Source organism: Medicago sativa, chromosome 8 (assembly GCF_051527215.1).
Source record: "Medicago sativa cultivar Bolivia chromosome 8, Bolivia_mono, whole genome shotgun sequence".
Lineage (NCBI taxonomy): Eukaryota > Viridiplantae > Streptophyta > Magnoliopsida > Fabales > Fabaceae > Medicago > Medicago sativa.
In genome coordinates this window covers 59,359,751-59,469,789 of record NC_140756.1, presented here as the reverse complement: position 1 = coordinate 59,469,789, position 110,039 = coordinate 59,359,751, and the positions used below count along the sequence as shown (strand labels likewise).

General features: G+C 34.5%; 7 protein-coding genes, 7 long non-coding RNA genes and 1 other non-coding gene across 37 annotated transcripts in view; 12 read left to right on the top strand and 3 right to left on the bottom strand.

Moving 5' to 3' along the window:
* Positions 1-6,464: 6,464 nt before the first annotated feature.
* Positions 6,465-8,867, bottom strand: LOC146900039 (uncharacterized). The gene is made up of 2 exons (XR_015023920.1): positions 8,363-8,867; positions 6,465-6,746 (listed from the first exon to the last, which is right to left on the bottom strand). It is a non-coding gene; the product is annotated as an uncharacterized LOC146900039 (long non-coding RNA).
* A 7,304-nt stretch (positions 8,868-16,171) lies between these two features.
* Positions 16,172-30,662, top strand: LOC146900038 (uncharacterized). Of its 10 annotated transcripts, none has more exons than XM_085738614.1 (14): positions 16,172-16,389; positions 18,124-18,674; positions 18,764-18,796; positions 19,208-19,294; positions 20,528-20,565; positions 23,746-23,852; positions 23,937-23,969; positions 25,712-25,749; positions 27,009-27,142; positions 27,248-27,319; positions 27,516-27,604; positions 29,324-29,373; positions 29,751-29,814; positions 30,240-30,662. In XM_085738614.1, exons 2-9 carry the CDS (start codon positions 18,609-18,611, stop codon positions 27,036-27,038), a joined length of 432 nt encoding a protein of 143 aa, XP_085594740.1. In that variant the 5' UTR covers positions 16,172-16,389; positions 18,124-18,608; the 3' UTR covers positions 27,039-27,142; positions 27,248-27,319; positions 27,516-27,604; positions 29,324-29,373; positions 29,751-29,814; positions 30,240-30,662. The 10 variants fall into 10 exon arrangements, with proteins under 10 accessions (XP_085594740.1, XP_085594737.1, XP_085594738.1 ...); XM_085738611.1 differs by having other exon boundaries at positions 27,242-27,319; XM_085738612.1 differs by having other exon boundaries at positions 27,009-27,167; positions 27,242-27,319.
* Positions 30,663-31,434: 772 nt separating this feature from the next.
* TRNAE-UUC (transfer RNA glutamic acid (anticodon UUC)) lies at positions 31,435-31,506 on the top strand. The gene has a single exon. It is a non-coding gene; the product is annotated as a tRNA-Glu (tRNA).
* Positions 31,507-35,450: 3,944 nt separating this feature from the next.
* On the bottom strand, positions 35,451-36,146 carry LOC146900036 (uncharacterized). The gene has a single exon (XM_085736897.1). The coding sequence runs from the start codon at positions 36,144-36,146 to the stop codon at positions 35,451-35,453; it is 696 nt and encodes a 231-aa protein (XP_085593023.1).
* A 1,875-nt stretch (positions 36,147-38,021) lies between these two features.
* Positions 38,022-40,226, top strand: LOC146900035 (uncharacterized). The gene is made up of 2 exons (XR_015023584.1): positions 38,022-38,559; positions 39,943-40,226. It is a non-coding gene; the product is annotated as an uncharacterized LOC146900035 (long non-coding RNA).
* Positions 40,227-46,546: 6,320 nt separating this feature from the next.
* GEK1 (D-aminoacyl-tRNA deacylase) lies at positions 46,547-51,527 on the top strand. The gene is made up of 9 exons (XM_085738607.1): positions 46,547-46,801; positions 46,913-47,096; positions 47,716-47,858; positions 48,283-48,346; positions 49,363-49,415; positions 49,575-49,630; positions 50,261-50,335; positions 50,691-50,867; positions 51,100-51,527. The coding sequence occupies exons 1-9, from the start codon at positions 46,559-46,561 to the stop codon at positions 51,185-51,187; spliced, it is 1,083 nt and encodes a 360-aa protein (XP_085594733.1). The 5' UTR covers positions 46,547-46,558; the 3' UTR covers positions 51,188-51,527.
* A 1,744-nt stretch (positions 51,528-53,271) lies between these two features.
* Positions 53,272-63,593, top strand: LOC146900033 (uncharacterized). Of its 2 annotated transcripts, XR_015023911.1 has the most exons (10): positions 53,272-53,504; positions 54,768-54,919; positions 55,037-55,250; positions 56,889-57,036; positions 57,117-57,302; positions 60,381-60,478; positions 60,863-61,047; positions 61,792-61,979; positions 62,060-62,245; positions 63,241-63,593. It is a non-coding gene; the product is annotated as an uncharacterized LOC146900033 (long non-coding RNA). The 2 variants fall into 2 exon arrangements; XR_015023912.1 differs by lacking the exon at positions 53,272-53,504 and having other exon boundaries at positions 54,127-54,919; positions 57,129-57,302.
* Positions 63,594-64,735: 1,142 nt separating this feature from the next.
* On the top strand, positions 64,736-66,533 carry LOC146900032 (uncharacterized). The gene is made up of 3 exons (XR_015023915.1): positions 64,736-65,650; positions 65,737-65,814; positions 65,947-66,533. It is a non-coding gene; the product is annotated as an uncharacterized LOC146900032 (long non-coding RNA).
* A 202-nt stretch (positions 66,534-66,735) lies between these two features.
* On the top strand, positions 66,736-78,443 carry LOC146900030 (D-aminoacyl-tRNA deacylase-like). 5 transcript variants are annotated; one of them, XM_085738603.1, is made up of 6 exons: positions 73,454-75,115; positions 75,202-75,279; positions 75,410-75,900; positions 77,136-77,210; positions 77,576-77,752; positions 77,987-78,443. In XM_085738603.1, exons 4-6 carry the CDS (start codon positions 77,197-77,199, stop codon positions 78,072-78,074), a joined length of 279 nt encoding a protein of 92 aa, XP_085594729.1. In that variant the 5' UTR covers positions 73,454-75,115; positions 75,202-75,279; positions 75,410-75,900; positions 77,136-77,196; the 3' UTR covers positions 78,075-78,443. The 5 variants fall into 5 exon arrangements, with proteins under 5 accessions (XP_085594732.1, XP_085594728.1, XP_085594729.1 ...); XM_085738602.1 differs by having other exon boundaries at positions 73,406-75,115; positions 75,410-77,210; XM_085738605.1 differs by having other exon boundaries at positions 73,652-73,672; positions 75,410-77,210.
* On the top strand, positions 70,967-73,411 carry LOC146900031 (uncharacterized). The gene is made up of 3 exons (XM_085738600.1): positions 70,967-71,313; positions 71,466-71,520; positions 72,915-73,411. Exons 1-3 carry the CDS (start codon positions 71,022-71,024, stop codon positions 73,060-73,062), a joined length of 495 nt encoding a protein of 164 aa, XP_085594726.1. The 5' UTR covers positions 70,967-71,021; the 3' UTR covers positions 73,063-73,411.
* Positions 78,444-79,436: 993 nt separating the features above from the next.
* LOC146900029 (uncharacterized) lies at positions 79,437-85,982 on the top strand. Of its 2 annotated transcripts, none has more exons than XR_015023913.1 (5): positions 79,437-79,687; positions 80,666-80,763; positions 81,123-81,308; positions 82,668-82,815; positions 82,896-85,982. It is a non-coding gene; the product is annotated as an uncharacterized LOC146900029 (long non-coding RNA). The 2 variants fall into 2 exon arrangements; XR_015023914.1 differs by having other exon boundaries at positions 79,510-79,687; positions 82,679-82,815; positions 82,896-83,128.
* A 736-nt stretch (positions 85,983-86,718) lies between these two features.
* LOC146900027 (uncharacterized) lies at positions 86,719-94,301 on the top strand. Its single transcript, XR_015023916.1, has 4 exons — positions 86,719-88,592; positions 90,315-90,392; positions 91,881-92,429; positions 93,760-94,301. It is a non-coding gene; the product is annotated as an uncharacterized LOC146900027 (long non-coding RNA).
* On the top strand, positions 88,673-90,256 carry LOC146900028 (uncharacterized). The gene is made up of 2 exons (XR_015023917.1): positions 88,673-89,014; positions 89,630-90,256. It is a non-coding gene; the product is annotated as an uncharacterized LOC146900028 (long non-coding RNA).
* A 1,414-nt stretch (positions 94,302-95,715) lies between the features above and the next one.
* On the top strand, positions 95,716-99,323 carry LOC146900026 (phosphatidylinositol 4-kinase gamma 5-like). 8 transcript variants are annotated; one of them, XM_085738599.1, is made up of 3 exons: positions 95,716-95,943; positions 96,427-96,705; positions 96,861-99,323. In XM_085738599.1, the coding sequence occupies exon 3, from the start codon at positions 97,082-97,084 to the stop codon at positions 99,002-99,004; it is 1,923 nt and encodes a 640-aa protein (XP_085594725.1). In that variant the 5' UTR covers positions 95,716-95,943; positions 96,427-96,705; positions 96,861-97,081; the 3' UTR covers positions 99,005-99,323. The 8 variants fall into 8 exon arrangements, with proteins under 8 accessions (XP_085594725.1, XP_085594721.1, XP_085594723.1 ...); XM_085738595.1 differs by having other exon boundaries at positions 96,787-99,323; XM_085738597.1 differs by having other exon boundaries at positions 96,427-96,715.
* A 7,148-nt stretch (positions 99,324-106,471) lies between these two features.
* LOC146900025 (DNA glycosylase superfamily protein) overlaps positions 106,472-110,039 on the bottom strand; it is a 4,842-nt gene continuing 1,274 nt past the window's right edge. The window contains exons 2-5 of the mRNA XM_085738591.1: positions 108,211-108,268; positions 107,721-107,804; positions 107,483-107,624; positions 106,472-106,965 (exon numbers count right to left, since the gene is read on the bottom strand). Of these exons, the coding sequence (XP_085594717.1) occupies positions 106,687-106,965; positions 107,483-107,624; positions 107,721-107,804; positions 108,211-108,268 (563 nt within the window). The 3' untranslated portion in view covers positions 106,472-106,686. The remainder of the gene's footprint in view (positions 106,966-107,482; positions 107,625-107,720; positions 107,805-108,210; positions 108,269-110,039) is intronic.

The window sequence follows — 110,039 nt, the reverse complement described above, 5'->3', positions numbered from 1 at the left end:
TAATAATGAGAACTAAGCTACCAGTTACAGTTTGGGGTCATGCAATTTTACATGCTGCAGCACTCATACGTCTAAGGCCAAGTGCTGATCATAAACATACCCCTTATCAACTTGCAATTGGCAAAGAACCAAATATCTCTCATTTAAGAATTTTTGGTTATGCAGTATATGTACCAATAGCTCCACCACAAAGAACAAAAATGGGACCTCAAAGAAGGTTAGGAATATATGTGGGGTATGAATCACCATCGATTATTAGATATCTTGATCCTTTAACAACTGATGTTTTTCAGGCAAGATTTGCTGATTGTCATTTTGACGAAACAAATTTTCCAACACTAGGAGGAGAAAATAAACCATTGGAAAATGAAATAACATGGCATGTACCACATTTATTACATCTGGACCCATATAATAAATCATGGGAAGAAAATGTAAAGAAAATAGTACAATTACAAGATTTAGCAAATCAACTACCAGATTCATTTACTGATTTAAAAAGGGTGACAAAGTCACATGTACCAGCTGTAAATGTCCCATCTCGGATTGATATATCAAAACTAAATGATGTAGCAAGTACATCTAAGGCACGCTTAAAGCGTGGTCGACCTGTAGGTTCCAAAGACAAAAATCCCCGAAAAAGAAAAGGAACAGAAAAGGTGAATATGATCGAAAGTGATCTTGAAAAGACACTAGATAGTGATAAATCTGACAATGAAAAGTGTGCTCTCGAAAAAGCACAAGATGATGATAATGAGATCATTGATAATGAAGCTGAAAATAAGAATGATCTCGAGATTTCAATTAATTATGTTAATACGGGAAATTTGTGGAGCCGAAAAGACATAAATATTGATGAAATATTTTCATTTTCCATTGCATGTGAAATTACAAATGAAAATGATGATCCCGAACCCAGATCTGTCAATGAATGTCAAAATAGACATGATTGGAAAAACTGGAAAGATGCAATAGATACTGAATTAAAGTCTCTTAAAAATCGAAAAGTATTTGGACCTATTGTGGCTATACCTGAAGGTATGAAACCTGTTGGGTATAAGTGGGTTTTTGTAAGAAAACGAAATGAGAAAAATGAAATTGTAAGATACAAGGCCCGTCTTGTTGCACAAGGTTTTTCCCAACGACCAGGTATTGATTATGAGGTAACATATTCTCCTGTTATGGATACCATTACTTTTCGTTATTTAATTGGTTTATCAGTATTTAATAATCTTGATATGTATCTTATGGATGTTGTTACTGTAACACCCCGTTTTTCCCAACTTAAAAATTTCATCATAAATCAGAGTACTTTAATCACAAACGGAATGTCACATACTTCTTTTAAATCATAAAATGGATAATAATAATTATCTTTCAAATTCAACTTCAAAATCTAAAATCATGCAGCGGAAAATAGTTCAGCAATACTAAAGTCTTGGCATGCAGGCCTCATCAAAATCTCATGAGTCTTAGTTCAATATTTATTCAAAAAGGTTCATAAAAGACACATAAGGAATAGAAGTAAAAGCAAGTCCCCATCCCGTTACGTATCAGAGCACCTAGACACGAGTGAGGAGTCCACTCACGAACACTTGTAGTCTTTATTACCTGCAAGTTACCCATACGAAGGGCAACATTTTCAAGCAGAAGGGGTGAGATTTCACAGTCAATAAATTAAGCATATAATTCATTAAAATGCATTTAACAACATAAAACATTATTAACATATCAAACATTTATCACTTAGCATCATATTAAATCATAATCAATTATCATCATCAAATATCATCATTAGTTCGTAAACAAATATCATCTTTAAATCATAATCAAGTATCATCATATATTTAACAACTTCAGACATCCTAAACATCAGCATTAATAATCATTTAGTATCATATTATTATCATCATCATTCATAGACAAACATCATCATCAAAACATCATCATCAAATCATAATCAAATATCGTCATCAAACATCATAAACGTCAACAACAATAATCATTTATCATCTTATAATCATCATAATAGCTTCTTAATCAAACTCATAATCGACTTCATCATCATAATCATAAACAACTTCATAATCGACTCGACAACACAACTCAACTTGACAATGCAACTCTTATTAACTTAACAACTTAACAACTTAAACCATCGTGAAACTTCTTGATATGCAAATGCATGTCGTACCATTCAACAACATAAATGAGCGTAATTAGGCTCTTCAACGTGTGAGCATAAAGCTGCCGGGCCTAAAGCCCCCAACGTAGTTTGAGCACAAAGGCTGCCGGGCCTAAAGCCCCCAACTTTAATGAGCACAAAGGCTGCCGGGCCTAAAGCCCCCAACTTTAATGAGTATGCAATGGACTCAATCTCTCCTACAACTTAGACAACAACGTGAACATCTTATGCAACTCCATAATCATGGACGACTTCTTAAATTCTTGCAACTTAGACCGACTCATGCAACTTCAAGACTGTAACAATCAACAGCAGCAACCAACAACAATTACAGCATATAGCAGTGTTTAAAATAACATATCAACATTAAAGGAAATGAATCATAACAACTTATCATCATAAAGCATCATAAATAATTCTTATACATCATCACTACTAATCTCAGTCACTTAAAAAGACTCCTGGAACTTCTAAAAGTATCCTAAACAACCCTCTTTCTTACTTCTAAGATCAACTCATGACTACAAGTGCGAAAGGATCGCATCGGGACAATTTTGGGCAACTAACAGCCTAACTCGCAGTGGCGAGTAACTTTGGTCGCAACGGCGAGCAAAGCGTGCATTCTGGGATTCCTAAAGTCCTTGCTCGCAATGGCGAGCTATCCTACTCGCAATGGCGAGCTTACAGGTCACTCGCAGTTGCGAGTGTTCTTGCTCGCAGTTGCGAGCGATGAATGTCAGTACGGCCAGAAACCTAAAAAAATCACAACTTTTCACCTATCTTCATCATTCTTTCATCCAAATAGCATCTAATTAACACCTTATGGAATATCTAAGGTCTGTACACTAATTTTTGCATCAATCTAACATCTTTTCATGGTTCAGTTCTCAAATTGTTCATTAACCCTAATCCTCAATTCTCATCAAAACTCAACCTAATCATGCTAAATTCATTTTTCAGAATCATACCCTTAATAATATTGAGAGTTAGTCTCACCCTTACCTGGTATTGGCAGAATCGCAGCTCTCTCTCCCTTGTTCATCACATTCCGGACTCTATAGAAATCTGTTAATGATGGATACTCTAGAATAAAAGAAAGCCACGACAGTAGTATTATAAGAAGTCCCCATTGAATGGAATAATTGCTCCTAAACCACAACAACAGTGAACGCTTCTTTGACTGGAGTTACTATAGTCATGCGCAGCAACAAGGTAATATATATGAGAATTGATATGAGACGTGCAGGAAACCAATTGAATTGATATGAAACCTTTTATATTATGGCTTCAACAAGCAATTTCCCCATGTATTAATCAATCACAATGAACCGAATGAACAATTACAGGGAAAATAATAAAAGGAAAGTGCACCCTAAATTGAAATCGAAAGAAATGAATTTCGATGAACTGGAATTGCAATTTGGAATTAATATGAATAGTTGAAAATAACAAGTAAACAAGGTTTTGAAATCGTGAATTTGTACGGGAGCTAAAATAAACTGAAAGGTTAAACAACAAAAATCTCCAAGAAAGCTTGGTCCCCCAACGGCGCCACTTTTTTTTATTTTACGTCTCATATCTTATTTTATTTAATAGTAAAATAAGTCACACCAACGTAACAACTTCACAAAATCATATACTTCACATAATTTATTTATAAATCATATAAATCACTCAACTTCGTGAATCATATAGTTCATACATATAAATTATGTAAATCACTTAAATCATAAATCATATAAGCATATATTTATAAATATATTCTAAACCTCATTGAATTAATTAAATAATTAAGACGGGCGTTACAACTCTCCCCAACTTATAGAATTTTCGTCCTCGAAAATTTACCTCAAGCAAACAACTCTGGATAAGACTCCAGCATCTTACTCTCTAGCTCCCATGTCAAGCTTTCGCCAGTCGCTCCATCCCAAACGACTTCCACAAGAGGTATCTCCTTGCCTCTCAACTTCTTCATTTCACGATCTTCGATTCTTACTGGTAAGGTTTCAACCGTAAGGTTGTCTCTTACTTTCACATCATCCTTCTGGATCACATGGGAAGGATCTGGAACATACTTCCTCAGTTGCGACACATGAAACACATCGTGCAAATTCGATAAATGCGGTGGTAGACCCACTCGGTACGCCACCGTTACAACTCTTTCCGATATCTGATACGGACCAATAAACTTCGGAGTCAACTTCTTTGACTTCAATGCACGACCAACACCGGTCATTGGAGTAACTCTCAAGAACACGTGATCTCCTTCTTGAAACTCAAGGTCTTTCCTACGCTTATCATGGTAACTCTTTTGTCGACTCTGCGACGCTTTCATCTTTTCTTGAATCATTTTCACCTTCTCAGTTGTCTGCTGAACAATCTCTGGTCCTAAAACCACACTTTCACCTGTTTCAAACCAACACAACGGAGTCCTACACCTCCGACCATCTCGAAAGGTGCCATCCCAATACTGGAATGATAACTGTTATTATATGTGAACTCTATCAACGGGAGATGACTATCCCAAGTTCCACCTTGCTCAAGTACACAAACTCTCGACAAGTCTTCAAGTGACTGAATCTTTCTTTCCGACTGACCATCTGTTTGAGGATGATAAGCCGAACTCAACCTCAACTTAGAGCCTAAAGCCTCTTGCAAACTCTTCCAAAATCTAGAAGTAAATCTTGGATCTCTATCTGGCACAATGCTTGAAGGAACACCATGCAACTTCACTATATCTCGAATATAAATTTCCGCCAACTGAGCTACAGGAAAACTAATATTAATCGGAATGAAGTGTGCCGACTTCGTCAATCTATCAACAATCACCCAAATAGCGTCATTCCCTTTAGGAGTATTCGGCAAACTCGTCACAAAATCCATGGCTATACTATCCCATTTCCATTCTGGTACATCTAACGGTGTCATCAACCCAGCAGGTTTCTGATGTTATACCTTCGACTTCTGACAAATCAAACAAGAATACACAAATTGTGCTACGTCACGTTTCAATCCAGACCACCAAAACAACTTCTTTAAGTCATGATACATCTTTGTAGCTCCCAGATGAATACTTAAGCTACTCCTATGACTCTCTTCAAGAATCATCTTCTTTATTTCATCATTGTCTGGAATACAAATCCTACCTCGAAACCTCAACACACCTTGATCATCGACCTTGAAGTCACCATCTTCCGTTTGATTACTAGCAACCAACAAGTCTACAAAATTAACATCAACCTTCTGCGCATCTTTAATACTTTTCAAGAAATCATTATCAATCTTCAGCATTCCTAGCTTAACACTCCGAGACGACATTTCACAAACTAAACTCAAATCTCTAAATTGTTCAATCAATTCAAACTCTTTAACCATCATAGCAGACATATGTAAAGTCTTCCTACTTAAGGCATCTGCCACAACATTAGCTTTACCCGGATGGTAATTCAAACCAAAATCATAATCCTTCAACAATTCGAGCCATCTTTGTTGTCTCATATTCAATTCCTTCTGATCAAACAAATACTTCAAGCTCTTGTGATCACTAAACACTTCAAATCTCGAACCATACAAGTAATGTCTCCAAATCTTAAGCACAAATACAACTGCAGCTAATCCAAGATCACGAGTAGGATAGTTTCGTTCATGAATTCTCAACTGTCTTGATGCATAAGCAACCACTTTACCATCTTGCATAAGTACATCGCCTAAGCCCAACTTGGACGCATCACAATACACCACAAAAGGTTCGTCAGGTTTCGGCAAAATCAAAACTGGAGCCTTCGTCAAACGCTTCTTCAATTCATTAAAAATGTTCTCACAATGAACATCCCACACAAAGGTTTTACCTTTACACGTCAACTGCGTTAACGGAAGTGCTAACTTAGAAAATCCTTTTATAAATCTTTGGTAGTAACCTGTCAAACCCAAAAAGCTTCTAATCTCTGTAACTGACTTAGGAGTCTCCCATTGTGATACTGCTTCAACTGCTTAGTAGACAAAAACTCTGCTCCACTTTCTTCTTCAGCAGAAGAGAAATACACCGACTTACTAAAACAATTAATGTGAACACGGTTGTACTCCAACCAGTTCATACTAAGGGTTAAACAACAAACAACAAACAGGACAACTCAATGACGGTATCTTAACCGTCAACGACACTACTTGACTCATCTACTTAGCCGGACGGACCAACCTGCTCTGATACCAATTGCAACACCCCGTTTTTCCCAACTTAAAAATTTCATCATAAATCAGAGTACTTTAATCACAAACGGAATGTCACATACTTCTTTTAAATCATAAAATGGATAATAATAATTATCTTTCAAATTCAACTTCAAAATCTAAAATCATGCAGCGGAAAATAGTTCAGCAATACTAAAGTCTTGGCATGCAGGCCTCATCAAAATCTCATGAGTCTTAGTTCAATATTTATTCAAAAAGGTTCATAAAAGACACAAAAGGAATAGAAGTAAAAGCAAGTCCCCATCCCGTTACGTATCAGAGCACCTAGACACGAGTGAGGAGTCCACTCACGAACACTTGTAGTCTTTATTACCTGCAAGTTACCCATACGAAGGGCAACATTTTCAAGCAGAAGGGGTGAGATTTCACAGTCAATAAATTAAGCATATAATTCATTAAAATGCATTTAACAACATAAAACATTATTAACATATCAAACATTTATCACTTAGCATCATATTAAATCATAATCAATTATCATCATCAAATATCATCATTAGTTCGTAAACAAATATCATCTTTAAATCATAATCAAGTATCATCATATATTTAACAACTTCAGACATCCTAAACATCAGCATTAATAATCATTTAGTATCATATTATTATCATCATCATTCATAGACAAACATCATCATCAAAACATCATCATCAAATCATAATCAAATATCGTCATCAAACATCATAAACGTCAACAACAATAATCATTTATCATCTTATAATCATCATAATAGCTTCTTAATCAAACTCATAATCGACTTCATCATCATAATCATAAACAACTTCATAATCGACTCGACAACACAACTCAACTTGACAATGCAACTCTTATTAACTTAACAACTTAACAACTTAAACCATCGTGAAACTTCTTGATATGCAAATGCATGTGGTACCATTCAACAACATAAATGAGCGTAATTAGGCTCTTCAACGTGTGAGCATAAAGCTGCCGGGCCTAAAGCCCCCAACGTAGTTTGAGCACAAAGGCTGCCGGGCCTAAAGCCCCCAACTTTAATGAGCACAAAGGCTGCCGGGCCTAAAGCCCCCAACTTTAATGAGCACAAAGGCTGCCGGGCCTAAAGCCCCCAACTTTAATGAGTATGCAATGGACTCAATCTCTCCTACAACTTAGACAACAACGTGAACATCTTATGCAACTCCATAATCATGGACGACTTCTTAAATTCTTGCAACTTAGACCGACTCATGCAACTTCAAGACTGTAACAATCAACAGCAGCAACCAACAACAATTACAGCATATAGCAGTGTTTAAAATAACATATCAACATTAAAGGAAATGAATCATAACAACTTATCATCATAAAGCATCATAAATAATTCTTATACATCATCACTACTAATCTCAGTCACTTAAAAAGACTCCTGGAACTTCTAAAAGTATCCTAAACAACCCTCTTTCTTACTTCTAAGATCAACTCATGACTACAAGTGCGAAAGGATCGCATCGGGACAATTTTGGGCAACTAACAGCCTAACTCGCAGTGGCGAGTAACTTTGGTCGCAACGGCGAGCAAAGCGTGCATTCTGGGATTCCTAAAGTCCTTGCTCGCAATGGCGAGCTATCCTACTCGCAATGGCGAGCTTACAGGTCACTCGCAGTTGCGAGTGTTCTTGCTCGCAGTTGCGAGCGATGAATGTCAGTACGGCCAGAAACCTAAAAAAATCACAACTTTTCACCTATCTTCATCATTCTTTCATCCAAATAGCATCTAATTAACACCTTATGGAATATCTAAGGTCTGTACACTAATTTTTGCATCAATCTAACATCTTTTCATGGTTCAATTCTCAAATTGTTCATTAACCCTAATCCTCAATTCTCATCAAAACTCAACCTAATCATGCTAAATTCATTTTTCAGAATCATACCCTTAATAATATTGAGAGTTAGTCTCACCCTTACCTGGTATTGGCAGAATCGCAGCTCTCTCTCCCTTGTTCATCACATTCCGGACTCTATAGAAATCTGTTAATGATGGATACTCTAGAATAAAAGAAAGCCACGGCAGTAGTATTATAAGAAGTCCCCATTGAATGGAATAATTGCTCCTAAACCACAACAACAGTGAACGCTTCTTTGACTGGAGTTACTATAGTCATGCGCAGCAACAAGGTAATATATATGAGAATTGATATGAGACGTGCAGGAAACCAATTGAATTGATATGAAACCTTTTATATTATGGCTTCAACAAGCAATTTCCCCATGTATTAATCAATCACAATGAACCGAATGAACAATTACAGGGAAAATAATAAAAGGAAAGTGCACCCTAAATTGAAATCGAAAGAAATGAATTTCGATGAACTGGAATTGCAATTTGGAATTAATATGAATAGTTGAAAATAACAAGTAAACAAGGTTTTGAAATCGTGAATTTGTACGGGAGCTAAAATAAACTGAAAGGTTAAACAACAAAAATCTCCAAGAAAGCTTGGTCCCCCAACGGCGCCACTTTTTTTATTTTACGTCTCATATCTTATTTTATTTAATAGTAAAATAAGTCACACCAACGTAACAACTTCACAAAATCATATACTTCACATAATTTATTTATAAATCATATAAATCACTCAACTTCGTGAATCATATAGTTCATACATATAAATTATGTAAATCACTTAAATCATAAATCATATAAGCATATATTTATAAATATATTCTAAACCTCATTGAATTAATTAAATAATTAAGACGGGCGTTACAACTCTCCCCAACTTATAGAATTTTCGTCCTCGAAAATTTACCTCAAGCAAACAACTCTGGATAAGACTCCAGCATCTTACTCTCTAGCTCCCATGTCAAGCTTTCGCCAGTCGCTCCATCCCAAACGACTTCCACAAGAGGTATCTCCTTGCCTCTCAACTTCTTCATTTCACGATCTTCGATTCTTACTGGTAAGGTTTCAACCGTAAGGTTGTCTCTTACTTTCACATCATCCTTCTGGATCACATGGGAAGGATCTGGAACATACTTCCTCAGTTGCGACACATGAAACACATCGTGCAAATTCGATAAATGCGGTGGTAGACCCACTCGGTACGCCACCGTTACAACTCTTTCCGATATCTGATACGGACCAATAAACTTCGGAGTCAACTTCTTTGACTTCAATGCACGACCAACACCGGTCATTGGAGTAACTCTCAAGAACACGTGATCTCCTTCTTGAAACTCAAGGTCTTTCCTACGCTTATCATGGTAACTCTTTTGTCGACTCTGCGACGCTTTCATCTTTTCTTGAATCATTTTCACCTTCTCAGTTGTCTGCTGAACAATCTCTGGTCCTAAAACCACACTTTCACCTGTTTCAAACCAACACAACGGAGTCCTACACCTCCGACCATCTCGAAAGGTGCCATCCCAATACTGGAATGATAACTGTTATTATATGTGAACTCTATCAACGGGAGATGACTATCCCAAGTTCCACCTTGCTCAAGTACACAAACTCTCGACAAGTCTTCAAGTGACTGAATCTTTCTTTCCGACTGACCATCTGTTTGAGGATGATAAGCCGAACTCAACCTCAACTTAGAGCCTAAAGCCTCTTGCAAACTCTTCCAAAATCTAGAAGTAAATCTTGGATCTCTATCTGGCACAATGCTTGAAGGAACACCATGCAACTTCACTATATCTCGAATATAAATTTCCGCCAACTGAGCTACAGGAAAACTAATATTAATCGGAATGAAGTGTGCCGACTTCGTCAATCTATCAACAATCACCCAAATAGCGTCATTCCCTTTAGGAGTATTCGGCAAACTCGTCACAAAATCCATGGCTATACTATCCCATTTCCATTCTGGTACATCTAACGGTGTCATCAACCCAGCAGGTTTCTGATGTTATACCTTCGACTTCTGACAAATCAAACAAGAATACACAAATTGTGCTACGTCACGTTTCAATCCAGACCACCAAAACAACTTCTTTAAGTCATGATACATCTTTGTAGCTCCCAGATGAATACTTAAGCTACTCCTATGACTCTCTTCAAGAATCATCTTCTTTATTTCATCATTGTCTGGAATACAAATCCTACCTCGAAACCTCAACACACCTTGATCATCGACCTTGAAGTCACCATCTTCCGTTTGATTACTAGCAACCAACAAGTCTACAAAATTAACATCAACCTTCTGCGCATCTTTAATACTTTTCAAGAAATCATTATCAATCTTCAGCATTCCTAGCTTAACACTCCGAGACGACATTTCACAAACTAAACTCAAATCTCTAAATTGTTCAATCAATTCAAACTCTTTAACCATCATAGCAGACATATGTAAAGTCTTCCTACTTAAGGCATCTGCCACAACATTAGCTTTACCCGGATGGTAATTCAAACCAAAATCATAATCCTTCAACAATTCGAGCCATCTTTGTTGTCTCATATTCAATTCCTTCTGATCAAACAAATACTTCAAGCTCTTGTGATCACTAAACACTTCAAATCTCGAACCATACAAGTAATGTCTCCAAATCTTAAGCACAAATACAACTGCAGCTAATCCAAGATCACGAGTAGGATAGTTTCGTTCATGAATTCTCAACTGTCTTGATGCATAAGCAACCACTTTACCATCTTGCATAAGTACATCGCCTAAGCCCAACTTGGACGCATCACAATACACCACAAAAGGTTCGTCAGGTTTCGGCAAAATCAAAACTGGAGCCTTCGTCAAACGCTTCTTCAATTCATTAAAAATGTTCTCACAATGAACATCCCACACAAAGGTTTTACCTTTACACGTCAACTGCGTTAACGGAAGTGCTAACTTAGAAAATCCTTTTATAAATCTTTGGTAGTAACCTGTCAAACCCAAAAAGCTTCTAATCTCTGTAACTGACTTAGGAGTCTCCCATTGTGATACTGCTTCAACTGCTTAGTAGACAAAAACTCTGCTCCACTTTCTTCTTCAGCAGAAGAGAAATACACCGACTTACTAAAACAATTAATGTGAACACGGTTGTACTCCAACCAGTTCATACTAAGGGTTAAACAACAAACAACAAACAGGACAACTCAATGACGGTATCTTAACCGTCAACGACACTACTTGACTCATCTACTTAGCCGGACGGACCAACCTGCTCTGATACCAATTGTAACACCCCGTTTTTCCCAACTTAAAAATTTCATCATAAATCAGAGTACTTTAATCACAAACGGAATGTCACATACTTCTTTTAAATCATAAAATGGATAATAATAATTATCTTTCAAATTCAACTTCAAAATCTAAAATCATGCAGCGGAAAATAGTTCAGCAATACTAAAGTCTTGGCATGCAGGCCTCATCAAAATCTCATGAGTCTTAGTTCAATATTTATTCAAAAAGGTTCATAAAAGACACAAAAGGAATAGAAGTAAAAGCAAGTCCCCATCCCGTTACGTATCAGAGCACCTAGACACGAGTGAGGAGTCCACTCACGAACACTTGTAGTCTTTATTACCTGCAAGTTACCCATACGAAGGGCAACATTTTCAAGCAGAAGGGGTGAGATTTCACAGTCAATAAATTAAGCATATAATTCATTAAAATGCATTTAACAACATAAAACATTATTAACATATCAAACATTTATCACTTAGCATCATATTAAATCATAATCAATTATCATCATCAAATATCATCATTAGTTCGTAAACAAATATCATCTTTAAATCATAATCAAGTATCATCATATATTTAACAACTTCAGACATCCTAAACATCAGCATTAATAATCATTTAGTATCATATTATTATCATCATCATTCATAGACAAACATCATCATCAAAACATCATCATCAAATCATAATCAAATATCGTCATCAAACATCATAAACGTCAACAACAATAATCATTTATCATCTTATAATCATCATAATAGCTTCTTAATCAAACTCATAATCGACTTCACCATCATAATCATAAACAACTTCATAATCGACTCGACAACACAACTCAACTTGACAATGCAACTCTTATTAACTTAACAACTTAACAACTTAAACCATCGTGAAACTTCTTGATATGCAAATGCATGTGGTACCATTCAACAACATAAATGAGCGTAATTAGGCTCTTCAACGTGTGAGCATAAAGCTGCCGGGCCTAAAGCCCCCAACGTAGTTTGAGCACAAAGGCTGCCAGGCCTAAAGCCCCCAACTTTAATGAGCACAAAGGCTGCCGGGCCTAAAGCCCCCAACTTTAATGAGCACAAAGGCTGCCGGGCCTAAAGCCCCCAACTTTAATGAGTATGCAATGGACTCAATCTCTCCTACAACTTAGACAACAACGTGAACATCTTATGCAACTCCATAATCATGGACGACTTCTTAAATTCTCGCAACTTAGACCGACTCATGCAACTTCAAGACTGTAACAATCAACAGCAGCAACCAACAACAATTACAGCATATAGCAGTGTTTAAAATAACATATCAACATTAAAGGAAATGAATCATAACAACTTATCATCATAAAGCATCATAAATAATTCTTATACATCATCACTACTAATCTCAGTCACTTAAAAAGACTCCTGGAACTTCTAAAAGTATCCTAAACAACCCTCTTTCTTACTTCTAAGATCAACTCATGACTACAAGTGCGAAAGGATCGCATCGGGACAATTTTGGGCAACTAACAGCCTAACTCGCAGTGGCGAGTAACTTTGGTCGCAACGGCGAGCAAAGCGTGCATTCTGGGATTCCTAAAGTCCTTGCTCGCAATGGCGAGCTATCCTACTCGCAATGGCGAGCTTACAGGTCACTCGCAGTTGCGAGTGTTCTTGCTCGCAGTTGCGAGCGATGAATGTCAGTACGGCCAGAAACCTAAAAAAATCACAACTTTTCACCTATCTTCATCATTCTTTCATCCAAATAGCATCTAATTAACACCTTATGGAATATCTAAGGTCTGTACACTAATTTTTGCATCAATCTAACATCTTTTCATGGTTCAATTCTCAAATTGTTCATTAACCCTAATCCTCAATTCTCATCAAAACTCAACCTAATCATGCTAAATTCATTTTTCAGAATCATACCCTTAATAATATTGAGAGTTAGTCTCACCCTTACCTGGTATTGGCAGAATCGCAGCTCTCTCTCCCTTGTTCATCACATTCCGGACTCTATAGAAATCTGTTAATGATGGATACTCTAGAATAAAAGAAAGCCACGGCAGTAGTATTATAAGAAGTCCCCATTGAATGGAATAATTGCTCCTAAACCACAACAACAGTGAACGCTTCTTTGACTGGAGTTACTATAGTCATGCGCAGCAACAAGGTAATATATATGAGAATTGATATGAGACGTGCAGGAAACCAATTGAATTGATATGAAACCTTTTATATTATGGCTTCAACAAGCAATTTCCCCATGTATTAATCAATCACAATGAACCGAATGAACAATTACAGGGAAAATAATAAAAGGAAAGTGCACCCTAAATTGAAATCGAAAGAAATGAATTTCGATGAACTGGAATTGCAATTTGGAATTAATATGAATAGTTGAAAATAACAAGTAAACAAGGTTTTGAAATCGTGAATTTGTACGGGAGCTAAAATAAACTGAAAGGTTAAACAACAAAAATCTCCAAGAAAGCTTGGTCCCCCAACGGCGCCACTTTTTTTTATTTTACGTCTCATATCTTATTTTATTTAATAGTAAAATAAGTCACACCAACGTAACAACTTCACAAAATCATATACTTCACATAATTTATTTATAAATCATATAAATCACTCAACTTCGTGAATCATATAGTTCATACATATAAATTATGTAAATCACTTAAATCATAAATCATATAAGCATATATTTATAAATATATTCTAAACCTCATTGAATTAATTAAATAATTAAGACGGGCGTTACAGTTACTGCTTATTTATATGGCTCACTTGATAATGATATATACATGAAAATACCGGAAGGACTTAAGATGCATGATACATCAAAACCAAGAGAAATGTATGCAATTAAGTTGCAAAGATCATTATATGGATTAAAACAATCCGGGCGTATGTGGTACAATAGGCTAAGTGAATATTTGCTTAAAGAAGGATACGAGAATAATCCAATTTGCCTTTGTGTTTTTATAAGAAAAACAATATCCAGTTTTGTAATAATTGCTGTTTTTGTTGATGATTTAAATATCATTGGAACTACTAAAGAAATTAAAGAAGCAAGAGAGTACTTAAAGAAAGAATTTGAAATGAAAGATATGGGGAAAACTAGGTTCTGCCTTGGTTTACAAATTGAGTATACTAAAAATGGTATATTGGTACATCAATCAAATTATACAGAAAGAGTGTTAAAAAGGTTTAACATGGACAAGTCGAACCCTTTGAGTACTCCAATGATGGGAAGAACACTTAACATAGAAAAGGATCCTTTTAGACCTAAGGAAGATAATGAAAAGGATCTTGGCTCTGAAGTGCCATATCTAAGTGCCATTGGGGCACTCATGTACCTTGCTAACTGTACAAGACCTGATATAGCTTTTGCAGTAAATTTACTGGCGAGATTCAGTTCATGTCCTACAAATAGACATTGGAAAGGAATAAAACATATATTTTGATATATACGAGGTACATCTGATCTTGGTTTGTTTTATTCTAACAATACAAAACCAGTTTTGCTTGGCTATGCAGATGCAGGATATTTGTCAGATCCACATAATGCTAAATCACAAACAGGATATGTGTTCACATATGGTGGCACTGCAATATCATGGAGATCTCAAAAGCAAACGCTTGTAGCAACTTCTTCAAATCATGCTGAAGTAATAGCCCTTCATGAAGCAAGCAAAGAGTGTAGATGGTTACGTTCGGTTTTGCAACATATCCAAGGAGCGTCTGGTTTAACAGTTGATAAAAATCCAACAATCTTGTATGAAGACAATGCTGCATGTGTTACTCAAATGAAAGAAGGTTACATCAAAAGTGATAGAACCAAACATATCCCTCCTAAGTTCTTCTCATTCACACAAGAACTTGAAAGAAACAAAGAAGTGGATATTCAATATATTCGTTCGAGTGATAATGTGGCAGACCTCTTCACAAAGACGCTCCCTACATCAGTTTTCAAGAAGCACATACGAAATATTGGAATGCGTCATCTTCGAGTTCTTTAAAAGGGAACAACATGTGTTTAGTTGAGGGGGAGCATACTGTTGTACTCTTTTTCCCTTATTAAGGTTTTTATCCCAATGAGTTTTTCCTAATAAGGTTTTTAACGAGGCAACATATGTTTCAATCAAATTATCCTCAACAAGACTTCAATGGAGCACCATGATAGATATTTCAAAGGGGGAGTGTTATAATAAATTATATAGACATAATTATTATAGTTGAAATATAGACATAATTATTATAGTTGAAATATCTATCCAAATTGTCAACTTACAATAGTAAGTGATAATTACCTATTACCTAGGTAAATGTCAAATTAGAATAGTGAAACAAATAATTTCACACATGTAATAGTGGTAAATTTAGTAGTATAAATACCACACTTTGGTTCATGTAAAAATACACCATTTTTGAGAAATCAAAATATATCATCATACTTCTTTTTCTCTTGATTATAAAGTAGTAACTTATATCATCTTATTAGTTCACTAATATCATAAAATAAGTATTTAAATATCTAAATCTTTAACAAAGTGAATATTTTGACGTTATAGGAGAGGTGAATGTAATTCAGACCTCTTTGAAATGTGAGAAAAAAAAAAAAAAAACTGATGACTTTGGTTTTTTCGAGGTCGTGGTGCTTGGTGTCTCTTTATGCTCAGTGGTATCAAGATTCGGTGCCTCACTTACACAGTTACACTTACACACCACTGGGATTGAGATTGGGAAACGTTGAAGATGAAGCTGCGTAAGATTGAACTCAAGCAATTTGTAATGCATGCAAATGGTGGTTGGTTACTATTTTCATTTCTTCTTCATTTATCACCTTACCTAATTGCATTATGTTCTTTCTTCCTTCCTTCCTAAAATGCAACATTTTATATATTAATTAGCTTTTAATCATACTTGCTAACCTATTTTCAATGCGTTTTTTGTTAGTACCGGAGGGAATATTATATATTATATTAAATTAAGTTAAAACTCCGTGTGTGATTTGTGTTGTGTAATAAGTATGAGTTGAAAATGTCACATTGCTTAGAACAACATATAAGTGATTAGATCCGTAAAACCAACGTCTTACGATTTTCGGTGAAATATGCGGTTCTCATAAGATTTTGTTCCTCAAATTGCATATATCTTATTTGGTTTGTTTGAAAAAATTGGTTGAGTACACAATGAGGCAGTGATGTTGTTTTCAACTTTTATAAATCACACAATTGGTTGAAGACAGGGACTTAATATTGGCTAGGTGTTTTTAATATCTGTTTGAAAAATACCATTTTTGTATTGTGGTTTATTCTACAGATATTGATAATGCAGCCATGTTAATGCTCTTCTCTTCGGCCTATTGTTTGATTAAAAAAGGTGAATCTGAGCCTTACACACTCATTTGTCATTAGTTTAAGTATGAGGCTCCACACTCAGAGAGTTAAGGTTGTTTTGAGAGTTGTTGCCTCTCTGTGTTGTTGTGGTAGCCAATGATTCGTCTCGGTGAAATTTGTAAACAGCTCTCAACACATTTATACTATTACTCCCTCCGTTCCTCATCATAATCTTCTTTTTCTTTTTCTTCTTAATAAACAACAATGGAAATGGAATGAATAATTCTTCTTTTTCTTCTTCTTCTTCTCCTTGGATGGCAAGGCAATGATGATGTTTTCAGTAACTGAATCAGACATTTGGGTGAAGAGAAGTTTCATGGCGAGGTGGTTTTGGGTCTGTGTCAAGTTACACTTTGCACAAATGTTTGACGCAGCCTTTGGGAAACTCTTCTCTTTTCTGTCTGACAAAAGCCGAATCTGAGCCTTCATTTGTTCTGCCCCATCTCAATTTGTGTTTGGGAAGAGATATGATATTTGACAACATTTTTGGGAAATTGCTTTTCTGACTTCATTCACTTCTTTTTCTTCTTCTTATTCTTCTCAAGGCTGTGATGATATTTTTAGCAATTGAATCAGACAATGGGTGAAGACATGTTTCATGGCGAGGCGATTCTGTGTCTGTGTGAAATTACACTTGTTGTACTTTGCACAGATGTTGTTGTTGACGCAGCCATTAGGAACCTCTTCGCTCTTTTGTCTGAGAAAAGGCAAATCTGAGCCTTCTTTTGTTCAGCCCATTTCAAATTGTGTTTGGGCTGGGGTCACTCTTTTATATGAAACAATGTTGTTGAGCGCTCCATCTTATACATGAATGGACATGATAATATTGTCTGGCTGTTATTATGGTTGAATTGCAACAGGGAAGCGATCATTGAATTAACAAAGTCAAAAACCTTTCAAAACAAGTTGTGCTATATTCATATAATCCTTCTATTTGCAAAGCTTTGTATGCAATCCGTTTCAAATTCTAATGCTGCACACATGATAGCAACTGTGTTTCACTTGACTGACCCACATCTCTGCAACAGTTTTCTACACAATACATGTTTAGTTGTTTTTATTTGAAGTCTTTTGTGAATCATGATTTCATTTGAAGTGATGTTGTGTATTGTTTCATTTTTTTAAATTTGAAATTTATATAGATATGTTTGTCCATGGTGGAAAGAGAAAGACCAAGAAGGAATGTGCGCTTAACTCCTGTGGAAACTATAACAAAGCGAGCCTTGGACATCAATCAATATATTTTTATTTATATGTAAATATTTAAATAGAGAACTAGAGGGATTGGAGCTATCCTATCTCAAATGGTTTTGATATGAACACAATATTTGCATTCCAGAGAAAAAACACTTTTTATTCAAAACTAGGAAGAAAAAAAAAGGAAATAAATAACACAAAGTGTGTTATCTCTCCTTGTACTGTTTTCATCTCAATAGCGTTTCACCATACCCACTCAGCCACTCACTCACTCACTCACAATACTCAATGAAACCTAATAAACTTCTCTTCCCCCTAGACCTACCATTTCCCCACTGGAAGCAAGTGTAAGTGTACAAATCTATTTTGCTTATATTGGGATTTGGGAGGGTAACATTGAAGAGAAAGCTGCGGAATATTGAACTCGAGCATGCATCACTGTCGCATCACTTTCAACGAGGCTTTGGTGCTCTACCATCTCGAATCGCAAATGGTGGTCAGTATTTTATATCTTCACTTCACATACTTTTCATTTTGTTCTTTTGTTTTGCTAACTGCATTCTTTTCTTTGTTCACAAAATGCAGATGAATTCCACGGTTTCAATGTTAAATGCAAAGGTATTTTCATTGAGCTTCATGTATTTTATACTCCGTTCAGTATGACCTATAAAAAGTTTGGCAAACAAGAATTGATGTATTTAGTCTAAACTTTATCTTAGGGTTGTTTGAGAGGGGTTTTTGGATGGAAGGGCTTTGAAGGGCTTATTTTAATATATATATTTGATTTGATTTGATATTTTAAAAAGTTCAAAGAACATGATAAATGATCATATAATACTTCAATAACACTTAATTGATTTTTAAAAAAACATTTTATATTGTCTGTAATTTATAAAATAGAAAAGTATGCCCTCCCCTCCAAAATCCTCTATCCAAACATACCCTTATACTTAGGACCAGACAGAGTATTAGGTTAAAGCAGTGACTTACACATTTCTTCTGAGATGTTATTGATTTGTATGAAATTAGTTTCTTGATAGAAGACACAATGGGGCAGTGATGTTGCTTTCAGCTTTTAGATCAGACAATATGTTGAAGAGTCTTAGTATTGGCAAGGTATTTAAGTATGTAACCATGTTGAGATTCTTTTTGTATGCCTATTGTTTGAGAAAAGGTGATTCTGAGCCTTCCTTTGAAACCCAGAATTAAGGTTTTTTTTAACTCATTAGTAGTTAGTTTAAGTGTGAAGCTCCTCCACACTCGGAGAAATAAGGTTGTTTTAAGAGTTGTTGGTTTTCTGTGTTGTTGTGGTTGCCGATGATCCGTCTCAATGAAATTTACAAACAACTTCAACATATACATTCTATTACTTCTGCTATGCAATAGTGCTATAGCGCCACTATAGCTGCTATTTGACAATATTTTGTACTGAATAGCGTATCTCAGAATAATAGTGCTTTGTTCAAATATCTCTCCGTTATAGCGCTATAGCGCCACTATAGCTGCTATTTAACAACACAGATATTAACCTCTTCTTTTTCTTCTTCTTTTTAAATAACAAAGCAATGTTAACCCCTTCATTTTCTTCTTCTTCTTCTTTGGTAACAAGGCAGTGATGATGTTTTCAGCAATTGAATCAAACATTGGGTGAATAGTTGTTTCATGGCGAGGCGGTTCTGTTTCTGTGGAAGTCACACTTGTGGCGCTTTGCAGAGATGCTCGACGCAGCCTTTGGAAACCTCTTCTCTCTTCTGTCTGAGAAAAGGCGAATCTGAGCCCTCTTTTGTTCAACCCTATCTCAAATCGTGTTTATTTGAGGCCTTCTTTTGCCAAACACAATTTCTTCCTTGAATAAAAAATACACATAAATTATTAGTTAGTACACTTCACTAAAGCTGAAGCAAGGTCAGCAAACTATAGAATCTGTGACATAGTTCAGAAACATCAGTGCTAGGTGAACTAGACACACTATTATTTGACCTTCGGTTGAGAAAATGGCCAAGAAAATTGTTTGGATTCTCAAGGCAAGACAATACTATGAATGGACGTGATAACTTTGCCTGGATGCTATTTTGGTTGCAACAGGGAAGCGATCAAAGGAATGGAAGTTTTTATTTAGACTTCCTATACAAGGGAAAGAGACAGGATCACAAGCAACCAACTTAAAACAGAAACACAACCTAACTAAACAAATAACTAACATATTAACTAACTACTCTAACAACCCATAACTACGTTAGCTAATCTAATTTTTGGGTTCCTAACAGGTTAGTAGTTTATTTTTTCTCTTACTTTTCATTTTACAGTGTTTTGTTTGTCTAACTGCATTTTTTTTGCTTATAAATGCAGATGAGTTGGAGGTTTTTGATCTTAAAATCGTTTCAAAGGTATTATTTTTAACATGTTTCGTGTGTTTTATATATTAGGTTATCTCTATTGAATACTCTGTTATAGCATTTTTTAAACCTCATATATGACTTGCACATTCTTTGGGTGATACATTGTTATAGGAATAAGTTGCTCGGTAGAGGATATAAAGAGGCTATGATGTTGTTTTCAGCTTTTAGATCAAACAATAGGTTGTAGAGCCTAAGTAATGGCAAGGTGTTACAGTATTGGTTCGAAAATACCATTGTCATTCATTCTACATATACTGATAACGCAGCCATGGTGAGGCTCTTCTCTTCTGCCTATTGTTTGAGAAAAAGGTGAATCTGAGCCTCCTTTGGAATCCCTGCAATTAGGGTTTACAATCGTTAGTTAAGTGTGAGGCTTCATCCTCAGAGAGATAATGTTGCCTTGAGAGCTGTCACCCCTCTGAGTTGATGTGCAAGCTGATGATCCTTCTTAGTGAAATTTGCAAAAAACTCTCCATGCATACACACACACACACATACTCTGTTTCTGTTTCTGTTCCATACATAAGCTTCTTTTCCTTCTTCTTCCTCTTAGATAACAAGGGAGTGATGATGATTTCAGCAATTGAATCAGACATTTTATGAAGAGTTGTTTTCTGGCTAGGTAACTCTGTATGTGTGTGAAGTTACCCTTGCGGTCATTTGCACAGATTCTGTTGATGCAGCCTTTGCAAACCTCTTCTCTTTTTTTGTCTGAGAAAAGGCGAATCTGAGCCTTCTTTTGTTAAACCCTAACTCAATTGTTTTGGGGATTTTTTCCCTCTTTCCGTCTTTCGACTGTCTTGTTGAATTTTGTTGTTTCCCACATAAAGTCAAGTTACATGTTGGAAGCATACGACTGTGGGACACATCACTATTTTTTGTGAAACAGATATCTACATTTTTGGTTTCATATGAAGTGGTGTCCTAAAGAAATTTCTATGAATATAGTTATTGTATTCTAGGAGGGGTAACCTTGGCGCAACTGGTAAAGTTGTTGTCATGTGACTGTAAGGTCACGGGTTCAAGTCCTGGAAACAACCTCTTGTGTAAAAACAGGGTAACGCTGCGTACAATACACCAAATGGCGGGACCCCTTCCCGGACCATGCGTATGCGGGAGCTTCAGTGCACCGGGTTGCCCTTTTCTATAGTTATTGTATTCAAGCTATTGTTTCATTCTTGAAATTAATTGGGTGAAAGATGCGGCTGTCATAAGATTTTCTCCAATATGGACAATTCTCCGGGCTCCCCTCATTCACCAACAAACTGCACATTTCTTATTTGGTTTTGTTTGAAAAAATTGGTTTCATCACAATGAGGCAGTGATGTTGTTTTCAGCTTTTATAGATCACACAATTGGTTGAAGAGACTTAATATTCGCTAGTTGTTTTTAGTATCTGTTTGAAAAATACCATTTTTTTGTGGTTTATTCTACAGATATTGCTAATGCAACCATGTTGATGCTCTTTTCTTCGGCCTATTATTTGAGGAAAAAAGGTGAATCTGAGCCTCACACACTCATTAGTCGTTAGTTTATGTATGAGGCTCCACTCTCACAGAGTTAAGATTGTTTTGAGAGCTGTTGCCTCTATGTGTTATTGTGGTTGCCAATGATTCGTCTCGGTGAAATTTGTTAACAGCTCTCAACACATTTATACTGTTACTCCCTCTGTTCCTCAGCATAATCTTCGTTTTCTTTTTCTTCTTAAGAAACAACAATGGAATGAATAACTCTTCTTTTTCTTCTTCTCCTTAGATAGCAAGGCAGTGATGATGTTTTCAGTAACTGAATCAGACATTGGGCGAAGAGATGTTTCATGGCGAGGTGGTTTTGTGTCTATGTGAAGTTACACTTTGCACAAATGTTTGACGCAGCCTTTGGGAAACTCTTCTCTCTTCTGTCTGACAAAAGCCGAATCTGAGCCTTCATTTGTTCTGCCCCATCTCAATTTGTGTTTGGGAAGAGATATGATATTTGTACAACCATTTTGGAAAATTGCTGTTCACACATCTTTCATTGCTCACAAGCTCATGTTTTAAACGATCAGAAGTTACGAACCAATCCCATCGGAAGATAACTTCCGTTGCGATAACAAGGCTCCTCTTCTTCGTTTTTTATAACAAGGCAATGTTTGTTCACTTCTTCTTTTTTCTTCTTGTTCTTCTCAAGGCTGTGATGATATTTTTAGCAATTGAATCAGACAATGGGTGAAGACATGTTTCATGGCGAGGCGATTCTGTGTCTTTGAAATTACACTTGTTGTACTTTGCACATATGTTGTTGTTGACGCAGCCATTAGGAACCTCTTCGCTCTTTTGTCTGAGAAAAGGCAAATCTGAGCCTTCTTTTGTTCAGGCCATTTCAAATTGTGTTTGGGCCGGGATCCCTCTTTGATATGAAACAATGTTGCTGAACGCTCCATCTTATACATGAATGGACATGATAATGTTGTCTGGCTGCTATTATGGTTGCAATGCAACAGGGAAGCAATCATTGAATTAACAAAGTCTTACAACCTAACAAAACAAGTTGTACTATATTTATAGAATCCTTCTATTTGCAAAGCTTTGTATGCAAAACGTTTCAAATTCTAATGCTGCACACGTGATAGCAACTGTGTTTCACTTGACTGACACTCATCTCTGCAACAGTTTTCTACACAGTACATGTTTAGTTGTTTTCATTTGAAGTCTCTTTTGAATCATGATTTCATTTGAAGTGATGTTGTTTATTGTTTCATTTTTTAAAATTTGAAATTTATATAGATATGTTTGTCCACGGTGGAAAGAGAAAGACCAAGAAGGAATGTGCGCTTAACTCCTGTGGAAACTATAACAAAGCGAGCCTTGGACATCAATCAATATATTTTTATTTATATGTAAATATTTAAATAGAGAACTAGAGGGATTGGAGCTATCCTATCTCAAATGGTTTTGATATGAACACAATATTTGCATTCCAAAGAAAAAACACTTTTTATTCAAAATAGGAAGAAAAAAAAGGAAATAAATAACACAGTGTTATCTCTCCTTGTACTGTTTTCATCTCAATAGCCTTTCACCATACCCATACCTAATAAACTTCTCTTCCCCCTAGACCTACTATTTCCCCACTCGAAGCAAGTGAAAGTGTACAAATCTATTTTGCTTATATTGGGATTTGGGATAGGGTAACATTGAAGAGAAAGCTGCGGAAGATTGAACTCGAGCATGCATCACTGTCACATCACTTTCATCGAGGCTTTGGTGCTCTACCATCTCGAATCGCAAATGGTGGTTAGTATTTTATATCTTCACTTACTTTTCATTTTGTTCATTTGCTTTGCTAACTGCATTCTTTTCTTTGTTCACAAAATGCAGATGAATTCCACGGTTTCAATGTTAAATGCAAAGGTATTTTCAATGAGCTTCATGTGTTTTATACTCCCTTTAGCATGAACTATGAGAAAGTTTGGCAAACAAGAATTGATGTATTTGGTCTAAACTTTATCTTAGGGTTGTTTGAGAGGGGTTTTTGAAGGGCTAAATTTATATTTTAATATATATTTTATTTGATATTTTAAAAAGTTCGAAGAACAACACGATAAATGATCATATAATACTTCAACACTTAATTGATTTAAAAAAAAAAAAACATTTTATAATGTCCGTAATTTATAAAATAGAAATGTATGCCCTCCCCTCCAAAATCCTCTATCCAAACATACCCTTATACTCAGGACCAGACAGAGTATTAGGTTAAAGCAGTGACTTACACATTTCTTCTGAGATATTATTGATTTGTATGATATTAGTTTCTTGATAGAAGACACAATGGGGCAGTGATGTTGTTTTCAGCTGTTAGATCAGACAATAGGTTGAAGGGTCTTAGTATTGGCAAGGTATTTAAGTATGCAACCATGTTGAGATTCTTTTCTTATGCCTATTGTTTGAGAAAAGGTGATTCTCTGAGCCTTCCTTTGAAACCCAGAATTAAGGTTTTTTTAACTCATTAGTCGTTAGTTTAAGTGTGAGGCTCCTCCACACTCAGAGAAATAAGGTTATATTGAGTGTTGTTGCCTTTCTGTGTTGTTGTGGTTGCCGATGATCCATCTCAGTGAAATTTACAAATAACTCTCAACACATACATTCTATTACTTCTGCTATGCAATAGTGCTATAGCGCCACTATAGCCGCTATTTGACAATATTTTGTACTGAATAGCGTATCTCAGAATAATAGCGGTTTGTTCAAATTCGTCTACGTTATAGCGCTATAGCGCCACTATAGCTGCTATTTAACAACACAGATATTAACCTCTCCTTTTTTTTCTTCTTTTTAGATAACAAAGCAATGTTAACCCCTTCATTTTCTTCTTCTTTTTCTTCTTTGGTAACAACGCAGTGATGATGTTTTCAGCAATTGAATCAAACATTGGGTGAAGAGTTGTTTCATGGCGAGGTGGTTATGTGTCTGTGTGAAGTTACACTTGTGGCGCTTTGCACAGATGCCCGACACAGCCTTTGGAAACCTCTTCTCTCTTCTGTCTGAGAAAAGGCGAATCTGAGCCCTCTTTTGTTCAACCCTATCTCAAATCGTGTTTATTTGAGGCCTTCTTTTGCCAAACACAATTTCTTCCTTGTATAAAAAAATACACATGAGTTATTAGTACACTTCACTAAAGCTGAAGCAAGGTCAGAAAACTATAGAATCTGTGACATAGTTCAGAAATATCAGTGCTAGGTGAACTAGACACACTATTAACCAACTACTAGGATTCTCAAGAAAATTGTTAGGATTCTCAAGGCAAGGCAAGAGAACATTGCTGAGTGCTCCATCTTATATATGAATGGACATGATAATCTTGCATGGCTGCTTTTATGGTTGCAACAGGGAAGTGATCAAAGGAATGGAAGTTTTTATTCAGACTTCCTATACAAGGGAAAGAGACAGGATCACAAACAACCAACTTAAAACAGAAACACAACCTAACTAAACAAATAGCTAACATATTAACCAACTACTCTAACTACCCATAACTACATTAATTAACCTAATTTTTGGGTTCCTAACAGGTTAGTAGTTTATTTCTTCTCTTACTTTTCATTTTGTGGTGTTTTGTTTGTCTAACTGCATTTTTTTGCTTATAAATGCAGATGAGTTGGAGGTTTTTGATCTTAAAATCGTTTCAAAGGTAATTTTAACACGTTTCATGTGTTTTATATATCAGGTTATCTCTATTGAATACTCTGTTATAGCATTTTTTAAACCTCATATATGAGTTGCACATTTTTTGGGTGATACATTTTTATAGGAATATGTTGCTCGGTAGAGGATATAAAGAGGCTATGATGTTGTTTTCAGCTTTTAGATCAAACACCAGGTTGGAGAGCCTAAGTACTGGCATGGTGTTACAGTATTGGTTTGAAAATACCATTGTGATTCATTCTAAATATACTGATAACGCAGCCATGGTGAGGCTCTTCTCGTCTGCTTATTGTTTGCGAAAAAGGTGAATCTGAGCCTTCCTCGGAATCCCTGCAGTTAGGGTTTACAATCGTTAGTTAAGTGTGAGGCTTCATCCTCAGAGAGATAAGGTTGCCTTGAGAGCTGCCACCCCTCTGAGTTGATGTGCAAGCTGATGATCCTTCTCAGTGAAATTCGCAAAAAGCTCTCCATGCATGCATACATACACACACATACTCTGTTTCTGTTCCAATTCCATACATACTCTGTTTCTGTTTCATACATAAGCTTCTTTTTCTTCTTCTTCTTCCTCTTAGATAACAAGGCAGTGATGATGATTTAAGCAATTGAATCAGACATTGTGTGAAGAGTTGTTTTCTGGCGAGGCAACTCTGTCTGTGTGTGATATTACCCTTGCGGTCATTTGCACAGATTCTCTTGATGCAGCCTTTGCAAACCTCTTCTATTTTTTGTCTGAGAAAAGGCGAATCTGAGCCTCCTTTTGTTAAACCCTAACTCCATTTGTTTTGAGGATTTTTTTTCTTCCTCTTTCCGTCTTTCGTCTGTCTTGTTGAATTTTATGTTTCCCATATAAAGTCAAGTTACATGTTGGAAGCATACTACTATGGGACACATCACTATTTTATTTGAAACATATATCTACACTTCTTGATTTCATGTGAAGTGGTGTCCTAAAAAAAACTCTTATGAATATAGTTATTGTATTCAAGCTATCATTTCATTCTTGAAATTTATTTAGACATGCTTGTCCATGGTGGAAAGAGACTGAGAGCACACCATTCCTCATGCTGTACTCATGATAGTGTTACTATTTAGTATGCATTTCACTTGACCCTCATCACCAATTTGTGTGGGGCATATTTGTACACACACTAATTGGTTTCATGTGAAGTGAGCTCCAAAAGGAATTTCTATGATTATAGTTTATTATACTCGACTATTGTTTCATTCTTGAAATATGTTTAGATATGCTTGGCTATGGTGGAAAGGGAATGACTCAGAAGTAACAACTGCTTAACTCCTGAGAAAACTATACTACTGCAAGCCTTGGACACCAATCCATTTTTTTTATATATAAAATAACAGAGAACTAGTAGAAGGTTTGGTACTCTCCTATCTCAAATGGTTAGTATTTAAACCTTATATGTTTCTTTTCATTGTGTTGTTTTGTTTGAAGTGTGTTTTTTCTTTTTTGTTAGATGCAGATGAATAGGCGGTTTGATATGTTGAAATGGTTTCAGGAGAAGCATGCCACTCCTGTTTTAATAAATTTTAAGGTATTTTTATCACGCAATGTGTGTTTTATTTATGTATCAGGTTGTCTCTAAGACTATCAAATTTTCTATTTCTGCATTTGTGAAGCTTCTCTATGACTCACACATTTCTTCTATGATATGATTTTTTGTATCATGTTTCTTGATAGAGGACACAAGGTGGCAGTGATCTTGTTTTCACTTTTAAATTTGACAACAGGTTGAAGAGTCTTATCATTGGCGAGGTTTCAGTATCTGTTTGAAAATACCATTGTGGTCCATTCTACAAATACTGGTAACACAGCCATGGTGAGGCACTTCTCTTCTGCCTCTTATTAGGGTTTCAACCCTTAATATTCATTAGTTCAAGTATGAGGGTCCGCACTCAGAGATAAGGTTGTCTTGAGTGCTGCAGCCACTCTGAGTTGCTGTGCAAGCCGATGATCCTTCTCAGTGAAATTTGCAAACAGCTCTTCACATATCAACAACCAAGCCTTATCCCACTAAGCGGGGCATGCTACATGGATCAAATTACGCCATAATGTTCTATCATAAACCATATTTCGATGTCATCTCAATCATGTACTTCTTTTTCTTCTTCTTCTACCTCCGCCTCTTAAATAACATGGCAGTGATGCTTTCAGCAATTGAATCTAACATTGGGTGAATAGCTATTTCAAGGAATAGTGACTCCGTGTCTGTGTGAAATTAACCTTTTGGTCATTTGCACAGATGCTGTTGCGCAACCCTTGCAAACTTTTCTCATTTGTCTGAGAAAAGGCGAATCTGAGCCTCCTTTTGTTCAACCCAAACTCAAATTGTTTGGATCCCTTTTTTTTTGGCTTGGTTGAATTCGTTGGTTTCCCACCGAGACAAATTTAATCATGGAAGCATAGCAAGATTAACTTTACACAAAAAACATTTTTTTATGCAGTTTGTATAATATTTTTCCTTGACTGCTTTTGAATCGTGACTGCAAGCTAATTGGCACATATTACTCCTTTATTCATTCGACAATCATGCCTGTACTTTTGGCTATGCATATATATTTTATTGACAGTGATATGAGATTGCATATATAATGGTGTTTTTATTCAGTTTTTGCGCTTGTTTATTTATTTATTTTTATATTTTTTGCATGATATGCAAATTTGAAATTGAAAGCTAATATATTACTTATCGTGGGACTTCATTTTATTTTCCATGTCCCTTCCATTGAAGACTGTCCTTTTTAAGCATTGAGAACTTCACAATTCTTCTTACCAGAATTCAGGAATGAATTAAAAAACGAGTAAATGTCTCATGGATCATGCTATTTCACGTGGATTGTTTCGTAATATCTGAGAAATGTTCAAATATTGGAGGAACTACCTCCTATTTAAAGCTGAAGGTGGAACTAGATCCTAGTATCCTATGCTACCTATTTTTTGGTCTAATAGGCAACATTTCTGTTTAAGTATCAAGAAATCCTAATTGTGTGACATTGAATACAAGGTTCTAGTTCCACTTTCAACGTCAAATGGGAGTTAACTTAATATTTGGTCAAACACAAATTCTTCTATGAAAAGCACACAAGTTAGTACACTTCACTAAAGCTGAAGCTAGGTTGGCAAACAATAGGATTTATGATAAAGTTTAGTCACTATAGTGCTGGGTGAATTAGAAACTCCATTATTTGCTCTCTCAGTTGAGAATTTGTTAGCATTCCAAAGGCAAGAAAACGTCGTTGAGCACTCCATATGAATGGGCAAAGTTTTCTAAGGTCTATAAAGGTTGCAACAGGGAAGAAATCATCGAGGCTATATCGGCGCTGTAGCGTAGCATAATTTGAACAAATTGCTATTTGCTTTGTGGTACACATGCGGTATACATAGTTTGTCAAATAGCAGCTATAGACTACATCACTGTTGCACGGCAAAATTTGAACAAACCACTATTTTCCATGATATGTGATTGGTAACATTATGTGCATCTGGCTAGAAATATTTTATCTTGTTTACTTAAATGATATTGTTTGGGTTCTTACAGTTAGTCCGTGAAGGACTTGGAGGAGGGACTGATGCGGGAAACTGGTGCAGGTAAAATAATTATACTAAGAAGTTGTAGCAATGTTAGTAAGTATGATTGTTTGGTATATATACGAGACCTTCAAACAGTTCTTCAAAAGAGAGGAAAAAAAACGAGGCCTTCACATCTTTCACATATCTTTATGCTGTTTTAAGAGATGCAATATGTGTGTACCATATGGTCCTCTGATTTTAAATTTTTGGCCTTGATGGACTATATTTTCCCTTCCACCATTTTTAAATTGTTTTTTTATGTTTGATGGTAGTGCATAATTATATGGACTGATTTAAGAAACAAAAATCATGGTTGTTTCATTTATGTGTTAGAGTTTCCTTCTACAGTTGGCGAAAAAGTTTCTAACATGAATCCAATTCTCACACTCTTACAGGGAGAATGATAAGAAGAAAGTCCTTATTGGGATAGGTGGTGCCTCAACATATGGATGTAGCATTGTAAGTAGTCAATTGCAGTAAATTAATAATTGAATCTTCTGATTATGCAATCAGAGGTTAGAAAATATTCTCAAACTCCATTGAAAAATAAAGGTGCCTTTTTTTTAGATAGACTGCTTTAGCCTCGTTTCATTATGAGTCTTGATTTTAGGTGAACAATAGTTATTCACATAAAACTTTATGATCGTGAATGTGATTTTTAAACCTTGCTACAGTGAATTTCTTCGGTGTGTAATTGAGCAACCTTTGTTTTCAAAGAGTTGCAAATTTTTACAAGTCTTGTCGACTTCATACTCGCTGTTTCTAGAGGGGGTGACATTATAACTGGAATTTTGAACTTTATAAACTCATTATATATTGTGGTGGGTATGTTTTTCGCTTAAAAGAAATATGAAAATAATACTTGCTTTGCTTTTGCAATCTAGGAAAGATGATGTTTGGACTGGTGACCTATACTCTGGATATTCACTGCCAATGGAAGATCCAAAAGAAGAAACAAATGTGGGTCTTGGAGGAACTTGGAAATAGTTTATAAAAGTTGCATGTGAGGCCAATAAATCTGCTTTTTGTGGTGGCGAAATTCTCGCACATCTTGACCACAAGGAAGCTTGTATGCATGCATAGCATCACCCGAATGTTGTTTGATGGTTATACAAGTCTTTCTTTGAATTGTAGATTTGATGTTCTTTGTGAATGCTTGTCCATGAACGACAGAACATGTTTTCTAAAAATTTGTGTTATTTTTATTTGATAACTAAGGGGTTCCGAACAAACAATTGTATGTATCTTCGGGAAACGATAAAATGTAAAAAATATTTTCGGATTAATATTAAAATAGTGATATATAATGCCAAGGAGAAGCTAAAACTAGAAGTGAAAGTAGAACTCCAATGTCTCTGCTTCAGTTCACGTACTTTATGATCTAAAATACTGAAAAAAAACTTAAGATTAATGTTGAAGCAGGTGTTGGACTGGAGCGTGTTCAAATGTTTTTTTTTTTTTTTTAAGGGAACAGACTTAGCATTTCATTGGTAATATATGGTGATACATCAATCAATAAACATACAAGGACTAGGAAAAAATGTGACATCTCAGGTATGCGACCTCGTCGTTTGTCTTCGATTAAACGTGGTGTCAAATTTTATTTTTTTATGAAATAAATTAAAACAACGTTTACATTCGTCCATCACAACTCAAAATTCTATAACATCATTAGTGCCTTTGTTGAAGTAGTCCACAACTGTAAATGTACATATATACTTAAAATCGAAAGTTTCTTGAATTTTGTCATTGTTTATGTTTTAAACATCCAAAACTCAAGTATCCGAGTTAAAAATAGAATAAAGAATCAATAATTATATATATTCATCAATGTCATCCAGCGGCACTATAATTATATATCCAAAACTCAGTATGGAGACATCATTTTGTGAAATTAGTGTCATAATTTTTTTAAAAAAAAAAAGTTCAAGATTTTTGCAAGAATCAATTCTCCTTTATTCTCATGGGTGAATTTTACCTCCTTTTTTTAAAATAAACTTCAGAAGAAAGAATCAGATTCGAGAGGATTTATCATGTTATATTCTATATATAGTAACATGTCAAAGAAGTAACACATCTTCCATTGTCGTCCAGCGGTTAGGATATCTGGCTTTCACCCAGGAGACCCGGGTTCGATTCCCGGCAATGGAATTTTTTTTGACCTTTTTTTGAGAATTTAGGAGACCCGGGTTCTTTTTACGAGAAAACTTTATAATTAATCATATAAAAAAAGTTTGTATGTTTTAAACGTTTTAAACTGGAAAATACTCTCCATTTATTTTGTTATACTATAGGGTAATAATTTCAAGAAATTAAACTGGAAAATACTCTCCATTTATTTTGTTATACTATAGGGTAATAATTTCAAGAAAGGTTTGATTGGTATCAATCGAGTTAACAATTTTAACAGTTTATGATTTTTCAATATAACTTTATTAAATTTTAATGAAAATAAAAATATTTTATTAAAACAAGCTCATACATTAAAATAAAATTAAAAATACATTCAAATACAAATAAAAATATATATTGATTAGAAAAAGACACGAGCTATCTTTTAACATAACTCTCTTTTAAGATAACTCTACTAATATATTGTGAAATCAAATGTAATATTTTAGTTTCTATCTTTTGTGATCAAATTTGAACAGGGTGCGTTTGTTTCAAGTTATATTCTTAGATTTCTGATAATAGAATGATAGAAATAGATTCTATGTGTTTGGATTATCTGGAAAGAACACAACAATAGATTCTTTAACAATATTGTTACACCTATACAGGATTTGGTGGACAAGGTTAAGTTCCACTCCTATTGGTTGTTGCGCGCTAATAATGCCGCATTTGTGTATGGTTGTCAGCAGTGGCGGTCGAACCCGTTACTTTGTCTGGGTATCGGCTAATGCCTGCTTTTGTTCTTCAATTACTTGACAGACATTTTGTATTTTAAGTGTCCTCCTTGGCACACCTTGTGCTAAGGAGGAGCTTTGGTTATTGTGAATATATTCCATTTTGGTTTCTTCAAAAAAAAAAAAAGAATGATAGAAATATACATGTCTATGTTTGTTACAAGTTTAATAAATTTTCGTAAATATAATGTTTATATATTGAAAATAATCATAAGTTTCCAAATCTTTAAAAAAAATCCTGAGTTTCCAATATTTTATCATATCGGATTTTGTCATATATGTATATAAAATTTGTTTATGCAGATATAAATATTTAAAATCTGCAATGGAAACGGTGCAAACATTTTAAAAAAAACTAAATTAGCCAACTTAAATTGACACCGGAGATAATCGAACCTGAAACCTTGAAGCACACTCTCAAAGTCCCAAGCACACTCTCAGGATAACACAAGTGGGTTTAACGGTGCAAACATTGAACGATGTAAGACCCCTAGTTTTAAAAATAAATAAATATTAATAATATAATATTATGTTACTTTGTCTATTTTAAATTATGATCCAATAAAAGTAAATAATACCTTTGACGATGAATTTTTATCGCTACTTGAATATTTTAGTGTTTTTCTTACATCAGTGACCCGTGGTGAAATTTTAGAAATTTTTCTGAATCACGCACGATTTTCAAGCTCTTCAATAGACAACAATTTGGCCGGGCGTAAATTTATGAACGAACCTCGTTTACTATGAAACTATTTACGACATATCATGCTGTATAATTAATTTCCTCGTCGGAAATTTTCTCATAAGATCACGTCATATAGAATACTTGGATGAAAAGGGTTATTTTATCAGCAAAAATGATTTTAAACATTTTATCGGTATCACGTATCAATGTCGACTGCGATTATTTAAAATTAAGTGACGTGTTATACAAATAAATGTGAGCAAATAATTATGATGAGTTTTTAGAAGTGACTAATTATTTATGATTTAAGGGAATATTGATAGAAATGATATTAATTAGAGGACACAAGGGTAACTAAGATTATCTTTTGGTGAGAAAATATCTACTTTCATCTTATCCTCACACGGTAACACACTTACATATTCCAATTCTTGTATAAATATATGCATATATGTATCCAAACCAAAGTAGGTCATTCACTAATTCTTTTATAAATATTATGCATATGTATCTAAATCAAAGTAGCTCATTCACACTTCCTATCATTCTCTCATTTCATCTTCTCTCTTCTTTCTCGTTCTCTCTCTTCACTTTCTCTTCATTCTTCTATCTCCTCTCTTATTACCTCTTCTCTCTTTGTTATTTTCTATTCTTTCTTCTCTCTTCTACAAAATAAAATTCCAAGAACCTTGAGAAAGGTAATAACTCATAAAACCTCTACTCTTTCTTTGAATTTGATTTCCATTACTTACAAAATATGTAAATGATCACAAAATCAAAACATTGTAGTAATTACTCACGAACACATCATTTCTCACCTTTTCTTGTTAAATGTTTGTGAGTTATGCAAATAACCATGATCTTTTGTTTAAAATCCACTTTCCCTACCATTTTATGTTCATGACCTTTTGAGAATTATGGGTCATTCTTTCTTTAAATTTATTTCCCGGATACTTAACTTAGTTTTAGATACAAACTCATAAAGAAACTATGTAGCAGACAAGAACATAGTAGGATGTATTTTCTTTAAAACTATATTTCATTCACAACATATGAAATGAGATGTACCTATTTTATTCTCATTGTCTATTTCATCTAAAGTGGTTTGATGCTTTAAGAGAATATTGTACCTATTTTATTCCATTTTTCATTTGATGATCTAATCCAGTATCATCACAATCACAAGAACTATTTATGAAGAAAAAAAAAACAAATATATTCCTGTTTAGTAAAAGAAAATTGATTAGTACGGTTTTATTGATATTGAAATAAACTAGAATATTTTATTAAACTTATCTTACCTTCGTTCTTTCAATTACTCCGTTCCTTTTTTTATTTAATTTTAAAGTTATTTCACCTCCACCTATATATACATATGGACATATTGAACTTTGATTTTTCAATCACTAACAAAATATAATTATGTGAGTTGTGTAAAACAAAAATGCTATAAAGTGATTTATTAGACTCATAGGTTATAGTATAGTCATGGACTTTAGAAAAATAGCTTGTTTTTGGTGTGTAGTATTTAAAATGGCTGAATTTTCCTACTTTTCGTAATTTTAAGGGAATCTTAAAATTTGAACCTTTGTTGCTACTTTTAGTCTAATACATGATTTGTTAGTAGTAACAAAGGATCTTTAGACACTAAAGATACCATTTCTAGAATGAAAAACTTTAGAAACAAATATATATGTCGGATGGACTTTTAGTGAAACTAAGCAAATACATGCATAAATAAAAAAATAAAATTAACCTCTATACTTTTTATTTATTTTGACATAGATGAGTCATATACTCTTATCCAATATTTTTAAGAAGTTTAGAAGAATAGTTGTTGTACTATGTTTTTAGCCCGTTAACAGGCTAACAATATAGTACAACAACTATTCTTTAAGTCTGTTAAAATTTATCAACAATATTATTTTTCATTGTTTCTGAGTTAAAATAAATCATAATGCAGCCATTGTTTTTAACGTTAAAAACAATGGATGTATTATGACTTGTTTTGACTCAGAAACAATAGAAAATAATGTTTATGATATTGGTGATAATTTTGAACCGCGCGTTTTAAGTTTTAACAGACTAAAAGAAGTTTGGGAAACGACATAAAAACAAACGAGACTTTGTCAAATTCTTTAAAATTTAATGATAAAAACATTAATAATAATTATAATTCAAGGTTAGTTTAAAATAAGATAACATTGATTAAGGTTAGAAAAGTTTTCTTGATTAAGAGTAATTTTGAAGTGTTGGTTAATTTTAGAAAAAGTAAACTTCTAAAAGTGTTAACTTTTACCTTAAGAAAAAAAAAAGTAATAAATCTTGATCTTATTCTTAATCTTCTAAATTATGGTCTCTTGGGTAGAAATTGTCAAGTCGTATTTTTTTTTTACTCACTCTCAAGTTCAATCATCTTTCTATACTCTCTTGGGTAGAAATTATGTCTCTTGACATAATTTTTTACTAACTCAGCAGTGTAAATATCTGACCCTTCTCATATATCATTGGTTCATCATTTTCATACAACTTAAACTTACACAAATTTTTCTTATCAGTATCTTATTAGATGACTCAGAACTTTCTAGATAATCTGACTCCCCATTCTCATCTTCAAGATCTAACAGACTTGTTACACCAGGATTCCTAGATTGTTCAACACCAACCAAATTCTTACGAGAGTTGGATGATTCACTAACATGAGTTGGACTCAAGGTTTGCTTAGGTGACACAAATGTCCACTCCCAATCTTCATCATAATCATTGTCATCAATTGATACCCCATCAATACTTCCATATTCAGATTCAGATTGTTCCTCTCCCTTTTCATCACCAATGCACTCAGGATCTGATTCATAATCATCATCAACTTCAGCTGAACCCTTCCCTTTATCTACTACAACAACCTCTTCAACATCACTCTCATACTTATTAACAATTCCTTCCATGTCCGAGGTTTCAACATAAAACTCAACACCTACCTCATTCTTATGCTCATTTATGAATCTAATGACATCTTTGTCAGTTTTCAACAGCCTAAGACCATCACTTAAATTTGTACCTTGATTAACATACCACAACTTGTAATCCCCTACAACACCAATTTCTCTGTTTAGTTTGTCTAAATCTACGAGGTTTATCTCATCTATGTCCCACTCACCCCAAAATTCATAGATTTCACCCTTCTTATAAGCAATCATAAGGTCAGAAATGAAAGGGTTAAATATGTTTTTGGTCCCTATAAATATGTCAACTTTTCGTTTTAGTCCCTCTAAAAATTTTCTTCAACTTTTAGTCCCTAAAAATTTTTCAATCTTTACTTTTGGTCCCTCCTTTAAAGTAAAATCATATGTAGAATTCATATTTTCGAATAAAATTTTGCAGAAAAATTCATAATATTATAAGATTCTCTCCTTAAAAAAATTAGAATTTTTTAGCAAAACATGAATTTAATATGAATTTTTGTATTTTTTAAGGTTAAAAATTCATATTTAATTTGTGTTTTGTTGAAAAATTCTAATTTTTTTTGGACTTTTTTTTTAAAATATTTTACACATTTCTGCACAATTTTATTAAAAAATACAAAAATTAAATTAAAAATAGGGACCAAAAGTAGTGATTGAATATTTTATAGGGACTAAAAGTTGAAGGAAAATTTCAGAGGGACTAAAACGAAAAGTTGATATATTTATAGGGACCAAAAACATATTTAACCCGAAATGAAATACTCCCTCCGTTTCAAAATGAGTGTCGCTTTAGCCAAAAAAAATGTTTCAAAATGAATGTCACTTTCAGTTTCCAATGCAATAATAACTTTTTCTTTTCAATTGTACCCTCCAATTAATACTCTGCACACTACTTCCAAAATATTACTTTTAAAACTAACCAATAGTTAATAAGGATAATTTGGTAAAATAACCATTCTCTTTCTTTTAATCATTACATTTCTTAATATGTGTGTAAACACCTAAAACGACCCTCATTTTGAAACGGAGGGAGTACTCTTTTGTGGTGAAAGCCTATCTTAAATGAGTGGTTCTCAACAATCCTAAAAAAGATTAAATACAATTTAATACCGATTTTTTACTGTATTCATAATGTATTCATACGATTTTATACATATAAAACATATAAATTTATCATTTCTTTAAAACGTTCCTAATTATATACAATATTCAATACTTCCACTAACCATTTATTATTCAAAAAATAGCTAACATGTGTTTTCCGGTTAATAATCAAATGAAAACAAACAAAAGAACATTTACTTTGATGTATTCTTGTCACATATTTCCATTTAGAGCCGTCAATATCATGGGGCCTTGAAGTTTTGGCCCCAGCCCACATAGTAAGGGGGCTTGAAAATTCACAAAACAAAAAGGCCCACATTGATGCAAGGCCACAAATAAAAAAATCAAAAAGCCCCCAAGCCCCAAAATTTCTATAAACAATTTTTTTAAACTTTTTTATTTAAAAAAAAGTTACCCCAAAAAAAATATTTTTTACCGAAAAAAATTTTTACCGTAAAAAAAAAAAATTTTACCCCAGAAAAAAAATTTACCGGAATTTTTTTACCCCAAAAAAAAATGTACCGTAAAAAAAATTTTTTACCCTAGAAAAAAATTTACCGGATTTTTTTACCCATAAAAAAAGGGTTTTGTACCGTAAAAAAAAAATTTACCCCAGAGAAAAAATTTACCGGAATTTTTTACCCCAAAAAAAAATTACCATAAATTTTTTTTTTACCCCAGAAAAAAAATTTACCAGAATTTTTTTACCAAAAAAAAATTAATGTGGCCTTTTTTTAGGCCCACAAATAAGTTGATTTTATAGTGGGCTTGGCCCCAAATAATTTTGTTCAATTAGGGGCTTTAATTTAGTGGGCTTGGTGGGGGCTTTTTCAAGTGGGCTTTGAAATTTGGGGCTCAATTGACAGCTCTATTTCCATTGACCATGTCTCGTCGATTTGATGATGATTTCTTCCTCACAACTTTCTTCTTCACTAAACCATCTTCGACCTATTTCATCTTCGCATCACAACCATGACCTTATCGCAACAAACATAGAGAAGCTTGAACATGGATCCTTGAATTTGATTATGGAAGGAGACTTTCGATTGAGAATGAGAAATGGAGTTTGATTATGGAAGAAGACTTTTGGTTGAGAGTAAGAAATGAAGTTTTCACTGTGAGAATTTGGGGGAAACGTAATGTAACGCCCGTCTTAATTATTCGATTATTTAAAAATATATTTATATATATGATTTACGTGATTTTCATGATTGATATGTGTGAATTTTATGATTCATGAAGTTGAGTGGGTTATATGATTTATAACTGCATAATGTGGAGTATTTTGTTGTGGTGAAGTTGCTATGTTGTTATGACTTATTTTATTATTAAATAAAATAAGATATTAGAAATAAAATAAAAATATTAGAAGTTGGGCTGTGAGGTGGAAAGAGTAAGTTTATAGGTGAGATGAGTAATAAGAGTAAATAAATAATACAGACATAAGTGGGAAACGTTTTTACGTGAAACGCTTTTGGAGAAAAGGGAGAAAAGTCAGAAGAGGAGAACCAGAGGGAGAGGCTATCGATTCTGCAATTACAAGGTAAGGGTGAGACTAATTTTCAATATTATTAAGAGTATGATTCTATAGGATGAATTTAGCATGATTAGATTAAGTTTTGGTGAGAATTGGAAATCAGGTTTAAGACCGAATTTGATGATTGATTCATGAAAAGATGTTAGGTTGATGTTAAATTAGTGTACAGAACTTAGATACACCATAAGATGATAATTAGATGTTGAATTGAGGATAAAATTAGGAGATTAAGTGAAAAGTTGGAATTTTTAGGTTTCTGGCCGTACTGACATTCATCGCTCGCACCTGCGAGCAAGAACACTCGCATCTGCGAGCTAGAACCCAGAACTCGCAACTGCGAGCAGCACAACTCGCAACTGCGAGTGACCTGTGAGCTCGCAACTGCGAGCAGAATAACTCGCCACTGCGAGTAAATACGTAGGAACCCAGAACGCACACTTTGCTCGCCATTGCGAGTGAAGTTACTCGCCACTGCGAGTTAGGCTGTTAGTTGCCCAAAATTGTCCCGATGCGATCCTTTCGCACGTGTAGTCTTGAGATAACCTTAGAAGTAAGTTAGAGAGCTGTTTAGGATGCTTTCATAAGCTCCAGAAGTCTGTTATGGTGACTGACACTAGAAGTGTTGCTGCATGAATGCTATAATGATGTTTTATGATATTTATATTGATGTAATTAATTCTTTATGTGAATGTTAACACATTCAAGCGTTGTTAATTGTTGTATGTTGCTGCTGTTTTCTGTTGTCGACTGTTAGTGTCTTGAGGTTGCATGAGTCGGTCTATGTTGTTGGAATTTAAGAAGTCGTCCATGATTTATGAGTCGTATGAGTTGTACACGTCGTTGTCTAAGTTGTTGGAAGTTGAGTTCATTGCATACTCATTAAAGTTGGGGGCTTTAGGCCCGGCAGCCTTTGTGCTCATTAAAGTTGGGGGCTTTAGGCCCGGCAGCCTTTGTGCTCACACGTTGAAGAGCCTATTATGCTCATTTTGTTGTTGAATGGTACCACATGCATTTGCATATCAAGAGGTTCATGATGCTTAAGTTGTCAAGATGTTGTCGAGTTGATAGAGTTGCATGGTCAAAGATGAGTCGTGTTGTTAAGTTGTTGTTGAGTTGATAGAGTTGCATGGTCAAAGATGAGTCGTGTTGTTAAGTTGTTGTTGAGTTGATAGAGTTGCATGGTCAAGGATGATTTGTGATGAAAATTAGTAATGGTATTTGATGATTGTATTTGTTATGTAATGAAAAATGTGCTAATTGTTAATTGTTGATATGTTATTAATGTTTAAGTTGTTAAATGCATTTTATTTGGATTATATGCTTAATGTATTGATTATGAAATCTCACCCCTTCTGCGTATATGTTGCCTCGACCGTGGGTAATGTGCAGGTAATAAAGATTAGAGGCGTTCATGAGTGGACTCTTTGTTGGTGTCTAGGTGCTCTGATACGTAACGGGATGGGGGCTTGCTTTTACTTCTATTCCTTACGTGTCTCTTTTATGAACTAATTTATGAGATTTTCCAATAAGGCCTGCGTGCCAAGACTTTTAGATGTTGAACTATTTTCCGCTGCAACAATTTTAAGATTTTCATGATGTTGAATTTGAAGGATAATTATTATTATCCGTTTTATGATTTAAATGAAGTATGTGACATTCCGTTGTGATCAAAATACTCTGATTTTAAATGAAATTTTTATGTTGGGAAAACGGGGTGTTACAATTGGTATCAGAGCAGGTCGGTCCGTCCGGCCAAGTAGTTGAGTCGCGTAGTGTCATTTTACAGTTTTGTACTGTATTTAAGTTGTCATGTTTGTTGTTTGTTGTTTAACCCTTAGTATGAACTGGTTGGAGTACGACCATGTTCGTATTAATTGTTTTAGTAAGTCGGTGTACTCTTCTTCAGCCGAAGAAGAAAGTGGAGCAGAGTTTTTGTCTACTAAGCAGCTGAAGTAGTTAGCACGTGATGGAATTTTGATGTTTTCGTTGATGGCGTCACTATCTATTGAGAATTAAGCAGTGAGTGATAAGTTGCAAATTGTGTGAGGGTGAGACTATCTTACATTAATATTAAGTTGTTAAATCATTAGATTACATCTAACAAGTTGGGGAGAGTTTGTGAGAATTTGAGAATTAGGGTTTTGAGAGAGATTTGATGATTAGAAGATGAAAACTTATTGAATTGATGTAGAAATTATGTACAGACCTTAGATAATCCATAGGATGATTATTGGAAGTAGTTTTGAGGTTAGAACCATGAGATTAGGTGAAACTTGGAGAAAATCTGCATTCAGCCCGTATTTTGATATTAAAAATGGAATTGATCGGTGCAGAATTGGTCTTAGGAGTAAACATGAAAGTTTTAGATAATTTTGTTAGCTTTCTAGTGGCTTTGATTTGACGTGAAAATGATGTTTGGTCTTTGAGTTATGATTAAAATACTACAGGGAGGTCTTAGCGAAATTGTACGGTGACAGCATTCTCTGTTTCATGTTTTTGCATTTTGTTCATATGTTTCTGTTTTGAATTGATCTTTGTTGTAAACATGAAAGTTGTTGATATTTGTGATATCTTTCCAATAGTTTTGGTTTGACATGAAAATATGTTGTGGTTAATTTATTATGTTTTTACAAAGATACATAGTGAATTATTGTTGATGTTTAAATACGATGTTATATGAAGTTGTTTATGATTGATGAATATGATGTTTTAAGATGTTGTTTATTATCATTTGATATTGTTATATTATGATATGACATGAATTATTTATGAATCACATTTTTCATGCATTTTTGGATAGCTTCGTGGTTGTGTTCATCGATGATATGTTGATTTACTTTAAGACAGAAGAAGAACATGCGGAACGTTTGAAGATTGTCTTGCTAGTGCTGAAAGAGAAGAAGTTGTATGCTAAATTGTCTAAGTGTGAATTCTGGTTGAATGAAGTAAGTTTTCTGGGCCATGTTATTTCTAGTAGTGGTATTGCAGTTGATCCATCTAAAGTTGAAGCAGTATCACAATGGGAGACTCCTAAGTCGGTTACAGAGATTAGAAGCTTTTTGGGTTTGGCAGGATACTATCGAAGATTTATAGAATGATTTTCTAAGTTGGCACTTCCGTTAACACAGTTGACGTGTAAAGGTAAAACCTTTGTGTGGGATGTTCATTGTGAGAACAGTTTTAATGAATTGAAGAAGCGTTTGACGACGGCTCCAGTTTTGATTTTGCCAAAACCTGATGAACCTTTTGCAGTGTATTGTGATGCGTCCAAATTGGGCTTAGGCGGTGTACTTATGCAAGATGGTAAAGTTGTTGCTTATGCATCAAGACAGTTGAGAACTCATGAACGAAACTATCCTACTCATGACCTTGAGTTAGCTGCAGTCGTATTTGTCCTTAAGATTTGGAGACATTACTTGTATGGTTCGAGATTTGAGGTGTTTAGTGATCACAAGAGCTTGAAGTATTTGTTTGATCAGAAAGAATTGAATATGCGACAGCGACGGTGGCTCGAATTGTTGAAGGATTATGACTTTAGTTTGAATTACCATCCGGGTAAAGCTAATGTTGTTGCGGATGCCTTAAGTAGGAAGAGTTTACATATGTCTGCTATGATGGTGAAGGAATTTGAGTTACTTGAACAGTTTAGAGATATGAGCTTAGTTTGTGAAATGTCGTCTCGGAGCGTTAAGTTAGGAATGCTGAAAATTGATAACGATTTCTTGAAAAGTATTAGAGATGCACAGAAGGTTGATGTTAAGTTTGTGGACTTGTTGGTTGCTAGTAATCAAACTGAAGATGGTGACTTTAAAGTCGATGATCAAGGTGTGTTGAGGTTCCGAGGTAGGATTTGTATTCCAGACAATGATGAGATAAAAAGGATGATTCTGGAAGAGAGTCATAGGAGTAGCTTGAGCATTCATCCGGGAGCTACAAAGATGTATCATGATTTAAAGAAGCTGTTTTGGTGGTCAGGATTGAAACGTGATGTGGCACAATTTGTGTACTCTTGTTTGATTTGTCAGAAGTCGAAGGTAGAGCATCAGAAACCTGCTGGGTTGATGACACCGTTAGATGTACCAGAATGGAAATGGGATAGTATATCCATGGATTTTGTGACAAGTTTGCCGAATACTCCTAAGGGAAATGACGCTATTTGGGTGATTGTTGACAAATTGACGAAGTCGGCACATTTCCTTCCGATTAATATTAGTTTTCCTGTGGCTCAGTTGGCAGAGATTTATATTCGAGACATAGTGAAATTGCATGGTGTTCCTTCAAGCATCGTGTCAGATAGAGATCCAAGATTTACTTCTAGATTTTGGAAGAGTTTGCAAGAGGCTTTAGGCTCTAAGTTGAGATTGAGTTCGGCTTATCATCCTCAAACAGATGGTCAGTCGGAAAGAACGATTCAGTCACTCGAAGACTTGTTGAGAGTTTGTGTACTTGAGCAAGGTGGGATTTGGGATAGTCATCTCCCGTTAATAGAGTTCACATATAATAACAGCTATCATTCAAGTATTGGGATGGCACCTTTCGAGGCTTTGTATGGTCGGAGGTGTAGGACTCCGTTGTGTTGGTTTGAGACCGGTGAAAGTGTGGTTCTAGGACCAGAAATTGTTCAACAGACTACTGAGAAGGTGAAGATGATTCAAGAGAAGATGAAAGCGTCGCAGAGTCGACAGAAGAGCTACCATGATAAGCGCAAGAAAGACCTTGAGTTTCAAGAGGGAGACCATGTGTTCTTGAGAGTTACTCCAACGACCGGTGTCGGTCGTGCATTGAAGTCAAAGAAGTTGACTCCAAAGTTTATTGGTCCTTATCAGATATCCGAGAGAATTGGCACGGTGGCTTATAGAGTTGGCTTACCACCTCATTTATCGAATTTGCATGATGTGTTCCATGTGTCGCAATTGAGGAAGTATGTTCCAGACCCGTCCCATGTGATTCAGAGTGATGATGTGCAAGTTAGAGACAACCTTACGGTAGAGACCTTACCCTTGAGGATTGATGATCGCAAGATGAAGACGTTGAGAGGCAAGGAGATTCCTCTAGTGAGAGTTGTTTGGAGTGGAACGACTGGTGAAAGCCTGACATGGGAGCTAGAGAGTAAGATGATGGAGTCTTATCCAGAGTTGTTTTCTTGAGGTAAATTTTCGAGGACGAAAATTCTATAAGTTGGGGAGAGTTGTAACGCCCGTCTTAATTATTCGATTATTTAAAAATATATTTATATATATGATTTACGTGATTTTCATGATTGATATGTGTGAATTTTATGATTCATGAAGTTGAGTGGGTTATATGATTTATAACTGCATAATGTGGAGTATTTTGTTGTGGTGAAGTTGCTATGTTGTTATGACTTATTTTATTATTAAATAAAATAAGATATTAGAAATAAAATAAAAATATTAGAAGTTGGGCTGTGAGGTGGAAAGAGTAAGTTTATAGGTGAGATGAGTAATAAGAGTAAATAAATAATACAGACATAAGTGGGAAACGTTTTTACGTGAAACGCTTTTGGAGAAAAGGGAGAAAAGTCAGAAGAGGAGAACCAGAGGGAGAGGCTATCGATTCTGCAATTACAAGGTAAGGGTGAGACTAATTTTCAATATTATTAAGAGTATGATTCTATAGGATGAATTTAGCATGATTAGATTAAGTTTTGGTGAGAATTGGAAATCAGGTTTAAGACCGAATTTGATGATTGATTCATGAAAAGATGTTAGGTTGATGTTAAATTAGTGTACAGAACTTAGATACACCATAAGATGATAATTAGATGTTGAATTGAGGATAAAATTAGGAGATTAAGTGAAAAGTTGGAATTTTTAGGTTTCTGGCCGTACTGACATTCATCGCTCGCACCTGCGAGCAAGAACACTCGCATCTGCGAGCTAGAACCCAGAACTCGCAACTGCGAGCAGCACAACTCGCAACTGCGAGTGACCTGTGAGCTCGCAACTGCGAGCAGAATAACTCGCCACTGCGAGTAAATACGTAGGAACCCAGAACGCACACTTTGCTCGCCATTGCGAGTGAAGTTACTCGCCACTGCGAGTTAGGCTGTTAGTTGCCCAAAATTGTCCCGATGCGATCCTTTCGCACGTGTAGTCTTGAGATAACCTTAGAAGTAAGTTAGAGAGCTGTTTAGGATGCTTTCATAAGCTCCAGAAGTCTGTTATGGTGACTGACACTAGAAGTGTTGCTGCATGAATGCTATAATGATGTTTTATGATATTTATATTGATGTAATTAATTCTTTATGTGAATGTTAACACATTCAAGCGTTGTTAATTGTTGTATGTTGCTGCTGTTTTCTGTTGTCGACTGTTAGTGTCTTGAGGTTGCATGAGTCGGTCTATGTTGTTGGAATTTAAGAAGTCGTCCATGATTTATGAGTCGTATGAGTTGTACACGTCGTTGTCTAAGTTGTTGGAAGTTGAGTTCATTGCATACTCATTAAAGTTGGGGGCTTTAGGCCCGGCAGCCTTTGTGCTCATTAAAGTTGGGGGCTTTAGGCCCGACAGCCTTTGTGCTCATTAAAGTTGGGGGCTTTAGGCCCGGCAGCCTTTGTGCTCATTAAAGTTGGGGGCTTTAGGCCCGGCAGCCTTTGTGCTCACACGTTGAAGAGCCTATTATGCTCATTTTGTTGTTGAATGGTACCACATGCATTTGCATATCAAGAGGTTCATGATGCTTAAGTTGTCAAGATGTTGTCGAGTTGATAGAGTTGCATGGTCAAAGATGAGTCGTGTTGTTAAGTTGTTGTTGAGTTGATAGAGTTGCATGGTCAAAGATGAGTCGTGTTGTTAAGTTGTTGTTGAGTTGATAGAGTTGCATGGTCAAGGATGATTTGTGATGAAAATTAGTAATGGTATTTGATGATTGTATTTGTTATGTAATGAAAAATGTGCTAATTGTTAATTGTTGATATGTTATTAATGTTTAAGTTGTTAAATGCATTTTATTTGGATTATATGCTTAATGTATTGATTATGAAATCTCACCCCTTCTGCGTATATGTTGCCTCGACCGTGGGTAATGTGCAGGTAATAAAGATTAGAGGCGTTCATGAGTGGACTCTTTGTTGGTGTCTAGGTGCTCTGATACGTAACGGGATGGGGGCTTGCTTTTACTTCTATTCCTTACGTGTCTCTTTTATGAACTAATTTATGAGATTTTCCAATAAGGCCTGCGTGCCAAGACTTTTAGATGTTGAACTATTTTCCGCTGCAACAATTTTAAGATATTCATGATGTTGAATTTGAAGGATAATTATTATTATCCGTTTTATGATTTAAATGAAGTATGTGACATTTCGTTGTGATCAAAATACTCTGATTTTAAATGAAATTTTTATGTTGGGAAAACGGGGTGTTACACGTAACCCTAGTATCTGAAAGATCCCTCACATGCCATTTCTTTTTCAATTTTTTTTAAATAGTCATTTTATACATGTGACCTTTTTGTTTTTTTTAAATGGTTATTTACGCACGTGGCGTGTTAGGTCGTTTAATGAAGTGACACACAGGCGTTGAAAAAGTCAAAACTGGCGAAAAGTATAAATATTGCACAAGAGCTAATTCATAGGGGATTAAATTTGCCATTTTTTTCTTCATAGGATCAAAAGCACACCATTTGAAAAGTTAGGGAGCCAAAAGTAGACGTAAGTCTATTAATTTAAGAAGGGAAATGCTAACTATTGTGTCGGTGCACTAGGTCTATTGATTTAAGAAGGGAAATGCTAACTATTGATTTAAGAAGATCAATATTGAAATTTTGCATTGAAAAATGTTAAAAAGTGATATGTTCAACTTTTTGAAAATAAAAAATTTATTGTTTTCAACTAAAAATTTCTATTTATTTTTTTAAGGAAGTAAAAATTTATATTTATACGAGTATTTTTTACTTCCTTATCTAGTAGGCAGGAGTACAAGTTAGTACGACCCGTTTAAGAAAGAACCGTGATGAAAGACAATTGTTGCTTGTTGTACATGACATGTTACTTGGTACAATAGTTCGTTCCTGTCCAATAGTAAACCACTCCCGCCACCCCTTTTTTCACCTAAACCGCAGCAGCCTTAGATCATCAAAATCACTTTCTTCACTTTCCTCAACCCATCTTCATCATCATCATCCAATGGTGTCTCTTCTCGTTGCAACAACATCCGATCCTGCTTCAATCAACCCTGCCAATGCCCTCTTAGCCATGCCTGGCTGGCAACCCGGACCCCATTTCCAGGTTCAACCAAAAACCCCTTTTTCCTTTCTTTTTTTTTTTTTTTTCTTTTCATTTTTCTCAATTTATTGATTTTTTTGTTGTTTTTTGTTGGGGTGTTTATAATGAATTTAGGATGATATGAAAAGTTTTGTGAATGAAGGGTTGAGAGTGTTACTTCATGGGAAGAGTATAGTGGTGGAAGATTATTTGGATACAAGGTGGGAAGAGGTTACTGGAGAAGTTGTTGATGAAGTTATCTTCTTAAGTAAACATACTGCTGCTTCTAATAAACCTGCTCTCACTGTTCACCCTATTGGTAATTTCATCTTCTCATTCACCATTTTTTTTTATAAGAATTAAAAATGTTTTTAGTTTTTGTAACCTACGAATTACGAAACATGGCATGTCATTGGACACGACATGTAGACAATTAGATATATAGCAATAAATTGAGAAATAGAACTCATTGAACGTAGCTACATATGTTGGTGTCGTGCCAGACACCAGACCGCCTTCAATTTGAAGTGTGGATGCTACATTGATTATAAGTATCTCGAATTTTTAGTTTCTGTCCAAATTTTTCGGTCCATTCGAATTCAAAAATTGCGACTAAATACTAAAAAGTTGGTACAAGGATTAAAAAAAAAAAAAAAAAAAGTAAGTAAAGTTTATAGGGAATAAAAACATATATAACATTTTTCCCGTGTGTGTGCAGTGTGCTCTTTTGAAGTGAAAAGAGTGTGTTTGGTAATGATATGTTAGGTAAAATGTGTGAGTGAAAATATTTGATGTCACCACCCAAATGGTCACAGTCGATTTGAGTCTAACGCTAGTGCACAATGTGTGTGAATGTTGTACACTTTGGGGTAAATTAAATCATTAAACAACCCAAATGGTGGTCACAGACAATTTCTTAAAATCTTGTGTTTTTGTAGGAGTTCCACATTTGCGTGAAGGTGATGTTCCACCTCAAGGTGGGAAACCTGGATGGGCAGCATTGCCGAATCCTAGGATTGGACCTTGGATACGACTTCTGAAAAATATTGCTCAGGCTCACAGTCTGATCCCTGAGTTTGAGGTGCCTTACTCTTTTCTTATGTTTCTAATTTTAATTTAATTCCAATTTGAACGGGTTTTCTTTTCTTGCCTCAGTTTCCTGTTGATTGTTACTTGTGTTGTGTGATGGTTTTTTGCTTTTAAATTATCCTTTTGTGTTCTAGTTTTATCTTAAGTATTTTTACTTTATGTTTTGAATATTTCTGCAAATACATGGATCGTTTCCCATTTGAGGAAGATGGCTTAATATATTATGTTACATGGATTGTTTGCTTAATGTTCTATATTATGTATCAGTTATGTTAAATAGTAGCTATAGCATAGCGAAATTTGAACAAATTACTATTATTCTGCAATAAGCTGATTAGTACAAAATGTTGTCAAATCTGTGTTCTGAATTTTGAAAACCACTTGTTGCATACTTTTTATGTGTTTCCTCAATTTAGATTACTCTGGAGGCTACTCATCATGGACCATTGACAAATAAGCCAACTATGTTTCTGGAGATTGGTGAGTACTCTTTCTTTCCTCCTAGATGTATTTTAGATTGATAGATTTGATACATCCTCTATTATAAGCATATTGCATACTCTATTTGTTGTCTTCAAGTTCGTACCGTGAACATGGTTTAAGTTCTTTGAATCCTTCATTATTTTGTTTTCAGATTCAGTTAGTCTTTATTTTGTTGATTGATCTCCTTTTCAATTCATATTCATCTTTTGCCTGATGAAAGTTCCAGTAATTTGCGAAGAAGGTTCCATATTTTGTTGGTTTTCAATACGAAATGAGATATTAGGTGCCAAAAGAGCAATAAAATGAAGCTTGCAAATAATCAGTGTTTTTTATTTTCATACATCATTTGTGCGTAACGGGTATTTTTGCTGGTATTGCGAAAGTCCATTCAGGATTTTAAACAACACAATTTCAAATTGTTTCTGTGTATATGTTAGTGCTCAATTTTTATTGGCTTTGCAGTATTATCAAGAAATAGCCAACTCATCATTTGGTCCTTCCTCACTCTACCCCCTTAACCAGTGTTGTCAAATAGTGACTATAACGGCGCTATAGCATAGCAGAATTTGAACAAATCTCTGTTGTTCCACGATATGGTATTTAGTATAAAGTGTTACCAAATACCGGGGCTTTAGCAGTTCCACGATATGGTATTTAGTATAAAGTGTTACCAAATACCGGGGTTTTAGCACAGTAGTGGAATCTGAGCAAACAACTAATTTCCACGATCCCCAACTGATCAACTCATCCCCAAACCTGATATCTCTTTCTGTGTTGGCAACATTATCACTTTTGTTTGATGCCTGGTCACTCCTTTCTGCTTTCATCCATGTCCACATTTGTAGAGTTTTTCTAGTACATATTATCTTCTCTTCTCATAGATAAGCCACATATTTTTTACTTTATTTTGAAGTAGTCTGTGGCTGCTAAATTTTACTCTTCAGTTATTCAAGAAGCTGTTAGAAATTAACTGCTATTTCAGCTAGTATAACAACTGGATAATTCTGATATAGGTAGTACTGAAGACTACTGGAAAAGACAAGATGCTGCTCAAGTTATGGCTCAGGTCGAGTGCACTGTTATACTTTTTCAAAACTTTTGCATCAATTTGTAGAGTTTACCTGTGTGCATACATTCTGTTACAAAAAGCTAAAGATTTGTATTGTTATCTGTCTAGTGATATTTTATTTCGTTTACTGAAATGATATTGTTTGGATTCGTTCAGTTAGTCTGGGAAGGACTTGGACTTGGAGGAGGGACTGATGTCGGAAACTGGAGCAGGTAGATTGATTATGTTAAGAAAATATTTTGTTGTTAGTTGGCATTCTTGTTTGGTGTTTGGTATACATGAGACCTTAACATCTTTTGCATGTGTCGACGAGTAGCATTGCACTCTATCTGTTTCAAAAGATGAAATGTTTACCATATGATCCTCTGATTTTGAAATTTTGACCTTGATGGACTATACTATTCCTTCCATACGCTTTTAAATAATATTTTTGTTGAGATTGCGTAATTATGAACTAATTTGAGAAAATAGGGCTGTTTTGATTAACTTATTTGAGCTTTTTGATTGACTTATTTGAACCCATCTATTGACATAAGTACTTGCGAGGCTGTTTGTGAGAGCATACAGAAACAACTTGTGGCATGTCTATAAGTTGTTTTCAGTTGATTTTCACAAACTCTCACAGATAGCTTATGAAAATAGTTTGATTTTATTTTATCTTCAGGAATAGCTTATACATAATCATTTATATAATAAACATTTACGCTATAAGTGCTAAGTTACGTTTTTTTTATCAATGCAGAGACAATATTTAGGTTTGTTTCATCTATGTAATTAAAGTTTCCTTCTAAAATTGATGAAAATTTTCTAAACGGAATCTAATTCTCACACTCTTCCTGCAGGGAGAATGATAAGAAGAAAGTCCTTCTTGGGATAGGTGGTGGACATTATGTGCCTCGGCATATGGATATAGTGTTGTAAGTAGCCATTTTAGTGACTTTATAATTGAATTTTCTGATTGGCGAAAGGGTATAAACTGCACACTTAAATAGATTATGGGAATAAATTACATTGATGAACAACATGGGAGATAAAACTCCACTGGAATGAAGACAAAGGTGGCTTTTCCTTAGTTAGACTACTTTAGCCTCATTTCATATGCAACACATCTTCATTTTGTGTGAACAATCTTCTGCTTGAGCCTTTTTTTAGTCTTGAGTTTTAATACACTTCGAGAAAATGATGTTTGCATAAAATTTTGCATTTGACAAAACTATTTTTAAACCTTTAATAAAAAAAATGAAAATACCTGCTTTGCTTTTTGCAATATAGGAAAGATGGTGTTTGGGTTGGTCACCTACTTTCTGGATATTCGGTGCCAATGGAAGATCCAAAAGGAGAAACAAATGTGGAGATTGGAGGAACTTGGAAACAGTCTATAAAAGCTGCATATGAGGCAACTAAATCTGCTTTTCCTGGTGGCGAAATTATTGCACATCTTGACCAAAAGTAAGCTTAACGAGCATTATCCTTCTGTAATCAATTGTTTGCATGCGTGCAAACAACTGAAAGATATTTGTTTGTTGAGTGATAAACAGTTCATAAGAATCATGTGCAACTGCAAGACATGAAAGTTTGATATATGTTTTTTTTTGGTCTGAAATACGATTTGAAACAGATAACAGGCTGTAATGCTTTTACTTTACGCTCAAGTTAATGTTTACCCTAAAATTTACTGCAGGAGTTTCAAGGGCTGGCAGAAGAATGCCATCACAGGATTCCTCGCGGAGCAGAATATTAAAATTGGAAAGCCAAATAACTTCTTTTGAGTGTCGATTTAAGAGGATGTTATTGTGAACACAGAATGTGCAGATTGCAGACATAGGCATGCTGCTGCAAATTTTTGTTGACCAGATTTGCACTAAAAGTGATTTTGATACAAAGTAATTTAAATATTATTTTTTTAGAGATTTTTAATAGAAAGCAAAAGTAATTTGTTTGTTTAAAATTAGAAAGTAATTTTGTATTTCTCTCTATTAGAGATAATTTTCAGGCACTTTAGAAGGTTAGCTTATATGTTATGTTCCTATGTATTTATTTGGCGAATTGTACCCTAGATTGATAATAAATGTATGATAGATTAATATGAATTTATTTGCCTTGGCAATATTTGAGTCAAAGATATACAATAAAATATAGTTACTTGTCCGTAAATCTGCTTATGAGTTCATTATACTACAAAGCAGCATTAGTTTGATGAATGAGGAAACTGAAAATCGATTTGTGAGTCATAATGATTTGCAGAGTTTTCTTTACACGAATCCAACTTTAGGAGTGAGTTTTCTTTTTGTTGATCGGATCAAAGTCTTTCGACCATTGATAAAACTCAAAATATGAGGCTTTAGGTTTAACACCTCTAAAGCTCAAACTTTCCTCATATCATTGATCGATTCATAGAATCTTTTTCTTAATGAGGTAACTAGTGATTTACCTCTTTCTATAGAGAATATAAACGTCGATGCAAACCCCTCGCCATCAGCAGAGGATCCCCTTTCTATAACAATAATCTACCATGTAGGTTTCTCTTGCAGTCTTCAGTACCGACAGAGCAAGGAAAGGCCAAGGCAAACCATCATTGAACTAAGCTAGTTAGACACACATTCCTTACACCAAAAATAACAAACCAAAGTTGAAGAATTTTTTTAAAGAAGAGCAAAATTCGCCAACTCAAAAACATAATAAGGAGTTTTGAGCAAATAAAAAAGATCAGAAAGACAAAATAAACTAAGTTATGTAATTAACTTATTGTATTGTAGACAATCCAAACACATTCATATTGTAAAATAATTTATAATAAAACATAAATATATTTTTTCAAAGTGACCTATAATAAAATCGTAGGGTTTATTTGGAAAAGATTCGTATCTAGTAATTTGAATATGAGTTTATACAAAAACAAATTTTTAGTCTAGATGAGTGTTTTGTATACTCTTTTAAACACTTTCTTTAACACTCACTCTCCCATCGGATGAAATCCATGTGGATACCACACTTTAAAATGGATCCCACGTAAAATGGCAAGACCTACATGAGTGTTGGAGAAATGTTAGAAAGTGAGTGTTCCTAACATTTCTCTTTAGTCAATAACAATAAGTGTTAAAATTTAGGAAGATGGAGGAAGTAATTAACTTATTGTTTGTTGTAACCCTAAATCTAGGAAGTCAAGTGAAGTAATTAACTTAGAGCATCCACAACAATGTCATTCATTTTTAGTTTTTTGAAAAGGACATTCATTTTTATAGCTTGTTTGGATCAGCGGTGGTTTGGTTTTTCCCACTTCCCAAAGCACGTTTGGCTATGATTTCATGAAGCCATATATTAGAGCTTCTAGCCAAACGTGCGGCAGCGTTTCACACACAATTTGGCCAAACGCATGCTTAGTTAATTGTGAATCTCACATGTAAACATAACTCATTAATAATTTTTTAATATTAGTACTCATTCCTTATCAAAATAATTGTATTTTAACATTTTCTCTTTCTCAAAATAACTGTCACATTAGAATATCATGCATCATTTATTTTTTAATAAAGGTATATTAGTAAATGAAAATAATTTTACCATTAAAATCAACATAATTAATTATACAAACCATAAATGACTATTATTTTTAGACCGAGGGAGTGTTATAGATTAACCGAATTTGAGACACCCCAAGTTTGTGACGATCTTATTGTTTTGAGTCATGTTAACCAGTGCTCCAAACATTAGTTAAGCAACTAAAAATGAAAAGAAAAAACAAAGTTAACATTAAAAATAACATTTTTTCAAATTTAAAAAAAAAATAAAATACACAGTTTTTCGAAAAAACATTTCATTTTATACTTAATTCCTTAACTACATTTTCTCAGTTGTTCTTTTTTTGACAGACATTGAAATTGAATTGAGTTGTAGTTCCGAACTCTAACCCGACAATACCCAGTCAAGTAGCGCGAAACCCAAGAATGGTTGATTACTTCAGATCTACCATTTCCCTCTCGTTGAATAACAGTGGAAGAATGGTACCCAAGAAGTGGAAGTAGAAGAAGTAGAAGCTGTTGTGGATGATTCAACTCCAACATGCATGCATTACTGGTCGCTTTTTCGGTACTTTCTAATCTCAAATCACAAATGTTTTATTCTTTATATAAGAATCTCTTTAGTGATATGCACATTTCTTTTCTGATATGATTTTCATGAGGCAGTGATGTTGTTATCAGCTTTTATATATCAGACAATAGATTGAAGTAAGAACCTTAGTTTAGTGGCATTGGCTTGGTGTTTTTATTATCTGTTTGAAAAATACCATTTTTGTATTGTGGTTTATTCTACAGATATTGATAATGCAGCCATGTTGATTGATATGCTCTTTTATTCACCCTATTGTTTGAGAAAAAAAAAGATGAATCTGAGCCTTCCTTTCAAACCCTAAAGTTAGGGTTTTTAAACTCATTAGTCGTTAGTTTAAGTATGAGGCTCCACATTCACAGATATAAGGTTGTTTTGAGAGTTGTTGCCTCTCTGTGTTATTGTGGTTGCCGATGATTCGTCTCGGAGAAATTTGTTAACACCTCTCAACACACATATACTCCCTCCTTCCTTCAATGTTATCTTCTTATTCTTCTTCTTCTTTGATAACAAGGGAACTGTTTGTTTACTTCATCATCATCTTCTTCTTCTTCTTCTTTTGATAACAAGGCAGTGATGATGTTTTCTGCAATTGTATCAGACATTGGGGGAAAAGTTGATTAATGGCGAGGCGATTTTGTGTCTGTGTCAAGTTACACTTTGCACAGATGCTTGATGCAGCCTTTAAGAAATTCTTCTCTCTTCTGTCTGACAAAAGGCGAATCTGAGCCTTCTTTTTGTGATGAGAAATGATATTTGTAGTAGTACTACCATTTTTGAAAACTGCTCTTTTCCCAAATGAAATTGCTCACTCCTTTTTTCTTCTTATTCTTCTCAAGGCTGTGATGATATTTTCAGCAATTGAATCAGACATTGGGCGAAGAGATGTTTCATGGCGAGGCGATTCTGTGTCTGAGTGAAGTTACAGTTATTGTACTTTGCAAAGATGCTGTTTTTGACGCAGCCCTTGGGAACCTCTTCACTCTTCTGTTTGAGAAAAGGCGAATCTGAGCCTTCTTTTATTCATCCTAATCTCAAGTTGTGTTTGGGATCCCTCTTTTTGTTCCCCCTTTTTCCAGTTTGGTTTAATTTTTGTTTGTTTTCCACCGAGTCAAATTTAATGATGAAAGTATTTGAATAGTGAGACGCATTTCTCGCCAAACTAATTTTTTAATGCAAACCATAAAATTGTTTATCCTTCTGAGTGATTGTTTGACGCTCGCTTGTTAATATGGAGCCAAGAAAATTCTTAGGATTTACAAGGCATGACAACGCTGTTGGGCGCTCCATCTTATATATGAATGGGCATGATGACATTGTCTGGCTGCTATTACGGTTGCAGCAAGGAAGAGATCATTGAAATAACGAAGACTTTCAACTTGGCAAAACAAATTGTAAGTATATTAAAGAACTGATATGACAATATTAATAGAACATTTTAATATGAAGACTACTTTGACTAGTGAAGTGCATTACTCATTAAAATGTATACTACCCATTTTTTTTTACAGACATTGAAATTGAATTGAGTTATAGATTCCGAAGAAAGGCTCTAACCCCGACAATACCCAATCAAGTAACCCGAAACCCAAGAATGGTTGATTACACTCCTGATCTACCATTTCCATTTCCCCATTGTTCATTATGGGAAGAAGAAGAAGCAGCTGTGGTGGATGATTCAACCTCAACATGCATGCATTACTTTCGCTTTCATACAAAAAAAAGGTGAATGAGAAGCCAATGTTTTATTCTTTATATTACAACCTCTTTAGTGATATGCACATTTCTTTTCTGATATGATTTATTTAAAAAACGAAAAATATTGGTATTCACGAGGCAGTGATGTTGTTATCAGCTTTTATAGATCAGACAATAGATTGAAGTAAGAACCTTAGTGGCTTTGGCTTTGGCGTGGTGTTTTTAGTATCTGTTTGAAAAATACCATTTTTGTGGTTTATTCTATAGATATTGATAATGCAGCCATGTTGATTGATGCTCTTTTCTTCACCCTATTGTTTGAGAAAAAAAGTAAATCTGAGCCTTCCTTTCAAACCCTAAAGTTAGGGTTTTTAAACTCATTAATCGTTAGTTTAAGTATGAGGCTCCACATTCACAGATATAATGTTTTTTTGAGAGTTGTTGCCTCTGTGTTATTGTGGTAGCCAATGATTTGTCTCAGAGAAATTTTTTAACACCTCTCAACACACATATACTCCCTCCTTCCTTCAATATTATCTTCTTATTCTTCTTCTTCTTCTTTGATAACAAGGCAACTGTTCGTTTACTTCATCATCATCATCATCATCTTCTTCTTCTTCTTCTTTTGATAACAAGGCAGTGATGATGTTTTCTGCAATTGTATCAGACATTGGGTGAAGAGATGTTTCACGGCGAGGCGATTTTGTGTCTGTGTCAAGTTACACTTTGCACAGATGCTTGACGCAGCCTTTAGGAAATTCTTCTCTCTTCTGTCTGACGAAAGGCGAATCTGAGCCTTATTTTTGTGATGAGAAATGATATTTGTACTTCCATTTTTGAAAATTGCTCTTTACCCAACACATTTTGCTTGCTTCCAACTGAATTTCCCAAAATACTCCTGTGAGTTAACTCACGCTGGTTTTCTTTCTTTGATGACAAGGGAAATGCTTGTTTACTTCATCTTTTTCTTCTTCTTCTTCTTTTGATAACAAGGCTGTGATGATGTTTTCTGCAATTGCATCAGACATTGGGGAAAAGTTGATTAATGGCGAGGCGATTTTGTGTCTGTGTCAAGTTACACTTTGCACAGATGCTTGCCGCAGCCTTTAAGAAACTCTTCACTCTTCTGTCTGACAAAAGGCGAATGAGCCTTCTTTTTGTGATGAGAAATGATATTTGTAGTTGTACTACCATTTTTGAAAACTGCTCTTTTCCCAAATGAAATTGCTCACTGCTTTTTTCTTCTTCTTATTCTTCTCAAGGCTGTGATGATATTTTCAGCAATTGAATCAGACATTGGGGGAAGAGATGTTTCATGGCGAGGCGATTCTGTGTCTGAGTGAAGTTACAGTTATTGTACTTTGCACAGATGCTCTTTTTGACGCAGCCCGTGGGAACCTCTTCCCTCTTCTGTCTGAGAAAAGGCAAATCCGAGCCTTCTTTTATTCATCCTAATCTCAAGTTGTGTTTGGGATCCCTCTTTTTGTTCCCCCTTTTTCCACTTTGGTTTAATTTTTGTTTGTTTTCCACCGAGTCAAATTTAATGATGAAAGTATTTGAATAGTGAGACGCATTTGTCGCCAAACTAATTTTTTAATGCAAACCATAAAATTGTTTATCCTTCTGAGTGATTATTTGACACTCCCTTGTTAATATGGAGCCAAGAAAATTCTTAGGATTTACAAGGCATGAAAATGCTGTTGGGCACTCCATCTTATATATGAATGGGCACGATGACATTGTCTGGCTGCTATTACGGTTGCAGCAAGGAAGAGATCATTGAAATAACGAAGACTTTCTAATTAGTTCGGAGGTATTTTTAACATGCTTTGTGTGTTTTATATATTATGTGATTTGCAAATTTATTCGGTGATACATTATTGTTGTACTTAGTTGCTTGAGCAGGCATGGATGCACGTTCATGTAATTGGTGGCACAATAATGGTTGATTACACTCCAGATCTACCATTTCCTCATTGTTGTTTTGCGAGAGGGAAACGTTGAAGAAGGAGAACAATAAGCTGTGGTGGATGATTCAACTCCAACATTCATGCATTACTCTCGCTTTCATAGAAAAAGGTTAATATGACCCCAAATCACAAATATTTTTTATAAGAACCTCTTTAGTGATATGCACATTTCTTTTCTGATATGATTTATTTCAAAAAATTGGTTTTCATGATAGATAACAGTACACAATGAGGCAGTGATGTTGTTTTCAGCTTTTACAGATCACATAATAGGTTGAAGAAAGAACCTTCGTGGTAGTATTGGCAAGGTGTTTTGGTATCTGTTTGAAAATATCATTTTTTGTGGTTTATTCTACAGATATTGTTAATGCAGCCATGTTGATTGATGCTTTTTCCTTCAGCCTATTGTTTGAGAAATAAAGGCGAATCTGAGCCTTACACACTCATTTGTCATTAGTTTAAGTATGAGGCTCCACACTCAGAGAGTTAAGGTTGTTTTGAGAGTTGTTTCCCCTCTGTGTTGTCGTGGTAGCCGATGATTCATCTCGGTGAAATTTATAAACAACTCTCAACACAATTATACTATTACTCCCTCTGTTCTTCACCCTAATCTTCTTTTTCTTGTTCTTGTTCTTCTTTGATAACAAGGGAAATGTTTGTTTACTTCTTCTTCTTCTTCTTCTTCTTCTTCTTCTTCTTCTTGTTTGGTAACAAGGCGGTGATGATGTTTTAAATAATTGAATCAGACGTTGAGTGATGTTTCATGGCGAGGCTGTTTTGTGTTTGTGTGAAGTTACACTTTGCACAAATGTTTGTCGCAGTCTTTGGGAAACTCTTCTCTCTTCTGTCTGACAGAAGGCGGATCTGAGCCTTCTTTTTGTTATAAGAAACAATATTTGTACTATCATTTTTGAAAATTGCTCCTCCCATATGAAATTACTCATTCCCAGGCCTCTGTTTTAAACGATCTGAAGTTACAAACTAATCCCATCGGAAGATAACTTCCGTTGCGATAACAAGGCTCCTCTTCTTCGTTTTTGATAACAAGGCTTTGTTCACTTCTTTTTCTTCTTCTTATTCTTCTCAAGGCTGTGATGATATTTTCAGCAATTGAATCAGACAATGGGTGAAGACATGTTTCATGGTTGTGTCTGTGTGAAGTTACAGTTACTGTACTTTGCACAGGTGCTGTTTTTGACGCAGCCTTGGGAATCTCTTCACTTTTCTGTCTGAGAAAAGGCGAATCTGAGCCTTCTTTTATTCATCCCAATCCCAAATCCCAATCTCTTCACTTTTCTGTCTGAAAAAATGTGGACGTTATTTATAAGAAAGGGTTCTGGGTTTTCTTCCCGGAATGTGATAACTGGAGATGGGTATAAGAAAATAAACGAAGTTGGAATTCCGCTTGAGGTTGCCCAAAGGATCACATTTGAGTAAAGAGTCAGCATTCATAACATCCATTATTTACAGAAGTTGGTTGATGAAAACTTGTGCTTGACATACAAGGTATGTCAACTTACTCGCTGAGGGAGGGCTCAAAGGGGCACACTTATCTTAAACCTGGTCAGATAGTGCACGGAGGATTATGGACGGGGATACTGTTTTCATCAACAAACTGCCAACTACCCACAAGCACTCCTTGCAAGCGCTTGTGGTATATATCCATGACGACCACACAGTCAAAATTAATCCACTAATATGTGGACCCCTAGGGGCGGATTTTGATGGTGACTGTGTCCATTTATTTTATCCCCAGTCACTCGCTGCTAAAGCTGAGGTTTTAGAGCTTTTCTCTGTAGAGAAACAACTTCACAGCTCTCATAGTGGTAATCTTCCCCAAGGCAATGATGATCTTTTCTGCTATTGTTTCAGACGTTGGATGGAAAGTTTATTCACGGCGAGGCGATTTTGTGTCTGTATCAAGTGGGGAGCACTTGGGTGACATTGGGTGCCAGAAGTTTCACTTTTCGTGCTTTGTACAGATGCTTGATGCAGCCTTTGAGAAATTCTTCTTTCTGTTGTCTGACAAAAGCCGAATCTGAGCCTTCTTTTGTTCAGCCCCTGCATCTCAAATTGCGTTTGGGGTCCATATTTTTTATAAGAGAAATGATATTTGAACAACCATTTGAGAAATTGCTCTTCAGCCACCTTCAATTGCTCATAGCTCCCTGTTTTAAACGATCAGAAGTTACGTAGCAATTGCATCGTAAGATAACGTCCGATGCGATAAAAAGGCTCCTCTTCTTCGTTTTTGATAACAAGGCAATGTTTGGTTACTTCTTCTTCTTCTTGGATAACAAGGCTGTGAAGATATTTTCAGCAATTGAATCAGACATTGGGTGAAGACATGGTTCATGGCGAGGCGATTCTGTGTCTGTGAAATTACACTTGTCGTACTATGCCAGATGCTGTTTTTGACGCAGCCCTTGGGAACCTCTTCGCTCTTCTGTCTGAGAAAAGGCGAATCTGAGCCTTCTTTTTTCCAACCCCATCTCAAATCGTGTTTGGGGTTCGTGGTTTTGTTCCCCCTTTTTTCATTTTTGTTTAATTTTTGTTTGTTTTCGACCGAGTCAAATTTAATGATGAAACACATTTCTCACCAAACTAATTTTTTAATGCAAACCATAAAATTATTTATCCTTATGAGTGATTGTTTGATCCTCGCTTGTGAATGTGGCCAAGAAAATTCTTAGGATTTACAAGGCAAGACAATGTTGCTGGGTGCTCCATCTTACTCATGAAATAATGAAAACTTTCAACTTAGGGAAACAAATTGTACTATACATCCCTTCTATTTGGAATGCTCTGTACGCACACCATTCCTTATTCCTAATGCTGCACTCATGATAATATCCGTATTTCACTAGACCAACATCATCATTTTCTGCCACAACACTTTTCTACACAGTACTTGTTTGTTAGTTGTTTTCATTTGAAGTCTCTCTGGAATCATTATATCATTTGAAGTGATGTATTTTATTAATTTATTCTTGAAATTTATTTAGATATGCTTGTCCATGGTGGAAAGAAAAGTACTACAACAGGAAACTTTAACATTGGCCTTTGTCATCAATCAATTTTTATTTATTTTAATAGAGAGCTTGAGGGTTTAGAACTCTTCTATCTCAAATAGTTAGTAGTTTATTTCTTTTCTTACTTTTCATTTTGCGGTGTTTTGTTTGTCTAGGTACATTTTCTTTGATGTAAATGCATATGGTTTGGAGGTTTTTGATGTTAAAATGGTTTCTGGAGAGGCATGCCACACATTTTCTAATTACTTCTGAGGTATTTTTAACGTGCTTTGTGTGTTTTATATATAACGTGCTTTGTGTTTTTTATATAATATGTTATCTGCATCAAGTTCTCTGTTTTAGCACTTGTTAAATCTCTTATTGACTTGCACATTACTTCACTGATACATTATTACTGTAGTTAGTTGCTCGATAGAGACTACAAGGTGGCTATGATGTTGTTTTTAGCTTTTAGATCAGACAATTTTATAATAGTATTTGATTGCGGACTCTGTTAATCAAAATAATTTCTGACGCTAAAATAATATTTCAATACCGACAAAGTAAATACATATAGGGAAGAACTATTGTGTACTCCTCGTTAAAATGACTATTAACCATGTTTTTTTAACCACATTGAAATTGAATTGAATTATAGATTCCGAAGAAAGGCTCTAACCCCGACAATACCCAGTGAAGTAACGCGAAACCCAAGAATGGTTGATTACACTCCAGATCTACCATTTCCCACTGTTATTCTGCGAAGAAGAAGAAGAAGCTGTGGTGGATAATTCAACTCCAACATGCATCATGCATGCATTACCCTTTTTCATACAAAAAAAGGTGAATCGAAAAGCCAATGTTTTATTCTTTATATTAGAACCTCTTTAGTGATTAGAATCTCCGTAGTGAATATGCACATTTCTTTTCTGATATGATTTTATTTTATTTTTAATTTGGTTTTCATGAGGCAGTGATGTTGTTTTCAGCTTTTATATATTAGACAATAGACTGAAGTAAGAACCTTAGTGGCATTGGCTTGGTGTTTTTATTATCTGTGTCAAAAATACCATTTTTGTATTGTGGTTTATTCTATAGATATTGATAATGCAGCCATGTTGACTGATGCTCTTTTCTTCACCCTATTGTTTGAGAAAAAAAGATGAATCTGAGCCTTCCTTTTAAACCCTAAATTAGGGTTTTTAAACTCATTAATTGTTAGTTTAAGTATGAGGCTCCACATTCACAGATATAAGGTTGTTTTGAGAGTTGTTGCCTCTCTGTGTTAATGTGGTTGCTGATGATTCGTCTTGGAGAAATTTGTTAACATCTCTCAACACACATATACTTCCTCATTCTTTCAATATATGATAATAAGGCAGTGATGATGTCTTCTTCTTCTGTTATTCATCCTAATCTCAAATTGTGTTTGGGATCCCTCTTTTTGTTCCCCCTTTTTCCAGTTTGGTTTTATTTTTGTTTGTTTTCCAGAGTCAAATATGATGATGAAATTATTTGAATAGTGAGACACATTTCTCGCCAAACTAATTTTTTAATGCAAACCATCAAATTGTTTATCCCTTTCAGTGATTGTTTGACGCTCGCTTGTTAGTAGTATGGAGCCAAGAAAATTCTTAGGATTTACAAGGCATGACAACGCTGTTGGGTGCTCCATCTTATATATGAATGGGCATGATGACATTGTCTGGCTGCTATTACGGCTGCAGCAGGGAAGAGATCATTGAAATAGCAAAGACTTTCTAATTAGTTCGGAGGTATTTTTAACATGCTTTGTGTGTTTTATATATTATGTGATTTGCAAATATCTTCGGTGATACATTATTGTTGTACTTAGTTGCTTGAGCAGGCACGGATGCACGTTCATGTAATTGGGGGCACAATAATGGTTGATTACACTCCAGATTTACCATTTCTCCATTGTTGTTTTGCGAGAGGGAAACGTTGAAGAAGGAGAACAATAAGCTGTGGTGGATGATTCAACTCCAACATTCATGCATTACTCTCACTTTCATAGAAAAAGGTTAATATGACCCCAAATCACAAATATTTTATATAAGAACCTCTTTAGTGATATGCACATTTCTTTTCTGATATGATTTATTTCAAAAAATTGGTTTTCATGATAGATAACAGTACACAATGAGGCAGTGATGTTTTCAGCTTTTATAGATCACATAATAGGTTGAAGAAAGAACTATCGTAGTAGTATTGGCAAGGTGTTTTGGTATCTGTTTGAAAATATCATTTTTTGTGGTTTATTCTACAGATATTGTTAATGCAGCCATGTTGATTGATGCTTTTTTCTTCAGCCTATTGTTTGAGAAGAAAAGGCGAATCTGAGCCTTACACACTCATTTGTCATTGGTTTAAGTATGAGGCTCCACACTCAGAGAGTTAAAGGTTGTTTTGAGAGTTGTTTCCCCTCTGTGTTGTCGTGGTAGCCGATGATTCGTCTCGGTGAAATTTATAAACAACTCTCAACACAATTATACCATTACTCCCTCTGCTCTTCACCCTATCTTCTTTTACTTGTTCTTGTTCTTCTTTGATAACATGGGAAATGTTTGTTTACTTCTTTTTCTTCTTCTTCTTCTTCTGGTTTGGTAACAAGGCGGTGATGATGTTTTAAATAATTGAATCAGACATTGGGTGAAGACGTGTTTCATGGCGAGGCGATTTTGTGTCTGTGTGAAGTTACAGTTATTGTACTTTGCACAGGTGTTGTTTTTGATGCAGCCTTGGGAACCTCTTCACTCTTCTGTCTGAGAAAAGGCGAATCTGAGCCTTCTTTTATTCATCCCAATCTCAAGTTGTGTTTGGGTCCCTTTTTTGTTCCCCTTTTCAGTTTGGTTTAATTTTTGTTTGTCTTCCACCGAGTCAAATTTAATGATCAAAGTATTTGAATAGTGAGACACATTTCTCACCAAACTAATTTTTTTATGCAAACCATAAAATTGTTTATCCTTCTGAGTGATTGTTTGACCCTTGTGAATATGGGGCCAAGAAAATCCTTAGGATTTACAAGGCATGACAACGTTGCTGGGCGCTACATCTTATTTTTGAATGGGCATCATGACATTGTCTGGCTTCTATTGCGGTTGCAGCAAGGAAGAGATCATTGAAATAACGAAGACTTTCAACTTAGCGAAACAAATTGTACTATACTTATGCATCCCTTCTATCTGCAAACCTCTGTATGTACACCATTCCTTATTCTAATGCCGCACCCATCATAGCATTTGTTTTTCCTTAGACCAACATAATTTTCTTTACAACAGTTTTTTACAGAGTACTTGTTTGTTGTTTTCATTTGAAGTCTCTTTGGAATCATGCCACGCCTTTTCTAATTAGTTCGGAGGTATTTTTAACGTGTTGTGTGTTTTATATATTATGTGACTTGCATATTTCTTCAGTGATACATTATTGTTGTATTTAGTTGCTTGGTAGCAGGCACGGATGCATGTTCATGTAATTGGGGGCACTTTCCCCCGCTTACTATGTTATTTCAAAAAAAAATTGTCAAGTAATTTTGTTTTTTGACCATTAAAAACAAGTGTTGCCCCATAAAATATTATTAAAATATTTTATTTGTGAAGAAATAAATATGCAATTGTATAAGAGATAATATTATTGAATAATTGTTTTTTTGAAGGAATTATTGAATAATTGTTTGTTGACATGCATTGAAAAACATATTCGATAGTGCTGACAATGATAAAATAAATGATAATTTCAAAATAATTCAAAATATAAAGTTAGTTGAGAAATATATTTCGTAAATATTTACGTATCTTCAACTTTTTGGATATAGAATGACTTAATTTTTGTTCTCTCGGATCTTTTTAGTGATAATGATATCACTTATGTATTTGATTTCACCTAAAAAAATATTATAGTACTCCTCTGTCTCAAAATAATTGTCTTTTTACCATTTTTTCTCCGTCTCAATAACTTTCACTTTAGAATACTAATGCAACATTTATTATTTTTTCCCACTAGTATACCCTTATTTATTGAATTTCATCCAACTTAACTACTCCACTAACTACAATTAATAAGGGTATTTTAGTAAATGATATTAATTTTACCATTGAAATCAACACAATTAATTATTTCCTTAAAAATCGTGCATAAACCTTAAACGACAATTATTTTAAGACGGAGGAAGTCAATATTTCTGGATCGATCCCTCCTTGGTAGAGGCTACAAGCTGGCTATGATGTTGCTTTCAGTTTTTAGATCAAACAACAGGTTGAGGAGTTAGTACTGGCAAGGTGTTACGGATTTTGTTTGAAAATACCATCGTGGTTCATTCTACAGATACCGATAACGCAGCTGTAACGAGACGAGACTCTTTTCTTCTGCCTCTTGTTTTAGAAAAAGGTGAATCTGAGCCTTCCTTTGAAACTGAAATTAGGGTTTACAATCATTAGTTGTTAGTTTAAGTATGAGGCTTCATCCTCAGTGAGATAGGTGGCCTTGAGAGCTGCCGCCCCTCTGAGTTGATGTGCAAGCCGATGATTCTTCCCATGGAAATTTGCAAACAGCTCTCCACGCACACATACATGCATGCATATACATACTTCCTCTTCCGTTCCAAATATATAGTTCTTTTCCTTCTTCATTCTCGTAGATGACAGGGCAGTGACGATGATTTCAGCAATTGAATCAGACAATGTGGATAGAGTTGTTTCCTGGCGAGGTGACTCTGTCTGCGAATTACCCTTGCGGTCCTTTGCACAGATTTTGTTGATGCAGCCTTTGTGAACCTCTTCTGTTTTGTGTCTGAGAAAAGGCGAATCTGAGCCTCCTTTTGTTCAACCATAAATTATGTTGTGGGATCTTTTCCCCTCTTTCTATCTTTCATCTGTTTTATTGAATTGCTCTTGTTTCCCACAGTCAAATTATTGTTGGAAGCATAGCACTATGAGAAACATCACCATTTTCTATGAAATAGATATCTACACTACGGATTTCATGTGAAGTGGTGTCCTAAAGTAACTTCTATGAATATAGTTTAACGGACTGTGAGTATTGTTTCATTCTTGAAATTGATTTAGATATGCTTGTCCATGGTGGAAAGAGAAAAACTACGTCCATACCATTCCTTATCCTGCACTATGATAGCATCTGTGTTATATTTGACCCACATCATTAATTTGTGCGCAGCAGATTTTTACACACTACTTGGTTTCATTCGAAGTGATGTCCAAAACAAATTTCTCTGATTATAGCTTATTGTACCCGACTTGTTTCATTTGGGAAATTTATTTAGATACATGGTGGAAAGGGAACGACTCTGAGAAGGAACAATCATTTAACTCCTGAGGAAACTATATACTTTTAGCCTTGGACATCAATCCATTTTTTTATATATTTGAATAGAGAACTAGAGGGTTTGGTACTCACTCTCCTATCTCAAATGGTTAGCATTTATATTTTATACCTTCTATTTCTTGTCATTGTGTTGTTTTGTTTGGCTAAGTGCATTTTCTTTTATGTTGAATGCAGATGAATAGGAGGTTTTCAATGTTAAAATTGTTTTAGGTGAAGCAAGCTATCCTGTTCTAATAAGTAATATCTTTTAAGGTACGTTAACACATGTCATATTAGGTTATCTATACCAAATTATCTGAGATGCTGTCTAAATAGAATTCTTATGTTAAAAGTTTATTGTACTCAAACAATTGTTTTATTCTTGAAATTTATTTCGCTCTGCAGATATGCTTGTCCATGGTGGAAAGAGAGAGACTCTGAGTAGAAAAGGGAACTTAACTCTTGACAAAACTTCTATACTGGTAGTCTTGTATATCAATTTGCTGCTGGGGATTTATACTAAACAGAGAGAAGAGTGGACGTCTTAGGAAGCCTTCCCAAATCTACTTTATGAATAGGTTTAGAAGGAGCCATTGTCTGATCCCCGGGAGCATGATCCTTGGAGTTATTCCTTTGTAGTGGCTGCATGGGTTTAAAGTTTTCACACAATAGTCACCCAAGCCCAATACTCAAAGAAGCCAAAATGCTTCATTTCACCCTAAGCCTAGCATTCCCTTTTCTAAGCAAAAGCCACAAATCTATTTCGCCTAAATTATAAAGAAAAATGTTGACGAAGCGTGGATGGTTGAGCTTGATAATTACTCTCAGTGAGAATATTTTTTTTTTTTTTTTCAAGATATACAGAAATAGAGGATCTGGTACTCTCCTATCTCTAATGGTTAGTTCTTTATATCTTCTGTAATTTTTCATTTTGTGGTGGTTTGTAACTGTTTGGCTAAGTGCAATCTTCATTTAACGCACTTCATTTGTTATATATACTAACTTATCGCCATCAAATTCTGTTTTAGCACTTGTTAAACTTCTCTGTGATTTGGACATTTGATTTGCGATATGATTTGTTTCTGTCGAATGCAAGATATTTTAACATTATATAGAAGGCACAAGGAAGCTGTGATGTTGATTTCAACTTTTAGATTAGGTAACAGGTTAAAAAGCCTTCTTAGTACTGGCTAGGTGTTTCAGTATTGTTCAAAGCTACTGATAATGCAGCCTCGGTGAGGCTTTTCTCTTCTACCTCTTCTTTAAGAAAAGGGAATCTGAGCTTTCCCTCTGAAATCCTGCAGTTAGTTTAAGTATGAGGCTCACACTCAGAAGGTTGTCTTGAGAGCTGTTGCCCGAGTTTTCATGCAAGCCGATGATCCTTCTCAGTGAAATTTTTCAAACAGCTCTCTTCACACGTGCGCACGGACACACACACGCTCTCTCTCTCTCTCTCTCTCTCTCTCTCTCTCTCTCTCTCTCAATTATTGCTTGATCATCACCTTCTGTTTCTGCTTCTGCTACTTCAATTTGTTTCTTCTTCTTGGATAACTAGGCAGTGATGATATTTTTAGCAAATTAATCAGACACTAGGTGAAGAATTGCTTCCTGGCGAGGTGACTGTGTATGTGTAAAATTACCCTTGTAATACTATGCGCAGTTGCTATTGACGCAGCCATTGCAAACCTCTTCTCTCTTATGTCTGAAAAAAGGCGAATCCGAGCCTCCTTTATTCAACCTTAACTTAAATTATTTTTGGGATTTGGTTTCCTCCTTCCCTTTTTATTTTTCTTTTTTATAGAACTTTTTATTTATAAATACCATGTCAGATTTATGATGAAACCATTTGCAATGACATAGCTAGAATTTCTCACATAAATAATTTTTCAATGAAAATCCTAACATAATTTTCTGTGTACTTTTTAGTTGTGAACTTGTGATTGACTGGAAAAATTGCCTCCATATTATTCCTTCATGCATTCAAAAATCATGCCTAAGCTTTCTGAATTGCATATATGTAATTGGCGATGATTGTGAGATTGCACTTATAGGTGCGTAGTTGTTTTTCTTCAGTTCATATGCTTGTGTGCTTTTGTTTTTTAATGATGTTTTGTTGTTGTTGTTGTTGTTGTATAATATGCAAATTCAGAATGAATTGTGATGTTGCTTACAGTGAGACTATTTGGATTTTCATTCTAGAATGTCCCTTTTGAGCATTGAGGCCTTCTCATTTTTCATTATAGAATTTTTAAGTAAGACTTCAAAAATGACCTCTATTTAACATGCTTACTAGCTATTTAGTTTGGTATCAAAATTGAAACTGGTACATTGAAATTTAAGTTCCTGTCATGGAAGCCAGTGCAATTATACTTTTGGGGTGGATTGTTTTGTTATATATATATATGTGAGAGATGTGGTTCGAATATTGGTGGAATTGCCTTCTCATTTGATGCTTAAGATGGAATTAGATCCTTCTATTCAATGCCACCTAGGAGTTGGTATAAGCATCTAATATGCAATATCTCTTTGTAGTGTTGGGCAATCCCACTTATAGGGTGGAACTCAATATTGGTTCTAGTTCCACTTCCAGCTTCAAATGAGAGGCAGTTTCTATTTGAACCACATCCAACAGAAGTTATCAATGTGCATTTCTCATCAAATTATATAATGTTAATTTTGTTCTTGGTCAAACACAAACTTATCCTTGTATTAGAAAAAAACTTGAATTATTAGTACATTTCACAAAAGCTGAACCAAGGTTATCAAACAATATGATTTGTGATAAAGGTCTGTAAATTCAGTGCTGGGTGAACAATAAACTTTATTATTTGTTTCCCTTGTTGAGAAATTGGGCAATAAAATTGTTAAGATTCTAAAGGCAAGAAAATATTGCACAGCACTCCATCTTATATATGGACGGACATGATCATTTTGTCTGGTTGCTATTAGGTTGCAACAGGGGAAATATTAAATGAAATAACAAAAATGAGACATGTAGCTTTGTTTTTCAACCTAGTAAGACAAATTGTACTAGACTTGTTGAACCCTGCTATTTGCAAAGTATCTAAGTTGTAATAGACACATATTACAGGTTTTTAGCGACATATTACAGGTTTTTAGCTATTTTCATGTTTTTTAGTTTATTGTTCTCAAACAGTTGGATGAATCTTGAATTTTCATGTAGGTATGCTTGTCCATGGTGGAAAAGAAAGAAGTGAAGGGCACTCGACTCCTGAAGAAACTACAACAGTGACCCTTGGAAATATTTAACTTTTCATTGATGTGGGAATTTAACTAACACAACCGTGTACCCTCCATGAAGAACTTCCATGGTAGAACTGATCATAAGAAAGTAGAGTAAACCCAGTAAGCTTCGAACACTTAGTTTTCACGGCAACCATATCAATAATTTGGATCGGGCTAAGAAACTAGTTATCTAAAAATGGAAGTCTAGTTTGTGAACAACCTGCTTCAGGATTTCATTTTTCATTATTGAGCAGTGTTTTATTATTATTATTATTATTATTATTATTATTATTATTATTATTATTATTATTATTATTATTATTATTATTATTATTATTATTATTATTATTATTATTATTATTATTGTTATTGTTATTGTTATTGTTATTGTTATTGTTGTAAGATTGCTATATTATGGCACGACTGGCACACGAAACACAAGGTAGTGTATTATATTTTCAAAGAGAGGTGCTATATGGCACGACCCTCATTTTCCCACGAAAAAATGTGACATGTAAAGAGCGATTCACATACAATACATGGGGGAGAGAGAAAATTAATATGGTGCTATGCTTCATATATTCAAGGGCTGTTAAGCATTCGTGCCGGTTGTCGTGGGTATTGGTGTTCTGCCAACAATCATTTCTCATTTTCAAAATAAATAAAAATCAAAATAAATGCATATCCAATGATTCTTGTTTGTTCGTTGTTTTTTGTAATTACTATGGTTGCACTATCAATCTTTTCCCATGAGTAGGGTAATTTTTGTCGGATTTAACTAGATATTTTTTTACTAGTCCCACATTCTGTCTTCCTTAACTCTAAAAAATAACCTAAAAATATAAACGACCTACTTTCCTTTCAAATAAAAACAATTTTTTTTAGCATACATAACAAGCTAATTTTTAGTGGTCTTGATACATAACAAGCCATCATCTTTTGCTGCTATGTTTTGGACCTTTTGGTTTCTTTTTCTTGTTTTTGGAAGGAGGCCCTTTTGGTTTCTGAATCGCGCCGATCTGCAGGATTTAATCTTACTACTAAATAGTTTTATCTTTGGTAATGCTTCCATGATTGGTAGTTTTGGTCTGTTTGTTGTTAGTTTTTGAAGTGACAAAATTAATCTTGTGCAGTGAGATTGCAAAGCATCTTAAACTCCCGCCAGTTAAGCTTCACTGCAGCATGCTTGCTGAGGATGCTATAAAAGCAGCGGTTAAAGATTATGAAGCTAAGCGTGCCTCGGCTACTGCGGCCACGGGAGAAAAATCTGCCACTGCATGATTTCTGCCATTGCTGGAATGCTGGAATGATGATGAAAAAATTGCATTTTTTTATGCTTATGTTCTATTAAAAATCACCCGATTGATTAAAAATAACTCTTATAAATTAATATTATTTTAAAATGAATTTTTGAAGCAATAAAATCAATTTATAATAAGCTGAAATAATTATATTATCTAATGAGAATGGGTGGGATATTTACTTTTAAATATAATTAAAAGGATAGTTTGGTCATTACACTCTTAAAATCAATTTTGATACATACTATCCTATCCAAACAACATCAACTCCTAAGAATCACTTTTAAGCAGATCTATCCAAACATAAATCAATTCACATACAACTCACTTTTAACCCAAATCAATTCTCTCTAACTCAATTCTATCAAAATCAATTCTCGCCGCCGCCATACCAAACACAAAATAGTTTACGTATCCCAATACATATAAAACACAACATATTTTCAACAATGTCTTAAATTTCATCCAACATTACAATTTTAATTTCATCGAACAATGTTCTGAACTACGTAGACCAAATTAAAGCGTGCACGAAAAGTAATTATATTTTATACTCCATCCGTTTCAAAATGAGTGTCGCTTTAGCCAAAAAAATTTGTTTCAAAATGAATGACACTTTCAGTTTCCAATGCAATAATAACTTTTTCTTTTCAATTGTACCCTCCAATTAATACTCAGCACACTACTTCCAAAGTATTACTTTTAAAATTAACCAATAGTTAATAAAGATAATTTGGTAAAATAACCATTGTCTTTCTTTTAATTATTGCATTTCTTAATATTTGTGTAAACACCTAAAACGACACTCATTTTAAAACGGAGGGAGTAAGAAATACAAAAGGGAAATACAAAGCGGCTAAGATTATTATCTTCTCCTCACTTTTTCATTCAGCATAATTTCATTTCCACAACAAAAAAGGAAAAGAAAAAAAAATGCTGAGAATCGCAAAGAAACTCGTCCAAACGGCGTCGTTTGAGTCGCCAATTCCAGCAATTAGGGTTCTTCCACGATTCTACCACGAGACGGTGGTGGATCACTACGAAAATCCCCGGAATGTTGGATCCTTCAATAAGGAAGAGCGGGATGTGGGATCTGCTCTTGTTGGTGCACCCGCTTGTGGTGATGTCATGAAGTTTCAAATTAAGGTTGATGATAATGGAACAATCGTTGATTCTTGCTTTAAGACCTTTGGATGTGGTTCTGCTATTGCTTCATCGTCCGTTGGTAGGTTGTTTTTTCATGTATTGGTTTGTTATAGGAAATTAAGGATTTTTTTTTTTTTAGGGTTGTGTTTGAATTTCAATTCCCTTTTTTATTGATGAATTTGATTATTACGACTATGTTATTGTTAATTGTGCTTGTTTATCGTTTTGCAGCTACTGAATGGGTTAAGGGAAAGCAAATTGAGGAAGTTTTAAGCATTAAGAACACGTAAGTAACTGGTCTAAGAATTTTTTACTTTGTTGCAAAGCAAATTGTGTTTTTGTCTGGCTGAAGTTTGTGTATTACTACGTGGTTTATTTCTTAATTGTTGTGTAGTTTTATGTGATTTATTTCTTAATTATATGATATTTTTCGCTTGAGAATATTGGATGATAACGAAATAATAATATTTTGCCATAATAAGCATGGAAACAGTTCTGAGCTATATCCTATATCAAGTTTTATTTTATTTTTATCTTTCTTCAGTTCGGTAATGTTACATTTTAATCAAACTTTGGCTTTGGTGCTTGAGGTTGATGGTATATAAATTTTTTGTTGAAGATGGGTTTCTGGCTATTCAAGTTTAGATGTAGAAAGCAAATATATTTGGTTGGTTTTAATTTTATGTTTGGGGTTTGAAGATGCGAGCCCTGTTTGGATAAACAGCTTATTTTTCTACTTATGGTATAAACGATTATCATATAAGCACTTAAGAGATATACTATTTCTATTTTCTATAACACAAGATAAAATAAAGTCAAGCTGTTTTCATATAATTTGTAAGCTGTTTTATAACCTATCATCCAACATTACAATTTTAACTTCATCGAACAATGTTTTGAACTACGTAGACCAAATTAAAGAGTGCACGAAAAGTAATCATATTTTGTAAGAAATACAAAAGACTAATTTTTTTTTTTTTATCATTCTCTAATAGTTCAGGTAGCACATAAATACATTTTTAATAAACCATTCTCTAAGGAAAAACACTCTAATCACATTGCAAAGTGCAAACCACCACCACTCACCCACCCACCCCCTGTCCTAAAATAAAATAAGTTACACTAATCCTAACCATCACCATAGCGACCAGTTGAAATAACGCAATCCAGCGAATACTAACTTTTATGACTATTACTACTTGGCGACGATGTAGTACATTAGCTATTTTGTCCATCAAACAATGCTAGCAAGGGTAGCTACTAGGAAGAGTTTCCGGTATGAAATAGCTCGACCTATAGAATAGGGAGAGGAGTGGACTCTGTTATATTTATTCTTCATGATCGGCAACCAAGGAAAAGGAATCCAAAGCTACTTAGCTACACGTCGAAGGTATTCTTCAATATCCTGCCCAAATTTATTAAAATTTGGGAATAGATACATAATTTTTAGTGGTCTTGATACATAACAAGCCATCATCTTTTGCTGCTATGTTTTGGACCTTTTGGTTTCTTTTTCTTGTTTTTGGAAGGAGGCCCTTTTGGTTTCTGAATCGCGCCGATCTGCAGGATTTAATCTTACTACTAAATAGTTTTATCTTTGGTAATGCTTCCATGATTGGTAGTTTTGGTCTGTTTGTTGTTAGTTTTTGAAGTGACAAAATTAATCTTGTGCTTGTGCAGTGCGATTGCAAAGCATCTTAAACTCCCGCCAGTTAAGCTTCACTGCAGCATGCTTGCTGAGGATGCTATAAAAGCAGCGGTTAAAGATTATAAAGCTAAGCGTGCCTCGGCTACTGCGGCCACGGGAGACAAATCTGCCACTGCATGATTTCTCCCATTGCTGGAATGCTGGAATGATGATGAAAAGATTCATTAGTATGCTTCTCCAATGGTGCTAATGAGTGGATTGCATATCATTAGAACATCTTTATTTAGACTTTTCTTAATTGGGGCTAGGCAGCCATATTGTATTGTTATAATGTCTTACAAATACTTGTGTCGGCTTGGAGCTAGGCCAGCCATATTGTATTGTCATAAAGACTTATAAATACTTGTATCGTTGGATGAAGTTTCTTGTTTGAATGGTTTGTTTGTAGGAATCAAATAATATTTTTGCTAAAAGATTGTACGCAATACAATCAGAATCAGAATATGTACATTTAATATTTTTGTTCTTACACGATTTTGTTTGAAACCATATTTTTTTGAGAGAAGCCTGGTGTTTTATGAAAAATAGACATGTCTGAGAAAAGGCGAATCTGAGCCTTCTTTTATTCATCCCAATCCGAATCTCTTCACTTTTCTGTCTGAAAAAATGCGGATGTTATTTATAAGAAAGGGTTTATAAGTCTTTGATGTAAATGCATATGGTTTGGAGGGTTTTGATGTTAAAATGGTTTCTGGAGAGGCATGCCACACCTTTTCTAATTAGTTCTGAGGTATTTTTAACGTGCTTTGTGTGTTTTATATATAACGTGCTTTGTGTGTTTTATATAATATGTTATCTGCATCAAATTATCTGTTTTAGCACTTGTTAAATCTCTTATTGACTTGCACATTACTTCACTGATACATTATTACTGTAGTTAGTTGCTCGATAGAGAGTACAAGGTGGCTATGATGTTGGTTTTAGCTTTTAGATCAGACAACAGGTTGAAGAGCTAGTACTAGCAAGGTGTTACAGAATCTGTTTGAAAATACCTGTGGATAATTCTACAGGTACTGATAACGCAGCCATGGTGAGACTCTTCTCTTCTGCTTCTTGTTTGAGAAAAAGGTGATTCTGAGCCTTCCTTAGAAACTCTGCATTTAGGGTTTACAATCAACAACAACAACCAAGCCTTATCCCACTAAGTGGGGTCGGCTACATGGTTCAAATTACGCCATAATCTTCTATCATAAACCATATTTTGGTCCAACTTATTAATCTCTAAATCTTAATAGTTTCTCTTATGTATGAGCCTTCATCCCCAGAGAGATAGGTGGCCGTGAGAGCTGTCACCTCTCTGAGTTGACGTGCAAGTCGATGATCCTTCTCAGTGAAATTTGCAAACAGCTCTCCACACACACATACATACACATACTTCCTCATAGATAACATGGCAGTGATAATGATTTCAGCAATTGAATCAGACAATGTGTGAAGAGTTGTTTCCTGGTGAGGTGACTCCGTGTCATTGTGAAATTACCCTTGCGGTCCTTTGCACAGATTTTGTTGATGCAGCCTTTGTGAACCTCTTCTGTTTTGTGTCTGAGAAAAGGCGAATCTGAGCCTCCTTTTGTTCAACCATAAATTATGTTGTGGGATCTTTTCCCCTCTTTCTATCTTTCATCTGTTTTGTTGAATTGCTCTTTGTTTCCCACAGTCAAATTATTGTTGGAAGCATAGCACTATGAGAAACATCACCATTTTCTATGAAATAGATATCTACACTACGGATTTCATGTGAAGTGGTGTCCTAAAGTAACTTCTATGAATATAGTTTAACGGACTGTGAGTATTGTTTCATTCTTGAAATTGATTTAGATATGCTTGTCCATGGTGGAAAGAGAGAAACTGTGTCCACACCATTCCTTATCCTGCACTATGATAGCATCTGTGTTATATTTGACCCACATCATTAATTTGTGCGCTACTTGGTTTCATTCGAAGTGATGCCCAAAACAAATTTCTCTGATTATAGCTTATTGTACCCGACTTGTTTCATTTGGGAAATTTATTTAGATTTGCTTGTACATGGTGGAAAGGGAACGACTCTGAAAAGTAACAATCATTAACTCCCGAGGAAACTATATACTTATAGCCTTGGACATCAATCCATTTTTTTATATATTTGAATAGAGAACTAGAGGGTTTGGTACTCACTATCCTATCTCAAATGGTTAGCATTTATATTTTATACCTTCTATTTCTTGTCACTGTGTTGTTTTGTTTGGCTAAGTGCATTTTCTTTTATGTTGAATGCAGATGAATAGGAGGTTTTCAATGTTAAAATTGTTTTAGGTGAAGCATGCTATCCTGTTCTAATAAGTAATATCTTTTAAGGTACGTTAACACATGTCATATTAGGTTATCTATACCAAATTATCTGAGATGCTGTCTAAATAGTTCTTATGTTAAAAGTTTATTGTACTCAAACAATTGTTTTATTCTTGAAATTTATTTCGCTCTGCAGATATGCTTGTCCATGGTGGAAAGAGAGAGAGAGACTCTGAGTAGAAAAGGGCACTTAACTCTTGACAAAACTTCTATACCGGTAGTCTTGTATATCAATTTACTGCTGGGGATTTATACTAAACAGAGAGAAGAGTGGACGTCTTAGGAAGCCTTCCCAAATCTACTTTATGAATAGGTTTAGAAGGAGCCATTGTCTGATCCCCGGGAGCATGATCCTTGGAGTTATTCCTTTGTAGTGGCTGCATGGGTTTAAAATTTTCACACAAAAGTCACCCAAGCCCAATACTCAAAGAAGCCAAAATGCTTCATTTCACCCTAAGCCTAGCATTCCCTTTTCGAAGCAAAAGCCACAAATCTATTTCGCCTAAATTATAAAGAAAAATGTTGACGAAGCGTGGATGGTTGAGCTTGATCATTACTCTCAGGGAGACTATTTTTTTTTTTAAGATACACAGAAATAGAGGATCTGGTACTCTCCTATCTCTAATGGTTAGTTCTGTATATCTTCTGTAATTTTTCATTTTGTGGTGGTTTGTAACTCTTTGGCCAAGTACAATCTTCATTTAACACACTTCATTTGTTATATATACTAACTTATCGCCATCAAATTCTGTTTTAGCACTTGTTAAACTTCTTTGTGATTTGGACATTTGATTTGCGATATGATTTGTTTCTGTCGAATGCAAGATATTTTAACATTATATAGAAGACACAAGGAAGCTGTGATTTTGATTTCAACTTTTAGATTAGGTAACAGGTTAAAAAGCCTTCTTAGTACTGGCTAGGTGTTTCAGTATTTGTTCGAAGATACACACACAAACACATCACCTTCTGTTTCTGCTTCTGGTACTTCAATCTGTTTCTTCTTCTTGGATAACTAGGCAGTGATGATATTTTTAGCAAATTAATCAGACACTTGGTGAAGAATTGCTTCCTTGCTAGGTGACTCTGTATGTGTAAAATTACCCTTGTAATACTATGCGCAGTTGCTATTGACGCAGCCATTGCAAACCTCTTCTCTCTTATGTCTGAAAAATGGCGAATCTGAGCCTCCTTTATTCAGCCTTAAATTATTTTTGGGACTTGGTTTCCTCCTTCCCGTTTTATTTTTCTTTTTTATAGAACTTTTTATTTATAAATACCATGTCAGGTTTATGATGAAACCATTAGCAATGACATAGCTAGAATTTCTCACATAAATAATTTTTCAATGAAAATCCTAACATAATTTTCTGTGTACTTTTTAGTTGTGAACTTGTGATTGACTGGAAAATTGCCTCATATTATTCCTTCATGCATTCAAAAATCATGCCTAAGCTTTCTGAATTGCATATATGTAATTGGCGATGATTGTGAGATTGCACTTATAGGTGTGTAGTTGTTTTTCTTCAGTTCATATGCTTGTGTGCTTTTGTTTTTTAATGATGTTTTTTTTTTTTTGTTTTGTTGTTGTTGTTGTTGTTGTATATTAGGAAAATTCAGTATGAATTGTGATGTTGCTTACAGTGAGACTATTTGGATTTTCATTCAATGTCCCTTTTGAGCATTGAGGCCTTCTCATTTTTCATTATAGAAATAGCTTATACATGCTATAAGCGCCAAGTTAAATTTTTTATCAATGCAGAGCCAATATTTAGGTTTGGTTCATTTATGTGATTAAAGTTTCCTTCTAAAATCGGTGAAAATTTTCTAAAGTGAATCTGATTCTCACACTCTTCCTGCAGGGAGAATGATAAGAAGAAAGTCCTTCTTGGGATAGGCGGTGGACATTATGTGCCTCGGCATATGGATGTAGTGTTGTAAGTAGCCATTTCAGTGACTTTATAATTGAATTTTCTGATTGATGAAAGGGTATATAAACTGCACACTTAAATAGATTATGGGAATAAATTACATTGGTGAAAAACATGGGAGTTAAACTCCACTGGAATGAAGATAAAGGTGGCTTTTTCTTAGTTAGACTACTTTCGCATGATTTCATATGCAATGTATCTTGATTTTGTGTGAACAATCTTCTACTTAAGCCTTTTTTTTACTCTTGAGTTCTAATACACTTTGAGAAAATGTTGCTTACATAAAATTTTGCGATTGTCAAAATTATTTTTAAACCTTGTTACCTTGAATAAAAAAAATTAACTTACTTGCTTTGCTTTTTGCAATATAGGAAAGATGATGTTTGGGTTGGTCACCTACTTTCTGGATATTCGGTGCCAATGGATGATCCAAAAGGAGAAACAAATGTAGAGATTGGAGGAACTTGGAAACAGTCTATAAAAGCTGCATACGAGGCAACTAAATCTGCTTTTCCTGGTGGCGAAATTATTGCGCATCTTGACCAAAGGTAAGTTTAATGTGCATTATCCTTCTGTAATCAATTGTTTGCATGCGTGCAAACAACTGAATGATATTTGTTTGTTGAGTGATAAACAGTTCATAAAAAATCATCTGCAACTGCAAGACATGAAAGTTTGATATATATATTTTTTTGGGTCTGAAATACGATTTGAAACTGATAATAGGCTGTAATGCTTTTACTTTACGCTCAAGTTAATGTTTACTCTAAAATTTACTGCAGGAGTTTCAAGGGCTGGCAGAAGAATGCCATCACAGGATTCCTCACGGAGCAGAATATTAAAATTGGAAAGCCAAATTACTTTTATTGAGTGTTGATTTAAGAGGATGTTATCGTGAACACAGAATGTGCAGATTGCAGACATAGGCATGCTGCAAATTTTTGTTGACCAGATTTGCATTAAAAGTGATTTTGATACAAAGTAATTTAAATATTTTTTTTATAGATATTTTTAATAGAAGGCAAAAGTCATTTTATGTTTGTTTAAAATTAGAAAGTGATTTTAAAATTAGAAAGTGATTTTGTATTTCTTTCTATTAGAAATAATTTTCAGGCGCTTTAGAAGGTTAGCATATATGTTATGTTCCTATGTATTTATTTGGCGAATTGTACCCTATATTGATAATAAATGTATGACAGATTAATAAATGTATTGATATTGAGCAGTGTTTTATTATTATTATTGTTGTAAGATTGCTATATGGCACAACCGGCATACGAAACACGAGGTAGTTGTATTATATTTTCAAAGAGAGGTGCTATATGGCACGACTCTCATTTTCCCACCAAAAAATGCGACATGTAAAGAGCGATTCACATACAATACATGGGGGAGAGAGAAAATTAATCTGGTGCTATGCTTCATATATCCATGGGCTGTTAACATTCGTGCCGGTTGTCGTGAGTATTGGTGTTGTGCCAACAATCATTTCTCATTTTCAAAATAAATAAAAATCAAAATAAATGCATATCCAATGGTTCCTGTTTGTTCGTTGTTTTTCGTACTTACTATGGTTGCACTATCAATCTTTTCCCATGAGTAGGGGTAATTTTTGTCGGATTTAACTAGATATTTTTTTACTAGTCCCACATTCTTTGTCTTCATCAACTCTAAAAAATAACCTAAAAATATAAACGACCTACTTTCCTTTCAAATAAAAACAATTTTTTTTTTATAATACACATAAAATATTTTTTTATTTATTTTTTATTTTTTATTTTTATTGTTATACCTTGACTAGTTTATTACTCTTTTTTCTTTCAATTTTTTAACGTATTTCCCTCTTATTTTTTTCTTCAATTTTTTTAACTCATTTCCCCATACAATTATTAGTTAAGGATAATTTTATAATATAATCCATTAATTTCTCATTTATACAAAATTAATTGTATTTCTTTATATTTGTATGATCTGTTTGGTAAAAAAATAATGAATAGCGAATAACTTATATCAATGTACCTTATAGCTGATAGTGGATTAACTACTTAATTGAATTTGTTGTAGTCTTTGGTAAAATTAATGGTTGAACTATTTTATAAATATGAAATTATATAAAAATAATAATATATTCAATTAATATTCAAATATTTTCAATTAATAATACATGGATAAAATTGAAATAAATATCAATAAGCTTTAAGCTATAAATTATTTGAATTAACTTACTCGTAAGAAAGTAAAAGTTACTAAACAAATTTTTGTTTTTGTCATTTGGAGTTAGATAAGAAGTGTTTTTGTCCATTTTGATTTTGATTTTGATTTGTCAAGAATTAGGAAAAAATAGTCTAACCCACCCCCAATGAAACCTATAATGTTTCATTTCCCCAGATTTTGATATTGGAGAGGTAAACATTCATTGAAGACGAAGGTGTATTGTAGATGATTGAACTGGAGCATGCACTGTCACTTTCAAATCACTAATGGTTAGGTTAATAATACTTCATTCATTTTCTCATTTCGCTCTTTCACTTTAGTTAATTGCATTTTCATTGCCCTAGCTAGCTTCACGTCTTTTATACTTAAAATTGGTTTCTTGATATAGATGATGATACAGTGAGGAAGTAAGTGATGTTGTTTTCAGCTTTTTAACAGAGTTGTTGCTTGTTGTGGTTGTCGATGATTCGACCATATACTATGGCTTCCTCCATTCCTCAAGGCAATGATGATGTTTTCTGCTATTGTATCAGACATTGGATTGGATGAAAAGTTGATTCATGGCAAGGCGATTTTGTGTCTGTATCAAGTGGGTAGCACTTGGGTGACACAAGTTACACTTTTCCCGCCTGCTTTGTACAGATGCTTCACGCAGCCTATGATAAATTCTTCTTTCTGCTGTCTCACAAAAGCCAAATCTGAGCCTTCTTTGAAAGAAAATTGCTTTTTTGACATACAATACTTCCTATTGACACAAGTAAATGACCAAATTCGTTTTTGATAACAAGGCAAATGTTTGGTTACTTCTTTCTTTTTCTTCTTCTTCTTCTTCTTCTTAGTTAACAAGGCTGTGATGATATTTTCAGCAATTGAATCAGACATTTGGGTGAAGACATGTTTCATGGCGAGGTGATTCTGTGTCTGTGTGAAATTACACTTGTTGTACTATGCACAGATGCTGTTTTTGACGCAGCCCTTGGGAACCTCTTCGCTCTTCTGTCTGAGAAAAGGCGAATCTGAGCCTTCTTTTTTCCAACCCCATCTCAAATCGTGTTTGGGGTTCGTGGTTTTTGTTCCCCCTTTTTTCATTTTTGTTTAATTTTTGTTTGTTTTTGACCGAGTCAAATTTAACAGATGAAACACATTTCTCACCAAACTAATTTTTTAATGCAAACCATAATATTATTTATCCTTATGAGTGATTGTTCATTTCTTACTTTTCATTTTGCGGTGTTTTGTTTGTCTAGGTACATTTTCTTTGATGTAAATGCATATGGTTTGGAGGTTTTTGATGTTAAAATGGTTTCTGGAGAGGCATGCCACACCTTTTCTAATTACTTCCGAGGTATTTTTAACGTGCTTTGTGTGTTTTATATAATATGTTATCTGCATCAAGTTCTCTGTTTTAGCACTTGTTAAATCTCTTATTGACTTGCACATTACTTCACTGATACATTATTACTGTAGTTAGTTGCTCGATAGAGACTACAAGGTGGCTATGATGTTGTTTTTAGCTTTTAGATCAGACAATTTTAAAGTATTTTTTGATTGCGGACTCTGTTAATCAAAATAATTTCTGACGCTAAAATAATATTTCAATACCGACAAAGTAAATACATATAGGGAAGAACTATTGTGTACTCCTCGTTAAAATGACTATTAACCATGTTTTTTTAACAACATTGAAATTTAATTGAATTATAGATTCCGAAGAAAGGCTCTAACCCCGACAATACCCAGTGAAGTAACGCGAAACCCAAGAATGGTTGATTACACTCCAGATCTACCATTTCCCACTGTTATTCTGCGAAGAAGAAGAAGAAGCTGTGGTGGATAATTCAACTCCAACATGCATCATGCATGCATTACTCTTTTTTCATACAAAAAAAGGTGAATCGAAAAGCCAATGTTTTATTCTTTATATTAGAACCTCTTTAGTGATTAGAATCTCTTTAGTGATATGCACATTCTTTTCTGATATGATTTTATTTTATTTTATTTTTAATTTGGTTTTCATGAGGCAGTGATGTTGTTTTCAGCTTTTATATATTAGACAATAGACTGAAGTAAGAACCTTAGTGGCATTGGCTTGGTGTTTTTATTATCTGTGTCAAAAATACCATTTTTGTATTGTGGTTTATTCTATAGATATTGATAATGCAGCCATGTTGACTGATACTCTTTTCTTCACCCTATTGTTTGAGAAAAAAAGATGAATCTGAGCCTTCCTTTCAAACCCTAAATTAGGGTTTTTAAACTCATTAACCGTTAGTTTAAGTATGAGGCTCCACATTCACAGATATAAGGTTGTTTTGAGAGTTGTTGCCTCTCTGTGTTAATGTGGTTGCTGATGATTCGTCTTGGAGAAATTTGTTAACACCTCTCAACACACATATACTTCCTCATTCCTTCAATATATGATAATTGCTCTTCTCCCAACACATTTTTCTCGCTTCCAGCTGAATTTCCCAAAATACCCCTGTGTGAGTTAACTCACGCTGGTTTTCTTTCTTTGATAACAAGGGAAATGCTTGTTTACTTCATCTTTTTCTTCTTCTTCTTTTGGTAACAAGGCAGTGATGCTGTTTTCTGCAATTGTATCAGACATTTGGTGAAATGTTGATTCATGGCGAGGCGATTTTGTGTCTGTGTCAAGTTACACTTTACACATATGCTTGACGCAGCCTTTAAGAAATTCTTCTCTCTTTTGTCTGACAAAAGGCGAATCTGAGCCTTCTTTTTGTGATGAGAAATGATATTTGTAGTTGTACTACCATTTTTGAAAACTGCTCTTTTCCCAAATGAAATTGCTCACTCCTTTTTTCTTCTTCTTATTCTTCTCAAGGCTGTGATGATATTTTCAGGAATTGAATCAGACATTTGGGCGAAGAGATGTTTCGTGGTGAGGCGATTCTGTGTCTGAGTGAAGTTACAGTTATTGTACTTTGCACAGATGCTGTTTTTGACGCAGCCATTGGGAACCTCTTCACTCTTCTGTCTGAGAAAAGGCAAATCTGAGCCTTCTTTTATTCATCCTAATCTCAAATTGTGTTTGGGATCCCTCTTTTTGTTCCCCCTTTTTCCAGTTTGGTTTAATTTTTGTTTGCTTTCCACCAAGTCAAATTTAATGATGAAAGTATTTGAATAGTGAGACGCATTTGTCGCCAAACTAATTTTTTAATGCAAACCATAAAATTGTTTATCCTTCCGAGTGATTTTTTGACGCTCGCTTGTTAATATGGAGCCAAGAAAATTCTTAGGATTTACAAGGCATGACAACGCTGTTGGGCGCTCCATCTTATATATGAATGGGCATGATGACATTGTCTGGCTGCTATTACGGTTGCAGTAGGGAAGAGATAATTGAAATAACGAAGGCATTCTAATTAGTTTGGAGGTATTTTTAACATGCTTTGTGTGTTTTAAATATTATGTGATTTGCAAATTTATTCGGTGATACATTATTGTTGTACTTAGTTGCTTGAGTAGACACGGATGCACGTTCATGTAATTGGTGGCACAATAATGGTTGATTACACTCCAGATCTACCATTTCCCCATTGTTGTTTTGCGAGAGGGAAACGTTGAAGAAGGAGAACAATAAGCTGTGGTGGATGATTCAACTCCAACATTCATGCATTACTCTCGCTTTCATACAAAAAGATGAATCTGACCCCAAATCACAAATATTTTATATAAGAACCTCTTTAGTGATATGCACATTTCTTTTCTGATATGATTTATTTAAAAAAATTGGTTTTCATGATAGATAACAGTACACAATGAGGCAGTGATGTTGTTTTCAGCTTTTACAGATCACATAATAGGTTGAAGAAAGAACCTTCATAGTAGTATTGGCAAGGTGTTTTGGTATCTGTTTGAAAATATCATTTTTTGTGGTTTATTCTACAGATATTGTTATTGTAGCCATGTTGATTGATGCTTTTTTCTTCAGCCTATTGTTTGAGAAAATAAGGCGAATCTGAGCCTTACACACTCATTTGTCATTAGTTTAAGTATGAGGCTCCACACCCAGAGAGTTAAGGTTGTTTTGAGAGTTGTTTCCCCTGTGTTGTCGTGGTAGCCGATGATTTGTCTCGGTGAAATTTATAAACAACTCTCAACACAATTATACTATTACTCCCTCTGTTCTTCACCCTAATCTTCTTTTTCTTGTTCTTGTTCTTCTTTGATAATAGGGGAAATGTTTGTTTACTTCTTCTTCTTCTTCTTCTTCTTCTGGTTTGGTAACAAGGCGGTGATGATGTTTTAAATAATTGAATCAGACATTGAGTGAAGAGATGTTTCATGGCGAGGCTGTTTTGTGTTTGTGTGAAGTTACACTTTGCACAAATGTTTGTCGCAGTCTTTGGGAAACTCTTCTCTCTTCTGTCTGACAAAAGGCGGATCTGAGCCTTCTTTTTGTTATAAGAAACAATATTTGTACTATCATTTTTGAAAATTGCTCTTCTCCCATATGAAATTACTCATTCCCAGGCCTCTGTTTTAAACGATCTGAAGTTACAAACTAATCCCATCGGAAGATAACTTCCGTTGCGATAACAAGGCTCCTCTTCTTCGTTTTTGATAACAAGGCTTTGTTCACTTCTTTTTCTTCTTCTTATTCTTCTCAAGGCTGTGATGATATTTTCAGCAATTGAATCAGACAATGGGTGAAGACATGTTTCATGGTTGTGTCTGTGTGAAGTTACAGTTACTGTACTTTGCACAGGTGCTGTTTTTGACGCAGCCTTGGGAATCTCTTCACTTTTCTGTCTGAGAAAAGGCGAATCTGAGCCTTCTTTTATTCATCCCAATCCCAATATCTTCACTTTTCTGTCTGAAAAAATGCGGACGTTATTTATAAGGGTTCTGGGTTTTCTTCCTGGAATGTGATAACTGGAGATGGGTATAAGAAAATAAACGAAGTTTGAATTCCGCTTGAGGTTGCCCAGTCAGCATTCGTAACATCCATTATTTACAGAAGTTGGTTGATGAAAACTTGTGCTTGACATACAAGGTAGGTATGTCAACTTACTCGCTGAGGGAGGGCTCAAAGGGGCACATTTATCTTAAACCTGGTCAGATAGTGCACGGAGGATTATGGACGGGGATACTGTTTTCATCAACAGACTGCCAACTACCCTCAAGCACTCCTTGCAAGCGCTTGTGGTATATATCCATGACGACCACACAGTCAAAATTAATCCACTAATATGTGGACCCCTAGGGGCGGATTTTGATGGTGACTGTGTCCATTTATTTTATCCCCAGTCACTCGCTGCTAAAGCTGAGGTTTTAGAGCTTTTCTCTGTAGAGAAACAACTTCTCAGCTCTCATAGTGGTAATCTTAACCTTCAGTTATCTTGTGATTCATTATTGTCTCTCAAGATGCTAGTCAAGAGTTGTTTTTCGGATAGAGCAGCAGCAAATCAAATGGCTATGTTTCTTTCACTGCCTTTGCCTATGCCTGCTTTACTCAAGGCCAGCACCGGTGATTCTTATTGGACATCTATTCAAATCTTGCAGTGTGCTTTGCCTTTCTCGTATGCCCTTTCACAAGGCAATGATGATCTTTTCTGCTATTGTTTCAGACGTTGGATGGAAAGTTTATTCATGGCGAGGCGATTTTGTGTTTGTATCAAGTGGGTGGCACTTGGGTGACATTGGGTGCCAGAAGTTACACTTTTCGTGCTTTGTACAGATGCTTGACGCAGCCTTTGTGAAATTCTTCTTTCTGCTGTCTGACAAAAGCCGAATCTGAGCCTTCTTTTGTTCAGCCCCTGCATCTCAAATTGCGTTTGGGGTCCATATTTTTTATAAGAGAAATGATATTTGAACATCCATTTGAGAAATTGCTCTTCAGCCACCTTCAATTGCTCATAGGTCCCTGTTTTAAACGATCAGAAGTTACGTAGCAATTGCATTGTAAGATAACTTCCGATGCGATAAAAAGGCTCCTCTTCTTCGTTTTTGATAACAAGGCAATGTTTGGTTACTTCTTCTTCTTCTTCTTCTTCTTGGATAACAAGGCTGTGATGATATTTTCAGCAATTGAATCAGACATTGGGTGAAGACATGTTTCATGGCGAGGCGATTCTGTGTCTGTGAAATTACACTTGTTGTACTATGCACAGATGCTGTTTTTAACGCAGCCCTTGGGAACCTCTTCGCTCTTCTGTCTGAGAAAAGGCGAATCTGAGCCTTCTTTTTTCCAACCCCATCTCAAATCGTGTTTGGGGTTCGTGGTTGTGTTCCCCCTTTTTTCATTTTTGTTTAATTTTTGTTTGTTTTCGACCGAGTCAAATTTAATGATGAAACACATTTCTCACCAAACTAATTTTTTAATGCAAACCATAACATTATTTATCCTTATGAGTGATTGTTTGATCCTCGCTTGTGAATGTTATGTGGCTAAGAAAATTCTTAGGATTTACAAGGCAAGACAATGTTGCTGGGTGCTCCATCTTACTCATGAAATAACGAAAACTTTCAACTTAGGGAAACAAATTGTACTATACATCCCTTCTATTTGTAATGCTCTGTACGTACACCATTCCTTATTCCTAATGCTGCACTCATGGTAATATCCGTATTTCACTAGACCAACATCATTATTTTCTGCCACAACACTTTTTTACACAGTACTTGTTTGTTAGTTGTTTTCATTTGAAGTCTCTCTCGAATCATTATTTCATTTGAAGTAATGTATTTTATTGATTCATCCTTAAATTTATTTAGATATGTTTGTCCATGGTGGAAAGAAAAGTACTACAAAAGGAAACTTTAACAGTGGCCTTGGTCATCAATCAATTTTTATTTATTTTAAGAGAGCTTGAGGGTTTATAACTCTTATCTCAAATAGTTAGTAGTTTATTTCTTTTCTTACTTTTCATTTTGTGGTGTTTTGTTTGTCTAGGTACATTTTCTTTGATATAAATGCATATGGTTTAGAGGTTTTTGATGTTAAAATTGGTTTGTGGAGAAGCATGCCACACCTTTTCTAATTACTTCTGAGGTATTTTTAACGTGCTTTGTGTGTTTTATATATAACGTGCTTTGTGTGTTTTATATATTATGATATCTGCATCAAGTTCTCTGTTTTAGCACTTGTTAAATCTCTTACTGACTTGCACATTACTTCACTGATACATTATTACTGTAGTTAGTTGCTTGGTAGAGGCTACAAGGTGGCTATGCTGTTGTTTTTAGCTTTTAGATCAGACAACAGGTTGAAGAGCTAGTACTGGCAAGGTGTTACAGAATCTGTTTGAAAATACCTTTGTGGTTTATTCTACAGGTACTGATAAACCAGCCATGGTGAGATTCTTCTCTTCTGCCTCTTGTTTGAGAAAAAGGTGAATCTGAGCCTTCCTTAGAAATTCTGCATTTAGGGTTTACAATCAACAATAACAACCAAAGCCTTATCCCACTAAGTGGGGTCGGCTACATGGTTCAAATTACACCATAATCTTCTATCATAAACCATATTTTGGTCCAACTATTAATCTCAAAATCTTTCTTAATAGTTTCTCTTATGTATGAGCCTTCATCCTCAGAGAGATAGGTGGCCGTGAGAGCTGTCACCTCTGAGTTGATGTGCAAGTCGATGATCCTTCTCAGTGAAATTTGCAAATAGCTCTCCACGCACACATACATATTACATACACATACTTCCTCTTCTGTTCCAGATACACACTTCTTTTTCTTCTTCTTCATCCTCATAGATAACATGGCAGTGATGATGATTTCAGCAATTGAATCAGACAATGTGTGAAGAGTTGTTTCCTGGCGAGGTGACTCCGTGTCATTGTGAAATTACCCTTGCGGTCCTTTGCACAGATTCTGTTGTTGCAGCATTTGTGAACCTCTTCTGTTTTGTGTCTGAGAAAAGGCGAATCTGAGCCTCCTTTTGTTCAACCATAAATTATGTTTTGGGATCTTTTACCCTCTTTCCATCTTTCATCTGTTTTATTTAATTTCGCTTGTTTCCCACCGTCAAATTAATGTTGGAAGCATTGTATTATGAGACACATCACCATTTTATATGAAATAGATATCTACATTACTTGGTTTCATGTGAAGTGATGGTTAGAAAAAAATGCGGACGTTATTTATAAGAAAGGGTTCTGGGTTTTCTTCCCGGAATGTGATAACTGGAGATGGGTATAAGAAAATAAATGAATTTGGAATTCTGCATGAGGTTTCCCAAAGGATCACATTTGAGGAAAGAGTGAGCATTCATAACATCCATTATTTACAGAAGTTGGTTGATGAAAACTTGTGCTTGACATACAAGGAAGGTATGTCAACTTACTCGCTGAGGGAGCGCTCAAAGGGCCACACTTATCTTAAACCTGGTCAGATAGTGCACCGGAGGATTATGGACTGGGATACTGTTTTCATCAACAGACCGCCAACCACCCACAAGCACTCCTTGCAAGCGCTTGTGGTATATATCCATGACGACCACAGTCAAAATTAATCCACTAATATGTGGACCCCTAGGGGCGGATTTTGATGGTGACTGTGTCCATTTATTTTATCCCCAGTCACTCGCTGCTAAAGCTGAGGTTTTAGAGCTTTTCTCTGTAGAGAAACAACTTCTCAGCTCTCATAGCGGTGATCTTAACCTTCAGTTATCTTCTGTGTGAAACTACACTTGTTGAACTTTGCACAGATGCTGCTGTTGACACAGCCATTTGGAACCTCTTCGCCCAGCCATCCGGAAACTTCTTCATCCTCGTAGGTAGCAGGGCAGTGATGATAATTTAAGCAATGGATTCAGACAATGTGTGTAGAGTTGTTTCCTGGCTAGGTAACTCCGTGTCTGTGTGAAGTTACCCTTGCGGTCCTTTGCGCAGATTCTGTTGATGCAGCCTTTGTGAACCTCTTCTCTTTTGTGTCTGATAAAAGGCGAATCTGAGCCTCCTTCTGTTCAACCATTAATTTTTTTGGGATCTTTTTCCCTCTTTCCATCTTTCATCTGTTTTGTTGAATTTCGCTTGTTTCCAACAGTCAAATTAATGTTGGATGCATTGTACTCGACTATAATTTCATTCAGGAAATTTATTTAGATATGCCTGTCCATGGTGGAGAGAGATTGACTCTTAGAAAGAACAGTCGTTTAAGTCCTGAGTAAACTATAATACTTCGAGTCTTGGACATCACATGGTTAGTGTTTATATTTTATACCTTCTATTTCGTTTCGTTGTGTTGTTTTATTTGGCTAAGTGCATTTTTCTTTTGTGTTGAATCAGTGGCGGAGCTGGGGGGTGGCAAGGGGGAGCCACCGCCACCCCATCTTTTTATACTTGAAATTACCATAATACCCCTCAGTAATATCAATATTCCCAATTCTATTTCATTTCCTCTTCCCCTTTCTCTTTCATCTGAAAACACGATCTCTTTTTTCTCCCAGACCAAGCAACTCGACCACTCTCCATGGCTCCATTCTCCACCACACCACCGCCGCGACCACTCTCCTCCTTGTCCATCCATCACGGCCGCATCCTCCTCATCTTCTGTATTGATTCTTCTGTTTGCAGAGATATCTCAATCCCTCTCCACAAACCCTAATTGTTGTAATTTGTAAGGTAATGTGAAATTGAATGTAATTTCCTTCAATTATGATTCTGATTTGATGATTACATGATCTTTAGTTGATTGCCATGGGTTTTCTATCTGTTGTTGACAACTTATTGTTAAACGTGGTTGAGGGGGAGGTGTCGGTGGGTTTGTCATGTTTCCATCTGTTGCTCTTTGATTGAATGTATTCTTTAATTGAATGTATTAATTTGGGTGAGTATAGCCAATTATTGCATTGAAACATCTATATGTTCCATTTAGTCATCTTTGTTTTGTCTTTGGTTCAGTAGTGTGACGTCTGTATGCCACAATTTATGCCAAATTTATTCTGATTCTGGACTAATAAGAGTTGATTTTATATGTTAAGAATGAAGAGGATGCATGATGATTTGTAAATTTTTATTCTGATTCTGGTTCAGTAGTATTTTTTCATGGACTTAGTAATCTTGGATTGGTTCAAGTAATGTCATCTTACTATAAACTGATTTGTAAGCTCTTTATATACTTCTGATAATGGTAGGAATTACAATGTTTGCCACCATCCAGTAAGGTATTTTGTTTCATATTATGCATAAATATGTCAAAGTTAAGATGAATTGAGTAATTTGTTTCTTTTGCAACAGATAAGTTAAGATGAAATTCAAAGAATCGGTTCTAATGGAAGGCCGTTGATATTGAAAGAGATGAAGTTATAATTTCTTCATCAGAAACTTTTCCGAGGAATACAATGTTTATCCCTACGATTGCCTGACGAGATGACAGCGGACGGGTTTGAGTTCTTGCGGTTTCTGGACTGTTTTTCTGCTCTTATGTGGACTGGTTTTATTTGAACAGCTCGGTTCTGCTCTTATTTGAACAGCTCGGTTCCTACATATTGGTTACTGTTTTTGGCTTGCCTGTTATGGTTCTGGCGTGTTGGCCTGCGCTGCTGCTGCTAGCGCGTTGTGTGGTTCCTTGTTTTGGGGGGGTGCTGCTGGTTTGGGGATTGTTTGAGGCTTCTGTTGTGGACTGTTGTGGGTGAGCAGATTTGATGAGGCAGGTATATTCAAGGGGTGCTTGCTTGCACTTGGTTTTGCTTCAATTGGGTGTAATTGTGTTTACCATTGTGTATACCTAGGCATCGTATTTTGGTGCTTGTGTAGTTTGATGTTTTTATTTGGTTGTAATTCAGTTTGTTTCTTTCCGCGAGAAGGGTGTTTCTTTCACCATCTCGTCGATGAATAAATTTTGCCGATTCAAAAAAAAGAAAAGTTTGATAGCGGCCACCCCAAACTTTTTTGTCTGGCTCCGCCACTGTGTTGAATGCAGATGAATAGATGTCTTCGATGTTAAAATGGTTTGAGGCGAAGCATGCTACTCATGTTTTAATAAGTAATAACTTCTTAGGTACTTTAACACACTTCATATTAGGTTATCTCTATCAAACTCTCTATTTTGCACTTGTTAAGCCTCTCTGCTACTTGCACATTTCTTCTGTGACATGATTTGTTTCAACTACTTTTCTTGATAGAGGACATGAGGCAGTGATGTTGTTTTCAGCTTTTAAATCAGACAACAGGGCGAAGAGCCTAATTACTGGCAAGGTGTTTCATTATCTGTTTGAAAATACCATTGCGGTCCATTCTACAGATACTGGTTATGCAGCCATGACGAGGCTCTTCTCTTCTGCCTCTTGTTTGAAAAAAAGGTGAATCTGAGCCTTCCTATGAAACCTGCAATCAGGTTTACACACTCATTAGTCGTTAGTTTAAGTATGAGGCTCCACACTCAGAGATAAGGTTGTCTTGAGACTGTTGCTACTCTGAGTTGCTGGGCAAGCCGATGATCCTTCTCAGCAAAATTTGCCAACAGCTCTTCACATATACATACACACATACATACATATATATATACTCCTTTCGTCTCAATTATGAGCTTCTTTCTTCTTCTTCTCCTCTTTGATAACAAGGCAGTGATGTTTTCAGCAATTGAATCAGACATTGAGTGAAGATCTGTTTCCAGGCATGGTGAATGTGTCTGTGTGAAATTACCCTTTGGGTCCTTTGCACAGATATTGACGCAGCCTTTGCAAACTTTCTCTTTTGTCTGAGAAAAGGCAAATCTGAGCCTCCTTTTGTTCAACCCTAACTCAAATGGTATTTGGGTCCTTTTTTTTTTATTTGGTCGAATTTTTGTTTGTTTCCCACCGAGCGAAATTTAACGATGGAAACATATCAAGAACATATCAGTATTACAAAAATCATTAATTGATGCAATTCATATAACATTTTTCATTGATTGCTTTTAAATCTTGACAAAGAAGTACAATTAGCACATATTACTCCTCCTTTCATTCAACAATCATGCCTTTGCTTCCAGATATGCTTGTATTTTATTGATAGTGATATGAGGTTGCACACATAGTAGTGTTTTTGTTTTTCCATTTCCATGCTCATTTATTGTTTTGATATTTTTTTTTGCATAATATGCAAATTTGGATTTAAATGCTATTATATTAACGTGAGACTTTCTTACTTTCCATGTCCCTTTGAACATTGATGCCTTCACAATTTCCCTTACCAAAATTTTAAACAAAGAAATAAAGAAAATGAGTAAATGACTTGTGGATCACTCTACCTAGCTATTTTGTTTTATAGCAAAAGAGAAATTTGATCATCGAAGAATTCGTAAAATCAAGATAGCGAAACTGTTCAAAATAAAGTTATCTTGATTTTGCGAGATCTATCAGATATAATTATGTTCCACCTCAAATATATCATCAAATTAAATATGGTTCAAATATTGGAGAATAAAATAAAGTTATCTTGATTTTACGAGCCCCATCAAATATAATTATGTACTCAAACAATTGTTTTATTCTTGAAATTTATTTAGCTATGCAGATATGCTTGACATGGTGGAAAGAGAAAGACTCTTGAGTAGAAAAGGGGACTTAATTCCTGACGAAGCTTCAAAACTGCTAGTATTGGATATCAATTATCTGCCGGGGGGTTTATACTAAGCAGAGAGAAGAACGGAAGCCTCAGAAAGCCTTCCCAAATCTACTTTGTGAATTTTCGCCATTGTTTTCCAAAACTGAAACTGGCTTATCTGCATTAAGTCAATAGGTTTAGAAGAAGCCATTGTCTGATCCTCCCTCAGAATATGATCCTTTGAGTTATTCGTATGTAGTGGCTGCATGGGTTTAAAAAATTTCACACAACTCACCCAAACCCAATACTCAAGGAAGCCCAAAATGCTTCATTTCACCCTAAGCCTAACATTCCCCACTCAAAGCAAATGCCACAAATCTAATTCGCCTTAATTACAAAGGAAAATGTTGAAGAGGAAGTGGTCGATGGTTGAGCTCGACCATTACTGTAAATTTTAAAGATATACATAAACAGAAAGCTGGAGGATCCGGCACTCTCCTATCTTTTTACGGTCAGTTCTTTATATCCTCTGTAATTTTTCATTTTGCGGTGTTTTGTAACTGAGTGCAATTTTCATTTTAACGCGCTTCATTTGTTTTATATATTAACTTATCACCATCAAATTTTGATTCAACACTTGTTAAATCTCTTGGTGACTTGGACATTTGATCTGTGATATGATTTGTTTCTGGTAGAATGCAAAATATTTTGCCATAATATAGAAGACACAAGGAAGCTGTGATGTTGTTTTCTACTTTTAGATCAGACAAGAGGTTGAAGAGCCTTGGTACTGGCAAGGTGTTTCAGTGTCTGTTTGAAAATACCATTGTTGTGGTTTATTCTATAGATACTGATAGCGCATCCATGTTGAGGCTTTTCTCTTCTTCCTCTTGTTTGTGAAAAAGGTGAATCTGAGCATTCCTCTGAAAACCTACAGTTAGGTTTGTACTGATCAACTGTTAGTCTAAGTATGAGGCTCACACTCAGAGAGTCAAAGTTGTCTTGAGAGCTTTTGCTCCTCTCTGTTTTCATGCAAGCCATTGATCCTTCTCAATGAAATTTTGCTTACAGCTCTCTACACAAACAGACATGGTTTTTGATAGAACACTATGACATTGTTTGATTCATGTAGCCGACCCCACTTAGTGGGATAAAGCTTGGCTGTTGTTGTTGTAGCTCTCTACACAAACACAACATTACTCTCTCTCTCTCTCTCTCTCTCTCTCTCTCTCTCTCTCTCTCTCTCTCTCTCTCTCTCTCTCAATTATTGCTTGATCAGAACCTTCTCTGTCTGTTTCAACTTCTGTTTCTTCCTCTTCTTCTTGGATAACTTGGCAGTGATGATAATTTTAGCAATTTAATCAGACTTTGAGTGAAGAGTTGTTTTTCTGGCGAGGTGACTCTATCTGTGTGAAATTACCCTTGTGGTTCTTTGCACAGTTGTTGTTGACGCAGCCTTTGCAAACCTCTTCTCTCTTCTATCTGAATAAAGGCGAATCTGAGCCTTTGTTCAACCCTAACTTAAATTGTTTGTGACTTGTTTTTCCTCTTTCCTTTTATACTTTTTAATTGTGACCGACAAGAAAAGTTGGCGCATGTTACTCCATTCATTCAACATTCATGCCTAAGCTGTCTGCTATGCATTATTTAATTGACAATGATTGTGAGATTGCAGTTATAGGCGTAATCATTTTCTTCAGTTCATATGCTCGTCGTTTTGTTTTTTAATGATGTCATTCTTGGTCAGACATAAACTTTTCCTTGCATTGGAAAATACATGAACTATTAGTAGACTTAACAATAGCTAAACCAAGGTTAACCGGGTTGCTATTAATTTGCAGCTGGGAAGAGATCTTGAATTAACAAAAATGTCGAAGCATCTGTCTTTCAGCTTACTAAAACAAATCGTACTAGACTTGCAGAACCTTGGTATTTGGCTATTTGCAAAGCTCTTTGCAACAAATCTTGCTACTCACAGGTATATCAATATGCTTGTCTATGGTGGTGGAAAGAGAGAGAACTCGAGGAAACTACAACAATGAGCCTTGGTTATCAATTGAAATATTCAACTTTTCGTTTTGATGTGGAAATTCAATAAATCTAAGAATGGAAGTTTTGGGCAGAATCCTTCGCAAATCTAGTTTGAGATCAAACTTGCTTCATGATGGGGTTTTAGATGGCTGCTTCATAGCGGGATTGTGCAGTATTGAAGGAGATTAACTCACTGACCAGAGACTTTGGATTTCATTTTTCATTATTGAACAGTAGTAGTTTTTAGTTTTTACGTTATTCTGTTGCTCTTTAAACATATTAAACCCTACATACATAGTAAGGTGAATTGTGTAATATGAGAAGAGTAAAATAAGATTTTCTATGCCATAAAGTTTTCCATATTCATACAATTATATTTTATCGTTGTTCCAATTTATTTTTTAAATATCTACATGGTCACATAATTGAGAGCAACTAAAGTTTGTATTCACATACACTATATGCATCAAACTTGTTCAATATATAACAACTATTGTCGGAAAGTTCCTTTTTAATTGTCACATTTTGACATTTTACACAAACCAAGACAATCAATAAATGTTGCTACTTTTGATACAATAATTTCTATTTTTACTATAATAACCTTATTTATTTAATATCTCATTACATATATTTCTCTCCACAATAATAAAATAAGGGTAAATATTAGTAAAATAACATTTAATGTTGCATTGAATTATGTAAAGTGACACTTAAATAGGAACAAAAAAATTCTTCAAAAGTGACACTTAAAAAGGAACGGAGGGAGTAGTTCCGTTGTAAGTTGTAACTAATAATTCATTACTATGAAATGTCAAAACAGAGATTCAGCATGAACTCTCAATATCCATCCACTGTCTATAGCTTCTATGTCTTCTATTACTTACACATGCAACCAATTAAATCATACCATCAAGCCGTTTCCTTAGATTAGTTTCATAGGTAATTTAATTGAATCCATATAATAGTATCGATGTATACAAATTTAATCTCATGATATATTGGTTTTTGATAAGGATACACTTAGCTAATTATTGAAACAATTCTAGATCAGGATTGCATACAATCACATAGTTCAAATTACATGATGGATATTAACATTTAAAAAAAATTGAAATATGCTTTAAAATCAAAATCGTCTTATCTTAATCAGATGATTGTGATGCATCTAATCACCCTCCATCTAATCCAACTCCATCTATTCTTATAGCATGCTTATGCTTCAGTTCCACCGTGGTTTTCATGACTGTTACCATATATGGTTAATTAAAGAATATTATCATAACTGTTACCATAAAAGAAATAGTAGTTATGTAAGAAGAAAAATAATACTAGCAAATAGTATGAAATACATTATGAACATTGTATCTAGCCTTATTCCTTTGTTTAATCCAAAAAAAACAGCAGAAAAGGATAGTATAATGACAAGGACAATATGGGTATTTCCAGATAGACAAGTAAGTTAGCAGTGGTCTCACATAGATTATCCCTAAGCTGTAACAAAAAAGTGGCTCCAATCACTCTCTGCCACTTTTCCTCTTTGACGGTCATCTCCCACGTGACCTTCCAATCCATTCTCTCCACGTGCCACCAAACCAACGGCCAATGTCTCATAAATCCAACGCTCGAAATTCCATGTTCTAGACTCTTCCATTTCCTCAAGAAAGAGAAGGCGGTCAAGTTTGTTAACCACGGTTACAATTTGTTAACCACGGTTACGATTCACGCGTTGGGTTAAAAAACGTTCCTTCTTGTTATCATATCTCAGAGCGAACAAGAAGAAGAAGAAGAAACACAGAGAGAGAGAGAGAAAGAGCGCGCTTTGTAACTGAAATATCTTCTGAGTTAACTCGAACGAGTTTCTCATACGATTCTCTTCTTTCGTTTCTTCCATTATCCGAACAATTCGACGGTTATTCTGAAGATTGTTCGGATCTCACATTCTCTTCAGCTCCATCATGGCGTACTCACTAATTTCTTGATTCAATCACGTGGTATTGCGATCGTTCTTTCTTTTTTTCTTTTTTCTCTTTTTTATTTTATTTTTTTCTATACTTTTCTTGTTAATTTTCTTTGTGGAAATGAACGAAGCTTCTATCTGAAGTGTTATTAGATTCTTTGATTTTTTCTGGTAATATTGTTATTATTTACTGATTTGTTTTTCTTCATGATATTAAAATGCTATTTATGAGTTTATTAATTTTGGATTAGTTTGTGTTATTTTTCTTAATCAAATATAACTTATGTGATTTATATTGATGAATGAGTTAGTGAAAATGGAGTAAAAAGATAAATTTAAGATAATAATCTTTGATAAAGATTCGAAAAGAAACAGGTTGATTTGTGAAATTAGTTAAAATCAAATTATGAAGTGTAAGGTTTAATATTTTTTAATTAATTGTAATTATATCTAGTTTTTTTTTTTAACTGTATTTGAAAATATTGACAAACAAGGTTCCTTAAGCATGTTATCCCAGGTTTGATCCACCATGTCTTGTAAGTGGCGAATGTCTTTATTCGATGGGACAAAGTTCAATTTGGTGATCAATATGTATCAGACAGGATTGTTGTCTCACGCAAATCGCGGGGGATTCATAATGAGCGATTTTATGATCAAATCAAGACCAATTCAAATAGATTTGATTTGAATTTAATCAGATTTGAATTTGCGCGCCTTGTAGAATTGAAGAGTGTGTTAAATCTGTGAGCTTTGTAGAATGGCGTCTTTTCATGTTAGCAAGATCATGTTGTTCACTGTATGTAGTTGTGAGTACTTTGAGTTGTAATTTGTTACTTGCTGTTAGTGATTTTTGGAATATTTTGTGTTATTCTTGCAGAACTAAGCTTATTCAGCTTCAGATTTGTAATGTTATGATCCGAGAATTTTGATAGAATCTTCATGAATTTGCAGCTTTTTGTGGTGTCACGCCTCGTGATGGCCTTGATGTAGGTGTCAGCTAGTGTCTGTCTCTGATCTTGCTTTACTCCTTCAATTCCTTTACTCAGGGAACTTTTCATTTTCATTAATGATCGTTGGGGAACTGAAGATTTCTTTCAAACAAGTGCCCTTGGCTCTGGAGTTTGGCAACTTCTTGGGACAGAAGAAGCTTTATTCCACGGCCACCTCTGTTGATGTCTCGTAAATCGGACAGCCCTGTCCAAACTCAAATGGCTGTTGCTTTATTTCGTAGTCCGCTTGGTAGAGAGTACATTGAGAAAAAAAGCATGGGAGGGAGACAATCTAGTGGGAGGAGAAGAGTTTTTGTGCAAACTGAAACTGGGTGTGTATTGGGCATGGAATTGGATCGTAGTGACAATGCTCATACTGTGAAGAGGAGGTTACAGATTGCGCTTAATGTCCCAACTGAAGAGAGCTCTCTAACTTTTGGGGATGTTGTCTTGAACAATGACCTTAGTTCTGTTCGGAATGATACTGCCCTTCTTCTTACGCGTAACCTTATGCACAGAAGTTCATCCACTCCATGCTTGTCACCCACTGGACGAGATATGCAGCAAAAAGATAAGAGTGGTCCTATTGAGATAGTAGGGCAATCAAGTAGCCTGGATATTATGAAGCATATGGTCAAGGACATTGTGAAGGCAATGCAGATGGGGATAGATCCAATTCCAGTGAATAGTGGGCTTGGAGGTGCATATTACTTCCTGAACAAAAGAGGCGAGAGTGTTGCAATAGTGAAACCAACAGATGAGGAGCCTTTTGCCCCTAACAATCCAAAAGGTTTTGTTGGCAAAGCTCTTGGACAACCAGGTTTGAAACGTTCAGTTCGGGTTGGGGAAACTGGCTTCAGGGAAGTTGCTGCTTATCTACTTGACTATGGTCATTTTGCAAAAGTGCCTCCGACTGCCTTAGTGAAGATTACTCACTCAATATTTAATGTCAACGATGGAGTCAATGGGAAAAACATCCAGAGTAAGAAGGTGGTTAGCAAGATTGCATCACTGCAGCAGTTCATACCTCATGATTTTGATGCAAGTGACTATGGGACATCTGGCTTCCCTGTTACTGCTGTGCATCGTATAGGGATATTAGACATTAGGATTCTTAACACGGACAGGCACGGTGGCAATTTGTTAGTTAGAAAAGTCGGGGCTTTTGGTGAGGTGGATTTAATTCCTATTGATCACGGGCTTTGCCTTCCAGAAGCTTTGGAGGACCCATACTTTGAGTGGATTCATTGGCCTCAGGCTTCAATTCCATTCTCCGAGGATGAGCTTTCTTACATCGAAAATCTGGATCCTGCTCAAGATTGTGAGATGTTGCGGAAGGAACTGCCTATGATTCGGGAGGCTTGCTTGAGAGTCTTAGTACTCTGCACCATTTTCCTGAAGGAGGCTGCTGCCTATGGTCTGTGCCTTGCCGAAATTGGTGAGATGATGACTAGGGAGTTTCGCAGTGGTGAGGAGGAACCCAGTGAACTGGAGGTTGTTTGTTTAGAAGCAAGGAATATGTTGGCAGAAAGGGAAGAACTATCTCCACAGACTGACTTGAGGGATGATGAATTCCTGTTTGATATAGACTGTGATGTAGCTGGGCCGGATCTCACTCTGAAGATGACAATGGATGATCCTCTAACCAGATCAGTTTCTCTCCCTGGACTTGGAAACGGGAATGGTCGCAACCCATTCTCCAAATTGTACGAGAGCATTGAGGAGGAGGAAGAAGAAGGTGATGGAGAATATCCCGAGGATTTTGTCACTTTTCCCCCTAATGAAAAAACTCCAGCGGTTTCAAAACTTTCTGTGTCACTTAAAAACATCATGTTAAGTGAGACAGGCCAGAAATACCAGAAGCATTCAGGTGGAAAAGCAGATAATGGATGTTATGGGAATACATCATCTGGTCATAAGAGTGCCAATGAGCAGCAGCTTTCTGCAAGCTCAAGCTTTGTGAAGCTGGCTGATATGACTGAAGATGCATGGACAATGTTTCTGGAGAAGTTTCAAGAGCTGCTGTACCCGGCATTTGCCAAGAGGAAATCCATAACTATAGGTCAGAAACAGATACAGAGGCTTGGTACCTCGTGCCAGTTTTGAAGATGAGCAATACTTTGGTAAGATAGTGGACTATAAAACCAAGAATAAAGGTTTATAACAGGTTGTTATTAGGGTTGTTAATAGGTTGTTGTTAAGATAGTTCTGGTTTACTAGCTTTGAACAAGTGCCGCGCCGTAAGAATTGCTGTAAATAGGCTTTTGGTATCAGCTAAGAGTAGAATTTGGTTGTATTTTGATTTCATTTTTTTAATCTTTTTCTTCCATATGGCTTGTCTGATAAATAACTTAGGACAAAATCTTTAAATGAAATGAAATGAAACTTATGTATATAATGAAAGCCTCTGTTACCGTTGTTTTGATTTGATTACTGCATATTATACATCAATATCTGGCTGAAAATAACAGTAATGCATTACTCTATGCGTTCTCTGGTCTGTATTTGGTCTCTTACGAAGCAGGTGCTCAAAATATATGAATCTGGTTTAGACTAGTTTATATTAATTAGGGTATGGGTGCCATGTTCAGTTATCCATTATCTAACCAAGAGTTACGTTTCTGTCTTGGTAAAAAAAAAAAAACGACGTGTCTATCGTATTTACTTTTAAACCGTAAACCACCATCATCATTGTAAACTATATATTTTCATCTAAAGGATGGTTATGGTCTTGTAATTATGCGATTAGAATATTCAGGATAAAATGAAACCATCTTTTTCACAAGCAATATCGTTTTAATGTGCAGGTAATAGTAATACTACCACTACTCTACATCTACAGACTGTTAAGACTTTAGATTAACTACTCATGATTTGTAGATAACTTAAATATTTCCAAGGATTGATGCATTTTGTCACTTTCATCAATAAAAATGTGAAAAAAGCACTTATGGTGGGGTTGGAGGAATCAAAATCCAGCTAGCATACTTTTATCAGTTTGGAGCACATCCAAATCATCATCAAAAGAGCGATATTTTTTGTTGGGATCTTGTGTCATGCTCCTTTCCATGTTTGGCTAACTTTCTATTGTTTTTGTCTAATAAAAAGAGAAGAAAAGTAGTTGTCACAAGAGTTGTACAAAATTGGTTGTACAAATATCACTCCTCTAAGTAGTATTATGATATACACCCTCCGGTCACTAACTGCATACATCATTTATTGAATGAACCTAAAAAGTGAAATTTTGCTTATAATAGTGACCGGAGGATGTATTTGTTATCGACATATACATCTGTCACGAATCAAATAGCCTTCTGTTTTCATAATTTTCTGCCGTCTCAACAATTCAAGTTTTTCTTTTTCCGTGAAATCAAAATATCAATAAAAATAAATAGACCATTTTTCGATATCATCTTCGTTATGTGATTTTTTTTTTTTTTTTTTGTTGAAGGATTCGTTATGTGATTTTTGTTGTCTTCTAAAATGGGCATGAGTCTTATCACGTGTTATGGTATGTAATGTTAAGAGTCTTGCATTACATTGTATAAATAAGACCTAAGATGAATTTATAAGTAGAACTCATTCTCTCACATTGTAACATGTAAGTCAATTTTGTGAGGATAAATTAATTCAGATATATAAAAAATGTAAGAATATATTATAGTCTACATTGTAGAGAAGAGAAAAATTGCAATTGCAAACGGTATTGCTTTGCTGTTGGTGTATACACTTGAGAGTTATTTTGTTTTGTTTATTCGGTAAGAATCTAATTTTCTTTTTTAGGGTGATCGTAAAGTCAAATGGACAAATTAGTAATATTCTTATTAGGTAAAAAGTATAAGGTTCATTTTGTTGTAGATAGGTTCAATGAAATTGAAGATGACGTGGAAGCCAAATCCAATGAGAGTGATTTAATTTGTTGCAAAGATTTTAATTGTTTGTTTTGCAAGATATATTATGATATATCTAAGAGGGGAGAGGGAATAAAAGACAAAAGATAAGTGGGAATCAATCTTGTCTTGTTGTCCCCGTAATTAACATGTCAAAGCAAAATTACATAAAACGACTTTGGCTATAGTTTGTGTAAACTTATGATACCATGAAAGTAACATAGGAAGCATCATAGTTGGATTTTGATTGAATAATAAAATTGTACGGCACAAGACATTGTATACTATAGTCTAGTGGTAATGAATTGATTGCACCTCATGACCTATATGAATGGAAATGAGATATTGAGATTTCAATAGATTTATGATTGTTTGTCTAAATATAAACCAGCATCTTCAAGTATAAACATGTGCTAACGTGATTTAGATGTTCCCAACATGGTTTTGAACATGGAAAATAATTATTTGATTTCTTGTGTTTTCAAATTTATATAATTTGTTAAGGACAAATATCATGTGCTAACCAAAAAATGAAAAATCAATACTAGACATCACTGACAACCCGTTGGATTCGCATAGATTTTTTTTGGATCTTCTAAAATAATTATCCACCATTTGCATGGATTAATGCATTAAAATAAATGTAAACTCGAAACTAGATAATTCAAACCATAAAATTTTAACACTTAAATTATTCATTCAAAGCATAAATTAAATAATTGCATGCATGGTATCTTTAACATGTAATTTGGATTTAAGCATGTATGATCTCAATGGTCAAACACATAAAATAAGAAGAGATATGATTCTAATTAGCTCTTGAAGTTAATATCTCTCACGGAGTAAAAATAATCTCCTTCAAAGTTGCAAACCATTGTTCACAAATAATATAAAATCAAACCTAAAGATTTTGAGATCTTGTGTTGGAGAATACTGTAAAATTTGAACTAGAAGAAGACAATGACGATGGTTGCACAAATAATTTTAAATTGTGCGTCGATACACTATTAACTTTATGTTCGATCCACCTCCACTAATTTGTACGAAATGGATGCAAATGTGAATAACTCATAACCCCTTATGGATATTTTAGAATCCTCAAAATAAATTGCTAATTAACTTCTAGCTATCAATCAATTATTTATCTGGTTTTTTTTACTGTTTCATTTGGTTTCTACATATACTTCAATATCTGGCTTAAAGACAGTAGACATCCATCATCCTTGTGAACAATATTTTCGTTTAACGATTTGTTGTGATAAAATTATAGAATCTTTCAGGCCAATGAAGCTTTCACATGTAATGTTATGATAAGAAAACTAATTTTAAGTGCAGGTAACATCTACAAACTGTTTAGACTTCAGATGGAGTAATCATGACTTGTAGATAACATTTTTTTTCTAGGCAGATTTGTAGATAAGTTATTATATCATAAATAAATTTCAAAGGATTGATACATTTAGTCACTTTTATTAATAAAATATGTATAAAGCACTAGCATGGTAGGGTTGGATAAATCATCATCCAGCATTTGTTTATCAGTTTGGACTTGGAGCCTATCTAAATCATCAAAACAGTGATATTATTTGTTTGCTTCATGTGTCATGCTGCTTGTTAAAGAGTCCCGCATCGGATAAGAGATGGTACAATGTGTTTATAAGTAGGGGAAATTCTCAAATCACAAGTTGGTTTTGTGGCGTTGTGTTAGGCTCAACTACGAGTTTTAAGGTATCAGAGCCTCCTCCAAGATCTGTTGGGTTCCGTTATCGGGTCACCCACCATTTATGTCCACGCTCCAGATGTCCAAACTTGCGTGTGAAAGGGTGTGTTAAAGAGCTTACATGTTTGGCTAGCTTTATAGCCGGCCTTGGGTATTATGATATACTAGTATTTGTAAGACATATACATCTGTCAGCAATGTTTTCATAATTGCCTGTCATGCACATTCTGTATTATGTTTCTGCCGTCTCAACAATTATAGGTTTTTCTTCAATCAAAATATGTAAAATTACATTTTCTTTTCGATATTATCTATGTTGTGTAACAGTGTAATGGACATGAGTCGTATAGCATGTTATGGTATACAGTCAAAAATCTCACATTGGATAGGTAAGATCTAAAAAAGTTTATAGGTGAGAGACATTTTTCAACTTACATTTAGATCACATAAGAAATTGTAAGATGACATTTGAGTCTATCTAAGATTTGTTGATGTCCAAACTATGAGCATGGTAGGGTGTGTTATCATTGGATGAAATATGATCTAAAAATGTGTCTACAAGTGGTGGAGAACTCTTACTTTTCAAGTCATGGTTTAGTAAAGACTGAGATAAGTCTAGCTCAAATTCTAAGATGATATTAGAGTTTATATTTTATATCATCTGCTACTAAATCATTGTTATCGAACGATTTTAGTTACGTTCAAAAACTTCGATCTAGAGCGTTATTGTGTAATAAGAGTTCCACATTAGACGAGATTTAATCGGAAAAAAAATTGCATATGCAAACGATGATACCATTGGTGCTTAAATAAAAAGTTGTTTATTAAGTAAAAATCTAATTGTTTCTTAGGGTCATCATCAAGTCAATTAAATAGACAAATGAGTACATAAAAAAGTACACTGTTCATTTTGTATTGTAGTTAAATTATTGTTGTTGGAGATAGGCTTGAGTGAGATTGAAAATCGACTTTTGATGACGTGGAAGCCTAATCCATTGATATGTATTTCTTGAAATAAATATATTCCAACTTGTCTTGAAACTGACCAGTGAGACAATCAAAGTGATTTAATTTAATGTGAAGATTTTAATTGTTTGTTTTGCAAGATATAATGATATGCATCTAAGAAAGGAAGGAGGAAAAGGAATAAAAGACAAAAGATGAGTGGGAATCAAACTTGTCTTGTATTGTCCCTGTAATTGACATAACAAAGCAAAGTGACATAAATGGTTTTGGTGTTAAGTTGAGCAAACATATGATTGACCATTATGAGAATGGAAGCCATATGGTTTTAGCTGGTACCATGAAAGTAACATAGGAAGCCTCGTTCATGTTACACGTTATGTTTTCTATTTTGTTTGTACAATAAAATTATAGGGCACAAGACATTGCATACTTTTGTCCTACTCACTTTTGGTAAATAGTGGACTTGAATTCGTTTGCACAAGAACAAAATAGTGGACATGAATTGATTGCATCTACATGAATGTAAAGGATATGTTATGTTTTTAAAAGATTTGTATTTTGTCTACCCTTGAATAAATGGGTAACAATATTATGCATTGATTTTGATTTTGGTTTCTTATAGCACTAAAAGTGAAATTTTGCAAGTGACGAGTAATACAATATGGAGTCCGCATACTTTAAAATGAGAGAAGAATCCAAGTTGGTTATGCATCTGAATAATCCAAGTGACGAGTACTATTATAAAACTATTATGATGCTTAGATCTTTTTTGTTTTAGGTACCGTTTGGCCCGACTTTTTTATAGTCTAAAAGCTACTTTAAAAACAAAGTTAAAACTAAGAGCTTTAAAAATAAAGTTAAAGTTGTTTGGTAATTTTTATTTTATTTTAAAACTTTTTTAAGTTAAGAATTGTTTGGAAAAAATATGGTTAAAAACCTATCATTATTAAGAAGTAGTTTCGTGATTTCTTTTTTGAAAAAACTTTAATAAATCCCTAACTTTTTTTTCTTCACAAATATAAATCTCTAATTTAAAAGTTGTTTAATAAAATATTTTATAAAAATTATGTTAATATTAAAAATCCTTACAAATAAATAGAATATTTTAAAGATATACTAAACAAATATTATCAAAACCTCTGCTTTTCAATATTATAAATAAAGAGTAATTATTTAGAGAAATAACTAAATATTGTAAATTTATAATATTAAAAAATTAATGATATTTGTACAAAAAAAATCATATAATAATATGTTGAATTTCTTTTTTTTTTTTGACGTTAAAAGACAATTTCATTAATGAAAGTCTGGCAATAAATCAAATGCCGAGACTGCTGAAATACAAGGCGGAGTTTCTTCAATCCATATGCAATCTAAATTCTTAAGAGCATATTTTGCTAAATAATGAGCAATATGTTGAATTTCTTTATTTAAACATTGCTGGATATAGATTATGAATCTATATGCGTTTTGTTTTACAAAATCATGAAATTATATATACATGCAGACATATTATATGATTAGTTATTAAAATGAGTAATTTTTTTTGACAAACAATTGAAATCACAATAGTTATTGAAAACTCACACGCACAAGTAGAAAAGTAGGGGTTCAAACGTCGATCACAACATACGACCTATAAATTTTGGCATTTTTGTGAGGTTAGATAGATCTGATTTAAAATGAATAACTTTATATTTTGAAAGGGTAAAAAAAACACTAAGCAATAATATATGGTTGTAGTGTTATATTTCCAGGTGCAACTCATGCAATGTAAGCATTATTATTCTTCTTTCAAAAAAAGCATTATTATTATTTTTTGTTGGATATAATAAGCATTTTTATTTTTAATAGGGCCATGCACCTCTACTACTGTGATTTGAAAGTGTGTGTAACTCGTTATTTATCAAAAAGTACAACAAATTCTACAGGAGAAGACGTGGATACATTATGCATAGGAATATAACATACAAATTATAATAAAAATATTTGCGTCTGATGGGAATCGAATAGGATTTAATTGCCGAGAAGCTGTTTTAGTTAGAAAAAGCTAGATACAACAGCTTTGCCAAAAACGCTTCATTTACGTATTTTACACATAAAAATTAAGCAACTTTATTTATCAAGAACTTTTTAGAAAAAATGTTTGGCCCAGCTTCTCCTTTTTTTGAGTAGAAAAGCTTGAAATAAGTCAGGTTTGTTGTTTTAGCTTAATTTGCATGAGATTACTTGTAACGCAAGTCATCTAGCCTTGTGATTTCCATTATGATGCTTAGCTATAAATAGTCTCCCCTTGTACTTTGTAGTTCAAATGGAATCAAAAGGAAGCTCACCACAACTTACAAACCATTACAATATAGTGTGCCTGAGAGAAGGAAAAAAAAATAGAACTTTGATGAATAATCTGAGAAGCATGCTTTCAAACAAAAAAAAAATTGCTTATTGGAAATTTTGACCCAATATGTTAAGCAAATGAGGGGGTCAATTGAGCAATCGCCATTACGATGTACGTAGTAATTTTTGTTAATTTTATCATCAATCAACGGAGGAAAGTTCTTTGACCGTGAAGTTTTGTTCACTACCGTTATTTTGTAGGCAAAATTAAACTAGTAATTAAATATAAAACAATGACATACCTAACATGTTTGAAGGGTGGATACATATCCAACAAAATTTGACAGGAATGTTCACTATTAATTAATTGATCAAAGGAATTAAACATAGTCTCCTTAAAGTATTAAGTAACCAAAAGCAAAGAAAAAAGTATGGTTATTATTATTAGTTATATCTTGAGAGGTCCAAAGCAACTTGAAGTCAATAAATAATGGTTAAGTTACACCCAACAGTTAGCACAAAACAGCAAATACCTTTGAAATTTGTCAACATAAAAAAAAAACCTTTGAAAAACATGTTTTGCTCTACTCTTCTTTACAAAAAAAAAAAAAACACTTTGATTATAACATTTCATGTCATACAAACAAGTAGTTACAAACGGCATTGCTTCTAACACACTTTCTTCCTTTCTTTTTTGTTTCATTTATTGATGGTCAAGATATAGATTTGACAAGTACAAGGAATGGAACCTCTCCAAAAAAAAGTACAAGCGATGAAAATTGGAATTATACAAATTACAACATTATTACTTGCTTGAATTATACAAATTGAACTAACAAAACCAAATTGAAAATTGTGGTAGTGAATGAATGTGTTAGTTAGATATGCCTCCAAGGTCTTTCTGCTAGGCTTACACATTCACTATGTCTATAACAATCCACAAGATGATCAATGGTCAATCCTGCAGCTTGCATAAAAGAGTGCACTATCACTGGTCCCACAAACCGAAATCCACGTTTTACCATATCCTTGCTTAGAGCCTCTGCTTTTGGACTCCTTAATGGGACACTTCTTGGGTATTTGTATTTGTTAATTATTGGTTTATGATTTACAAAACTCCATATGTAGCTACTAAATGATCCACATTCCCTAACAACCTGTTGATGAAGATCAAGAAGTATAGTTAGCAACTATGGTGAATTCATGGAAAGTAAAAAAACACAACCTAGGGCAAGAGACTCTCATTAGGCAAAGTTTGAGGAGGGAAGATTTATGTGGTCTTAACCTCATAAACCGATAAGTTGTGTTTTAGAAATTGTCTTCGTGATATCCACATCACATTCTTCGGCATTCTTCCTGCATTTGATGTGAAAAATCTAGTTTTACAGGATATGAGTTCGAGTTTTGGTTATTTGGATATATATTATATATATACTCAAACAATTGTTTAGGGCGAATTCAGGATGAATGCCTAAATTTTTATTTTGGAGACAAGGTTTAGTTTTTTAGGGCAAGCTGGAATGCAGATGAGAAAACCCGCCCCATGGCCATACCTAAGTAACCTTAGTGTTGCACCAAAACTAACCTTCTAAACTCAAAAATAATAACTACAAAAATGTGAATATATTTAATATAAAAAAAAAAAAGTGAAATTGATATGGATTATGTATTTACCTTCATTATGCATTTGGCATTGTCAACAATGCACATAACTCTGCTATCAGCTAAAGAAAGTGCTTTGTTTGATGTTATCTCTATGATTTCCTGTTCCTCCATTTTGGCAACAGTGTAAGGATCAAATCCAGCAAAAACTTCTCTACATAAATAAAGTTATACACTATATCTTTATTAATTAGTTTATACAAAGAAAAAGCCATGTAAAAAAGTTATAATTTGTCATACAAATTATTACCTAAGTGGTTCCCTTCTTTTTATAATTTCTGTCCAATTGTAGTCCATGAGCAATCCAGACATTGCAAGCATCTCAAACAATTTGCTGTTTTTCATGATTTAACCAATTAAGATGAGATAGTTGGCATCAATGATCAATGCCTATGTATCTAAATAGATATAAATTAATAGGAAAAATATAAAATTGTACATAACAAATAACATACTAAATCAATCTTTCAACATTTGACCAAAATTTCAAATGTTAACATCCCCAATCTATCTGAAAATCAAAGGATTCACCATCCATGTGACAATTTAGTGGTTTTCCTTATTCTGGAATACATTTATTTCCTCAGGTTTTGTTATTTTCTCTTTATTTTAATATACTTTAACTTAAAAAAAAATTAAAATATAATATGGAGACTAAAATCAATCATAAAATTGTAGAGACCAAACATCATATATTAATTATTATAACATAAAAGTGTTGAACGGTAATTAGTACTTACTTGTCGTCATAAGCTGGAACTCCCCAGCATTCATCATGAAATTCTACGTATAGCTTATCTGCATGGCACATCAAAATTAGTTATACGTGGATTTAGTCATTTAGATATATTTCATTTTGTTACTTATGTACATAATCTAAGTTTAGACCAATCGGAAAAGGTTATAGTTTTTTTTTTTTTTTTTTAGGAAGGAAAGGCTATAGTTGTAAAACAAGTGTGGACAATGTCAATTGTTGAAAAAGTTGATTTTTTTTTTTTTTTTGTCTTCTTAGAAAATTGGTAAGATATGATTAGGGGTGGGACCATGTTAAGTTGAGATCGCAAGACTTAAGCATAACATGTCAAAAAGTTTAAGGACTTTCTTCAAAAAAAAAAAAAAAAAAGTTTAAGGACTAAGCCTGTTTAATAGGTTGTTGTATGCTTGATTTTTATGCTCAAGTCGGACATTTTGAAAGCCTAATATAACATAATAGCGTATTGTATACGAATGTATTTAAATAAACAATTTGATCTATGTTTAAATAGACTATACTAACCTAAATGATCAATGAAATTATAATTCTTTTTGATATTTAACACGATATTTTAGAGCATTTGACTATATATGATATCATATATCAACTTTTTTATAATTTTTATTCGTAGATAATTAAAGATATCAAATGTAAGAATTGTGCATTGATATGTATGAAACAATCATATGTGTCAATTAATATGAGACAAAGAGTACCATTTTAAAGTCTATTAATAACAAGTAGTAATAGTAGAAGATATGTATGTACCTAAGAAATGTGGAGAAAAACATCATTTAAAAATAAAGAGTGACTAATATGGTGTGAAATTCGGGCCTATTTCCCTAAAAAAATAGAGAATTTTTTTCAACCCCGTGTCTTTCGTGCGTTCCGAAAATCCAAAAATGTCATTCGATTTTCAGATTTCAAAATCCGAAGCGTGTTTTTGTTTCATTTAGAAAAATGATAAATTTAATCATGGTTGAACCAAGGCTAACTACTTTTTTTTTCTTTCAGATTTTTTACATGTTTGGATTATAGAATCTAAACTGAACAAAAGCCTTCTAAACGCCCTTTGGATTTTAGAATCTGAACACCTCTTTCACATGCTTCAAACATCTCTTGTGTCAAAAAATTATGGAAACAAAAATATGAAATTGCATTTTGGCACAAAAGGGGTTTGTAACATGTAAAGAGGACGTTCATATTCTAAAATATAGATGTGTAAAATTACTTTGTTATGTTCGGATTATAGAATTCAACCTTTGCTAAAATGACAACGGATAATTTTTCATTTTTTAGCTTCAGATTCTACTACAATCCAAAAGTTGAGGGACATTTTTGTACTTTCATTAGGCGTGCAAGAGACATTCACCAAAAATAAAAAACGTCAATTTGTTAATGTTAAGTATTGATTTGATTTATACGATTGACTTGAGTATTTTTAGTATAACTTTTTAGTAATTTTTTTTTTTGGTGGTGAACTTTTTAGTAAATTTAGTTCTTGGACGATAAATTTTAGCCTCACTTATAATTTATTCTTGGGTCCACTCCTTATTGAGATTAATGCGATCTTAATTGTGATTATATTTGCAGTCACGAATATGTCAAAATAAACTTAATACCACAAATTATTTTTGAAACACTGCTACTGTTTTGAAGTCAACTGATAATAGCTAATTGTAAGTAAGTACAAGGAAAAATAATTTAAAACTGAAAGTGGTAGGATATGACATCCGATGCATTTTTATTTTTATTAAAATATCATGATAATTAATTAATTAATTAATTAATTAAGTGTAACCACTATGTTGGTAT

Bases quoted from the DNA above. Each gene is read 5' to 3' on its own strand.
- LOC146900038 (XM_085738610.1), top strand. From the start codon at position 18,609: ATGCATCACTGTCGCATCACTTTCAACGAGGCTTTGGTGCTCTACCAT. The intron at 18,675-18,763 runs GTCAGTATTTTA...CACAAAATGCAG, and splicing joins ATCTCGAATCGCAAATGGTG to ATGAATTCCACGGTTTCAAT. The intron at 23,970-25,711 runs GTATTTTCAATG...TTATAAATGCAG, and splicing joins TTTCAATGTTAAATGCAAAG to ATGAGTTGGAGGTTTTTGAT.
- LOC146900036 (XM_085736897.1), bottom strand. From the start codon at position 36,146: ATGATTGCTTATAAGAAGGGTGAAATCTATGAATTTTGGGGTGAGTGG.
- GEK1 (XM_085738607.1), top strand. From the start codon at position 46,559: ATGTTACTTGGTACAATAGTTCGTTCCTGTCCAATAGTAAACCACTCC. The intron at 46,802-46,912 runs GTTCAACCAAAA...TAATGAATTTAG, and splicing joins AACCCGGACCCCATTTCCAG to GATGATATGAAAAGTTTTGT. The intron at 49,631-50,260 runs GTAGATTGATTA...CTCTTCCTGCAG, and splicing joins GATGTCGGAAACTGGAGCAG to GGAGAATGATAAGAAGAAAG.
- LOC146900031 (XM_085738600.1), top strand. From the start codon at position 71,022: ATGCTGAGAATCGCAAAGAAACTCGTCCAAACGGCGTCGTTTGAGTCG. The intron at 71,314-71,465 runs GTAGGTTGTTTT...ATCGTTTTGCAG, and splicing joins TATTGCTTCATCGTCCGTTG to CTACTGAATGGGTTAAGGGA. The intron at 71,521-72,914 runs GTAAGTAACTGG...GTGCTTGTGCAG, and splicing joins GTTTTAAGCATTAAGAACAC to TGCGATTGCAAAGCATCTTA.
- LOC146900030 (XM_085738606.1), top strand. The intron at 77,753-77,986 runs GTAAGTTTAATG...AATTTACTGCAG, and splicing joins ATTGCGCATCTTGACCAAAG to GAGTTTCAAGGGCTGGCAGA.
- LOC146900026 (XM_085738592.1), top strand. From the start codon at position 97,082: ATGTCTCGTAAATCGGACAGCCCTGTCCAAACTCAAATGGCTGTTGCT.